The 144,179-nt window shown below is 37.9% G+C and overlaps 1 protein-coding gene across 2 annotated transcripts; it reads left to right on the top strand.

Moving 5' to 3' along the window:
* Positions 1–53,005: 53,005 nt before the first annotated feature.
* LOC115209891 (prosaposin) lies at positions 53,006–140,626 on the top strand. Of its 2 annotated transcripts, none has more exons than XM_036498845.1 (27): positions 53,006–53,187; positions 79,699–79,862; positions 80,381–80,452; positions 82,455–82,520; positions 83,989–84,048; positions 88,115–88,255; positions 92,557–92,634; positions 95,604–95,666; positions 95,863–95,922; positions 98,972–99,073; positions 99,171–99,239; positions 100,529–100,591; positions 103,839–103,898; positions 109,421–109,522; positions 110,879–110,962; positions 114,104–114,166; positions 114,906–114,965; positions 117,680–117,910; positions 119,444–119,604; positions 120,403–120,574; positions 122,783–122,842; positions 125,194–125,253; positions 125,387–125,537; positions 129,930–130,066; positions 132,677–132,757; positions 137,713–137,805; positions 140,411–140,626. In XM_036498845.1, exons 1-26 carry the CDS (start codon positions 53,145–53,147, stop codon positions 137,773–137,775), a joined length of 2,466 nt encoding a protein of 821 aa, XP_036354738.1. In that variant the 5' UTR covers positions 53,006–53,144; the 3' UTR covers positions 137,776–137,805; positions 140,411–140,626. The 2 variants fall into 2 exon arrangements, with proteins under 2 accessions (XP_036354738.1, XP_036354761.1); XM_036498868.1 differs by having other exon boundaries at positions 95,604–95,669; positions 119,444–119,606; positions 120,408–120,574.
* Positions 140,627–144,179: the final 3,553 nt, after the last annotated feature.

Raw genomic sequence — 144,179 nt, 5'->3', positions numbered from 1 at the left:
CTCTGGGCTTATGTCGAACACCTGCTGTTGCATTCGAGAAGAGTACAACTGTCGAGCGAATCTGTAATTAAGATAGTTCCGCCGACCTCCCTGAATAGGGAGGAGCAAGCCTGTTTTCTCTCAGTAGTTGCTGTGGCGAAAGAGGTAGTATGGAAGACAAGAGTGAAATGAATTGCAACAGGCATATTCATCTCCAGTCTTGAGCTAATCGACTTTTTCGTTTTCCACATGAAATGGAAAATAAGGCTGGATAAAGTTGTGGCGAAAGAGTCAGCAGAAGTTCACCATTACTTTCTGCTGGAGCTTTAGGTGTTTCACTCATAAACACACAAATTGCCCGGTCTAAGATTTGAACCCATGATCCCTCAACCGCAGGTCCACTGCTTTAACCTCTTGGCCATGTGCCTCCACAATTTCTGCATGAATTCACCATGATTTTTTTTTTCTTGTACCTTATTGTACATTCACATCTGCTGGGCAGCTGACCTCTACAACAGTGCATGACTTTTGTTCTCTATCCCACAGAACAATATCAGATCTACATTATTTACATTATTTATATTTGACGGATATTTGTCCTCATCTTGTTTGTTGTTAACACAACGTTTCGGCTGATGTACCCTCCAGCCTTCATCAGGTGTCTAGGGGAAATTTTGAACCTGGGTTCTCATTCCTAAGGTAATTTTTTATGTTGTTATTATTATTATTATTCTCAAGGTCACTGCCTGGAATTGAACTCGGAATCTTGGGGTTAGTAGCCCGCGCTCTTAACCACTACGCCATATGTCCACGGGCACAAAGGTATGTATGTATGTATGTATTTCTACGTACAGATGAAAAAGTAACAAGACTTAATACACATAACAAAGTTAATTTATTTGACACTAACAAATTCCTCTTTTGTTAACCTAAGTTTCCTGTTCCACATTAATGCTCACATGATGTTTGAACCAATGAATAAACTATTCACACACTTAGCTTATTCACTCAGACACATATCTATCAACTACTACCTATCTATCAATATATATGTATATGTGTGTGTATTGTATATATATGTTTGTGTGTGTATGCATATATATGTGTGTTTGTGTGTGTATATATATATACATATATATGTGTGTATATATATATATATATATATATATATATATATATATATATATATATATATATATATTGTGTGTGTGTGTTTGTGTGAGAGAGAGAGAGACAGACAGATGTGTTTATTTATACATGAACAGAATGCAATTCAAAAGTAACACTGTATTTTTTAACACACTGTTTCTATCTATCATTTCTGCACAGCATAGAATATTTCCTTATTTTCTGACCTTTCAAAAAGTCTAGAGTTCATAAGGTGGGATGGTAAAGGACAATGTCCTGGTCACCAACAAACACCGATCAATTAACCCTGTCACCTTCATCCATTTTTTATTTCCATTTTTGTCTTTCTACCAAACCCTTTTTGATAGATACTAATCTACCTGAAGCTATGTTTTCTGCTTTGGTATGATGTTAGCATATTTTAAACTGACCATATCCGACACAGATATTCTACTCGCTTTTCATGCGAACCAGCCAGATATTGTTACATCTACCCTACAATATGATTCTAGAAATTAACAGTCACATGGGATAATGCAGGAGTAATTCAATATAATGTAAATAGATAAGCATTACATTTGACAGAGTAATCTAAATGTTAAAAGGTTAAACTAAAATCTTTTGTCATAAGGAAGCATAACATGACGATCCACACAGATTGCTCTGTCAAATGTAATGCTTACTCAATCCCATTGTTTTGAATTAATTATGCATTATCTAGTAGCTTCAAGATTTCTATGATATGATTGTTTATTAGTAGAATGACATTGTAGGGTAGGTGTGAGAGGTTGGACCTAGCCAGTTTGAACTTGAAGCAAGGAGAATATTTGGACTGGATATGGCTGGTTTAGATGCCAAAGTGTAAAAGGAGATGCATGAAGACTTTTATGAACAAGCAGCAGTGCACTGCACTAGCAGGTAGGATGCCAAACAAATTAGGTCTGGAGTTAAACCAAAATGCCAAGGATATCCACACTGTTGATTCAGACAAGGAATTTGTAAAAGCTCCAAATCTGGTAGCAGTAATGACATATCTAGTGGTTATGACCTGGGTGTAGCCTGGCCATCTTACAGTGTAAGAATTTAAGAACCAAAACACTTGTATGAATGGAATACACTTCCCTGAAGACCTTTACTGCTGTCTAACTTTCTCTAGATTGATAATGAGAGAGTAATTCATTACTTTGGTATTTTCAAATTAATCAAAATACATGAGCAGTGTATTGCATTAAGAGTATCATCACAAAAGCATTGGGCACAAATCCAAAAATTTGCAAAGTAGGAATAAAATCAATTGAATCAACCTGACTACATTATCCAATGTGCTTTTTTTTTTCTTATTAAAAAAGACAGTAAGCTGTGATTTGAGGAGGATCTGGCTGCTATTTCTAGAAGATTGAACATCCACATAGAAGCTTTCCCATTGACTCAACTTTAACTAGTTCATTGATTGCTTCATTTTGAAATATGTTGACTTAGAAAATTGGAGCTAGCTATTTGAACTTCAGACAGAACAAGAAATATTGACAGACGAGAGCAAAAAAACATCGTTATTACATTTTTCAAAACTTTGAACTTTGAACTGTATAAATTTAACTTTTAGCATAATTTTTGTTCAAAGACATTGACTTTTAGCAAAGTAAAGCAATTTTCTTTGGAACAAAGCATTTGACAAATCTTGTATAAAGCTATTTCTACACAACTTAATAGCATAGAGGTCTTTATCACTGAAATAATCTCCGTGACAGAGATAGTCAAGATGATAGAATGTCAGGCTTGATATTTCTATGACCTCTGCACCCCAACATTTTATTTTCGTCATCATCGTCATCATCATGTAACATCCATTTTCCCATGTTGGCATGGGTTAGAAGGCTTGACAGAAGCTGGTCAGCTGAAGAGTCATCCAGGTTCCACGTCTGTTTTGGCATGGTTTGTACAGCTGGATGCCCTTCCTATCACCAACCACTCCACAGAGTGTACTAAGCGCTTTTATGCAGCAGTGGCACTGGTGCTTTTAATGTGGCACCGACACACACGAGCCTGCAGGAATAGGAATTATCATTTTATATGTTGCCAGCCTCGTCTGGCCCCCGTGCCGGTGGCATGTAAAAAGCACCATCCGATCGTGGCCATTTGCCAGCCTCGTCTGGCACCTGTGCAGGTGGCACATAAAAAGCACCCACTACACTCACGGAGTGGTCAGCATTAGGAAGGGCATCCAGCTGTAGAAACATTGCCAGATAAGACTGGGACTGGCGCAGCCTTCTGGCTTCCCAGACCCCAGTTGAACCGTCCAACCCATGCTAGCATAGAAAGCGGACATTAAACGATGATGATGATGATGATGATGATGATGATGATCTTAAAAAAGGGAGACAGGTAGTTCTCATGACCCATTTTCAATACCTTCCGATCCAAAAATGGCGAACTTTTTTTAACCCATTGTGTTGGAATTTTAATTTCCTTAATACTCCTGTAATTGGAGGGTTCCTTATATCTAATTTACCTTTTCTTTTACTTGTTTCAATCACTGAACTGTGGCTATGCTGAGGCAATACCTTGAAGGGTTTAATCAAACGAATTGAGACCTGTACTTTTTTTTAAAGTCTGGTACTTATTCTATTGGTCTCTTGTGTGAAACTTCTAAGTTATGCGGCCGTAAACAAACCAAGACTGGTTGTCAAGCGGTGATGGGGAGCAAAAACAAACAGAAAGACACACACACATAGATACATAGCTACATAAATACACACACACATACATACGTACATACATACATACATACATACAAACATACATACACACATACATAAACACATACATACATACATACATACATACATACATACATACATACACACACACATACATATAAAATACACATACATACAAAATACACATACATACACACACACACATACATACATACATACACATACATACACACACACATACATACATACACACATACATACAAAATACACATACATACATACACATACATACATACATACATACATACATACATACATACATATCATGGGCTTCTTTCAGATTCCATTTACCAAACCTATTTACAAGGCTTTGGTTGGCCAAGGTCTATGGTAAAAGGTACTTGCCAAAGGTTCTGCACAGTGGAACTGAACCTAAAACCACATATTTGGGAAGCAAACTTCTCATGCCACAAACTCACACCTGCACTTACTAAATGCTAATACCTGCATCAGCTGGGAGCAAAACCCAGACTGACTGGTTGGAAGGCAAGGCTTTTTATAACCTCACATTGCAGAGAGATTTTTCTCCTCACCAAATCCATCACATGTCACCTATAAAACCTGTGGCATGTCACTGTTGATATGTATAATACAGATTTGTCATCACTGTTCTAGATTAATGGGTGGAAGGGAGGAAGTAACTCTCAGACTGGAGACCCAGTGAAAGGTACTCAAGGAAGAGGAGGTGGTGTTAAATTGGGAAACAGAAGAGGGTGACGTGGGTGATGGTTTTTATATAATAATAGCTAGTTTTATATAATAATTGCAAGTTGTTTCTATAATAATTGTAAGGTGACAACTGTATGAAAAACATGGTTAAGTAGTGCAGAAATCTCAGACCTGTTTGGCACCACAGACCAAGGGATCACATGCGTAACAAAGCACACAATAAAGTGCATAATATATATATATTTCTTTATTGCCCACAAGGGGCTAAACATAGAGGGGACAAACAAGGACAGACAAAGCGATTGAGTCGATTAAATCGACCCCAGTGCATAACTGGTTCTTTCTTTATCAACCCCGGAAGGATGAAAGGCAAAGTCGACCTCGGCGGAATTTGAACACAGAACGTAGCGACAGACGAAATACTGATGAGCATTTCGCCCGATGTGCTAACAATTCTGCCAGCTTGCCGCCCGAGCATAATATATATAATATATATAATATATATAATATATATATATAGTTTAATTATGACACAACTGGCACTCCGTTGGTTACAATAACAAGGGTCCCACCTGATACGATCAACAGAACATCATGCTCATGAAATTAACGTGCAAGTGGCTGAGCACTCCACAGACACACAAACCCTTAATGTAGTTCTCAGGGCCATTCAACAGGACACAGAATGTGACAAAGCCAACCCTTGAAATTAGAGGTACAGCTCATCTTTGCTAGCTGAGTGGACTGGAGCAATGTGAAATAAAGTGTTTTGCTCAAGGACACAACATACCACCAAGAATTGAACTCACAACCTTGCAGTCATGAGTCAATTACCCTAACCACTAAGCCATGTGCCTTCACATAATTTAATTATTACATATATTATACATATGTAATGCAAAAAAACACTCTGCAGACTGTAGTAGTCGATAAAATATATTTCTTACTGCCCACAAGGGGCTAAACAAGGACAGACAAAGGTATTAAGTCGATTACATCGACCCCAGTGCGTAACTGGTACTTAATTTATCGACCCTGAAAGGATGAAAGGCAAAGTCGACCTCGGCGGAATTTGAACACAGAACGTAGCGACAGACGAAATACTGCTGAGCATTTCGCCCGATGTGCTAACAATTCTGCCAGCTTGCCGCCCGAGCATAATATATATAATATAATATATATAATATAATATATATAGTTTAATTATGACACAACTGGCACTCCGTTGGTTACAATAACAATGGTCCCACCTGATACGATCAACAGAACATCATGCTCATGAAATTAACGTGCAAGTGGCTGAGCACTCCACAGACACACAAACCCTTAATGTAGTTCTCAGGGCCATTCAACAGGACACAGAATGTGACAAAGCCAACCCTTGAAATTAGAGGTACAGCTCATCTTTGCTAGCTGAGTGGACTGGAGCAATGTGAAATAAAGTGTTTTGCTCAAGGACACAACATACCACCAGGAATTGAACTCACAACCTTGCAGTCATGAGTCAATTACCCTAACCACTAAGCCATGTGCCTTCACATAATTTAATTATTACATATATTATACATATGTAATGCAAAAAACACTCTGCAGACTGTAGTAGTCGATAAAATATATTTCTTTACTGCCCACAAGGGGCTAAACAAGGACAGACAAAGGTATTAAGTCGATTACATCGACCCCAGTGCGTAACTGGTACTTAATTTATCGACCCTGAAAGGATGAAAGGCAAAGTCGACCTCGGCGGAATTTGAACTCAGAACGTAACGGTAGACGAAATACGGCTACGCATTTCGCCCGGCAAACAAAATTTATTCTTTCTGTGCAGTTTTGTGTTACATGATTTATGGCCTGTTAGTTGGGGATCCCTGAAGTAGGGAATTCCCAAGTGTCTTGTGTATAACTTAAATGGGTGGACACAATATGGGTAGCAAGAGAAAAGTCAAATGAGTTATGCTGAGGTGACATAGAGAAAGTCCACTTTGAGCTGCAGAGGTCACTGTAGTAGTAATAGAAAAGGTGAAGAGACAGCATGTTTATGTGCCAGAGGTTGAAATGTGCTGATGAGTGATTCCGTACAATAAGCCAGATAGGATCTTAATATGTACATTAGCCGTATCATTCAGACCTGGAAGCAGTATTCCATTGATGGTCACATTAGAACTTGCTTGGCTATCCTATTGGCTTCTCTTTCAGTTCATGTTATATGTGCAATGAAGCTATAGAAAATTTCTTAAAAATCACTTTAGATCAATAAAATAAGTAATTGGAAGAGAGAGATTTAATTTTATCTACAACACATCTCCCCAACAAAATTGTAAATTTGTGTTGATGTAAGATATCAATATTAAATTTCATCCTCCTAAGATAGCAGTTCTTAATCTATTTTACTTTGGAGTACACTGGAGATCAACTGAAAAATTAATAACATACTTTCCATGGAGAGTTTAAAAAAAAACAAGCTATTTTTAAGATTAAAAACTTTGAAAGAAACTATATAAATTTTTTTTAAATCTTTGAACGATTGAGATCAGGAGATGGACAAAAAAAAGTGAAGTGATGTCAATAAATGAAGACAAAGAAAAAATTGTATCCCTTTATGTAGGTTGTTTCATCATCATCATCATCATCATCATCCTCATCATTATCATCATCATCATCATTTAGCGTCCGCTTTCCATGCTAGCATGGGTTGGACGGTTCAACTGGGGTCTGGGAAGCCAGAAGGCTGTATCAGGCCCAGTCTGATCTGGCAGTGTTTCTACGGCTGGATGCCCTTCCTAACGCCAACCACTCCGTGAGTGTAGTGGGTGCTTTTTACGTGCCACCCGCACAGGTGCCAGACGGGGCTGGCAAACGGCCACGGATGGATGGATGGAGCTTTTTATGTGCCACCAGCATTTTGGGAAAAATTTCTCTTATCAAATATAAGAAAGAAAATAATTAAAGAGTTTGGGAAAATGTGTTGTTACCAGCAGACCCTTCTGGTGTATTGTGAGAAAGAAATGTAGAAAACTATTGCCTAACTTTATTAATCATACCTATTTCTTTATTACCCACAAGGGGCTAAACATAGAGGGGACAAACAAGGACAGACATAGGTATTAAGTCGATTACATTGACCCCAGTGCGTAACTGGTACTTAATTTATCGACCCCGAAAGGATGAAAGGCAAAGTCGACCTCGGCGGAATTTGAACTCACAACGTAACGACAGACGACATACCGCTAAGCATTTTGCCCGGCGTGCTAACGGTTCTGCCAGCTCGTCGTCTTTCTTTATTAATCATACCTGTGTATGATTACCAATATAATATTTTTCAGTAGGCTCAAGCATTAGTATGGATTTTCTAAAGCCCTCAATTATACTTTTATGAATTCATGACACACATAGATACCCCTAGTAAAATATAATATGTTACACGTGCCATTTCTTACAAATACTGATTTCTGTTGTAGACACAAAATCACAGCTCTTGGAAAAGAGACACAGATGATTATATCATCCTTATAGTACTTATTTTATCAAATTTATGATAATTACTTTAGTGAACCTATAGCACTTACATTATCAAGTACATAAATACTACTTTGAGTAGTACTTATGTTATTGAATCTGGAGGAATGAAAGGTATATGAGCTTATGACATAAAGGAATATGCCTAAATACAAAGCATTTTGTTCATCTCTCTACTAGTCCACAACCTCTTAAATATTGAGTAACAAACCAACAAAGTCATTATGTAATCATTTGCCCCACTAGAAACAGCAGTCACCTTTCCTTCAAATCACATCATACTGCCTTAAATGGTAAGGACATGTATAATAGTCATTTTTCACATGTCTTTTCATTCAGGATTGACCTGGATCTAAACAACAATATATTGATATAATAATAATAATAATGAAATTATTGTATACAGTGCTCAGGTGCACCATAACGTTTGTTTACTCTTTTACTTGTTTCAGTCATCTGACTGCGGCCATGCTGGAGCACCGCCTTTAGTCGAGCAAATCGACCCCGGGACTTATTCTTTGTAAGCCCAGTACTTATTCTATCGGTCTCTTTTTGCCGAACCGCTAAGTGGTGGGGACGTAAACACACCAGCATCGGTTGTCAAACAATGCTAGGGGGACAAACACACAAACACACACATATATATATATATATATATATATATATATATACATATATACGACAGGCTTCTTTCAGTTTCCGTCTACCAAATCCACTCACAAGGCATTGGTCGGCCCGGGGCTATAGCAGAAGACACTTGCCCAAGATGCCACGCAGTGGGACTGAACCCAGAACCATGTGGCTGGTTAGCAAGCTACTTACCACACAGCCACTCCTGCGCATGTTTGAAAAGAAACTGCCAGTGCTCAGGGGCACGACATGTTTGTTTATAAGTTATGGTTATAATATGTTTAAAAAAAACTGCCAGTATATTTTGTTATTCTTAACCTTTGAATTTTGACAAGATTTTTTTCAAAAAAATAAAACGTAAGTAAAAGTGTTAATATAATTAGATTGGCCAATATTTATGAACAATAGAGTTTTTATTAGGTCATTATTTTACATCTTTCTGAACTGTTTATCTCTTACTGATAAAAAAAATTTTGGTAGGAGAAAACAATTCAGTGAATAAATTTATTTGCTATAAAAGTCCATATATAATACGATACTATGTATAGTAGATGTATCAGTTTTGGAACCCGAATTGTCTAAAAGCTTTTAATATCACTTATAACTCCCAACACTGTACATCTGTTGCAAAAGTAGATAATCTACTACAATCCAATATATTACTTCTTAGTATTTCATTTTATATAAAACTAGCAGTATCGCCCGGCGTTGCTCAGGTTTGTAAGGGAAATAACTATATAAGCATTTTTAGAGATGTAAAGTATAATAGCCATCTCAATATGGCTAACCACAAAGGGGAGATGTTACTGTAGCTTTTTACGTTCTGAGATTTAATCAATTTTTAGAGAGTTACTTCCCTTATATATGCCAAAAATGCATTAAAAATGGGAAAAATTGATGGTTAATTTTTTTTTTAATCGTAGACTCATCATAGACGCGCGCTAATACCCAGAAGGGCTCAATATGAATCATGACTATAAGATACCCGGTTTTGGTTAAACTGTACCGCAAAATGTGAGTGTAGTTAGGAATCTAAATCGTAGGAGACAGACAGCACACAAGCTCACTTTTATATATAAAGATATAATACATAACAAAAAAAGTAATCTGAAGAAGCTTCATTATATCATTAAAAAAAGTTGATGTTTGTGGGAACTTTGCAGCCTAATATCATGTAACTATATACATCCCTAATTTTAATCTTGGTTTTTAGATACAGATATGGATGTGTCATTAAAATGTTTGCTTCCAAGTCACCTCATTTCAGGGTTCAGTCCCACTGCATAGCATCTTGGCCTCGTGTCTTTTGCTTATAGTCCCAAGCAGACTAAAGCCCTACGAATGGATTTGGTTGATGATAACTGAAAGGAAACCTACCACATGTGTGTATGTGTATGTATTCGTGCATGTGGATGTACACCTCCGTTTGTTAACATCTGTGCTTGCTTATTCAAAAGTGATGATGTTTGAGCATTGTTGTTGATGGCACTTACGTCAATAACTTACTTTGTGCCACAAAAGCCTCAAGAAATAAGAGATCCCTTACTTCAAGAACAGGCGTCAAGAAGAGCATCCAGCTATAAAACAAGGCCTCTAAAGCATATTCATTTAACCTATGGTAAAATGGAAAAACAGACATTGAAAGCACACAGGTGAAACAAACAAATTTTATTGGAAAAATATACATTATACGTGGAGTTTAAAAGTATTTAAAGAAAAAAAAAACAATCATCATCATCGTTTAACGTTCGTTCTCCATGCTAGCATGGGTTGGACGGTTCGACCGGGGATCTGGGAAGCCAGAAGGCTGCACCAGGCTCTAGTCTGATCTGGCAGAGTTTCTACAGCTGGATGCCCTTCCTAACGCCAACCACTCCGTGAGTGTAGTGGGTGCTTTTATGTGCCACCAGCACAGAAGCCAGTCGAGGCGGCGCTGGCATCAGCCACGATTCGGGACTTACAAAACCAGTTTCATTTCCTTTGCTATGGAATTTATCAAAGAGACTGATAAATTTTCTAGGGCACTTTTTTCTCCAGGAGACAGGATATCTGTAGATTGGAGAGTGGAAGACATTTGTGAGTGGTTTTAGTCAGTTAGGTTTTCTCTGGACATACTCTAAGATGCTTATGTATGCAGTAGCAGTACAACCCCAGATGTGATGGCAGTACTCCATTGTGGAATCCAAATGAGCTTTCTAAATGGTCAGTAATTATTGGGAGTTGAAGTATTTCTTGGATGTGAAGGTAAGTGCTAGTCTTTGAGAAGCAGTCCTTGCTATGTTAAGGCTACACAGTTTCACTGTAAGAGATCCTCAGTGATGATGAAACTTGGCATTTGGAACAATCACAAGGGCTCTAGTTGCAAAATGCTCTTGTCTAAATGTGCTGAGGTATTGCTTTTTTTCTTGATATTTATTTTTGCTGTTAAAAGTATAAAGATTAGCATGATCCCAGCAGAAGATGCTTTCAAGATTAGTGTTCATGGAGACAGCGGAGATTTGACATAAGGTGTCTAGGTTGCGTATGGATGACACTGGAGTGGAAAAGGCTGAGGAAGAGTGGGCTCGCAGAATTGTTAGAATGCTGGACGAAATGCTTAATGGCATTTTGTCTGTCTTTACACTAGGAGCTCTAATTTTGCCAAATCTAGTACTGGGGTGAAGCAATCAACTAACTCATCATCATCATCATCATCATCTAATGTCCATTGTCCATGTTGGCTTGGGTTGGACAGTTTGACCAGGGCTGGTAAGCTGAGGGGCTGCACCAGACTCCAGTCTGATTTGGCATGGTTTCTACAGCTGGACGCCCTTCCTAACACCATCCACTCTGAGAGTGTAATTTTATGTGCCAATGGCATGGGTACCAGTTGCATAACACCAGTATTTGTCACAGCTATGGTTTTACATGGCTTGATAGGTCTTCTACCAGGGGTGTGTACCCTCAGGTATGCAAGGTATGCGTTGCATGCCCTGTGATTTTTTTATCCATATCATTGGAAAATTAGATAAAATAGTTACTGTGTTTCAAAGAAAATCTGTCCAGTTGTTTTGGAAATATTTTGTCTCCCCTTCTCCTCTCTCAGTGACTCTTACTTCTGCTTTGAGAAGTCATGCTTTGAGAAGACCCGCATGACAGACACTCCCTCCCTGTCTTAGTTTGTCCTTCCTTCCTCTCTCTCTCTCTCTCTCTTAGTGACTTGTTTAAAAGACATGCTAAGAGGATAGGGCATTTGAAATATTTTTACCCCCTTCCTCTCTCTCTTAGTGGCTCGTCATGCTTTGAGAAGACCCGTATGACAGACACCCCCTCTCTGTCTCAGTTTGTCCTTCTACGTGATTTTCTGTTTGCTGATGATCGTGCTTTGATTGCTCACACTTTTGAGGGAATTCAAGAAACAACTGACAGGTTTTCTGTGGCAGCTCATGCATGTGGACTGATTATCAGCATCAAGAAAATTGAAGTTTTATTCCAGCCAAAGCCTGAGGCAGAACATACTCGAAATTCAAATTTGATGACTGACAATAAGCCACTCAAATGGGTCAGGTCATTGAAATAACTTAAACTTTAAGAGTACTCTTAATGAAGGCTACAAATGCTTTTGGAAAACTTTCCCATCATTTGTGGAATGAACACAGAGCCGGTCTGAAAATTGAAATAAGTGTATAGAAATCTTACATTTTGAGTACCTTTTGTATGGGGCAGAAACATAGACACCCTTCTACAGATATATAAAAAAAAAAAAACTTGAAACCTTTCATATGCTCCTGTGTAATATATGTCAAAATCTTTGAAACATGTGATATCTCTAGTATCAAAAGCATGCTGCTGAGAACTCAGTGCAGACACTCATGTATCAGAATCAACAGGAGTGTCCATCATTATTATAAAGCTTATCTAAAATTCATGGATTTTAGAAGGGCTTTACTCCTAAGCATATTACTTAACTGTTTAGCATTTAAACCAGCCATATCCAGCCAAAGTATTCTTCCTGTTTTATAACCAGACTGGCCTCTCACAACTACCCTATAGTGTCATTGTAAATATAGCAAACCACATAATCAAAACCTTGACACTATAAGATAATGTATGATTAATAACAAACAATGCCATATTCTGAACGCCTTACTTCCCTGGGCATGGACACATTGAAACTCCGACGTCTGGCAGCTGACTTGGCAGACACCCATAAAATTATCAACCATCTTACAAACAATAACTCTGAGCACCTTTTCAAACTCCACCCGTCTAACACCCGTGGACATATTTACAAAGTCAGAAAACAGCACAGCTCCAATGACTTTAGGAAATATTTTTTCACGCCGAGAGTTGCTGAAGCATGGAACAAACTGCCAGCATCAGTTGTTAGTTGTCGGAGCACTGCATCCTTCAAAACTTCCATACTTTCTGAGATTCGCCAACACTACACCTGATTTTCTCTCCTCCATACACACACAAGCATGTATCTGACTCATACATTGTTCACTTTCCAGACATTTGTACATTACTGCATCTCTATATATAAAGTTGAAGTTGTCTGTGTATGGCAGGTTTGGTAGCCTTCAACTAACACTATCTCCTTCTAGACCCTGCGGCACAAGTTGACCAAAATTGAAAGTATGATGGAAGGCTTGCTCTTCCTTCTGCAGAAGAAAAAAATCAAATCAGACCATGTTAACACCAAAAGTTATTTACATCAAAAAGGTGCTTTTTTTCTATGAAAGTCCCTATTTTTTATGATTTTTTGACTGCTGTGTTGCCATTTTTTGGTGTATTTCAACCAGAAAAATGTTCACTTAAAGAGAATAACAAGCTACATAATGCAAAATTTTTACTTTTCAAAAATTCCATTTCTAAAGGGTCGAAACAAACCCTAGCAACGCCGGGCGATACTGCTAGTATACTCTATACGCACTTTCTGACAAGTTGTGGTGCACCTGAGCACTGTATACAATAATTTCATTATTATTATTATTATTATTATTTTTAATGTGAATACATAAGGGATATTCAAAAAATATCGTTAATATTTTTATTGGGCAACGAAATTAATCGATTTAAGAGATATAGCTGTTATTTCTAGCACATGTAGAAGACAGAAGAAGAGGTAAATAATTTAAGCTCGAATGCTGCGATTTCATTGGTTAAAATTCTTAAAATTAAACTACGTTTAAGTTATGAATTACAATTTTGTTTCCAATTTTGTTTACAATAATGTTTTCTTTTGACACATTCTACCAGTATACGAAGTTTCAAATTGTTTAGTTAACTAGGAAAATCTGGCCTTCAAAAAGAAAAGGTCCTAAATAAGCATTACATTTGACAGTAACCTGAATGCTGAAAGGGTTAACTTGGTCATGTATGATAACACTAGTGAAGTTGACCGTTTTAAAATTTAGTTTCCTCACATCTTTTCCCTTGTCTTCCGCTGTCAGCATATGACACATTTTAATTGACACTACTTCATCTATTTAAATCACATGTTTACCAGAAGCTTAACTTCGCCATCAACACCACCACCACAACAACAAACCATCACACACTACCAACAATAGCTTAACTTCACCACCATCATCACTGTCTTAACCACTGCTAAAACCAGTTACTGAACTTTTTACTATCACTGCTGCCACCTTCCACTGCATTGCAACCTCTTTTTCCTATGAAGTCTCTCAGCCTGTTAGAAATAGCAGCCAGATCTTATTTTCCTCATCACCACAACCAATATATTAGGCAGCAAGCTGGCAGAATTGTTAGCACGGTGGGCCAAATGCTTAGAGGCATTTCGTCCGTCATTACGTTCTGAGTTCAAATTCTGCTGGGGTCAACTTTGCCTTTCTTCCTTTCGGGGTCAATAAAATAAGTACCAGTTGAGAACTAGGGTCGATGTAAACACCGCCCCCCCACGAAATTATTGGTCTTGTGCTAAAATTTGAAACCAATATTTTAACCTCACCCTACCTCTTATCACCGCCTACCACAAGTACACTCATATGAAACTTTAATCTCTCCTACTACTACTACCTCTTCAACTACTAATAGTTTAACCTACCACCACCACCACCACCATCAATACTTTAACTTCACTACTATTGAGAACTTTCATACATTTTCGTTCGACCTGCTAGAAATAGCAGCCAACTCTCTCTGAAATCACACCCTACTGTCTTAGAATAGGAAAATGGCACATTGAATAATTAGTTTTGTGTTATCTGCATATAAGAAAAATGGGATGGTTACGGCCGGAATGCCTTTGATCCCAAACTCTGCTTGTTCTGACCTGACATAGCGCTGAAGTAAACCCTTTCAGTACCGTATTTATTTTGAGATGTTCTGTGTTTCATTCAATTAATTTTAAATATAACAAAGAATTAAGTAAAAGAACATAGTTATCATTAAGCTAGTGTTAGAAACATAAATTGTGACTAAGGTTTGGTGGAAGATTTTAATTCAATACTTATGAAAGTAAGACATTTGTACTACAGAGCCAGAGGCGGTTTTGGCCGGGTTGGTATCAAAAGGGTTAATCTCAGTACCACCGCATCACCACCATCTATACTTCAACCAAAATACCACTACCAGTATATTAATCTCACACCGCCACCACCACCACCACCATCGCCGCCGCCAGCAGTGTCTCGCAGTCAACCACGCTACAAGTATCTTAACTACAATACCAGACCAATAACAATCAGCTACCAGCATCTGAATTTTACTATTACTATCACCACAGCTAACACCATCAGTATCTTAAACGCACAGCCTTTGTTTCGTGTGACTTGTTTTAAACTATTTATTTAAATTTATTAATAATATACTAGCAATTATCGCCCGGCGTTGCTCGGGTTTGTTTCGACCCTTTAGAATTGGAATTTTCGAAACGTAAAAAATTTTGCATTATGTAGCAATCGTAAAACATAGGGATTTTCATAGAAAAAAAAGCACCTTTTTGATATATAACACGGTCCGATTTGAATTTTTTTTCTTCTACAGAAGGAAGAGCAAGCCTTCTTCTATCATACTCTCAATTTTGGTCAATTTGCGTGCGCCCCAGGGTCTCGGAGGAGATAGTGTTAGTTGAAGGCTACCAAACCTGCCATACACAGACAACTTCAGCTTTATATAGAGAGAGATGTATAATGTGATGTTTGAGACGTTTGGAAGGGCTGGGTCGCTAACGGCGAAATTTTGGGGATCGTTGACGGGTCGTCTTACCGAGGCGTCAGGTGACGCCCGTGAGGATGTTTGACTACTCCAACGCCTTAGCTGAACTTCATAAATACATGTATGTATGTATGTATGTATGTATGTATGTATGTATGTATGTATGTATGTATGTATGTATGCATGCATGTATGTATGTATGTATGTATGTATGTGTGTATGTATGTATATATATATGTATGTATGTATGTATGTATGTATGTATGTATGTATGCATGCATGTATGTATGTATGTTTGTATGTATGCATGTATGTATGTATGTATGTATGTATGTATGTGTGTATGTATGTATGTATGTATGTGTGTATGTATGTATGTATGTATGTATGTATGTATGCATGTATGTATGTATGTATGTATGTATGTATGTATGTATGTATGTATGTATGTATGTATGTATGTATAGGCGGTGAGCTGGTAGAAACGTTAGCACGCCGGGCGAAATTCGTAGCCGTATTTCGTCTGTCGTTACGTTCTGAGTTCAAATTCCGCCGAGGTCGACTTTGCCTTTCATCCTTTCGGGGTCGATAAATTAAGTACCAGTTACGCACTGGGGTCGATGTAGTCGACTTAATCCCTTTGTCTGTCCTTGTTTGTCCGGTCTGTGTTTAGCCCCTTGTGGGTAGTAAAGAAATATATATGTATGTATGTATGTATGTGTTTGGGTGTCTGTGTTATCCCCGCCCCCAAACATCGCTTGACAACCGATGCTGGTGCGTTTACGTCCCCGTCACCTAGCAGTTCGGCAAGAGAGACCGATAGAATAAGTACTAGGCTGACAAAGAATAAGTCCTGGGGTCGATTTGCTGGACTAAAGGCGGTGCTCCAGCATGACCGCAGTCAAATGACTGAAACAACTAAAAATAAAAGAATAAAAGAATATATATATATATATATATATATATCTGTAAATGGGAGCGTTTTAACTTTGTGTGAGTATATGTAAAAGGGAGGTATATGAATGTTTGTGTGTGTGTGTATGTGTGTGTCTGTGTGAAAGTTAAATGGAAAAAAACCGATGTTAATTGGTGCATGTGTGTAAAGAATAAGAGAAAGGAAGAGAAAAAGAGGAAGTAAAAGAGAATGGAAGAGAGGGGAGTTGAAAGACAATATACAAAGAAGGCAAGAACAAAAGGAGGAGGAGGAGGAGAAGGTGGAGGATGACAGCGACATAATATATGGGACACTAATAGTTTCCGATTTATGCACAAGGCCAGCATTTTCAAAAGAAGGGGAATCAGTCAATTACATCAAATCCAGTAATTGATTGGTAGTTCATTTGGATCTTTTCCTTTTGATGGACGAAAAGGAAAAGATCCGTTCATTTTATCAACTCCTGAAAGGAAGAAAAGCAAAAACTGATTCTTGGCGAGATTTGAAATCAGAATTAAAGAATCAGTAAATATGCTGAAGAGCCATTTTTTCCGACACTTTAACAATTCTGTAAACCCACCATCATAATGGGTCACTATATACAATCCGTTTTAGTATAAGTTACAAGGCCTGAATTCTTGGTGAGGTGACTGGTACTTATTTTATAGGCTCCGAAAGGGTGAAAAGCAAAGCAAAGCAAAGCCAACCTTGGTGGAGTTTGAACTCAGAACGTTAAGCTGGAAGAAATGCTTTGCTGCTAAACATTTTGTCCATGCTTATGATTCTACCAGCTTGCTACCTTGATGCCATTTTACTACTATAATAATACTCGTGTTTTTCTCCGTCACAACATATGAATGAGAAAGGAAGGGGTGATGGCAAACTGACAGTGGGGAGCATTTTTACTCTCTTTTACTTGTTTCAGTCATTTTACTGCAGCCATGCTGGAGCACTGCCTTTAGTCGAGCAAATCGACCACGGGACTTATTCTTTTGTAAGCCGAGTACTTATTCTATCGGTCTCTTTTTTGCCGAACCGCTAAGTGACGGGGACGTAAACACACCAGCATCAGTTGTCAAGCAATGCTAGGGGGACAAACACAGACTCACAAACACACACACACATATATATATATATACATATATACGACAGGCTTCTTTCAGTTTCCGTCTACCAAATCCACTCACAAGGCATTGGGCGGCCCGGGGCTATAGCAGAAGACACTTGCCCAAGATGCCACGCAGTGGGACTGAACCCGGAACCATGTGGTTGGTTAGCAAGCTACTTACCACACAACCACTCCTGCGCCTATACTCTGTGTGAGTATATTGTAAATAATAATGAAATTATTGTATAGAGTGCTCAGGTGCACCACAACTTGTCAAACAGTACGTATAAAGTATATGCAGTAATGTACAAATGTCTGGAAAGCGAACAGTGTATGAGTCAGATACATGCTTGCGTGTGTATGGAGGGGAGAAAATCAGGTGTAGTGTTGGCGAATCTCAGGAAGCATGGAAGTTTTGAAGGATGCAGTGCTCCGACAACTAACAACTGATACCGGCAGTTTGTTCCATGCTTCAGCAACTCTTAGCATGAAAAAATGTTTCTGAAAGTCATGGGTGCTGTGCTGTTTTCTGACTTTGTAAACATGTCCACGGGTGTTAGACGGGTGGAGTTTGAAAAGGTGCTGAGAGTTATTGTTTGTAAGATGGTTGATAATTTTATGGGTGTCTGCCAAGTCAGCTGCTAAACGTCAGAGTTTCAATGTGTCCATGCCCAGGGAAGTAAGGTGTCCAGAATATGGCAGATGCCTGATGGAGGGTGTTCTCTTGGTTGCACGTCGCTGAACGGCTTCCAGACGATTAACATCCTGGGCAAGATAGGGAGGTAAGTGAATGTTTGTGTGTGTGTGGTGGGGGCAATGGAAGTGGGATGGTGACCATTCAATGCTGAAAAGAAAAATCAAATAGCGTTTCAACTCTGTGTGAGTATATTTGTGTATGTGTGTCCGTGTACAAGGGAAGTATGTGAACGTTTATGTGTGAACCAGTGTTCTTTGAGTAACAATGATCGATATCATATCACAAAAGACAACCACTAGATAACATTGACAAGTGTATTAATTTGATTTACCATCCATATCTATATACAGAATACTACAGTTAGTTAGTACTTTTGACAGTACAGGGCTAGCTAGTATAAAATAAAGCAGGAACAAAACATGACTATGATATGTAATGTTATCTAAACAATAATTCATTATTAATGGAAACAAGCATTTAAGGTGTGATTATAATGCTTAATGATGTGATAACAATGCTTAATAGTCATGAAGTGGATTCTGTTGTGTGGTAAATTGGGTAAACGTTTTGCACTATAGGCTTGGGTCAACTTAATCCTTAGCGTGAAACTGGGTGGACAGAAACTGTGAGGAAGCTCATTGGATAGACTGAGAATTACACTAAAAATAAACATACATGTCTGCAGTATAATTAACTAAATAAACATAATTTATTGGGGTAAATAGTTCAGTTGATTGAACAACTGGAATAAAATTCATTGAAACCAATAAGCATCCATTAACATTACCTTGCCCTTCTTCTTCTTCTTCTTCTTCTTCTTCTTCTTCTTCTTCTTCTTCTTCTTCTTCTTCTTCTTCTTCTTCAGTGAAACTGTATGGCTTAGTAGTTGGGGTGTTTGGTTCATGATCATCAGATTGTAGGTTCAATTCCTGGGACAGAAATAATTTTGTGTTCTTGAACAAGGCCTTTCATTTCATATTATTCCAGTCTACTCACCTGCAATGAGTACCAGATGGGTGCTGGTGCAGCCTTCTCTCCTGCCAGCTCCCATCTAGGTGTTGCACTGACTCAAAAGTGAGGGAGCAGAGAAAGTGACTATGTCTACATGCTACCACATCTAAAACAGTTAGTGAAAGCATGAATTATGTTACAAAATTATACTCTGGCACGTAAAAAGCACCATTCGAATCATGGCCGATGCCAGCGCCGCCTTGACTGGCTTCCGTGCCGGTGGCACGTAAAATGCACCAATCCGATCGTGGCCGTTGCCAGCCTCGCCTGGCACCTGTGCAGGTGGCATGTAAAAAGCACCCACTACACTCACAGAGTGGTTGGCGTTAGGAAGGGCATCCAGCTGTAGAAACACTGCCAGATCAGACTGCAAAAATGTGAGTATATCAAAATGCAAAATTTTTCAGGGGCCTTTAAAATACTATTGTTGATGCCCAGTTTACTATTTTGCTGTATGGACCCCCAAAAAATCTTATATGGAACCTTAGGGACTGTATGGACCCTGGTTAAGAACTACTGTTCTTGAACAACAGCAGGTCAATAACTACAGAATAAAACATGACCAGAGAGGACTTGGGTATAGTGATTAGTATGGAACTTAGGAGTGGGTAATAAGCACAATATTGGTGATAATGAGAGAAACAAATGAATCGGTTGGGCCTAAGTGGAGGTAGCTCCTGGTTTGTGAGTTTTAAGTGACAGAGGCCATAGTAAAAACAATAGAAAAGGTAGAATGAGGAGAGAGCAGATCTCTGGACCAGATGTTGGAGTCTGTTGAGTAATGACTTCATTTGACATTACTGAAATATATTTGGTAAATAACATTTTGTACTTCTTATCAACAGACATGCTTCAAAGACCACATTAAGAACTATGCCCTTTATTTCTCTCACTCACATAGACACAGGCAAACACACACATACACACACGAACACACACACACATGCACACATACACAAACACACATACACAAACACACACAGACACACATGCATTCGCACACGCATGCACACACACACAGACAGACAGACACACATACACACACACACAGACACACATACACAAACACACACAGACACATATGCGTTCACACACGCACACAAACACACACACACACAGAGACAGACATACACAAACACACAGAGACACACATGCGTTCACACACACACACACACACACAAAAGACAAACAAAACACGCACACTGACACACATCTACTTGTGACACTTCTACAGCAACCACATGATCTCTAATGCATTTAAATCCTCCAGTAAAAAAAGAAAAACACTACCCTCACGCCCACCCCACCAGAAAAAAAAAACTACATAAATTTTGAATTTGTTCTCTCTCTATCCCTCCTTCTCTCTCTCTCTCTCTTTATCTCCCCACTGTATATGTGTGTGTGTGTATACATAGATATATACACACACACGCATGCACGCATGCACACACACACACACACACACATGCACACATACACAAACACACATACACAAACACACACAGACACACATGCATTCGCACACGCATGCACACACACACAGACAGACAGACACACATACACACACACACAGACACACATACACAAACACACACAGACACACATGCGTTCACACACGCACACAAACACACACACACACACAGACAGACATACACAAACACACAGAGACACACATGCGTTCACACACACACACACACACACACAAAAGACAAACAAAACACGCACACTGACACACATCTACTTGTGACACTTCTACAGCAACCACATGATCTCTAATGCATTTAAATCCTCTAGTAAAAAAAAGAAAAACACTACCCTCACGCCCACCCCACCAGAAAAAAAAAACTACATAAATTTTGAATTTGTTCTCTCTCTATCCCTCCTTCTCTCTCTCTCTCTCTTTATCTCCCCACTGTATATGTGTGTGTGTGTATACATAGATATATATACACACACATACACACACACACACACACACACACACACACACACACACACACACACACACACACACACACACACACGCATGCACGCACACACATCATTCAGACTTTCTTCCTTCCTTTCTCTTACTTTTACCATCCTCGTTTCTTTTTTTTTTCTTTTTGTCTCTTCTCCCCTCTTCCCCATCCCTGCCCCCCTCTCCAGCTCACTCTCATGTGATCACAAAATTGGAGGATAATGTCTGCTTGATGTACTGTACTGAACAGTACTACATAAAGTTTGTGGTGGTGGTGGTGGTGGTGGCGGCGATGGTGGTGGTGGTGGTGGAGGTAGATGGCGATGGTGGTAGTGGTGGTGGTGGTGGTGGAGGTGGTGGAGGTAGATGGCGATGGTGGTAGTGGTGGTGGTTGCTGTTGTTATTGTTGTTGTGGTGGTGGTAGTGACGGTGGTAGTGGTGATGTGGTGGTGATGGCGATGGTGGTGGTAGTGGTGGTGGTGGTGGTGTCTGCAGTTGCTATACATTTGATTTTCTTTTTTTTATTTGCATCCAGATAGGAAGATGTGTGATAATATGTCCCCGCTATAAAAATCCAGCAACTTTCACTGCTACATTCCTCTATAACCATTCACAACAGCCATCATAGTTGTCATCATCCTCATTCTCAGCCTCCTAATCCTTCTCCTTACAATGGGTTCGTTGAACCCATCGTAAAGATCTCAAAAGTGACCCATCACCTCACTTTTGCAGATAAAGGCTCCAAATTTCATTCAGTGTAAATGTCTAAGATAAAAGATGTTGTGTAGTGCAGCAATCTGAGGACATGTACCGAGAGTGATAAAAATCAAGCATCCAGTGAACATCATGGTGTTTGGAATGGTCACTAGTGATGGCGACATTATACCTCCATTCATCTTCCCCAACGGCCTCAGACTCAACATGGAGGCCTACATCAAGTACCTGGAGGAGGTAGTACTGCCCTGGCTCAAGAGGGTGGCTGCTAGCATACCCTATGTCTGGCAACAAGACTCTGTACCATGTCACACAAGCAGAAGGACCCAGTCATGGCTGTCACACAATTTCTGTGACCACATCCCCCCTAACATCTGGCGACCTAACTCCCCAAACTGCAACCTCTTTGATTATTATGTGTGGGGTGCAGCTGAGCGAGAGACCAACAAAACTCCTTGTAACACCAAAGATGAACTGAAGGCAGGGATTTTATTGAATAAATTTACCCTTTAGTATTTCAAAATATTTTTATGTAATTTTGGTAAATATATCTGTTAAAATGAAATGTCAGTGTTATTTTCATTTTTGCATAATTTAGACAACAGTTTATTCACTGCATCATCAGGAGGAACCCCGTCCGATTTCGGCCCCTAGTGGTTCCTCCTGATGATGTCTTGAGCTAACTGGATCCTATAAAGGAGCTGTTGTGGTAGCAGACCACGAAACACGGTTGAAATTCCTATATATATATATATATTTATATATATATATATAAACATACATATTCTCAATATAAAATAGTGCACATTTAAACACAAGAGAAAAACTACCTTTAACAGGTAATTACCTGTTAAAGGTAATTTTTCTCTTGTGTTTAAATGTGCACTATTTTATATTGAGAATATGTTGTTTATTGACTTTTTATACATGCTAGGCCACTATTGGTGAAATTTCTAAAAATATTCACCACTCTATATATATTTTACATATATATATATATATATACACACCCCACACACATACACATATATATGGCAAATGAAAGACTAAAGATGGAATATATGAGACTTTATTAATCACGACAATTGTTTCGGCACATCTAACATTGACACTCAATAGCTGGTTCAGGAGCATCCAGTAGTGCAGATGTATCTCATAGGGTGATAAATAGATAGATATAACTTGCTAAAATAACAGTTCTGCAATGTAACTTCTCGTTTTGTAGAAAGAAAGGTGGAGGAAATATCTTCATTTATACAGAAGGTCAAAAATAAAATCAAGGATGGGAATAAAAAGAGAAACGAACACGTAATACAGCAAGAAAAGTATTAAAAATAACCGTTAACAAATATGGATGTATAAACGCCCTCAGGCAAACTGGATGGTGCAAGTACACTTGCTCATACAAGCATCTGCAAAAATGTGAGCATATGCACATGTGAGGTGTGGTGCACTCATGATCATAAAGTGAGTTAAATATCTATTTGGTGTTTGTAAAAATGGGGAAGTTAAAAGTAAACTAAAGTCATCCATACCTTATAGAAAATAAAATTATGTTAACGGTTACTCAAAATCCATTCCCACTGCATTGTGCAAAAGTACATTTATATGCGTTTAGGCATCTCAAGAGACTTTCGGAAATTACATTGCAGAACTGTTATTTTAACTAGTTGTATCTATTTATCCCCTGACGAGATACATCTGCATTGCTGGATGCTTCTGAACCAATTGTTGAGTGTCCCACCCATAAGGGATCGATACTAGATGTGTCAAAACAATTGTTGTCATTAATACTCATATATTCCATCTTCTGCCTTTCATTTGCCTTATACATAGTGACCACAGTGAAAGTGACCGTGCTTTACCAGTAAGCTACCAGATGTAAACCATTCGTTTTATTATCCAATATATATATATCATCATCATCATCATCATCATCATCATCATCGTTTAACGTCCGTTTTCCATGCTAGCATGGGTTGGCCAGTTCGACTGGGGTCTGGGAAGCCAGGAGGCTGCACCAGGCTCCAGTCTTGATCTGGCAGTGTTTCTTCAGCTGGATGCCCTTCCTAACGCCAACCACGCCGTGATTGTAGTGGGTGCTTATATATATATATATATATATATATATATAACAAATGAAAGACAGAAGATGGAATATATGAGAATTTATTATTAATCATGACAATTGTTTCGACACATCTGGCATTGATTCCTCAGGGGTGGGACACTCAACAACTGGTTCAGGAGCATCCAGTGGTGCAGATGTATTTTGTCGGGTGATAAATAAATAAATACAACTCATTAAAATGACTGTTCCGCAATCTAACTTCTTGTTTTGTAGAGAGAAAAACAGCCAGATGGAAGAAATATCTTCATTGATATAGAAGATCAAAAATAAAATCACAGATGACAAAAAGAGAAATGAAAACGCAATCCAGTGAGAAAAGTATTAAAAATAACCTTTAACAGGTATGGATGTATAATCGCCCTCGGGCAAGCTGCATGGCACGAGACACTCGCTCATACAAACATCCGCAAATGTGAGCATGTGCACACGTGAGGTTTGGTGCATTCATGGTCACAAAGTGAGCTTGTTATTTACTTGGTGTTTATAAGAACGGGAAGGTTAAAAGTAAACTAAAGTCATCCATACCTTAAAATAAATTAAGTTAACGGTTACTCAAAATTCATTCTCATTGCATTGTGTGAAAGTACATTTATATGCATGTAGGCACCTCGAGAGTCATTCAGAAATTCTATTAATTATCTTCTCGTTAGTCCACAGAATAGACAGAGATTCCTCGGAGCAGAGACGGCATCTCCTGGAAATTATATTGAATGGTTTTGCATACCTTACTATGGACCAATTAATGCTGTACTTCATTTTATCCTCCTTCAGTCACCATATAAAATCTTCCAAAGATGTTGAATGTCTCTTATTGATTGTCTTAAAGCTGGCAACATTGTTACGATAACAATCCTTAAATGAATCAGCCGTCTGCTCAATGTAAACATAGGGCCCTCCCCTTGTGTGCACGGTACATTTATATACAAGATTTGTACTCAAACAGATATTCATCAAAGGACATTTTGATTTATCTCTGCATGAGCATTTATCGTATTTATTTGTATATAAGGCAGTCCTGACTCCATTAACCAGTGTTGTTATCATGCTAGCAGTACCATGAGTATATCTACTACTACAAATTGGTTGTAATTGGTGTTTATCAAGGCGGTTTACATCTCCTTGGTTGGTATTTGGATGCAAATGCTTGTTAGATCCAGTAGGTGGGTTATCAAACCTTTGCTGCATTTTGCTATTGTTTATGTAAACTACTCTAAATTAGGAGAGTTGGCATAGGATACCTTCACAGTGTGTCGATTAAAAATAACATGATGCCGATTAGATTTAGGAAAATACTTGTCCAAAGCAGCAAAAAATTTTCCAGTAATCTAGGTTGAAGCATGCAAACCGAAAATTGGGCTGAACCAGAGTACATTCTGATTCCTATATCTGTTGTTAGGCTTATTTGATCAAGTGCGTTGTACAGGATTGAAACAAGCAGTTGAATTATTGTGTTGCATATGTCTATGAGTTTTCGTTGGTAGTTCATTGATATGACTAATTCCTTCTGGCCTGTATTCTCTATCCGAGTGAATTCTCAAATGGTAACATTGTGGTGGTATATGATGTGCATCACAGTTGTAGGAATTACCAGTGCTGCTTATGCCTGCTTCTTGTACATATTGAATTTTTTCATGGTACCCAGCCCTAGCTAAAGCATCATTATATTAAGATGCAGGAGATTCGAAAATTTTATTGCTAGCAGATAATCTAGAGATTCTTACTCTTTTACTCTTTTACTTGTTTCAGTCATTTGACTGCAGCCATGCTGGAGTACCGCCTTTAGTCGAACAAACTGACCCCGGGATTTATTCTTTGTAAGCCCAGTACTTATTCTATCGGTCTCTTTTGCCGAACTGCTAAGTGACGGGGACATAAACACACCAGCATCGGTTGTCAAGCAATGCTAGGGACACAAACATATAAACATACACACACATACATATATATATATATACATATATACGACAGGCTTCTTTCAGTTTCCGTTTACCAAATCCACTCACAAGGCATTGGTCGGCCCGGAGCTATAGCAGAAGACACTTGCCCAAGATGCCACGCAGTGGGACTGAACCCGGAACAATATGGTTGGTTAGCAAGCTACTTACCACACAGCCACTCCTGCGCCTATTGTAGAAATATTCTTGTAGAAATATTCTTAACTAGTCCCCATATAATCGATGGTGGATGGTTGGATGCTACGTTAATGTCCTTAATATGATTATTCGGTTTACGAAATGGTTAAAATAATTCAGTATCAAAACAGAAGGTAGTGTCAGGAAAATTCACTCTATGATAATCTTTACTTATAGTAATATTTAGTCCTAAATTTTTGAAAAGTCTAAAGAAATTTTTCCTATGCCTTTCTAACTGGTAAAATCATCATCATCATCATCTTTTAATGTCTGCTTTCCATGCTAGCATGGGTTGGATGATTTGACTGAGGGCTGGTGAACCAGATGGCTGCACCAGGCTCCAATCTTGATCTGGCAGAGTTTCTACAGCTGGATGTCCTTCCTAACGCCAATCACTCCGAGAGTGTAGTGGATGCTTTTACGTGCCACTGGCATGGGGGCCAGTCAGGCAGTACTGGAAACGACCTCGCTCGAATCTTTTTACACATGCCATCAGCACAGGCGCCAGTAAGGCGATCACGCTCAGATGGTGCTCTTAGCACCCTACTAGCATGGGGCTCAAGTGCCAGTAAGGCGACATTGGTAACGATCACACTTGAATGGTGCGTTTTATGTGCCACTGGCACGAAGCCGGTTTGCCACTCTGTCAACGAGCGGCTATATATATATATATAGGTGCAGACATGGATGTGTGGTAAGAGATTTGCTTCCCATGGTTCTAGGGTAAGTGTTTTCTACTATAGTTCCAGGTTAACCAAAACCTTGTGAGTGGATTTTGTAGGCAGAAACTGAAAGAAACACATCACATCTCTCTCTCTCTCTCTCTCTTTCTCTCTTTCTCTCTTTCTTTCTCTCTTTCTCTCTCTGCATGCACAAAAAATGAAAAAAAAGTTATCAACTAGAAAATGACTGGGAGATAACAGTTTACTCAAAGTAGCTGCCCTCAGCTTCCACCACTGCCTGAAATGGCAGTAGAACCTGGTGCATGTATTCCTCAATGTGTCCCGTGGAAGATCTTTGAGCACCTCCTTGATATTGGCCACCAGTTCAGCCTTGGTGTTGCAGGCAAGGTGACTGGTGTCTTTCACAACTGTGCCCCACACATAGTAAACCATGAGTTTGCAATAGAGGGGAATTAGGTGGGTCAGAAATTTGAGGTAGCAAAGTTGTAAAAATTCTTCAACAACGACTGCTAACTCTTCCAAAGGTGGGGCAAGAAGTTGAATCTTGTTGCCATATATATGGACTTCCAGCAGCAACACTCTCCAACAAGATACTGACCACAGTCTCCAGCAGTTTCATATAGCCACCTGGATTGAGCCTAAGGTCTTACTCAAAGATGTGGGGATGAACTCCAGCACGTGGATGCAGTCAGAACGCTTGCTGAGTCCCTTCCTGCCGGCCGCAGCTTTGTAGTCTCCATTGCAGCCATTCATGTCATGTCTTACAGCTTTTGCAGTGTTCACAAAGTTTTTGAGAAGCAGTCATGATGTCAGCATTTTGGTACCCAGCACAAATCATCATGATACAGGTAACCCTTTTCGACTATTCAGATGGTTTCCAGTTCTCCATGACAGCTAACTCTTCCTCAATTATAACTTTAATCTTCATGCTCTCCAACACCATTGACTGTTCAGCAGAAATCAAGTTGTTCCTGGGAAAAGGAGATATAAAAAAAAATTGTCAAATTGAGCCTGAACACTCTGTGAAGTGGGTGAAGAAGTGTGCGTGTTTGGGTGGATGAGGAAGTGTGTGTATCCCTTGACATCATGTGATAAGTTGTCAATGAGTTCCACCATCATGCACGTGATGTCTAGTCTTTCCATTCTTCCATAAAATCACCAACCCTCACCTTTTTCCAAGTACAATAATATTTCCCCATGGCCAGACATGTTTTTTTACAGAATATTAGAAACTGTTGTGTGGATGCCCCCAGACGATGAAGTAGACTAGCCCAATACGTAGATATAGAGGGAGAAGTCTAGATGTCAAGAGAGCACAGTCGAGTAGTAGACTAGTGAGTAGGGTAGAGCATAGTTGAGTAGAAGGCATCCAGACATGCGACATAACAGAAACAAAGGACAATACTTGTATGACAGTGACTTTTTAAATCTTTCTTATGAAAAGCACTTCAAACCTCTACCAAAATTTTGATTATCACTTGTTTTTAATCCTCCTTAGATTTCATTGCACAAGTGCTGTATACATTTTAAAAGATGTTCCAACAACTGATTATTTTTTCAAGTCCAGGTCTTACAAAAATTTGAAATGAGAGTGTTTGATTCCAGTAGCTGACTAATAGTAGTATTTTTATCACCAACCCAATTTCTTTCCTAGAATCCAAGCACTCAAGCTCTCTGAGAGAATATATACTCTTTTACTCTCTTTTACTCTTTTACTTGTTTCAGTCATTTGACTGTGGCCATGCTGGAGCACCGCCTTTACTCGAGCAACTCAGCCCCGGGACTTATTCTTTTGTAAGCCCAGTACTTATTCTATCGGTCTCTTTTGCCGAACCGCTAAGTAACGGGGACATAAGCACACCAGCATCGGTTGTCAAACAATGCTAGGGGGACAAGCACAGACACACAAACACACATATATATATACATATATATACGACGGGCTTCTTTCAGTTTCTGTCTGCCAAATCCACTCAAAAGGCTTTGGTCGGCCCGAGGCTATAGTAGAAGACACTCGCCCAAGGTGCCATGCAGTGGGACTGAACCCGGAACCATGTGGTTGGTAAACAAGCTACTTACCACACAGCCACTCCTGCGCCTATGGTCTCTAAAGTTTACTCAAGAACCATAAAAGCTATGATCAATGTATTTATTAGGCACTATTTCTTGAGTATCTGGCTGAGCTAGTTTAGACACACCAAAAAAACATTTAAGAGCATTTACCCCTATCATACAAACCTTTTTCAAAATTTGAAACTTAAACTTCTAATGTCACATTTTGTGATCAGTATTACATTCAGCACCAAGTAGCATGCATACATAGTAAGCATTTTGACTATCCTATACATGGTTATTATAAAAGGCGGTGAGCTGACAGAAACGTTAGCACGCCGGGCGAAATGCGTAGCCATATTTCGTCTGCCTCTACATTCTGAATTCAAATTCCGCCGAGGTCGACTTCGCCTTTCATCCTTTCGGGGTCGATAGATTAAGTACCAGTTACGCACTGGGGTCGATATAATCGACTTAATCCGTTTGTCTGTCTTTGGTTGTCCCCTCTGTGTGTAGCCCCATGTGGGTAGTAAAGAAATAGGTTATTATAAAATCAATCACATGATCGTGTTTGAATCCTGGATAAATCCCTGTGCCCTTGTGTTTTAGTTTTTGGTGGAAGGTGCTACAACTTCATGTTTCCAAGCACTCTAACTCTCTGAGAGAATATATGACCTCTAAAGTTTACTTGTAATAGAACTTTTGTTAGCTATGAAATCTGGGGCATAAATTGTTAAAATAAATACATATATGTGTAAGAGTGGCTGTGTGGTAAGTTGCTTGCTTACCAATCACATGGTTCTGGGTTCAGTCCCACTGCATGGCACCTTGGGCAAGTGTCTTCTTCTATAGCCTCAGGCCGACCAAAGCCTTATGAGTGGATTTGGTAGACGGAAACTGAAAGAAGCCCGTCATATATATGTATATATATATATATGTATGTGTGTGTGTGTGTGTTTATATGTTTGTGTGTCTGTGTTTGTCCCCCAACATCACTTGATGCTGGTGTGTTTACGTCCCCGTCACTTAGCAGATCGCCAAAAGAGACCGATAGAATAAGTGCTAGGCTTACAAAGAATAAGTCCTTGGGTCGATTTGCTCAACTAAAGGCAGTGCTCCAGCATGGCCACAGTCAAATGACTGAAACAAATAAAAGAATAAAAAAAGACAAGAAATATATCATCCACACAAGATACAACATGATTGCTCTGTTTCCTCAAGTAAAGTTGTTTTGATGTTTAAACAAATTTCTGCCTCTCTTCTTTCCTTTTCTGATTTTCTAGTCCAAAATATTGTGAAACTGGAAGATAGTTCAATATGGCGATTCTTATCAGAATAGCAGTTCAAAGTACTGCTATGTTTAGTTGTTGCAATTCTCTGGTTACAAATGCTATTCAACAACAGTTGTGGTGCACATGAGCACTATATACAATAATTTCATTATTATTATTATTATTATTATTATTATTATTATTATCCATATCATCATCATCATCATCATCGTCATCATTATTATTATTATTATTATTATTATTATTATTTTTTCTTTCTCTTCTTTCAAATTTGCTTCCATTTCTTGCCGAGTGTCTTCCCGACTCCTAGGGCAAAGAAACTCATAGTATACATTGATAGGCCATTAAACTAAACTCACTAGTCTGTTCTTTTTTTAAATTTTTTTTTAAAAATTAAATTAAAATACATGGGTAGTAATAGTTCTCACATCGACAATGCTCTTCTCAATACGTGTGATGTAACAGTTAAGACAATCTTTTGCACTTCTTGCAGGGATGGTAAGCCAGGGATCATTCTCATATAATTTTCGGTTCCCTTCTTGATCATTCCTAGTGCTCCTACGATCACTGGTATTGTAACCGCCTTGAGATGCCACATTTTCTCAATTTCAATGAGCAGGTCTTTATATTTTCTGAGCTTGTCAAACTCTTTTGCCGAGATATTATTATTATTATTATTATTATTATTATTATTATTATTATTATTATTATTATTATCATTATTTAACATCCTTGTCAATTAGATAAAGGGTGGTAACAACACTGTTAATCATGATTCACACTTTGCATCTAATTTGGTACTATAATTGATAGCATTCTCTTTCCTGGTTTATTGAATCTCCGTTAGCCACAGTAAACTAAAGCCAAAAGTATACCAACAATCACCAATGCACCCTTTTTTGTACCTTTCTAAGGAACTGTGTGAGCTGTGGTTCCTCCTTAAGGATTCTCAAACACAAGAATCTCTTCTAGGCACACACACACACTCTCTCTCTGTCTCTCTCTCTCTTTTTCTCTCTCTCTCGCTAATAATGATGTTAAAAAAACATTTGCTGCCTATCATGACTGCACAATTCCATTATCACTACTGGACTTTTGTGAAAACAATAGAGAACAAGATGAGTTGATGAGACATCAGTCCCTCATTGGAATATCTACACTTGCATTTCATGTATACTACACTTTAAATATCCATTTCTGTATCAAGCAGGAGCAAGATGACCGTTAACTATTTCACCCATAGATTTTACATCAAATTGTTCCAATAAATGAATACCCACAAGTCTTGTATACTATCTAAAAATCCCCCTCTCACCATGCAGGCTCTGTGGGGATGCCAGTTTAGTAGCCATTGACCCAACCATACACATGTTATACTGTCTGGCATAATTACCAGTAAAAGGTTTGTGGGATGACGTCAGCAGCTGGGGAGCTGACTGGAACTTGGGGCTGACCGGAAGGGGCAGCCGTGATGCGCGCGCAGCGAGCTGGGGATTCCGCCTTTTGAGTCAGGTTGCCGAGGGGCTAAGATGGGTCATCACGTTGTTAAGGTTGGGTGAAGCAGCTGCTATCTCTAGCGTTCGGGTCGGGCTGCGTTGAAGGATCCGTTACCGTTGAAGGGTCTCCATCTGAGAGAAGAGAAGGTAGGTGCCTTTCTTCGAATCTCTCTCATACATCACAAGGTTATCTGATTATCTAACAAATCCACCTGACCTGATGAACACATCTCTCTGTGTATGTATGAGTGCTATACACACGTATGTACGCATGCACGTACATACATGCATACACACACATGTACATATGTATGTACATATGTATTCATGTACACAAATACATATGTACATACATACTTACACACACACATTCATACATACACACACATAAATACATACATACATACGCACACATGTATGTATGTATGTATGTATGTACGTAGGTATGTACATACATACATACGTACTTAGGTATGTGCATATGTATGTACATACATATATACGTATATACATATGTACATACATACATACATGCGTACTTAAGTATGTACATACATACATATGTACATACACACACAGGCATACATACACATATACATATGTATGCATGTACACACATACATATGTACATACATTCACATACATACATACACACATAAATACCTACATATATACATACATACATGCATATGTATGTACATACATACTTAGGTACGTACATACATACGTACGTACATACATACATACATACATACATACATACATACATACATACATACATACATACATACATATATACACACATACATACATACATACATACATACATACATATATACACACATACATACATACATACATACATACATACATACATACATACATAAAGTGTAGGCATGGCCATGTAGTTGAGAAGTTCACTTTCCACCCTTGTCTTTCAGATTCAGTGCCACTGCATGAAAAGAACCTTCTATTTTAGCCCTAGGCCACCAAAGACCTTCTGAGTGAAACTGAAACTGAAATAAGTCTAACGTTTGTGTATCTGTGTGTCTGTGTACATGTTTGTCTATGTGTGAGATCCTATTTACAGGTTTATAAACAACAGCTTCATTGATAGTTTAATTTTCTTATGAAAGCATGACCAAGCTTTTTGTTGTGTTGTGGACTGCAAGTCTATTATTCCACTTGTTTCAAAGTGGGGATACCAACTTAAAAAAAAAAAACTGTCACAATGTACTTTTGTTTGACTCCTGCAAACATGGAAAAGTAGACATTAAAGTAATACTTATGACAACAACAATAACAATGATGATGATGATATATATAAAGAGAGAGAGAGAGAGAGAGAGAGAAAATAGGTCCTTGACTAATTATCAGTTCAAGGTATGTCAATAGAAAACAAGACATAAATAAAATAAGTAATGGTGTTATCTTTATAATTTTGTTTTTAACTGATAACACAACGTAACAATTTTCAAAAAAAAAATTTGTTTATTGTTTTTTTTTTCATTGTTTATCAATCCATTTTTTCTGCTGATTCCAAAAATAAAATTATTTTTTGTGTATCATCAACAGTTAAAAAAATGTCGACTTTCAATGTTATTATATATTCGGTATTGTTATAATGTTCCACTACTAAATGTATGTCTAATTTTCTCTTTCAGACTAATTACTAAGTTCTGCTACTTTCAGGATGGCTACTAGAGTATGTAAATATTCTCCAGATACATTTTGCTATGTGTGTGGTTATTATGTTGGAAAAAGGCAGGTATTACATAAGATCGTGAAAGGTGCCAAATTGTGGATAGCGTACAGACTCTATTTCAGAATGCCCATGAGTAACCAGGACAAACCATGGGCCCCCACATGTGATATGTGGAAGCTGTCGATTTACTCTAGAAGGATGGTTAAGAGGTACAGGAAGGTCAATGCCTTTTGCCATTCCAAGGGTATGGAGAGAGCCAAAGAACCATCACGATGACTGTCACTTTTATATGATCGATCTGACAAAGTACAGAAAAGTGAAAGGAAGACAAGCTCTTCAGTATCCAGACATACCATCATTTAGAGCACCTGTCCCACATGATGACAGTTTACAAGTACCACTACCACCAGAAAATATTTCATCGGAAGAGTCAACAAGTAGCAACAGCCAAGAAATGGAAGAAGCTTTCGTACCAAGAACAACCTCAGAGCCTCACTTTCCAAATCAGAGTGCGCTAGATGATTTAATCAGGGATCTGTGTCTTACTAAGTCAGGAGTTGAACTTCTTTCATCATGGGTTGAAGGAATGGAATCTACTGGGGGAAAACTGCAGGACATCTGTGTACCGGAAACGTCATGAAGAATTTGAAATTTACTATGAAAATATTAATGATCTGTGTTATTGTAAAGATGTGATTGGTTTGTTTATTGCTATTGGACGCAAGCATGATTCTGCAGAATGGCGACTTTTCATAGATAGCTAAAAACAAAGTCTCAAAGCAGTGTTGCTCCACAATGGAAATAAATATCCTTCTTTGCCTCCTGCACACTCCATACAGAAGAAAGAAAATTTCAATAATATCAAAGAACTTCTCGACAAAATAAATTACGCTGAGTTCAAGTGGGATGTTTGTGGTGATTTCAAGATGCTTGCCTTCTTGCTTGGCTTGCAAGGAGGATACACAAAGTATTCATGTTTCCTTTGCTTATGGGACAGCAGAGCTGATGATGATCATTACAAGAGAGTACATTGGTTCCCATGAGTGGAACTGCAGCCAGGGAATGTTAAATGTTCTCAAACAGCCTCTAGTAGATTCCAACAAAATCTTATTGTCCCCACTTAGATTGGTAAAACAATTTGTGAAGGCCTTAGATTTTTAGAGGAGAAGCTTTTCAAGAAATTTGTCTTATGTTTCCAAAGCTATCTGAGGCTAAGATCAAGGGTGGCATATTTGTTGGGCCCCAAGTAAATGCAATGTTAAAGTCGAAGAAACTGGAAAGAGCGATGACAATAGTTGAAAAAGAAGCTTAGTGTGCATTTCGTGATGTAGTTCATGGATTCCTAGGAAATCACAAGGATCCTAATTACAAACAGCTGGTAGCAAAGCTTATTGAAAACTTCAAGAAAATGGGTTGTTGTATATCCTTAAACATTCATTTTTTGCACTCTCACCTAGATTTTTTCCCCGAAAACTTGGGTGATGTCAGTGAGGAGCATGGTGAGAGACTTCATCAGAACATCGCAACTATGGAAAGAAGATACCAAGAACGATGGGATACTGCTATGATGGGAGATTATGTATGGTCCCTAGTCAGAAGAGATGCAGATATACACTCCAGAAAATCCCGATCATCAAAGCACTTCTCATCTTAAGAAAAGAGTTATCAAGGCATTTACAGAGCAGAATTTTATTGTTTCTTTTTGTTCTAACTAATATTATACATCCTAAATACCTTTCAATATATGAAAAAGTACTAAATGTTGTGTAATTACCCTTACAATACTAAAATAGATTGAACCAATAAAGTGCTGTAGAGAAAAGTTACAAATATAACGAGCAAATATGAAATTAGGAATAAATAAATAACTATCGATGTTACGTCAAAACGAATGTGATTTTTGAATTTAGTGGCAAAAAATGCATATATGAACATTAAAAAATACAAATAAACAAAACATGTGTTACATTGTGTAATTTAAATATGAAAATTTCAAATCCAAAACTGAAGAAAACACAAACATGAATGAAGAAAGAAACAAAAAAAAAAGAAGAAAGAAGAAAAAAAATCATCAACGCAACACTAAGTGCATGTATTGGTCGCACACCACAAGGTTGAACAGAACCTACTGAAGTAATCCAACATGATGGCGAGGCTAAGGTGTTGGAACAGTTAAGCACCCTCATGGGCATCACCTGCCTTCTTTATAATTATTTTGTGCTGTTATTGTTATTGTTTAGTACTTGACAACAGAACAGGATTAAGACCCATAGAGGCCCTAAGCACTTAAAAGATTTTGATGCCCCCATACATATGTAATTTAAAATATAAACAATAATAAACCAAAATAAATTTTTATTTTTTGAAATGAAACAAAACTAACAATAAGATGGAAAATAATGTTTATTTCTGTATACTTTCACTTTATATTTGAAAAGTTTTTTCCTACTTTTTTTAATTAGAAAAGTTTTGATCAGATCCTTAAAATTAATCTTATGTAACACATCTGCTTCTATAGTTAATTGAAATAAGGAATCCTGAATATTATTTTAGCGAGTTTAAAGTGAGTTCTTTTGTGTTGTAAACCATTTATCAATCCTGTGGTGCCCCCCCCACCACTTTCCTTGATGCCCTAAGCACATGCTTATTTTGTTTAATGGTTAATCTAGTGCTGCTAGACAGCCTCAGTCAAGTAGACTTTTATTAAAAAACACACTCAAACTATGATCAAACTATGTTCGCTGGGAGCTGCACAAAGCCAGATTTCACAGGAGAGCTGCAATCAGAAAACCACTATTTTCAAAAACAAGCATTGCAAAGCATTTAGAGTGGAGTAAAAACCTACAGAATTGGTCCCCAGAGCAGTGGAAAGATGTTATTTTCTTGGACAAGTCATCCTTTACCTTATTTCTGACCACCAGCCTTTTGTGATTATCTACACCCACACCTTCAAAGAATGTCTGGAGGATGCTCGTTAAATGACTATGAGGGCTGTCATGATTGTTAATGATTTGTAGAATGTAAGAGAAAAAGGGAGAGAGAGGGAGAGAGAGAGAGTTGGTAGTTAATTTTAATAGGTTGAGGGATTATCTTGAAGTTTCCTAATGGCTTATTTTCTTTAGACAATGTATCGAGGATTACAGTATCAAATGTATCATTTATTAAGACAAAGTGAAGTTAAATACCCCTGCTTTAAGTAGTTAAACTACAGGGGTTGGACAAAATAATGGAAACACCTTAAAATTTCAAACAAATTTATTTTAATATGGGGTAGGACAGCTTGAATTCTACGAGGTATGGACTCGTACAAAGTTTGAAGTGTTTCCAAAGGAATTTTTGTCCATTCTTCAGCTAAAACAGTCTCCAATTCTTGTAGTGATGATGGTGGAGGATATCAACTCCTTACTTGCTTTTCTAAAATACACCATAAATGTTCAATATTGAGATCTGGGGACTGTGGTGGCCAGATATGATGTTCAACTTCACTTGAATGTTCCTTGTGCCATTCAGTAACAACTTTAGCTGTGTGAATTGGAGCATTATCATCCTGAAAGATTGCATTTCCCCCTGGAAAGAGTTCCACAACTATAGGATGAATTTGATCAGATAAAATGCTTAAATAGTCTTGACTATTAATTCTGCCATGAAAGGAAACCATTGAGCCAGCGGATTTCCAAGATATAGCCCCTCAGATCATTACAGATCCTCCTCCATGTTTAACAGTAGGAAGAAGGCAATCTGGGTCAAATGCTTCTTTTGGCTGTCTCCACACGTATACTCGGCTGGTGGTCAGAAATAAGGTAAAGGATGACTTGTCCAAGAAAATAACATTTTTCCACTGCTCTGGGGACCAATTCTGTAGATTTTTACTCCACTCTAAACGCTTTGCTATGTTTGTTTTTGAAAGTAGTGGTTTTCTGATTGCAGCTCTCCTGTGAAATCTGGCTTTGTGCAGCTCCCAGCAAACAGTTTTTGAGGAAACTGAGTTCTCGAGGTGGTCATTAAACTCTGCACTGCAGCAATTTTAGGAGCTGTACTTTTGTGATCCTTTCTAACAATTCATATACAGTTCGATGGGCCCTACCTGAAAGTTTTGGTTTTCTTCCAGAGTTTTGTTTTGACAAGGAGATTTTTCCTTCTTTTTCAAAGGCTGTCATTACTTTCAAGACAGTACTTCTTGATATACCAAACATTTCGGCAGTTTTTGTTACACTAGTGCCTGCCATACAAGCACCAACAATTTGACCTCTTTGAAAGTCCAATTTTAATCACTTTTTCAGGGCACTGAAAAGAAACAGCAATTTTAGCAAAAGATTTTAAGCAACACTAATAATAAATATCAAAAAACATAAAAATAAACAAGCTTTTGACGGTTTTATAGATATTTCAAAATTATGATGCTATGATGCTAGGTGTTTCCATTATTTTGTCCAAACTCTGTATTTCCCAGTGACTAAAGGGTGTTAGATGTTAGAGGGAAATTGGGAGAAAACCCTAAAAGAAACACTGCTACATTGTAACACTGAGAGCAAACGTGTCCTACAAAGTTCCAACATTTGTTACCAGGACACAGTAGGGAACACGATTCACATCCATCTTGACCTGTTCTTGCTAATGGGAAACATTTGTAGCTCCCTGAGAAAGCGTTGCTCGCAACTTGTTAAAGTTAGTAAAGCATAAAGGAAAACTTTAACTTGCAACCTTTTGTGATTATCTACACCCACACCTTCAAAGAATGTCTGGAGGATGCTCGTTAAACGACTATGAGGGCTGTCATGATTGTTAATGATCTGTAGAACATAAGAGAGAAAGGGAGTGAGAAGGAGAGAGAGAGTTGGTAGTTAATTTTAATAGGTTGAGGGACTATCTTGAAGTTTCCTAATGGTTTATTTTAAAGTTGTTTTTATTTGGGAAAAGTTAATGAGGTAGTGAAAGGAGGAGGAGAAAGGGAATGAAAGAAGGAGGAGAGAAGAAGGGCAATGGGGAAAAAGGTAAAGGAGGCAGATTTCTGCTTATTAGCTCTTCAAGCCTCCCCATACTGGTAAGAAATTGATGTGGTTAATATCCAGTTTGAATCCATTCAGATTGACTTCTTTTAAGGAATAAAACAAAACAAAAGAAAAATAAAGACTGCAGTTACTGTAAACAAAGCTTCACTTAACAATTGCTGTTATTACTAGGATACAACTTACTCAGTCCATGAATACATTATTACTGTACTACATCTATAGTGTCTTGTAATGTATTGTGTCCTAGAAAGTATTGTCTAAATAGCTTGATAGGCTACACAGCACAGGCGTAACTTGTTTGAATAAAGAAGATACTAATTTAGAATTCCAAGAGCTTAGTTTCAGTAACCTTGTCCCTCCTCATACCTTCCCTACAGCTGGTGAGAACTAGTGTCAAAATCACTCGCAAATAGTTTGTATATCTATTAGGAAATGCTTATTTGATAAGAGGCTCTCTCTCTCTCTCTCGAGACAAACAAAACAAATATGAGGTGTTGGTACTTGAGAACTAACACCTCATTGACTAACCCAAACTAACTGCAAGAAGCATATTAACCAATGGAATAAAAACTTCGATTAGAGAGGATAAAAAAAAATGTGAAAAGGCTATTGCTTTAACCTGTGGCACCTTGAGCAAGTTTCAAGCCAACCAAAGCCTTGTGAGTGGATTTGGTAGATGGAAACTGAAAAAGAAGCTTATCATATATCATCATCAGCAGCAGCAGCATTTAATGCCTGTTATCCATGCTGGCATGGGTTGGATGGTTTGACTAGGGTTGCCAAGCAAGAAGGCTGCACCAGACTCCAGTCTGATTTGGTATGGTTTTCCTTCCTAATGCCAACCATTCCAAGAGTGTAATGGGTGCTTTTACGTGCATCTGCCACACATAAAAACTATTTTCCCAGTTAACCTTTCTCTGATATTGCTGCACCTCTTATGTGTCCATAGCTTACACTGGGTACATGTTATCTTATATATGTATATATCTATGTGCAGGAGTGGCTGTGTGGTAAGTAGCTTGCTAAACAACCACATGGTTCCAGGTTCAGTCCCACTGCGTGGCATCTTGGGCAAGTGTCTTCTGCTATAGCCCCGGGCCGACCAATGCCTTGTGAGTGGATTTGGTAGACGGAAACTGAAAGAAGCCTGTCGTATATATGTATACATATATGTTTGTGTGTTTGTGTGTCTGTGTTTGTCCCCCTAGCATTGCTTGACAACCGATGCTGGTGTGTTTACGTCCCCGTCACATAGCGGTTTGGCAAAAGAGACCGATAGAATAAGTACTGGGCTTACAAAGAATAAGTCCCGGGGTTGGTTTGCTCGAGTAGAGGCTGTGCTCCAGCATGGCCGCAGTCAAATGACTGAAACAAGTAAAAGAGATAGATAGAAAGAGATGTGTGTCTGTCTTAATATCTGTATTTGTCCCCCACCATCACTTGACAACCGGTGTTGGTGTGTTTACACCCTTGTAACTTGGCACTTTGGTAAAAGAAACTATTAGAATAAGTACCAGGCCTAAAAAAAAAAAATTTTTTTAATGTACTGGGTCAGTTCATTCAAACAAAAAATTCTCAATGGTGGTGCCCCAGCATGGCCACAGTCTTAATGACTGAAACAAGTAAGAGATAAAAGTTATGTGTGGGAACAATAAGAGAAAATGAAACTTTACTTTTGTTTATAAAACCTTAAACATCACTAGCTTGTGCTCAGAATAGCGATTTTAAAAAGAAAATCTTTCGTAAGTTTTCAATAGACTTTACTAACAACAAAAATATAGCAAAAATCATTTGTGTTTGTAAAAAAAGTTTCCCAGTACATTTTATATTTTTCAAGCAACACTTAATCTCTCTATATATAAATCTGAAGTTGTCTGTGTATGGCAGGTTTGGCAGCCTTCAACTAACACTATCTCCTCCGAGAACCTGCGGTGCAAGTTGATCAAAATTGAGAGTATGATAGAAGAAGGCTTGCTCTTCCTTCCGTAGAAGAAAAAATTCAAATTGGACCATGTTAACACCAAAAGTTATTTACATAAAAAAGGTGCTTTTTTTCTATGAAAATCCCTATTTTTTACGATTTTTTGACTGCTGTGTCACCATTTTTCGGTGTATTTCAACCAGAAAAATGTTCACTTAAAGAGAATAACAAGCTACATTATGCAAAATTTTTGCTTTTCAAATATTCCAATTCTAAAGGGTCGAAACAAACCCAAGCAACGCTGGGTGATACTGCTAGTAGTTATTAATTTTGATTAACAAATATTGGCAAATAACTGAACTTAGAGTTGTGATGTTTTAAATTTGTGTACTTAGAAAGAAGGAAATAAAAATGTGGTTTGCAGGATATAAATTGCGATTATTACAAAAAAAAAAAAAAATAATAATAATATTTGTTCATGCAATTATGTATTCCAGTGCTGTGTCAAAAACAAGATATTTTGTTGTTACATAATTACACTATCCTTGACATCACAGAATGAGGAGAATAACAAGTTTTATAGCGTCTCACAGTTTCAGTCAAAATTTCTGAAATTTCTGAAATATCAAACTTCATTTCTGAATAACATGCTCATAATGCTGATTTCTTTAGCATATATATTTGCCAATTCCTTGCGATATATATTTCCCCAAATGAACAGGACCCTGGTCCATCACAGAATTACTATTGTTTGCTGGCTGAATGACCTGGAGTAACATGAAATAAAGTGTTTTACTCAAACACACAATGCATCACCTGGTTTAGGAATTGAAACCACAAGCTTATGACCATGAGTGCAATACCCTAACCACTAAGCCACCTGCCTCTACAAATCCTACAAAACCCAACCCCACTGCTAGTGCAGCAGCAATAGATAATTCCAAAACAAAATTCCAAATAAAAAAATACAATCATAGAATGTAAAGCACAACCAAATGAATAAAAAAGTATTTCTTTTTCCAAATGAAATAAACTTTTTTCTAAGGTTGAACTTTTTCATCTACTAATATGTATGCTTTATGGTGTGTGTGTGTGGTTTATATATATATATATATATATATATATATATGTATATGTATATATATGTATATATATATAATATATGTGTGTGTGTATATATACACACACATGTCCGACACTCGCATCCCAAAACAGCTCTTCTACGGTGAACTCGGCCAGGGCAGGCGCAAAGTCGGAGGGCAGAAGAAGCGCTACAAGGATAGTCTCAAGGTCTCTCTCAAAGACTTCTCCATCGGAACAGAGACCTGGGAGACACTTGCTGCCATCCGCTCATCCTGGCGCAGCGCAATCACCGTGGGAGCAGGGACAGCCGAGGAGGGACGGATTCGGTCAGCGGAGCAGAAACGTCAGATGCGTAAAGCCAGAGCCGCCTGCACCAGTAGCACGGCCCCTACCCACTTCTGCCCCACCTGTGGGAGGGGCTTCCTTGCCCGGATTGGCCTCACCAGCCACCTCCGGTCTCATGGCGCCAGTTCCATCAGATGATGTCAGTTGGTCATCTTCGAACCGAAGGACGAACCTTATTATTATATATCTTAGAAGAAATGAGGTACTCAGAAATTCGGATGGTTTTATATTTACAGATATTTATTTGTATATTTCATGTTTTTATACATCATATAACTTAGATCATGTATTAGCACTTTCTCCCATACTAGTGGGGTTTTCAAAACATGAAATATACAAATAAATATCTGTAGATATAAAACCATCCGAATTTCTGAGTACCTCATTTCTTCTAATATAAAATACCTGTACATCAGCTCTAAATCTTCCAATAAATATATGTATATATATGACCAGAATACCTTCAAGTCTAAAGTAAATTCATTCTTTTCATCTAATTTCTCCTTCATAGTCCCTTGCATTAAGTGGCTTTCTGCCTTGTTTGGGACTTTCAATTAAAACACAAGTGCGCGTGCACACAAACACATACACAGACACACGCTCACACACACACATACACACACACACACACACACATGCTCCCAAGTAGCATACATATTGGTAAATCAAGAAGTTCAACCTTAGAAAAAAGTTTATTTTATTTGGAAAAAGAAATACTTTTTATTCATTTGGTTGTGCTTTACATTCTATGATTGTATTTTTTATTTGAAATTCTGTTTTGGAATTATCTATTGCTTGTGGTGGAAGCACTCCGTCGCTTACGACGACGAGGGTTCAGGTTGATCCGATCAACGGAACAGCCTGCTCGTGAAATTAACGTGTAAGTGGCTGAGCACTCCACAGACATGTGTACCCTTAACGTAGTTCTTGGGGATATTCAGCGTGACACAGAGAGTGACAAGGCCGGCCCTTTGAAATACAGGTACAACAGAAACAGGAAGTAAGAGTGAGAGAAAGTTGTGGTGAAAGAGTACAGCAGGGATCACCACCATCCCCTGCCGGAGCCTCGTGGAGCTTTAGGTGTTTTTTGCTCAATAAACACTCACAACGCCCGGTCTGGGAATCGAAACCGCGATCCTACGACTGCGAGTCCGCTGCCCTAACCACTAGGCCATTGCGCCTCCACTCTATTGCTTGTAACACAGTGGGCTCTGCTAAAGGCCAGTTTTTGCCCCCCAAGGAACAAATCATCCAGTTAAACTGGACAATGGACTAAATCTTAATTTACCACCTAAAATTAAGTATTCTACACTCTATATAATTAGAGATTTCATCAAGACAATTAATGTAGATGACAACAATATAGCATGACAATGATGAGGATAATAGAGAAGAATATATTGACAAATATATAGTGCTGATGATGATGGGGGTAGGGTGGGGGGTGAGGTTGTTATTGTGCTGGTTATTGCAATTGTGGTTGTCATCGTTAAAGGTGGTGATGACGGCAACAGCAATGACAATGGCAATGATGATGATGATGGGGATGATGATGATGACAATGATGACAATGATGGCTGGTGGAGTGTGGTGAAGATGATGATGATAACGATGATGACGATGACAACAATAGTGATGATGATGATGATGATGATGATGACGATGAGGAGGAGGAGGAGGAAATTAAGGAGGAGAATGAGAATGAAAAGGAGACAGAAGAGGGGAAGGAGGAGGAGAATGAGAATGAAAAGGAGACAGAAGAGGAGAAGGAGGTGAATGAGAAAGAAAAGGAGACAGAAGAGAAGGAGGAGGAGGAGGCGGGGAGGCGGAGGGGGAGAGAGGGAGGATAACAAAAGTAGTAAAAAATATTTTGATTAAATTTTTTTGCTACTCAGACTATTTTCTATATAACAGCCTTACTTCATTATTCTTTTACTTGTTTCAGTCATTTCACTGTGGCCATGCTGGAGTACTGCATTGAAGGGTTTTAGTCAAACAAATAGACCCCCAGCGCTTATTTCATATAAGTCTGGTACTTATTCTATAAGTCTCTTTTGCTGAACTGCTAAGTTACAGAGACACAAACACACCGATACCAATTGTCAAGGGGTGATGGCGGGGACAAGCACAGACACACAGACACACACACACACACACATCATCATCATCATCGTTTAACGTCCGTTCTCCATGCTAGCATGGGTTGGATGGTTTGACCGGGGATCTGGGAAGCCAGAAGGCTGCACCAGGCTCCAGTCTGATCTGGCAGTATTTCTACAGCCTGATGCCCTTCCTAACGCCAACCACTCCGTGAGTGTAGTGGGTGCTTTTTACGTGCCACCTGCACAGGTGCCAGGCGAGGCTGGCAATGGCCACGGTCGGATAGGTGCATTTTACATGCCACCGGCACGGAAGCCAGTCGAGGCGGCACTGGCTTCGGCCACGATTCGGATGGTGCTTTTTACGTGCCACCGGCACGGAAGCCAGTCTAGGCAGCGCTGGCATCAGCTACGTTCAGATATAAAATAAAATGAAAAATACACATTGTGTACAGGACATCACCAACAAGTGAAAAGTACAGAACAGAGTACTAAAAGAAGGTAACTCCTCATCAGTTGTCGGACTGTTTATTACTCCTATTTCATGCTTTTAACCATAATATAGGAAACTTCATCAGACAGCAGCATCCAGAAATTTTAAAAATATAAAATTCATGGAGAGTTAGAGCTTCCAACAAACAAGCAACAACAGAATGGATGCACAGAGTAAACAATCGACAAAGAGAAACATTAAGGGTTTTAGTCAAATGAATAGAACCTAGCACTTATTTCATAAGCCCGATACTTATTCTATAGGTCTCTTTTGCTGAACCACTAAGTTACAGAGATTCATTGTTGATGTCCTGTACACAATTTGTATTTTTCCTTTTATTTATTTGTAATGAAATGCCATGCAGCCTTGACCACAGTAAGTTCTTACTTTTAGGAGTGGCTGTGTGGTAAGTAGCTTGCTAACCAACCACATGGTTCCGGGTTCAGTCCCACTGCGTGGCATCTTGGGCAAGTGTCTTCTGTCATAGCTCCGGGCCGACCAATGTCTTGTGAGTGGATTTGGTAGACGGAAACTGAAAGAAGCCTGTAGTATATATGTATATATATATGTGTGTGTTTGTGCGTCTGTGTTTGTCCCCCTAACATTGCTTGACAACCGATGCTAGTGTGTTTACACCCTCGTCACTTAGTGGTTCGGCAAAAGAGACCGATAGAATAAGTACTGGGCTTACAAAGAATAAGTCCTGGTGTCGATTTGCTCGACAAAAGGCAGTGCTCCAGCATGGCCACAGTCAAATAACTGAAACAAGTAAAAGAGTGTGTGTGTGTGTGTGTGTGTATTTTTTTCAACGTGTACAAATAACATGGAAAAATAAATAAATAGTTCCCATGGTAGCAAAAATTCACATAAGTACCAAGGATGTAACAGCCTACTTATAAAGGTAGAAATTCCAGGGTTTAGTGAAATGTTTTTGTATTACATACATAAATAAATAAATGGAATTAAACGCAGGTGTAATTCAAATCTTTATATTTCCGACATATGTTTCGAAGAAAACATTGGTATTATTCCAAAAGGAGTAAAATGATGTAAAACAATGCAATTGTCTCATCAAGGAAAAAAGAGAATCAAAACACATCAATAAGACATTTTAACTAAATGTGATTACTGCACATATGATGAAGAGCTGTTGTGAAGATTGCCTTGTTTTACATCATTTTATTCCTTCTGGAGTAATACCAATGTTTTCTCCGAAACATATGTCGGAAGTATAAATATTTGAATAACACCAGTGTTTGATTCCATATATATATATATATATATGTAAAGTTAATCCAAACAAAAAAGCACAAAAAAACACAACAAGGTGAGGACATGGAACAAATATAGTATTATTGGACACTCAGGAAAGAAGGAAAGAAGGAGGGTTTAACGTTTCGAGCAGAGCTCTTCGTCGGAAACATAGGAGAAGGAAAGATCCAGAGAAGGGAAGACAGAGGGAAAAAATCACCAATGGTACACACGAGATACACACACACACACACATATATATATACACACACACACACACACATAATGGGCTTCTTTCAGTTTCTGCCTACCAAATTCACTCACAAGGCTTTGGTCGCCCAAGATTATAGAAAGAGACACTTGCCCAAGGTGTCACACAGTGGGAACACAGTGAAACTGAACGGGGGAACACAGTGAAACTGAACTTGGAACCATGTAGTTGGGAACTTACTGATAGATTTCTATCTATTTGTCAGATTCTTCATCAGGCAGCATGTGAATGAAGGAACTTTGACAAACTGTTGTTGCTGTTGTTGTTGTTGTTGCTGCCACTGCTGCTGCTGCTGTTATTGTTGTTGTGATAGCAATGAGACCTGGGAGTGTGAAGACAGCATAGTACTGGGACATACTTACTGAATATGAATTGTCACTATAGATTTATGTTACAACACCGGTAGTATATAGCAAGAACTGGATCCAGCTGTGAAGCCTCACCCAACAATATGACATTATAGTTAAAACTATTAAGTAAGTCTCATGAGCTAGGAAATATAAGTTGATGAACTTTTCTATAGTTACTTAAAAGTATTTGAGTGGAGATGATTCAATGACACATGAGTATAATGGTGGCTGAGCATTTGAAAAAAATGTCATTACTTTTCACAAACAGTATATTCTATAATACTCTTTTACTCTTTTACTTGTTTCAGTCATTTGACTGTGGCCATGCTGGAGCACCGCCTTTAATCAAGCAACTCGACCCCGGGACTTATTCTTTTGTAAGCCCAGTACTTATTCTATCGGTCTCTTTTGCCGAACCGCTAAGTAACGGGGACATAAACACACTAGCATCGGTTGTCAAGCAGTGCTAGGGGGACAAACACACACACGCATATATATATATATGACGGGGCTTCTTTCAGTTTCCGTCTACCAAATCCACTCACAAGGCTTTGGTCGGCCCGAGGCTATAGTAGAAGACACTTGCCCAGGGTGCCACGCAGTGGTACTGAACCCGGAACCATGTGGTTGGTAGACAAGCTACTTACCACACAGCCACTCCTGCGCTGTTTATTTATTTATTTCATAGATTTGGTCTTGAATGAAATTAAACTACATTGATTTGCTGTAAATAAAACTGGTTGAACATCAGTAAAAAATGTCATTCATTTATTTATCATTAACATTACTATAACAATATTGTATTCATTTGTTTTAATGTACTTTTGCTAGATTACTACCCACATCACTATGATTTATTTATTGAGTAAGCCCCTTAATTGTTTTAATTCATGATGAGCTTCTATACAGTCACTTGACCTGCTAGAAAACACAGCAAAATTTCCTTAACTATACATTCCAATCTTAAACAACATAAAAATTAATCATCCATTCGTCTTCTCCACTCACTATTCCTCAGAGGGTTATGGAAGTAGAATCATCAGGCATCTTCATAATGTCCTATTAGAAGCAACTGTTATTACAAATTCTTGCTGGATTCCCAAGCATGACCAACTGAGAATATGGATGCTATCCAATCACCTCATTCTTAGTCTATCCCTAGATTTCCTACCGGTTAGCTTAGCTTGAGGAACCTGTTATGCAAATCTTTCTTTTGACATTCTTATCACATGTCTGTAGTACCAGAGCTGGGACTTATCAATTTGGAGAAGTGGTAGATCAACTTGGAGTGACTCTCTGATCTCCAAGCTATTCACAATGCTTAATAATGTTACCTGAGAGATCCTTCAGAGGAACCCAATTTTAGCCATTTGTATTCATGATCTTACTCTTTCAGTCATTACTTAAAATTCATGACCATAATTGAGGACAGGCACAAAAACTGAATTGAATATAGAGAATTTAGCTTTTTTCACCAACCTCTTCTCTTTTGAGGATCAAATGCTGGAGCTGGTGCATTTCTGTGTCAGCACCGACAATTCTAGTATCCCATTCAAGCTCCTTCTCCCCATCACATGGATACAGCCTCAAGATATGAAAACTTCTCCACTTGTCTTAGTGATGTTCTACTAATATGCAGATTGTTCTGGGAAGACTTTCTTCAGAAGACCAATGTCTCATCTTTGCAGCACTGATTCTCATTTCAACACAAGACTGAATGACAAAAATAATTCAACAGGATGAACAAAAAAGAAATCAATAATGCAAAAATAATTTTACAACAACATAATAAGCTATAAGAATTTAAACAGCTAGTTTTGGACTATTTCGTGATCTTGGTGCATCTAAATTTTCTAGTGACATAATGGGTGCTCTGAATGCCAGCTTCAGATTGTGAGAATGGACATCAGTGAATTAAATAGAGCTGAGAGAGTCTTTTTGATTATTGCCTGCATTGTTAACATCAAATACGTTATGTACCAACTTGAATCATTGGCTTTGAGTTTATATCTGTTAAATGACTGTAACATTAGTATTCCGCACTATTTCATTTTCGGAGCCACAGTGGCTGGTTCACAAAATGATTTGTGGCTTCTCTAATTCTGTAAGAGGCCAGGATAAACATTTAGTGACATTTGTTAGAATTTAGTCAATGATTGTTTTCATAGCAAAATAAATAAATAACCAGGATGTCAGTATGGGAATTTCTTTGACTGTAGGTTTGACTAAACAACAACAACAGAAGATATTTTTAGATTGCTTTCTAACTTATATCAAATTTATAAGGAAGGAGAAACTGCCCTGTGAATACTCCTAATGGTTATTTTAGAAGCATTATTGGTACAAATGAAGTGCAATTGGTACAAATCAGCTTGTTGAGAGTAAATCATTTGTTCTGTTACACTTATCAGCTTTGATCTAAATAGAATCAAGGCAGATAAGGTTATCATGTGTACATTTGTGGTTTTCTAGATAATAAAGGAGGATATAGCCACTTTAAATGTGTCTGTTTTTTTCCATTAGTAGTTTTTCCTATTATATATTTAGATATTGTGTCAAGAGTTATAATAGTCCAGCAATAAAACATTATTTGTTTAATGTAATAACACAAGCAATTTTGTATTTAAACCATGTACAAGATACTTGTTTCTATCTCTCTGTCATACTCAAACCTTTCATCATCTGTCACAAGATCACTGCCTCCAATGACCCATCCCTTCTCAAAAGATCTTTGTCTTGCAAGTTACTTGGTGACCCTACCTGTGCTGGTGCCACTGATCATGTATGCTACTAATGTGATGGTGTTTAGTCTGGTGGTTAAGATATTGACCTCATGATCAGAAGGTCATGAACTCATTTCTTGTACTATATAGTGTGCTGTGTCCTTGAGCAAAGCACTTTATTTCACATTACTCCAGTCCACCATGTTGATATAAGTAGAAGCTATCTGATGGTGTAGTCCTCTCTCCTCCCAGCTGTTACACCTTTGATGTTCTACAGGGTCAACGTATTTGCTCACAACTACATAGATCCACCCAAAGTATTTAGTGAAAGCAAGGTACTTATCATCAAGTTATACTGGTTTGTGAGAGACAGCTATACTCACACTACAAATACTTATGTTACGTAACCACAGGAAAACTATGTCAAGCATTAAATAAAAATAATCGATGTCTGAGGAGACTATGGTATGTGTCATAAAAAATTATTAAATAAAATGTATGATTGTGAATAAGATCACTGTAGGAATTCCAATACTTTGTATAGAGACCTTATTGAATTAATGATTTGTTGGTGTATGGTAGTTTGTTATGCAAACATGATATACTAAAAAGCATACTAAATGTTCTACTGCATCAGCAGTGCTTCTTACATTATTTTGTTAAGGTTATTTCTACAGATATTCTACAGAAATTATAGCCAGCATTGATTTTTGTTACGTTTCGTACGGAGACGTCAGATGTAAACAAACAATGAGATCAAAGACAAAAGTGGGTAATGAACGTATATGTCATATTTCGGGGTTGTTATCCCTTCATCAGCACCCATCTAACCCATTCTCACCTCCGAACACATTGCTTATATATTGCATTGATCTCTTAGAGAGATTTTAGAACTAGCATTGCATTTTTGCTTGTTGCAAAATCAGCGACTGTGTGTCTCTTGAATTTATATATATTGCAAGCAGAAGCAGGCTACTGCTATCTTTAGCAGACGAGGTGTCCAGTCCTGAAGAGAGGCAGAAATAGTCCAAAACGAGGCTAGGTTGCTGGTCCTGTCGCTAGAAGGTGCTACGGGTTCACTCACCTGCTCGCAATATATCAGATGCAGTTCAAATGCTGCCGAGGCCGACTTTGCCTTTCATTCTTTCGGGGTCGATAAATTAAGTACCAGTTGGGTAATGGGGTCGATCTCATCGACTGGTTCCCTCCCCCAAAATTTCGAGCCTTGTGCCTAGAGTAAAAAAGAATATATCGGATGCAGCTGTGCACCAGATAGAGGAGATATCCTCTTAGGGTTAAAAAATCACAGTAAAGTCCGTTCAAATGGACGGCCGTGTTGAAGTGGCTACAAACGTTACTGATTCCATTGTTACTCTTTTGCTGAACTACTAAGTTACAGGTACTTAAGCAAACCAAAGCTAATTTTAAAGCAGTGGTGGGGGTGTGGGTGGGGTAAAGCAAACACAAAGACACATTTGATGAGCAATTCGTAGCTAAAGTAGAAGACGCCCTAGGTGCGATGAAGTATGACTGATTTCAAAACTATGTGATTTTGAGATGAATTTCTTGACCATACAGCCATGCCCGCACCTATATTTGTGAAAGATTTTTCATAGATCATGCCTTGCAAGTTATAGTGTGCATGTTATGAGTTGTAGTGTGATATGGGCCAGGGAACATGGTATTTTTCTGTGGCCATCAACAAACTGATCTTGACTATATTTTTATAGAGTAAAATGAAATGTTATAATCACCAAAAAATGAGACAAAGTAAGGATGAAGAAAATGGGCAATATGAAAAGAGATCTAGCGGACAGAGATGAGCAAAATAAGGGAAACATTCAGCAATGAACAGAAAAAAGTGTATCCACAGATGAAAATGGCAATAAGAGGTAGAGAGAGGAACAGTCTTATGAAAATTTATGATAATTCCATTCACACTAGCATGCATTATGGAAACATAAACTGACTCCAGTACTTGGTTGGTATTGAAGTTCATTGACTCTAAAGGATGAAAGTCAAAGTTTTATTCAGCAGGGTCTAAACTCAGAATGCGAAGGGCTTGTAAATAAATACAAGGCAGCTCAACATACCAACACAAGTGTTTCCTCACAGAAAAATGGAAGTAAAAATGGATGTTTTTAAATTTAATTTTTTTTACAAATATGCTTCAGATAGAGCAGATTCTAATTATATTGGAATTTATTGCGAGAGAGGAGTTGCTGAAAATTTACAAAACGCAGCTTTGTTTCCTCATAGCATTCAGGAAAATTATACTTTTCAATGAAATTTTCTACAAATACCTTTCAGAGGATGTAGATTATGTTTCTATCGAAATTTAATATACAAAAAAAAAAAAAGAAAAGAAAAAATTGGTTGTTTCACACTTTTTAATTTTTTTTTATGTATATTAAATTTCGATAGAAACATAATCTACATCCTCTAAAAGGTATTTGTAGAAAATTTCATTAAAAAGTATCATTTTCCTGGATGTTATGAGGAAACAAAGCTGCATTTTGTAAATTTATGAATCACAACTTTTTTCTAAATTTCAAGTTTCGCTTTTGATGCGTGTTTGTATGTATATGTGTGAGCCTACTAATTTTTTTTTCATATTATGGCGGTGCCCCAGCATGGCCACAGCTCGTGAGCTGAAACTAGAATCAATCAATCAATCAATATAATCGTAATATATATTTCTTTATTGCCCACAAAGGGGCCAAACAGAGGTAACAAACAAGGACAAAGGGATTAAGTCGATTACATCGACCCCAGTGCATAACTGGTACTTTATTTATCGACCCCGAAAGGATGAAAGGCAAGGTCGACCTCGACGGAGTTCAAATTCCGTCGAGGTCGACTTTGCCTTTCATCTTTTCGGAGTCGATAAATTAAGCACCAGTTAGGCACTGGGGTCGACTTAATCCCTTTGTCTGTCCCCTCTGTGTGTAGTCCCTTGTGGGTAGTAAAGAAATATATAATCGTAATAAATGCCATCTGAAAGGTAGAGGTAACAAAGCCAACACGAGAGAGAGGAAGAGAGATAGAGAGGAAAATAGGAGGGAGAGAAAGCGAGAGACAAAGAAAGAGAGGGAGAGAGAACAGTGGGCGAAAGAACAGAGAGGGGAAAGAGAGGAAAAGAAAGAGAAAAAGAGGGAGAGAGAAAGTGAAGGAGAGAAAGAAAGAGAGGGAGAGAGATAGAGAGGAAAAGAGGAGGGAGAAAAAGCGAGAGAAAAAGAAAGAGAGGGAGAGAGAACTGTGGGAGAAAGAACAGAGAGGGGAAAGAGAGGGAGAGAGAAAGTGAAGGAGAGAGATATAGAGGAAAGAGAGGGGGAGAGAAAGCGAGAGGCAAAGAAAGAGAGGGAGAGAGAACAGCAGGAGAAAGAACAGAGAGGGGAAAGATAGAGAAAGAGAGGGAGAGAGATAGAGAGGAAAAGAGGAGGGCGAGAAAACGAGAGACAAAGAGTGAGAGAGAGAACAGCGGAAGAAAGAACTGAGAGGGGAAAGAGAGAAAGAAAGGGAGAAAGAACAGAGAGGGGAAAGAGAACAAAGAGGGAAAGAAAGAGAAAGAGAGGGAGAGAGAAAATGAAGGAGAGAGAGAAAGATAGAGAGAGAGAGAAAGAAAGAGTGGGAGAGAAGGAATGAAAGAGAGAGAGACAGCGAACTATGACGTCATTATCAAATGATCTTCTCTTTCCTAGTCACATGATTATGACTGCCCTGCTAATCACTGATACAATTTAACGGCTCGCAAACCTGTGAAACCATTCGTGCTTCAACCTTCGCTGGCATTTGACGTATTAACCACCAGCACTTGAAATATGTCTTTTAATTCATTATTTTTAGTGTGGCTGGGAATACTCGGTGAGTTTGTTTTTCATTGATGTTATTGTGCATGTAGCTTCACAACAGACCTACACTTAATTAATTTTATTTATTTACATCTTAATTGATTTTTTTTTTCGTTAATTGTATCGTTAATTGACTCTCTTATCAACTGCGTTTTCTGTTTTTAACACTTTAGGTTAGTAGTTATTGGCCCGCGAAACTTGCCGAACGGCAACGCATAACGAAAAAATTACCTTGAGTTTTTATTAGTAGTGCAGCTCACCTAATTATGAGACTTGTTTCATGCGGTCCCCTTCTCGAAAAGGGTTACCCATGCTATGCCAGCTATAGGGATTCTTGGTCTTCTTAGGTTGGTGGGGAACAACGGAATTGTTTTGTTTCGGGAGTTGACAAATATATACTTTGCAAAATATTTGCTCCAGCTTTTTATTCACGAAGTACCGAGGCAGGTGGGCGAACTTGTTAATATTATTTAGTTTACATAACATAAAAGAAAAACAAAAACGCAAACAAGACAAAAATTTGGAACCAGCTTTTGTATTAGAAAAATGTCACTAACCTGATAACACAGAAAAATAAAAATAAAAAAGTGTGATTTTTTAGTAGATTTGTTATTATTTGTAGCAGTTCGAACGACCACTAACCGACTTCCTTACTCACTACAATTAAGAAGTTTGTAAAACATTTAAGTAAATAATTCCCTGTTGTCCTTTTGACTTTTTAAAAATATTATCTTTCTATTCCTACCAATTTTACATTGACTATTTTCCACCTCTGCTCTGGACTTAAGATCTGATTTATTTATTAGGATCAGTTTAATCGATAATACTTCTTTACAAATTTGTGGCTTTGTGCCACAGTAAAAAGCTAAGAATGACGTTAGTTGTTTACCAACACCACGTCTCGTTTATTTAAGATCAATTTATGTCGAGGCTGGTGTTTTCTTTTCTTCTTCCCATATATTTATTTTAGATATAACATTAAATCGAATAGAAGTTAGGGTAACTTTTGGTTAATCCTTATTAAAGGAGCTTGTTTGTAAACACTTCATGAACTTTTTTTTGTTCCTGCTAGAGATATTAAAATACTTTAGTTTAACTAGAACCCCCGTGCAAATTATCACCTTCGTTTCCGAAATAAGTTATGGTTTAATCCTCCATCGAGTGTAATTTTGTTTATAGGCATTCTAGCCGCTAGCGTAGCTAAAGTGTGTGCTTCCTGGGACGGCCCTTCTGTTTGCCACCCCCGGACCTCACAAAAATCATTGCCTACAGCTGACTTTAAAGTGCACGTTACTGTCCCCACCTCAGCCACGCTGAACATACATTGCAAAATACCACCTCGCTTTAATATATTTTCTTTGGATTTAATGATGATAATTCCTATATTATTTATTGTTGTTTAATCCCAGATCGGCGCTAATTAAGTAAAACCTAAGGTCAAAAACATTTCAGCCCAAACCGTACAACCTTTATCTAGTACTATACAACAAATTCTTGATTAATTACAATCCTTACCTCTACAGGCATCATTAGCACAATTGCCCTACCTTATCTCGAGTAAACAAAGTGGCTTAAGGCATATACAAAAAAAAGAAAAAAGGGCCACGTCTGTCCTCTTATCTCCAGACAATAAGCCCTTAATGGCAAGTTAACTTTGGAAAATGCTTTAGTTTTAAGATCCTCTCTTTTGTGGAGTTGGTCTCATCTGGCATTTAGCAATCGTTACATATCCTCTAGGGACGGCGATACTTTTAATGAATCAAATATTTATGTCGTTTGGTTTATATCCGCATTTATTTATATTCATGTACATTCTACTAACTACTCTTAGTTCATTTTTGTTTTCACACAACACACACACACAAACCTTGTAACTTTATCCTACATCAAGGCTTAAAGTAACACACCGAAACGGTTCAAAAGTCAAATAAAAAATGGAAACAAAGACATATACTTCTTTTATATGTCGGCTCTGTTATAAAATTTCATTTCACTAAACCACTGTGATGGAAAATCTATATATAAAATAAAGGAAATCTTTTTACAATGACGACCTATACATATATATTGTGTATATATATTCAGTTAATCAATTTAGGGTAGCAAAAAATTCAATAGAAATTATTTTGCCACCAGCGGTCTAGTGAGAAAGAAGAAATAGTCAGACTATAAATAAATACAACAACAATTGAGGAACGGCCTCAATAGGCCGTTCGACCCACTAGAAAGAGCAGCCAGGACTCCAACCACAAATAGTAGTAATTCCGAAATTTAAGGAATTTTCCTTAAATTTCGGAATTACTACTGGCTGCTCTTTCTAGTGGGTCGAACGGCCTATTGAGGAGGCCGTTCCTCAATTGTTGTTGTATTATGTATATATGTGTTCCTGGTAGCTGCGTTGTATATATACACAAGCTAAAAGTATGTAGCAGCGTGTATAAACAGAGGCTGTGTATATTTTCCCCGGTTTCCATTTTTACTTTGTTATCGTTCCGAGCGTTTTAAATAAACAAAACAACCTCAAAACGACTCGTGATTATATTTATGTTGTTGTGTATCACTATTTCAAGTAATTAGTACTACTATCAGAAGTTGGTCTGAATAGATAACTAATATCTTCTTTATATATAAAAGTGAAGTTTTGTGTCTGTCTCCTACGATTTAGATTCCTAACTACTCCCACATTTTGCGGTGCAGTTTAACCAAAACCGGGTATCTTATAGTCGTGATTCATATCGAGCCCTTCTGGGTATTAGCACACGTCTACGATGAGTCTACGATTTTAAAAATAATTTACCATCATTTTTTCCATTTTGATGCATTTTTTCGCTATTATATAAGGGAAGTAACTCTAAAAATGTCTACGATGAGTCAACGATTTAAAAAAAAATTTACCATAATTTTTTTTTCCATTTTTAATGCATTTTTTTTGCTATCTTTTGGCTATAACTCTCTAAAAGTGCTTATATAGTTATTTCCCTTACAAACCCGAGCAACGCCGGGCGATACTGCTAGTTATCAATAAACCAGCCATGCAACCACCCATTGTAGAAGCCTCTGGAGCAATGAATGATCTTGATAAATAAACCCCAGCAGAGTACAGCAAGTGCTCTATTTACAATTTGTTGATCAAATATTACCCCTCGCCCTTATCTCGTTTGTATCCTTAATAATAATAATAATATTGATAACTTTCCTGTGGGCTTAATATGATATTGTCAATGCATTGTATTTTATCGCACAGAAGAAGTTTACCCGTTGGGCTAGCAGTAAAAGATTCTATTGTTTTGCATTAATTTGTTTTTAGTTTATTAAATTCAGTTTCCATTTTCTTCTCATTGGTATATCGATGCTTTACACTATTAAATAGAATTACAATATGTCATTTGAAGAATCTTTGGCTACTGTTTCTTGCAGGTTTAGCTCTCTCGCAGAGGCTCCCGTTTCGTCATTTGCGATGTTGTTTAGTCCGTAATCAACTGATTGAGCAGGCCTATTATTAGAGTCGTTTCAGTCGTGCCTATCCCCTTTTTATTTTTATTTTCGGACAGTGTAATCGGACCACATTATCTATTGTCGCTTTCCTCTTAAGACAACAGTATGTGATTGAGGGAGATTTGACTGTTGTTTCTAGCAGTTGGGACGGTCACAATTACTACTCTTTCGCTTGTGATTGCAATGGTGGGTTTTTCAGTCCTTGGTTAGCACTGATCGAATTGACCTATATTGGAAGTCATTCCAGCTGTGACCATACCGTTTAAAAAAAAATTTTTTATCCTGTGTGTAGGGAACACAAGACCACATTCTGCAATGTATCCTATTTTCTAAGAAGGAGCTTGTGATTGAGAGACTTGGATTATTATTTCTAGCAGGTTAAGCGACCACGTAGGAGTCGTGTCGTTGCGATGTATTTACGATAATTTAAATTTTATCATTTAACTGGGGGAGAATTTATTTGTTTAACGAGACGAGAAAACATATCTTGACTTCTGTAAATTATCGAAAATTGTACTGTATCATTTCTTTTTTCTTTTCTCGTTATTAATAGCAGCTCCAAGCGGCTGCCATTCTCTTTACCATATCTTTTTTGCGCAAGATATTTGACGAGTGTGGATATTTACTTGGTCGCTATGCTTCCCGTCCTCTTGTTTTGTATGAGGGACGTAACTCAAAAAACACTGATCAATAACCTGTTGTTTTTTTTTTCTAATTTCTGAAATTATTAAGGAAATTTAAAAAAAAAAATTAATAAGAATTATTACAAAGACGTTTATTGAGTTCCTTTATTCTGTAAATACTCTACTGTAAATACTCTAGCAAAAGTGCTCTTGACTACAAATAAAACTGAACTAGAACCTCGGCCTGCTAGAATTAAAAATCTCTTTTTTTTTTTAATGCCACACCTTTTATAATGTCGGTTTAAATATATTACGTCGCGCTAAACATGGTGTTTGATTTTAATTTTAGCTATGATTGCTTTTAATATAGGCAGAATACGTAATTTTACGTCATTTTAAAAATTAAACAGTATTGTATTCGTATTTAAGGTAAACAGTTACCTTTCCGAGTTAAAAAAAAAGGTCATATCGACAAAACAAAAAAAACAGACTAGAAATAAGTAAACAACACCCACTTCCTCTATTATACATGCTACCCGGAGGTACTGGTATACTTTTCTAAGTATATAGACTTTTTTAAATTTAGTATTATTCAGGTTAAGATAAAATCCAGAGTTCAACTTTGCCTTTCATCCTTCTTGGATTGGTCAAATATTGACATTGTTTTCAACTTGGTTATCAGCATTTTTGCCTGCCTTTGCACAAAATTTGTAGTGTGATGGTAGATCTACTGTATGGGGAACTGTTGGTCTTCCATACAACCTTGAAAAAGACTATGAAGTGACTATTGTTACCACACAGTGCTCTATTAATTAAACCAAGATTACCATGTCAGTTTCATGGTCTTTTGAAATACATACATACCAAAGAAGTGCCTTCCATCAAAAGAGCAAGAAACAAATTTCTTTTAACTTGTTTCAGTCAAACTGCGGTCATACTGGGGCACCACCTTGAATTTTTAGTTGAATGAATTGACCTCGGTACTTATTTTTTTACGCCTAGTACTTATTTTACTGGTCGCTTTTGATGAACCACTAAGTTACAGGAACGTAAATATCAATACCAGTTGTCAAGCAGTGATGGGGGAGACAAATAAGCACAAAGACACACGTTTCTTTCAGTTTCTGCCCACCTGATCCACTCAAAAGGTTTTGGCCAGCCTGAGGCTATAGTAGACACTTGCCAAAGGTGCCACACAGTGGAAATGAACCCGGAACCATGTGGTTGGGAAGCAAGCTTCTTACCGCAGAATCACTCCTGTGCTTTTGTTTTGTGATTAAAGGACTAAATTTTCAGTGAGAAGAAAGTGGAATCTGCGTAGTACGGTAATGCCCTCATTCTTTTGTATCATTTTCTTTTTGCATTATCTTAAATAAAACAATGAGATGTGGACCATAGACTCATTATGTCAACAGTTAAAGACTGATGGGTTTATTGATTCACCCATCAGCTAGTGAAGTTTGTAAATTCCAGTACAAAGTTTTTAACTTTTGGCACAATGCCAAGTTATATAATTATGGAAGCAAATGTTTAAATGTAATACCTTGAAAATGAATGCATTTAAAACAATCAAAATTATTTTAGTATCATTTTGGAAAATAGCTACCAATTAAGTGGGTTTTTTTTTTAGAAATCAAAGACTTTTTTCCACATTGCTAATGAAAGTGTATGTATGTGTATATAAGAGCCAGTATAAATATTGGTTGGTTAATTTTTTTGTCACTCTCTACAGTGTACAGAGATAATTAGATAATTAACATCAGAGGTGTACAAACTAGGCTTGGTAGCAGGCAATTGGTAAAGGACCACTTACATGCACAATGAGAGAAAGAATAATAGAAACAGGAGGAGAGTGAGCTAGAGTTGCTTATGGCAAGAGTTCAAATTATGCACAGATAGGTTTTCATTGGAGTGGATTGCAATTATGTTAGTACAATTTAGAAAACATAAAATATTCATTGCAAATATACAAATGAGAAATGTTTCATATAAATTTTTAAGATGATAATCATTCGTCTTGTGAAAATTAGCATTCATTTCATCAGATTGCCTAAGCACCAAGGAATTTGATAAAAAGTTAAATTATGATTGTTTTTGCCATATTTCTATCCTTAAGGCTTTCTCTTTAAGGCAAAAATAAATAATTTAAAAAATGAATACCTCGATCAAGTTACAGGTCCGCTGTCAAATTCAGCTGTGTCTCCCTTAGAACACTGGTCACTGTATCCACGAGATACAATCACCTGATATTTCATGCAAAACAAGACCACTTCTCTGATAGGCACTCACCTTCAGGCACACAGCTATGTTGCTTCTCTCTACATATGCTCAGTAGGAAGCCGTGTACCACTTCTACTCAAGCTCACCAAATGTACCCACTTCTCATCTTCATTCTTACTGTCTCGCTCTGCAAATCCAACACTAAACACTTTCCCCTTAATCTTATATTTTACACACTTTTCTTATGGACATCAGCTACAAAAGTTCACACTGAACTTCAAGTGCATTGACATTACCATTCTCTGTGAGGGTCTTCACAGTTGGATGTTTTTCCCCTTCCTCTCCTTTCCTAATTAAGGAAAAAAGAAAATTGCTATTAACTACCTTCAGTTTAGTTTCAAAAGTAAAAAAAATAAATACATAGGCGCAGGAGTGGCTGTGTGGTAAGTAGCTTGCTAACCAACCACATGGTTCCGGGTTCAGTCCCACTGCGTGGCATCTTGGGCAAGTATCTTCTGCTATAGCCCCGGGCCGACCAATGCCTTGTGAGTGGATTTGGTAGACGGAAACTGAAAGAAGCCTGTCGTATATATGTATATATATATATGTGTGTCTGTGTTTGTCCCCCTAGCATTGCTTGACAACCGATGCTGGTGTGTTTACGTCCCCGTCACTTAGCGGTTCGGCAAAAAGAGACCGATAAAATAAGTACTAGGCTTACAAAGAATAAGTCCCGAGGTCGATTTGATCGACTAAAGGCGGTGCTCCAGCATGGCCGCAGTCAAATGACTGAAACAAGTAAAAGAGTAATACCTATTGATACAAAAATGATTTCATCACATGACCTAAGTTTTGGATTTTTAATAGTTTTAACTGAGTTTTAATTTAATATACTTACGTTATTGATATTGTTCACCAAAGGATAGCATTTTAATCTAACCTTGTTTATCAAAAAAATAACAATGAGTATTGTTAACTGTCAATCATTTTAACAAATATATATCTATGTCATACTCTGATTAGTTAAGTCCAAGGTTACCAGATGATAAATTCATGTCTATCAGGAAGATAGTGTACAATTGGAGAAGATACTGCAACAGTAAAGAAAGGAAGACCAGCTTCACATTTCACAAGTGGTTTGAAAGTGCTGATGAATAAAGTGTTTTTGCACTTTTTTTATTCCATTCTTTGCACAATCCTGCATGCATAAACTTTACTAGCTGATTGAATCAGTTGGGATTTGGTCAAAAGGCCAAATCTATAATGACTTGTCATACAAGCAAAACATGATTCTGTCACCTGTCTAGGAAGAAGTAACTCTAAATAAGAACTGACTTGGGACATGATAATCCATACAATACTTGCCAGCATGAAAAGCAGACGTGATGATGAGAATAATGACTTTATCACATGTAAAATAAATATTGATTGATTAATCATTAATGACAGCAGCCACATGTACTGTAGTTTATTCATTCTAAGAATGATTACAGTTTTAGGTGAATTACTTCAGAATAGAAATTGCAAGCACACCCGGCAGGACAAGTGAGTCCACAACCCGTGGCCTTCTACATGGGATGGAGCCAGCCTACGTATGCATACCTTCCCTTCTTGGGACACAAAACTCTACTTGTGAAGACGTGTTGAGGCAAGTGAGGATCAGAATCGAAATCGATCAATGGAAATTGCGGATGTGCTACCAGTGCCGGTGGCATGTCGAAACTCTGCTTGTGAAGACCCATTGAGGCAAGTGAGGATCAGAATCGAAATCGATCAATGGAAATCGATCAATGGAAATTGCAGATGTGTTACCAGTGCCGGTGGCATGTAAGAGAACTTTCCGTTTCACGACCGTTGCCAGCACCGCCCCGTTTCGTGTCCGTTGCCAGCCTCGCCTGGCCCTCGTGCCGGTGGCACATAAAAAGCACCATCCGTTCGTGGCCGTTTGCCAGCTCTGTCTGGCACCAGTGCGGGTGGCACGTAAAAAGCACCCACTACACTCACGGAGTGGTTGGCGTTAGGAAGGGCATCCAGCCGTAGAAACACTGCCAGATTTGACTGGGCCTGATGAAGCCTTCTGGCTTCACAGACCCCAGTAGAACCGTCCAACCCATGCTAGCATGGAAAACGGACGCTAAATGATGATGATGATGATGACTCACTCAACTCCTATCCCAAAAATAATAGTAAGACTGTCTCAAAAGTTGATGGTTGCGTGACCTTATTGAGAACAAGGCACACAGTATAAAATTTTAAAGTCAATTTCTGTCAACTTGCGAGAAGCCTCACAAAACTACGCCTCTCATAAACTATTTAATTCTGTTTTATTTTTGGAACTTATTTTGAAATGGTATAGGTATGCAAGATAAAAATAAATTCAAATTACAAGTTGCAATTGACAGTAAATATATTTCATGCAACACTACAATGCAGTGATATTTATGTTGGGTCTTTGCATTCTGAATTCAATTCACATTGAGCAATGGAGTTCAATTCATCCAGGGTCAGTAAAATAAAAGTATCAATTTAAGATGCTGGACTGGCAGAATTAGCACATTGGATGGGATTCCTTATGATCTTTGTCCTATCTTTTTGACTTCCAAGTTCAAATTCTACCATGGCCTACTTTGATGTTAGATTTAATCCATTACCCAGATTAACAGCTGTGCCTTAAATATCTTTAGTAGAGTCCACTCTGTTTTCAGCATTTGGACTGGATTCCCAGTTTGATGTTAGCATCATCTCTTCTATTAGACTTGGAGGCTGTGGAAAGTGTCCTCCTGTATACTCCTCTTCCCTCATGAACCATACAATACAAAAACATTATTTTCATCTTGTAAAAGAGAAGGAAACAGTTGAGCTGTTAAGTTTGTAAGTTCATACTCAGTACTGGAAGTTCATTGTATCTCGTAGGTGGGAGACTTAATTCCACACTCTTCTGTTTAATATATTAGAAAATATTTCCCTGCAAATATTTATATTTCTCCTTTACTTGAGACTGTTGAAATGAGAATTAAGTATTTATGTTATGGACAGTAGATATTATAGACATCAGGATTGAATTTTATGTTTCTTCTGTTCAGAAGTTGAAACCTCCATTGCTTCATTTCAAAGTCTGCTTGTTATAACTTGTCCGAAGAAAACCTTTCTATTGCTTTTATTTTATTTATCTTGTAAACTTGTGAAACACCTAACATGTTCATGTGTGGTCATGTGTAGCATCGACATTTGATTTACTGGTAATTTAAATCATTTACAAAAACAGTATTACTCTTTATTCTCTTACTTGTTTCAGTCATTTGACTGCGGCCATGCTGGAGCACCACCTTTAATCGAGCAACTCGACCCCGGGACTTATTCTTTTTTAAGCCCAGTAGCTATTCTATTGGTCTCTTTTGCCGAACCACTAAGTAACGGGGACATAAACACACCAGCATCGGTTGTCAAGCAATGCTAGGGGACAAACACAGACACACACACACACACGCATATATATATATATGTAGGTCCCGGGTTGAGTCGGGGTTAACCACAGTAAATAAGGTACTCAATACATAGCAGAGTAAATTAATTTATTTTATAGAAGGAGCTTCTACAGGACTAGAACTGTTTCATTCAAAAGAATGAAACAGTTCTAGTCCTGTAGAAGCTCCTTCTATAAAATATATATATATATATATATATATATATTATATATATATATATACGACGGGCTTCTTTCAGTTTCCGTCTACTAAATCCACTCACAAGGCTTTGGTCGGCCCAAGGCTATAGTAGAAGACACCTGCCCAAGGTGCCATGCTGTGGGACTGAACCCGGAACCATGTGGTTGGTAGACGAGCTACTTACCACACAGCCACTCCTGCTTTTTTTTTAATATATTTGTTTCTATGATGTTATAAAAATGTTTAGAGTATTTAGTCCTCTCTGAAATGTGTTGCTGTGTTACTTTATATAGAACTAAGTTATTGTTGGGAGTGGACTTTATTATTTGCTTATACAAAATTAATTTCCTGTTTACATTCTCTTTCTCTCTTGCATGAAAGCTAATTGTAAAAACTTACATTAACCTCAAGAAGTGATTTGTAATTCTGTTGACTGTTTTTGTCAGTTGAAAACTCATAAATTTCCTGCAACATCACAAAGTATTGTCAGTTAAAGTGACTTCAGTATTTGATAAATATTTTGTTTTCCCACTCCTGTGTAAAGATAGTAGAGATGTAACTAAATGCCACAAGGCATTTTGGCTTGGCATAAAGTCATAAACTTTGGGGGATGGATACAGGCAATTGAAATCAGTCCAGATACTTAACTGCCACTTGTTTTAACCCAGGAAGGACAACAAGGCAAAGATAACCCAGGTTGGATTTGATCTCTGAGTAACCGTCTTAAAATGTTCTGCCAGTCACTACCCTTTGTAATAATGATTTGGCATACCACCACATGGGGTATTCCAAGCAACACAGTCAACGTAATTAACCCTTTAGCATTCAGATTAATCTGTCAAATGTAAAGCCTGTTTAATCACATTGTTTTAAATTAATTGTACAGAATCTTGTAACTCTGAGAGTTTGACGACGTCCCTGTTTACTTTTAGAATGACTTTGTAGGGTAGGTGTGAGAGGTCAGAGCTGGCTGGTTTGAGAATAAAACAGGAAGACAATTTTGGCCTGGTATGGCCGGTTTAAACGCTAAAGGGTTAAACCCCAATATATTGCTGATATTTTTATCAGTCTTGAAGAATTAAAATGTAGTCAACTCCTTCAGGGTCTGAACTTGATGTAAAGGTGCATAACTAAATTTTCCAAGTTCAAATACTATGATAAAGTACATTCTTTCCTCAGAATGACTGAAGTAGATGGGCTGAAACCAACTTCTAGTAAATGTATTTGTATAGTTAAGCAGCTTTGCACAGGAAATGTTAGATAATTTGCCTATGGCAATATTAAGAAAAACTGACAAAGTAGATGAATTGAGATAGGTTTTGTTTTTCTTTCTTTCTTATAGTTAAAACATTTCAGTGTTAGAGAACTTGCCACACGTGGAAATTGAAATTGTATTGAAGACACTGCGTGCTGATAATGTACTTTATATTATGGATGTTCCTTCCCCAATTAAATATTGAAATATGACATTGAAGTATAGTAATATCCAGTATTAGTGTTCCAGCATGACTTAGTTAATTAGTTAATTTTTTGGCTCAAAAAGCAAAAAAGCAAGGCCATGTAGGGGGACATGGAGTTATGTACAGGGTGGTGTTCATGTAAAGAGTTCACGCCACTTGTGGTCAAGGGAGACTTTGAACCGAGCGGTCGTCAGCATCTTCACTATCTCGTCCGGCAGCTTATTCCACGGATCCACAACCTGGACGGAGAAAGCCCCTCTCCTTCGATTGAGATTGAATCGTCGCAGATAGAGCTTTTTGGAATGACCCTGCAGCCGACGCTCTGGAGCAGGAGTGAAGAACAGCTCCTTCGAGAGGTTACACTTTCCGCTTATGATGTTGTGAGCAAGAATGAGATCACCACGGAGTTGTCGTTTTTCTAGAGAATAAAGGTCGAGCGTCTTCAGCCTTTCTACATAAGACAAATTCTTGAGACCAAGAACCATGTGGGTAACCAGCTTCTGGACTCTTTCGAGATAGTCTTGGCGAGGTAGTCTTCATAATGTGAGCAACAGCTTATTCCAATATTTCTGTTTTACTAGGTTTGCTAGCTTATTGTTTGCGGGTGTATGAATATATATATATATTGTAAAATACAGTGTTTCCTGATGTGTTTTATTCATTCATATACGTTTTGTGGATGTTTGTTCTAAATCCTAACATTTTCAGTATTATTAACACTTTACCTGACCAAAGCATTTTCTTAAGTTTGTCCTAAACTTATCCATGCTTGTTCCCAGACTTTTAGCTAGCCCTTATTTCATGTTCTGCGTAATATAAAGCTTTCCTTTCATAAATCCTAAATTATTGTGCTGATTGAAAAAAAAAATGAGAATGTGCATTGTATAGGCGCAGGAGTGGCTGTGTGGTAAGTAGCTTGCTAACCAACCACATGGTTCCGGGTTCAGTCCCACTGCGTGGCATCTTGGGCAAATGTCTTCTGCTATAGCCCCGGGCTGACCAATGCCTTGTGAGTGGATTTGGTAGACGGAAACTGAAAGAAGCCTGTCGTATATATGTATATATATATATATATATGTATGTATGTATGTATGTATGTGTGTGTGTTTGTGTGTCTGTGTTTGTCCCCCTAGCATTGCTTGACAACCGATGCTGGTGTGTTTACGTCCCCGTCACTTAGCGGTTCGGCAAAAAGAGACCGATAGAATAAGTACTGGGCTTACAAAAAGAATAAGTCCTGGGGTCGAGTTGCTCGACTAAAGGCGGTGCTCCAGCATGGTCGCAGTCAAATGACTGAAACAAGTAAAAGAGTGAAAAAGAGAGTATATGATGCATAGATGTCAGGAAAATGTCCTCAACAATACATTAAAGCTATTGCGTGTGTAGTATATTACATGCATTAGCATTGAGTTGGCAATATGACTGAGTGGTTTATAACTGGGCTTCACTATCATTGGACATGCACATGGCAATTTAAACCTTTAACAATCTGATGATTGTTGTTAATCTAAGAGATTCTGTCCCCTTTATTCAGATGCCTACATGCTTATTTTTCAATCACTCCTATGTACACTATGTATAATTGTGTGCATGCAAGGGAAACAAACTATGATGTTGACTGGTTTTAAACTAGCCATATCCAGCCCAAACTGTTTTATGTTCAAACTGGCCAGATCCAGCCTCTCACATTTACCCTACAATGTTGTTCCAAAAATATGCAATTACATCATTAGCATCCTGAAACTATGATGTGATGCATGATTAATTCAAAACAAAGTGAATAAGAATTGCATTTGACTAATTTCAATGCTAAAGGGTTAAAGTGATAAACTCTTATATGCTGACTTGGTGTTATTTTTATTGTATGGATTCTTGAACTCGTGCCGGTGGCACGTAAAAAGCACCCACTACACTCACAGTGGTTGGCGTTAGGAAGGGCATCCAGCTGTAGAAACACTGCCAGATCAGACTGGGCCTGGCGCAGCCTTCTGGCTTCCCAGACCCCAGTTGAACTGTCCAACCCATGCTAGCATGGAAAACGGACGTTAAACGATGATGATGATATTTATAAAGCATTTGCTGATCTTTCAAATAGTCCAACTTAGCATGTTCTTATTTCTTAACTGATTACCAAGCTTAATTTATTTTCCAGTTAGTAAAGAAACTTTGGTGCTTTTTTTTCCTGTAATTTTTTCACTGTAGTATTTAGAAAATGCTATCTGGTTGTCACTGCACATTTTTAAAAAAAATTTTTCATTTTTAGTTTGTCCGGTTTTTTTTGAAGTACATTGATTTTTCCGGAATCCTCCCTATCTGACATTAAGTTTCCTGAAACCATTCATAACAATGCTGCCATTTGTTTATATCATTTATACTCTGAACTAACTCGGTGCATAAACTCTCAACTCTTTATGCTGTGACCTTTTTATTGTCCATTTAATACTATCTCCAAAGTACATTTTTTATATCATTGTTTTATTTGTTGTGAACTAAATTGTCTTCCTTTCACTCATACACATTATACTTTGATTTAGAAATGCCAAAGTCATGACAAAAATCATGTTTTTTAACCCCACCACTACTCTTAATGTGACTGTCAGTCATAAATTTTATGAATCAGGAAACTAATTTTAAAACTTTTATCTAGGCTTAAACTAAATATCCAGCTTACATAACCACAAGCATGGATCGTATTTTTGACTCGTGAGCTTAAAAGCTTAATCGTTTCCATATATAAAAAACAAAATTAACATGTCTAATTTTTTTCAAATTAAGTAGCATCAGTCACAAATCCACAAACACATCATAACAGTGAATTTGACCGTGTGGTTGGATAAATGCATACATATACAGTTGCGGCCAAAATGTTCAGAACGGCATTGTTTTCACCAGAAAAGTAGGTATAAGTTTTTATCAAAGTTGTTTTATATTCTATATACAAAAACATGGAGTAAAAGCAACCGTTCTGATCATTTTGGCCGCCATGGGTTTTGCAGTAAATCACTAAATCATCCATAACTTTTGTATTATCCTCTCAAATTACACCAAAATCTCAGACAATAACAATTAATATTGTATTTATTGTCTGTGAAAATTATAAAATATAAAACAACTTTGATAAAAACTTATACCTACTTTTCTGGAGAAAACAATGCCGTTCTGAACATTTTGGCTGCAACTGTATATACTCACATATCCATTCATATATCTATACATGTATATACATAAACCTAACCATATTTTACAATTTCTGAATGAGTTACAACACAATTGATCAGAGAGAGGTACTACTGATGCAGTTTTCTTAGTGAAACTGCAGAAGTACTCGGCTTGGAGAAGACCTTTGGTTTAATTTCATGCTTGCTAAGGAAACTAGGAGTTTTGGGAAGTAGGAGAAAAGTAGGTTTCTAATGCTATCAGGGGCCAGGCCAAGCTCTATATGGAGAAAAGTAGAAACTCCATATGATATACTCAGAATAAACTATGGACACATAGTACGTGGTGTGATCAAAGGTGAGCTAACAGAGAATGTAAACATCAGATATTCAGGTGCTGTCAGTACAGAGTACACATGAAATAGATTCTCTTAAATGTCTGGATGGCTCCTTAGTAGTAGTTGACAATTTTTGCCGTAGGTGATCTAAATTGTCAGTGGCATTGGATACTCCAAAGGTATATAAGAATGAACAAGAACAGGACGGAAAAAGTTAATGAGACTATTACCTTCTTTGGCTGGTAACTAAGTATTTCACTCTCTGTTTAAAAGGCATATTCTATTATACTTGAGTATGAACTATAATACTGCATGATAGTGAAATGAAGGGCTTTGATGCAGACTTGTGAAAACTGTGAAAGAATTGAAGTATGCATGCATGCATGCATTGCTGAATGTGTAAGGTAGGCGCAGGAGTGGCTGTGTGGTAAGTAGCTTGCTAACCAACCACATGGTTCCGGGTTCAGTCCCACTGCGTGACATCTTGGGCAAGTGTCTTCTGCTATAGCCCCGGGCCGACCAATGCCTTGTGAGTGGATTTGGTAGACGGAAACTGAAAGAAGCCTGTCGTATATACCTGTATATATATATATATATATATATATATATATATATATATATATATATATATGTGTATGTATGTATGTGTCTGTGTTTGTCTTCCTAGCATTGCTTGACAACTGATGCTGGTGTGTTCACGTCCCCGTCACTTAGCGGTTCGGCAAAAAGAGACCGATAGAATAAGTACTGGCCTTACAAAGAATAAGTCCCGGGGTCGATTTGCTCGACTAAAGGCGGTGCTCCAGCATGGCCGCAGTCAAATGACTGAAACAAGTAAAAGAGTAAAGAGTTATACATGGAAGATGGAGTACAAATAAACCGAGGAAAACTGAATAGGAGCTGTATCTTGTGTAGTATAAGAGACGAGACTTAAGCTGAGTCAGTGAAAGAAGCAAGAAAAGTATGACACAAGAAAATAGAATTAAGGCGAGAAGGTGATAGAGGAGGAGAAATAGAAGAAACAAAACAGTGCTGGAAGGAATAAAGGAAGAGACAGTAATGACAGGGGTTAATAGGGGGAGACAGTAATTGGCAGCTACACCTTTGGTAGTAAGTGTGTGTGTGTGTGTGTGTGTGTGTGTGTGTTAATCATGAGTGTCTTGAGAGAAAGGGGGTGAATGCTAGCAGTACAGAAGGTGATGGTGGGAGTGTATCTGATGTGAACAGATCTGATGGAAATCCTGTATTACAAGTTCTGCTACGAGAGAGGATGGGGATGGTGATAAGAATGGTGGGGGAGGGGTTGGATATGTTACCTGAAGATGACAATCATATATAATCAACGGAGTGACTGTGTGGTAAGTAGCTTGCTAACCAACCACATGGTTCCGGGTTCAGTCCCACTGCGTGGCATCTTGGGCAAGTGTCTTCTGCTATATCCCCTGGGCTGACCAATGCCTTGTGAGTGGATTTGGTAGACGGAAACTGAAAGAAGCCTGTCGTATATATGTGTGTATATATATATATATATATATATACTTACCAAACCCAACATACATCATCATCATCATCATCATCGTTTAACGTTTTCCTTCCATGTGTGTGTATGTATGTGTTTGTCCCCCTAGCATTGCTTGACAACCGATGCTGGTGTGTTTACGTCCCCGTCACTTAGCGGTTCGGCAATAGAGACCGATAGAATAAGTACTGGGCTTATAAAGAATAAGTCCTGGGGTCGATTTGCTCGACTAAAGGCGGTGCTCCAGCATGGCCGCAGTCAAATGACTGAAACAAGTAAAAAAATTTTTTTTTAAACTGATGATATCCAGAGATTCTTAGTATAGAAGAGACTTAATAGTGCTCAAATGATTCAAAATTATACTGTCTTTACAGGGGATCAATTCCACGTGGAAATTGACTTTGTGGTTGATTTCTTTTACTCAATGCTATCAATTTGCTACAATTCAACATGGGCCTTTAACTTGCTGCAATTAATACCCCAAACTCTCTTAAATTACACAATACAATCTGGAAAAGGACACATTGAAGGGCGTGTTTCTTGGTACACTATCAAAGACTAGCATGGTTATACTTGGAAACCCTTTCATCATAAGCACAAACGTACACCTTCATACACACACACACACAATCTACCCACCTACCTATCAACGTACTCACCCATCCACACACACATATTGGGGTTCTTTCAGTTTCTAAATCCATTCACAAGGTTTTGGGGTTGGCCCAAGGTTATAAAAGACACTTGCCCAGTGTCCTGCAGTGGAACTGAACCTGAAACCACATAGTTGAGAAGCAGACTTCTTAACTGTGCACAGCTATAGCCCATTGTTTTTTTTTTTTTTTTTTTTAATGTAAAATTGAAAAATAATTAGAAATTATATGTATTCAACACTGGACAATCAAGAATTTAACCTTAAGTAAAATTCACCTAATTCAAACTAGATACCTTGGCTGATATTCACTTGATAAATCACAACTATAAGCAGTGGCAGAGCTATATTAGCCATTTAAAAACATGGCCCCTGTGCCGGTGGCTCGTAAAAAGCACCATCCGATCGTGGCCGTTGCCAGCCTCGCCTGGCACCTGTGCCAGTGGCACGTAAAAAGCACCCACTACACTCACGGAGTGGTTGGCGTTAGGAAGGGCATCCAGCCGTAGAAACATTGCCAGATCAGACTGGGCCTGGTGCAGCCTTCTGGCTTCCCAGACCCCAGTTGAACCGTCCAACCCATGCTAGCATGGAAAGCGGATGCTAAATGATGATGATGATGATGATGAAAAACTGTTAAATTCACTTTACTTTTACTACTTGGAGTTTCAAAATTTCCAGTATGCTAGTGTTGTCTGGCCACTGTAACTATTCCACTGCAATTGTTTGAAATTTGCTTAATGGCCAGTCTGCCTGATAGACATAAATAGATAAACATATAAAATGTGTGTGTGTGTGTGTACACATACAAGACATTAAAAATATAATTACACATCCTCAAAAGCTCGTTTATCACAGTATTGTATACATTCCATTCACGACAAATATAACAAAATAATTTGATAAAAAATGTGAATTTTTAATTATTTTCTGAGATTCTACAAAAACAACAAAAATATTTTTTAATTTGGCTGATATTCACTTGATAGATCACAACTATAAGCAGTGGCAGAGCTATATTAGCCATTTAAAAACATGGCCCCCGTGCCGGTGGCACGTAAAAAGCACCATCCGAATCGTGGCCGTTGCCAGCCTTGCCTGGCCCCCGTGCCGGTGGCACGTAAAAAACACCATCCGACCGTGGCCGTTTGTCAGCCCCGTCTGGCACCTGTGCCGGTGGCATGTAAAAAGCACCCACTACACTCATGTTTCTGGTGCTTGTTTCTGCTGCTTAGATGTCCTAAGATGTTGCAGCCTATTGGTTTAAATACATTATTATTTCATCCAGGGTATATGTATCCATGCAACTTTATTCATGATGTTACCACTACAGGTTTTTTAAATCAAACTGAAGGAGTTTGGTGTTTAATAGTCTTACTCTGGGTATAATTTAGGTGGGAGACATGTCTGTTTATTGTAGAAAAGAGCAGAGGCTGTTGTGAAATACGATATGGCAATAAAATCTGTTAATTAAACCTAGAATTACCTTTGAGGTTATATATATATATATATATATATATATCATCATTTAGTATCTGCTTTCCATGTTGGCGTGGGTTAGACAGTTAGACTGAAACTGGTAAGCTGTAGGACTACACCGGGTTCTAATCTGATTTGACATGGTTTCTACGGCTGGATGCCCTTCCTAACGCCAACCACTCCAAGAGTGTAATGGGTGCTTTTTACGTGCCAGTTAAATGACACTGGCATCAACCACAACTACAATTTCACTTGACAGCTCTTCTCAAGCCCAGCACACACACACACGTCAGGTGTGAAGTTAGGGTATTTCCAAAGAAGCACCCAACCCGCATACTGGGCTGTCAACATTGTCGGGTTCCAGGCCAAAGATGTAGAAAATCCAAGTTTCACAGTGATTACACTGTATAATGGGTTTGGCGAAGAGTAAATAATCCAATGTGTATTGTGAAGGAGGAAAAGACTGAAGCAGCTAGAGAATTACGGTAGTCTTATCTGTCTATGTGGAAGGGTCACTCACAACGTCCATGTGCTCTGTCTGCTGCTGTACCGTCTATCTGGAAGGTATTGCTCACAACATCCACATGCTCTATCTGTTGCCGTACCATCTAGGTCTGCTCTCATACACTGCCAACTGACCGCTCACGCCTCACTGACCTGGTGGGACCCACAGGCCCCACTTCTGACAGGATATGCGTACTCCCTCATTTCTGGTCCTTCCTTACAACACAGTCTGGCTCATAACACCACATGCACCCCTGATCTGAAGATCATTCAACCAACCTGCCCACACCCTCTCCTCAACCCTGATCACACGCTTTAACTTGCCTTGTAATCAACCAACCAGTGAGGAGGATACCGCTCCCTCTGCAACCTCTGTGGGACTTCAGGACTGGCCTCAGTCCCTGGCATGTTGCTGCTGGCTTTGTCATCTTGTCCATTACTGTTGGCTCCATCCTCTGACGCATTGATGATCCTGTGCACGTCCAAAACATGACATGGCATGCAACTATGGACACATTGTTCCTCAAATTTATGGATGTTATTGTCCCCTTTCCCCATTGTGATGTGCACCATGCATTTGGGGATTTAACCTAGGCTTCTTCCCTGACCTGCACAAAGGCATGCTCTTTCTCTTATGCAAGTTGCAGCGATGCTGTACATGGATATCTCCACTTGTACTTGAATATTACCCTGTGTGGCACTGACTCCTACACCTGTCCCGACCTGGGTAACATACCAAAAAAACGGATGTGGCCTCTCTCTGCTATGGTCTTGATGGTGTGATGACACCTCTCAACAACCTCATTGCCACTTGGCCGGTATGCTGTCCTGAAGAAACAGCTAACATACCACTTGTCAAGCATTTCCCTCAGCAGCTCTGAGCAAAACGCAGTGCCATTGCCCACAAGTAACTCATCCACAGGATCTCGTTCTAGGAATATCTCAGTATTCTTGTGATTTCCTCTGCGGTCCCCATCTTCATCTCCCTCCATATGAGTAACTACCCCAGTCCGCAGTCGACCATCAAGAGGTATGTCCCCAGCCGGCAGTGAGTCACATCCACTGCCAGTCATTTCCAGTTGTGTTCCACTGGAATGCTTCCTGCCTCATGCACACCCAGAGTGGGGTCAATGGACGAGCACCTGTCGCAGCTCCCAACTACTCTCTGCACACTCAGCCTGGTCATGTCAGTCAACTTACCTGGCTAGGAACAGTCTCCTGTCCACCACTATGTGATGTTTGGTATGCAGTCTCCTCAGCTCCGAGTCACTCAGTTGACACACTGCAGTCACTCTTTGCTCCATCTATACCATGGAGTCTTGCCACCAACTTAATTTTTCTTCAACCAAGCGGTGACTTCTCCCTCGATGCAAAATGGTCTAACCATCTCGTTCAAAATGCAGACCATACCCATCATTTTTTTTCTCTAGCTGAAATAGCTTGTGATGTGAAGGATGAAAAGATGGAGGCAGGGAGAGAATTACAGTAGCCTTACCTGTCAATCTGGAAGGGTCACTCACAACATCCATGTGCTCTGTCTGCCACCGTACCGTCTAACAGGTCTGTTCTCGTATGCTGTCCACTGCCAACTGACCGCTCGCACCTTGTTGATCCCACATGCCCACCGTGGCCTTTCCGGTGGGACCCACAGACCCCTCTTCCGACCGGACATGCGTACTTCTGATTCTTCCATACAACACAGCCTGGCTCATAACACCACACAATGAAAAGATGACAAAGAAAATCCTGTAACACATCTTTAATGATTCATTACAATTGTTTCTGCCCCAACTATTTTTGCAATGCCACTTTATGCAAAAATTCCAAATGAGAATTTACGTAATGTTTGCAGTTTTAGACAGGGGAGCACTTCATCAGACTTGCATCAAAGTTGTGTTGTCAGATTGTGCTGTCTGATGCTGTACCGTCTATGTGGGAGGAGTTGCTAACAACATCCACATGCTCTATCTGTTGCCATTCTGTCTAGGTCTGCTCTCATACACTGCCAACTGACCGCTCGCACCTCACTGACCTTCTGGTGGGACCCACAGGCCCCACTTCTGACAGGGCGTGTGTACTCCCTCATTTCTGGTCCTTCCTCACAACACAGTCTGGCTCATAACACCACATGCACCCCTGATCTGAAGATCATTCAACTGACCTTGTTTTTTTTTGGCTTTTTCATCTTCTGGACCTTGTTTTCTGGTTTATAAGATGAAAATGAGTTTTTGAAATTTTATTTCAAATTATGACAAGTTTTGTTTTTAACTGTGCTCAGTGTCATGAGTATTTCCAGCATTTGAAATTGGAGAAAACATCTTCCGAAAATGATCACATTGTAAAAATATGTGCAGTGATCTGTGAAAATCCTTACCTTACTGTTCAGGAAATGCTCAGAATAGAAGAGCATTAGTAAAATGTTTGTACCTCAGGATTTTAAAAGAAAAATTGAAGCATCATCATCTTGTTGCAAATATAGAATTGAGGCACAATCAGTCAGGGGCTGTTTGATAGTTAGACTATTGTGATAACTATTTGAAAAATATAACACATGACAAAATATGGGTGTAAAGCTACGATATCAATACAAAAAAAAAGTGGTCATCGTAATGGGCTGGATTGTCGTCACTGCATCTAAAAATATAAGAGCTACTTAAGTGTGAAGGTATTGTCAATTTTTTTGCTTTCTTTCTTACTGAAAGAACATTCATTATGATATTGTTCCACATAGTCAAGCTATCAGTAAAGAGCTTTACTTGGTTGTCCTGCGGCATGGACAGAAAAAACTGAATGCTGTACCAAGATGAAGCACCTGCTTACGTATCACTCTTTATCCAGAAGTAAAGCAATAACACTTTGTTTTTAAACAAATTCTGGTCCTTTTTTGTACAATATTAATAGCATTTGTCTGTCAAGGAATTGTAATTGCTTCAGTAATGTGCATTTGCATACAATGCAACTGAATTTTGCACCTGTTTAAGGCAGATGGTTTCACAAATGACAATTTTCAGTCACAAGATGAATGTTTTGGCCATCTGACATTTTTATATTTCTTTTTCTTTTCATTCAGTTAATAAGATTAATTTTTTTCTGTTAAATCTGCCCTTTATGTGATAAGGAAGGTGAGATTTGATTCCTTTGTAAACTGATTAGCTTTAATCTTCTTCCAATTTCCTTTTAAAATTGAATGTTTCTTGCTTTGTTTTTTTAATTTGGTTTCTTTTTGTTAGTTCATCTGAAGTTTATATTATCACCATTTGATAAATAGAAGTTGCTTGTAGTCATTATAGAAATTCAGTTTTTGATAATTGAATCTTAAAAATCTTTTGGTCAGGTTTTTTTTTTTTTCTATTGAATTTAAAATTATTAGATAAACTAGCAGAAAGGCTGCCCTCTGGGCAGTTTTCTGCTGGTCAATTGATATTTTCACATTTGATTCCCTATTCTAATAATTTTTATAGTTTTACATTGCAAAATTCTAATGTGATATTTGTGTAATAACGAAATCAAACCTGGAGTGTGCATATGTGTAAGTGAGAGAGAATGAGAGAACATAGCAAATAATGAAATAAACATGAAATGAAAAAAATTGTATAGATAAAAGCTCATTAAAAGCTATCTTGTACAAAATGTTTAAATTTGTGAACTTGAAATATTCAATAATAAAAGGAAGCTCAGAAAGTAAATTTTCTTAAAATTTCAATTTATAAAAAAATTTGCTTGCTTAGTATTTCTTTCAGTAATTATAGTTGTAATATCTCTAATTTAAACAAAATTCAAGGCAACGAAACTACATTTAGCATGCTAGAAATAGCAGCTAACACAGTTATTAGCACCTTACAGTGTTATTTTGTCAAAAATATTCATTTAGCAAACTCTGGAAACTGATCTTGAAATTGTGCCTCATTTGCAAGTAGCGAATTTAAACCTGAAATGAATATATATTAACTTTAATGAAAAAAGAGGGGAGGAGAGAGACTGTTGCAAATAAAAACTGAAAATTTCGCCTGCAACAAATTAATATTGTTTATTAGAAATTAGTCTACTTCATAGTGAATGCAATGAATATTTAAATTTGCAAAAAACTTGTATTTCAAATATTCAATAAACTTCAGAAATCAAAATTATAGGAAATTTCTTAGAATAAGGAATCTATTAAAAAAATTCCAGACACTCAAGCCTTTAACCCTTTAGTGTTCAGATTAATCTGTTAAATGTAATACTTTTTTCACTCAAATTATTTTCAATTAATCATACATTATCTTACAACTTTGAAGTTTCAATGGTGTGATAGTTTATTCTTAGAATGTCAATGTAGGTTAGGTGTGAGGGGTTAGATATAGCCAGTTTGAATGTAAACATGTAGGATATTTGGGCCGGATATGGCCAGCTTAAACACCAAAGGGTTAATAATTGCTTTCTTTTAGTAACTGTTAAATACCTAATTAAATTGCTTTCTTCATTGTAATATAGATAATATAGGTGACATAACTGAGCAAGATATTTCATTTTGTGTTGTTGCTGTCTCCTCAGCTAGTACAAGCTGAGTGCTGGTACAACTTTCACTCCCTCTGACTGTTACATCTTCAGTATTCCGCTAGGTCAAGAATGGGAAGCTTGAGAGAGTATCTATTTCTGCTTGTGACTAAATGGGCATCAAAAGCAATTCATGAACACAAAACATTGTTTTTTTATTGCTTTACTTTATTTTTACTGTTATTACTTGGTACTCTGCCATTATAGAACACTTGTTTACCCAGTTCTTGATTGTTATTGCACATAAAAAAAAAGCCACATGACATTTTGTCTTACGTAATGCTTGATGATTAAAAGAAAAAGTTTTTGCTAGGTTTTAACCCTTTCGTTACCAACCTGGCTGAAATGTCCTGTTTTCATAAGTTTTGAATTAAAATTTTCCACCAAACCTTAGTCACAATTTATGTTCCTAATACTAGCTTAATGATAACTAAGTTGTTTTACTAAATTCTTTGTTATATTTAACGTAAATGAAAGAAACACAGATCATCTCAAAATAAATACAGTAACAAAAGGGTTAATGTGGATGGCTGTGTGGTAAGAAGCTTGCTTCCAACCACATGGTTCAGGGATTCGGTCCCACTCTGTGGCTCCTTAGGCAAGTATCTGCTGTAGCCTTCAATCAACCAAAGCTTTGTGAGTGGATTTGGTGGACGGAAACTGAAAGAAGCCTGTCATGTCTGTATTTGTCCATCGCTTCACAACCAGTGTTGGTGTATGTATGTCCCTGTAACTTAATGGTTCAGCAAAAGAGACCAATAGAATAAGTACTAAGCTTACAAAGAATAAATGCTGGGGATCAAATTTCTTCAACTAAAAAAACTCTTTTAGGCAGTGCTCCAGCATGGCTGCAGTCATTTGACTAAAACAAGTAAAAGAATAAAATAATGTGCTCCTGTTTTGGTATCTTATACTTTTGTTACCCTCTTTACTGAAATATAGTGTGAGTATACATGCATACCAGCTGCTATGTATATCCATTTTTTAGTTTTTTATTCAGTATTAATCACCATGCTTATGTCCTTCTTCATTGTTTAGTACATGACAAAATCTCATGTGACTGTCAGTCAATTATCCTTCCCCTTCAATATAAAGTAAATACAATAGACAATCTGTCTCTTATGTTATTACTATTGTCAGTGGGGTGGGGGAGTTATTTTCTCAAATTCTTGATATATTATTAAATTGTTTAGTGCTTCTGACCACAAAACTTATAAAACACACAAACATCATATATGTGTGTGTGTGTATGTATATATAAGCACACACACACACACACACACACACACACACACACACACACACACACACACACACACGTATGTATGTACGTATATGATTATGCTGAAAGTTTCTCACATAAACTGAAATTTCAGCACACAAACATATTTTGAATGTTTGTAGGGTTGAAGAAGGGGTAATTTTTTTTACTCCCCTTTGGCATATGAATTAAATTAGCAGTTTCATTGTTATTTTTAGTTGCATAAATGAGTAAATAATTCACCTTCTGACAAACTTGTATGCGAAAAAAAAAAAAAAAAAACCAACTTTTTTTTATTTTTGTCAAATAGAAAATTTAAGTCTTGCTTTTACTTTATTATCTTAGTTGTCATATCCCTCTGATTAGGTAGACTTAAGTATTATTGAAGGCCATTTCTAACTTATACCAATTTTTTTAAACTTCAATTTAGTATTAGAACAACTGTTGGATGTATAATCTTCTTCCATGCTTTCTGAGATTCGCCAACACTACACCTGATTTTCTCCCCTCCATACACACACAAGCATGTATCTGACTCATACATTGTTTGCTTTCCAGACATTTTTACATTACTGCATGTACTTTATATGCACTTTCTGACAAGTTGTGGTGCACCTGAGCACTGTATACAAAAATGTCATTATTATTATTATATACATACAAATTCCTTACCATAAGCATTATGTGCAGAGTCTTACTGTATTGACTCTTTTATATATGTATTCATCATTGAATGATTTTCAATTCATTATTTTACCTAATTTCTTAGACTTGATGTATTCTTATAAATCTCTTAGTTTAGTATCCTTGGATTCTTGTACAGTGTAATTATCGTCAGTGCAGCTGTCTTACTCGGCTTTCATAATTGAAAAAAACAAACTGCTTAACCCTTTTGTTACCAACCCGGCCAAAACCGGCTCTGGCTCTGAGTACAAATGTCTTGTCTTCATAAGTTTTGAATTAAAATCTTCCACCAAACCTTAGTCTCAATTTATGTTCCTAACACTAGCTGAATGATAACTAAGTTATTTTACTAAATTCTTTATTATGCTTAAAGTAATTGAAAGAAATACAGAGCATCTCAAAATAAATACAGTAACAAAAGGGTTAAGTGAAATGACAACATTGAGAACAAAAAGGTGATAGTTGATATACAAGAGTGATAATGCTCAGCACACACACATGTTGGAATTGTATTTACTCATGCTGAATAAAAGCACATCGAAATGAAGTGTGTAAAAGAATTTGCAAAAAAAAAAAAAAAAAAAATTAATTCAGACTATAATTGTTTATATTAGAGACTGTAGTATGAAACTTGAACTTGATACCCTAATTAGTGGAGTCACAGTTAAATACATAACTCAGTGATTTTGTCATCTGTGCAATCTCAGTTTCGTTATATCTTCTATATTCATCATCAACATTTACTGTTCATTTTCCATGCTGGCATGAGTTGAACAGCTTGACAAGATCAGAGGCCGCATCAGGTTCCGTAGTCTGTTGGGTGCTTTTTATGAGGCATCATCACTGACAGGGTCATCAAGTGACTTGTAAGACAGAATCTCAACTGGTTATAACGATATTTCATTGATTATTTTCTTTTTTCTCTTTTTGTAGGGTGTGCTTTTGGCAGTACTACTAGACGACCTTTTGCATTAGTTGGCCAGAACCATTGCACATGGGGGCCAGCTTACTGGTGCAGTCATGTAGCTAAAGCTAAAGAATGTGGAGCCATCGAACATTGTGCTACAGTTTGGGGGAAACTGAAGTTTCCTGAGAAAGTAGGTGAATTTTCATTTATTTATAAATTATTGCTTATTTTTTTTTTTTTGTAACAAATTACATTAGTCTAGTAAATGAAGTATTAATCAATTTTTCTGCATAATGTGATCAATATCAGAGTCTGTGATGCGACCGGCGTCGCCGAGCCCGTGATGCGACTGGCGTAGCTGAGCCCGTGATGCGGCTGGCATCGCCGAGCCCGTGATGCAACTGGCGTAGCTGAGCCCGTGATGCGGCCGGCGTAGCCGAGCCCGTGATGCGGCCGGCGTAGCCGAGCCCGTGATGCGGCCGGCGTAGCCGAGCCCGTGATGCGGCCGGCGTCGCCGAGGCCGTGATGCTTATCTATCAAGGAGTACTGGTAACAATGTAAAGTTTTTAAAATAACCAGGACTGTATGAACAGTACATAGAATACGCACAGGAAGTGAATAAGTCTTCACACAAAAATAGGTGGGGACATTGTTGTTTGAATAATTGTTGTAAATGTTGTAAGTTCCATTTTTCTTTTCTGTCAACAGGCTGAAACTTGTTCCGTTTGTGAATCTTTCATTATTGGAGCTGAGAAACTAAAGGAGAATAAGATTGAAATGGTATGAATTTAAAACCTCATTCTCATTCCTGCTAAAAGAAAAGTCTGTCATTTTATTTAACATTATTAATTGGTATTAATATATTCATTGTATAGTGCAGTGTGAGGGCGCGTGGCTTAGTGGTTAGGGCATTCGGCTCATGATCGTAAGGTTGTGAGTTCGATTCCCGGCGACGCGTTGTGTCCTTGAGCAAGACACTTTATTTCACGTTGCTCCAGTCCACTCAGCTGGCAAAAATGAGTTGTACTTGTATTTCAAAGGGTCAGCCTTGTCACTCTCTGTGTCACGCTGATTATCCCCGAGAACTACGTTAAGGGTACACGTGTCTGTGGAATGCTCAGCCATTTGCACGTTAATTTCACGAGCAAGCTGTTCCGTTGATCGTATCAGCTGGGACCCTCGTCGTCGTAACCGGCGGAGTCTTTAAGATAGTGCAGTAAGATGACAAAAATGGTAAAATGCTTTATAATATTTAGATTGCTCGATATTTTAAACTTCGATTCCACCAGACTTCATGTTGTCTCTCAGCTTTCAAGAAGTTGATATATATTTTTTCTCTTATCGAAATAATGCTTAGATAATAGATGAGATGTAATATTTTGATTTCTACTATGACATGGCTTACCAAATCATGAAGGGAGTTTACATCTACAAAGAACTTTTTTTGTCATGCTTCTTAGGTAAGACAGTTTAGCCATTGAGATTTGGTTCCTGTAATTCTGGGAATGTTATTAATCACAGATGAACGGATGTTCTATTGGCACAAAGCGAAGCCCGTATTTGTCATCTACTTGATGTTACTAAATTTCAAGTGAAGCTTCAGCCCCCTGGGTTGCAAACACATTATCATTGCCATGTAGTAACAAACCTCTAATGAAATTCCATGATTAGATGGCTTTACTCTATGCAACTAAAAAAACAAAAATTAATGTTAAAAAACAGATGAAACTATTTTGGTCTATTTAGATATTGTGTAGGTTTTCAAAGGTGGTCAGTTACACTGGCTTGACCATTTGCAGTGTATGAGTGAAGACAGGCAGTCAAAGAAAGGCCTCATTTTTGAGAATGATATTTGCTCAGAGGTACGTTGATCAGAAGTTAGTTGTGATCTGAACCCACTCAATATTGGTGTTAGACTGAATACTGGGTTGCTCTCTCTTTTACTTGTTTCAGTCATTTGACTGTGGCCATGCTGGAGCACCGCCTTTAATCGAGCAACTCGACCCCGGGACTTATTGTTTTGTAAGCCCAGTACTTATTCCATCGGTCTCTTTTGCCGAACCGCTAAGTAACGGGGACATAAACACACCAGCATCGGTTGTCAAGCAATGCTAGGGGACAAACACAGACACACAAACACACACATGCATATATATATATATATATACATATATACGTTGGGCTTCTTTCAGTTTCTGTCTACCAAATCCACTCACAAGGCTTTGGTCGGCCCGAGGCTTTAGTAGAAGACACTTGCCCAAGGTGCCACACAGTGGGACTGAACCCGGAATCATGTGGTTGGTAGACAAGCTACTTACCACACGGCCATTTTTTTTATTATTGCTACAATAATTACTTCATTGTCTTTTTTTTTTAAAATCTCAGAAGCATTAAATATGTAGTTGAAATACGTAGTTAAATATATAGCTGGACTTATAACCTCATAATCATAAGTTCAAGCCTTGTTCAAGCCATTGTTGTCCAACTAAGCAAGGCTCACAATGATGATGCTTGCCTTGGTCTTTCTGACTGACATGCTCTGCTGCTGTTTTAGGGTTGAGCTTTTAGAAGTATAGTAGGTATCAACTACAATTGTTTTAATAGAATACATATATTCATATAGCAAATAACAATAATCACACCTATTTTAGAATGGAAATATACTCACACACACAGACACACACACACACACATTCAAAAGAAAAGATTTTGAAATAAAGTTATACATTGGATTGGGTAATGTAAATATTTTTTAATAATTGCTTTAATTTTTCTCTTTCAGAAAAAGATTGGATATTATATGGATTCAATGTGCTCATACTTTAAAGGTGCTGAAATCCAGAAAACTGTGAGTTTACTACAAACGTTTTGTATGTTTATCAGATGTCCAAATTGTGAGAGTATCCCTCTGTTAGTTGATAAGTTGAAGAATCTTTATGTCAGTACTGTGTAATCCTTTTTCTTGTTATTTAGTCCCAAGGTAGCCCCAATAGAGCAAATTTATGATCAGAGACATTCTAACCTGACTATAGAAAATCTACCTCAATATTCTCCATCCAACCGATATAATAGACATTAAAATGGATATATCTAAAATGTGTGTGTAATATAAACTGTTAAGATTTAAATTCATTCACAACAACAACACTGAACACCTTTTTGATCTCCATGTGTCTAACACACGTGGACATGCCTACAAAGTAAGAAAACAACACAGCTCCCATGACTTTCGGAAACATTTTTTCACGCTCAGAGTTGCTGAAGCATGGAACAAACTGCCTGCGTCAGTTGTTGACTGCCATGACACTGCATCCTTTAAGGCCCTCATGCTTTCCGAAATCCGCCGAAACTACACCTGATTATATATACACTTTAGATGAGTTGTAGTGCACCTGAGCACTGTACACAATTATTATTATTATTATTATTATTATTATACACATTTGGAAGTGATGCTTTATTTTGTCACTGTAGCAAATTCCTTTTGCTTCAAACAAATGAATAAACCTATGTATTGAATTCATTATTCTTCTTTTCATACAATGAAGAGTGTGTTGTATTGTAGTTTTATCGGTGGAATTCTGTGTAAGGGTTCTGTTCATTTTAATATTTCTAAGAATATCAATTGCTTGAAAAAAAAAAAGAAAGACATCTAGAAAGATTTTCTTTTAATCTGTTTGCAGTATAACAATTCGTAGACATCAATTCTATGGCTTGTTTAATCTTAATCTTCTTTAACCCTTTAGCATTTAAACCGGCCATATCCGGCCAAAAGTATTCTGTTTGTTTTATGTTCAAACTGGCCATATCTGGTCTCTCACACCAACCCTACAATATCATCTTCAAAATTAACAGCTACCTCATCAAAATCTCATAACTACAAGATAAGGCATGATTAGTTCAAAACAATGTGGATAAAAAAGCATTAGTTTTAGCAGAATAATGTGAACACTAAAGGGTTAAACCATTTAGCATTTAAACTGGTCATATCCAGCCCGAATATTCTACCAGAGATGTAAGATGGCTAGTATATTATTAGTATGGATCATGCTTTGCTGGGTGTTCTTCATTCAAATTGTGACCATCCCATTGATAGTTCACCACTTAAAGAATAAATGTAGCAGGAATAGACCTCTTGACCTTCCTGTCTTCATTCTGAGATGGTTGATTTCAGAATTCAGGATAGTTTTAATAAAGTACCATTGTTGTGAAAGAGTAATGTGGTTTGATTTGTGTGCATGCATGCTTTTATGTTTCTTTATAGCTTTCTTAACTTATAAATTTTTAAAATGTATTTTTTTAAATCTCTTTTACAGTGCCAAAAGAATGTTGTTGAATTTCTCCCTGAGTTATTTAAGCTTCTGGAGTTTGGAATGGTATGTATAACAAAGAATTGATTAAAATCTTCCTCTAATGGCTTGTGTTGTAGGTGAGATGAGGGACTCTTATCATTGTTGTTGGATTGGTCTCGTCAGTTCTCAATTTCAAAGAACTAATGCACAAAGAAAGGGCTGGTGGCACGTAAAAAGCACCGTCCGTTTGTGGCCGTTGCCAGCCCCGCCTGGCCCCCGTGCCAGTGGCACGTAAAAAGCACCGTCCGTTCGTGGCCGTTGCCAGCCCCGCCTGGCCCCCGTGCCGGTGGCATGTAAAAAGCACCGTCCGTCCGTGGCTGTTTGCCAGCTCCGTCTGGCACCTGTGCGGGTGGCACATAAAAAGCACCCACTACACTCACAGAGTGGTTGGCATTAGTAAGGGCATCCAGCCGTAGAAACACTGCCAGATCAGACTGGGCCTGATGCAGCCTTCTGGCTTCACAGACCCCAGTTGAACCGTCCAACCCATGCTAGCATGGAAAGCGGACACTAAATGATGATGATGTACCTTCAGAGCCCACTGAGAGACCTCAACACGACTGCTATTTTTGTATATTCTCCCAGCTCCATTCTGATCACCCTCTCTTCTAAAATGTAACCATGTAGTTCCCTTATAGCTAGAAAGCTATTCTGCTCTGGTCCCTTCCCTCATACTTTAACTCCTCATCTCCTAGTGTAAAGCTATTTCTCTTGGGTTTCATAATCTTGTCATGTGCATGGTGACCTCACTAGAGGTGGTGAAAAAAAAATCATCCAGTACACACTGTAAAGTGGTTGACAGTGGACCACAATGCAGTTCTTAGACCTGTCTGATTTTGCCATGGCATCCAACCCTACACACTCACACACACACACACATACACAAATTATGTAGGTAGTTAAAATCAAGCCGTTTCCTCTTGAAATACATCTGCTAATTCCAGTATTCCTTTCCCATATGTAGTTATATTTATGTGAGTATTAGTTAAAAATTATGGAAATATTGTTTACAGTGTAATTACATATCAAAACAGGAGGCTGGAAAAATGTTTTTGGTATTTACCATTACACATTTTATTTGTTAACAAAGGAATTAGAAGAAAAAAAAAAGCAGTGCACAGGTACATGTCCTGTAAGCCAGAGGCTACCAACACAGCATTGACAGGAAGAGCAACCTCTCCTGGAGAGGTACATGTAATGTATCTATGTGATAGATACATTAGAAAATGTTTACAAGATACACCCTGTCCTTGAGACACGAAATAGTTGCAAAGACTATTGCCCTGACATATATATCAAAGGCATGTCAGAATCAGCATGTATTCACACCTTTATAAACAAGTAGTGCTTGTGGAGCACTTCAATATAAACAATTCAGTGTCAACATAATGGACTTGATATTGTTCTGTGGGTCAGAGAACAAAATTCATGCACTATTGTAGAGGTCAGCTGCCCAGTAGATATGAATGTACTATCAAAAATCTAGGAAAAAGAGAACATTTATGGTGAATTAAAGCAGAATTTTACAGCTCTTGTATTCTGACTATAAATTCTCATTTGTACTATCATCATAGATGCATTAGGCAATGTAACAACAAGTTTACACAAAACCTAGAAGTTCTAAGTCTTTTGAAAAAAGAGTAAACGAAACATGCAAATTGTCCAAATCCAGTCTATTAGTAGCCTCATTAATGTCCTGCCACATGGTGGAACTCCAGAGGTACTTGACCATACCCTCCAAGATATAAAAAAACAGTAGCATGCTCATGGGAGTAACAGTTCTTGCAGAAGACTTCTTTTCAAACATTGCCAGTTATCCCCCAAAGGATCAAAAAGTGATCATATGAACTTAAGATTGGTAATGGGATATTAACATTCAACTCAAAACTTACATGCAGTCAAATGATACTTTCTCTTGGGGATTTTATAGATAAAGTATTTCCTAATTTGTCTGTCAATTACACTGATGTAAACTGGCTATGTGAAACAGCTATACTAGCTCCAGCTAATGAAATGGATGATAAACTCAATGACGAACTTATTTAAAAATTAAGACGTATCAGAAATGACTTTTCGATCAATTGACAACAGTCAATCAAGATCAGGTTGTTCAATAGCCCATTGAATTTCTGAACACACTTACACCCACTGGGATGCCACCGCACTAAAACTGGGTGCTCCCATTGTGTTGCTTAGAAATCTTGACCCATCTTACCTGTGTAATGGAACTCGCTTAACCTTTACTTCCATGAAACCTCATGTCCTACAGGTAACAATCATAACAGGTAGTCACAAAGGAGAAAATGTCTTTATTCCAAAAATTCATCTCGTACCTACAGATGTTCCATTTGAATTAAATGCACTCCAGTTTCCAGTAAAGCTAAGTTTTGGTAGTTCAATTAACAAATCTCGGGGTCAACCCCTCAAGGTCGTTGCACTTGATCTCTCTGCTACATGCTTCTCTCACGGCCAACTCTATGTTGCTTGCTTGTGGCTTGGAAGCAGCAAAAATTTATTCATTTTGACACCAACAAAAAATTACACAATGAATATTGCTTACTCTGAGATGCTTCAACATTGACAGATTTTATTAAAAAACATAGATATTTTGAAATAATTATGAGAATATATCCTTATATTTGTTTACTAATCTGAATAAGAACAACATTAACCTGGGCAATGCCAGGTCATTCAGCTAGTGTGTTATGTATATATATATATATAAAATTTTGTACATTAAAATCCTAGTTGGTCTATGTTCACTTACAACATTTAAGAACTATATACAATCAGTATTGTTTTCTTCTTACTCTCTTAACTGGAGAAAAGCAGTGAAGAGATAGAGGCAAGGAATTGAAAGACTCGATCATTTAAAATCAAAGTTAACATACACAAGTACAATCAATATTTGTTCTTCCTTACCACAGACGTGTGTGTGTAATATATATATATATGTGGCACGTAAAAAGCACCATCCGTCCGTGGCCGTTTGCCAGCTCCTGTGCGGGTGGCACGTAAAAAGCACCCACTACACTCACGGAGTGGTTGGCGTTAGGAAGGGCATCCAGCCGTAGAAACACTGCCAGATCAGACTGGGCCTGATGCAGCCTTCTGGCTTCACAGACCCCAGTTGAACCGTCCAGCCCATGCTAGCATGGAAAGCGGACGCTAAATGATGATATATATATATATATATATATATATATATATATATATATGTATATATATATATAATGTGAGTAGGAGAGAAATATCAGCTCCTTGCCATCCTATATTTTTATCATCCTCAAAATATTGAAATATAAAGTGAAGTATAAACTGTTGCTGTGTCTTACTATATTCTCCAGCATATAAGTTGACATAATATATAGTGAAAATACGTAGTTTAACCTTTCAAAAATCATCATCTTTTCAAATCTTATTGCTTTTCACATGGAATTTTTGGTCCTCGTCTTGATGTATGTCGAATTTTTTTGTCCTGTAAATTTGCTCTGAAAAGATTTAACTTGTATACTCTAAAATACAGTGTTTTCACTGTTTTAATTTTGATTTCCATTGTGCTGACTTTTTAAAATGATTTAACTTTGCCAGCTATATTTCAGTGTTTCATTCAAAATGCACTATATATATATACACTTGCGTCAGAAATTAATTAGCACTTCTCAAATTTCTACATTAAATAGGTTAAATCAATTGACCTATGAGCTGTTCAAAACGTCTTACGCGATGAGAAAACTTAGTATGGTGTGATTTCGGTCCTTGCGAGGCGCTACCTATATCTATTAAACAAAGGAAGATTTGTCTGCATCCGCACTCCAAGTTCTTGCACTGCTATGTCAACATCATAAGGCTGTAGACTCTCAAACTGCTCTGCAAACAAAGTTACGTCATCGTTTTGCGCAACAGTGAACTCGCAACAAAGCAATAGTTCGAGATATGGCCACTAGGTGACAGCACATACCTTGAGTGAAGAGCAAATCAAGGGTGCTAATTAATTTCTGACGGTAGTGTGTGTGTGTGTATATCCATATTCATGCCATTAATAATTTGCCAAGGGGAAAAATTACTTGTATATTTTCATTAATTTCAGAATACAAAAAGTATCTGCCACACACTGGATTTTTGCCAGGAGGGTCGGTTTGCCCTTGATCTCAAAGCATTCAATTCAAAACATGGTATTACTACAACAGTAACTACTACAACACAAGTAACTAATTCAACAACTGAATCTGTAAGTTGATTTTATAAATATAATAATTTGAACTTATTAATTTTTATAAAGTAGTGATAAAATATAGAAAATAGCATCATTCTACATGGCCATGTTGTTTTGTTCACTTCAAGAAGCTCATGATGCTACATTCAGTCTTAGTATATGGTGCCTTGAGCAAGTGTTGTCTAAAATATTTGTATCTCAACTAAAGCCTTATCGGTGAAATCTTGTAGAAAAAAATCTCTGCAGAAATCTGATAAAATGGTAAAAAAAATAAACCCATTGAACAAAAATACCCTTAAGTATTTCACTCCTGTTTTGGTTGACCCCCCCACCTCCACTCCCTTTATGACCAGATGACTTCCCTTTTTGTTGTCCTTTGAGGTTGATGAATAAATACCAGATATTGGTTGATACAATTAACTAAGACAACCCTTAAAAGTGATGTCCCAGCATAACCACAAGGAAAAGAATATATGATATAAGGCTGAAATTTATTGCATTTTGGTGTTTGATGGTCTCACAATTTCTGTGAGATTAAACTATTTTTCACTAACACTGGGGACTAGGTAAATTAGTTTTACCTCTGTTGACTTGTTATATAGTTTGTTAGATATTAATACTATGGATAGTATAGTAGATACAAATATATATTTCTTTACTACCCACAAGGGGCTAAACACAGAGGAGACAAACAAGGACAGACAAAGGGATTAAGTCAATTACCTCGACCCCAGTGCGTAACTGGTACTTAATTTATCGACCCCGAAAGGATGAAAGGCAAAGTCGACCTCGGCGGAATTTGAACTCAGAACGTAACGGCAGACGAAATACGGCCACGCATTTCGTCCGGCGTGCTAACGTTTCTGCCAGCTCGTCGCCTGTATATATATATATATATATATATATATATATATATATATATATATATATAATATATATAATATATATTTCTTTACTACCCACAAGGGGCTAAACACAGAGGAGACAAACAAGGACAGACAAAGGGATTAAGTCAATTACCTCGACCCCAGTGCGTAACTGGTACTTAATTTATCGACCCCGAAAGGATGAAAGGCAAAGTCGACCTCGGCGGAATTTGAACTCAGAACGTAACGGCAGACGAAATACGGCCACGCATTTCGTCCGGCGTGGCTAACGTTTCTGCCAGCTCGTCGCCTGTATATATATATATATATATATATATATATATATATATATAATATATATATATAATATATATATATATATATATTTCTTTACTACCCACAAGGGGCTAACACAGAGGAGACAAACAAGGACAGACAAGGGATTAAGTCAATTACCTCGACCCCAGTGCGTAACTGGTACTTAATTTATCGACCCCGAAAGATGAAAGGCAAAGTCGACCTCGGCGGAATTTGAACTCAGAACGTAACGGCAGACGAAATACGGCCACGCATTTCGTCCGGCGTGCTAACGTTTCTGCCAGCTCGTCGCCTGTATATATATATATATATATATATATATATATATATATATATATATATTTCTTTACTACCCACAAGGGGCTAAACACAGAGGAGACAAACAAGGACAGACAAAGGGATTAAGTCAATTACCTCGACCCCAGTGCGTAACTGGTACTTAATTTATCGACCCCGAAAGGATGAAAGGCAAAGTCGACCTCGGCGGAATTTGAACTCAGAACGTAACGGCAGACGAAATACGGCCACGCATTTCGCCCGGCGTGCTAACGTTTCTGCCAGCTCGCCGCTGAATGGTTAAGAAGTTCACTTTACAGACATAAGGTCTTTGTTTTGGGCTCACTGCATGGCATCATGAGTGAGTGTCTTTTATTACAGCTTCAGATTATTGGGTTGATCTAAGTTTTAGAAGTGAAATTGGATTGATTGAATTTATGCTCAAGCCTATCAAGGACCATTCTTTAATTGAAATGTCCAGCTTTGTTACTCAGTGTCAAGCTGACTTTGCCTTGAGATTACATCAAAGGTACACATATCTGTAGAATACTCAGCCACTTACACTAGTTCTAATGAGCAGTTCGATTATTCAAACAACTGAAAACTTGTGGTCAGCAATTCTGACCACACTATCAGAAATCATCTTGGTTTTGTTTTGGATTGTTGATGTCATTTGAATATATTTTATAATAATAATCTTGTCTCTTATAGGTACAAGGCTAGAAATTTGGCGGGAGGGGGTTAGTCAATTAATGCACCAAAAAAGAGAGGAAAGTGACCAGTGAATGTTATTAAAAAAAGTTGACTCATACATTGTTCGCTTTCCAGACATTTGTACATTACTGCATATACTTTATACGCACTTTCTGACAAGTTGTGGTGCACCTCAGCACTGTATACAATAGTTTCATTATTATTATTTTATTATTATTATTATTATTATTATTATAAGGTGTAGCATTGGTGAATTTCAGGAAGCATGGAAATTTTGAAGGATGTAGAGTCCTCACAGCTAACAACTGATGTGAGTAGTTTATTCCATGCTTCAGCAATTTTGAACATGAAAAATGTTTCTGAAAGTCATGGGTGCTGTGCTAATTATTCCCTACCATTACTTGGAAGATCTTTGAATGTGGAGATTATCTGAGATGGGTTTTTTTAAAACTTTATTCATTAATCAGATGTCTTATGGAACATCTATCATAAACACTGTTTGCGAAAATTTTGAATGTGACTGAGCAAGGTTATAAAACCCTTTATATATGCACTGCATCATTTGAAGCAATACTTTTATGCTGTCTTTCACATGCTTACCTTCTTTGATAGCCAAGTAAACAAGGTTATTGAGGATTTCGTAATCCCTTTTCTGAGGAAAGGGCAGCAGAGGTGATGAGTTATTTTCAGCTGAAAAGCTAGCAAAAGTTGAGTTTAATGATTTTGTCTCCTACCATTCTGATAAATCATTCATTACAACATTGGAGGCGCAATGGCCCAGTGGTTAGGGCAGCGGACTCGCGGTCGTAGGATTGCGGTTTCGATTCCCAGACCGGGCGTTGTGAGTGTTTATTGAGCGAAAACACCTAAAGCTCCACGAGGCTCCGGCAGGGGATGGTGGCGAACCCTGCTGTACTTTTTCACCACAACTTTCTCTCACTCTTACTTCCTGTTTCTGTTGTACCTGTATTTCAAAGGGCCGGCCTTGTCACTCTCTGTGTCACGCTGAATATCCCCGAGAACTACGTTAAGGCTACACGTGTCTGTGGAGTGCTCAGCCACTTGCACATTAATTTCACGAGCAGGCTGTTCCGTTGATTGGATCAACTGGAACCCTCGTTGTCGTAACGGAGTGCTTCCCCATTACAACATTACTTAGAACCAGTTTTTATTTTCAATTTATTTATTTTTATGGTGGATGGGTAGCAGAGATTTTATTGCTGGACTAAAACCTTTCAGTACTTCTCTTCTATATTCTGAATTCAAATCTGAGTTAGCCAAGTATACAAAAAGATAATTATTTATAGGTAAGACTGCTATTAGAACCTTAACGGGGTGGCAGTGAATGTCTTGGAATATTTAGTTTCATTCCTCTACATTCTAAGTTCAGATTCTGTTAGCATTAATCATCATTTCCCTTTCTCTTGAACTAAGAAGGCCGAGGGTGTCTTGGCATCACTCAGCAAGACTTTTGTTAGCCACTCTCCAGCCAGCTATTTAAAACTGTATACAGCTATCGTACGACCACACTTGGAATTCGCATCATCAGTTTGGAACCCCTATCTTGCTCAGAACATTGACCTCCTGGAATCTGTTCAGAGATGTGCAACCAAACGCATACCCTCCATCAGACACCTACTATACTCTGAGCGCCTTGTTTCCCTGGGCATGGATTCACTGAAGCTCCGGCGTCTGGCGATGGACTTGGTAAACACCCACAAAGTTATCAACCACCTCACCAACAACAACACTGAACACCTTTTTGATCTTCATGTGTCTAACACACGTGGACATGCCTACAAAGTCAGAAAACAACACAGCTCCCATGACTTTCGGAAACATTTTTTCACGCTCAGAGTTGCTGAAGCATGGAATAAACTGCCTGCGTCAGTTGTTGACTGCCATGACACTGCATCCTTTAAGGCCCTCATGCTTTCTGAAATCCGCTGAAACTACACAGTGCACCTGAGCACTGTACACAATGTTTTTATTATTATTATTATTATAATAGCATAAATACAAATCACATACAGATTTGAGTCAATCAACTATTCCACTTCTTTAAGATTATATATTTTTCTCTAGAATCTATTTCCTTTGTTGCATTTATAAAGCATTTTATATTTTCTTTTTCCTACACAGCCTGATAAGAAAATGTGTAATGATTGCAAAGTATTTTTCACTGATGTTCGTCAGAGAATGACATCTAATGCTGTTGTTGTAAGTATTTTATTTCCTTATTTTAACTTCATGAGGCAGCGGCCTGGTAGAATCGGCAGCATGCTGGACAAAGTCTTTAGTGGCATTTTTTCCAGCTTTACTTTCTAAGTTCAGAGGTCAACTTTAACTTTCATCTTTTTTTGGGGGGCGGGGTCGGAGCTATAAAATAAGTACTAGTTGAGTACTGGGGTCAACGTACCCCTTCCCTCTAAAATTGCTGGTTTTGTGCCAAAATTTTAAACAGGCGCAGGAGTGGCTGTGTGGTAAGTAGCTTGCTAACCAACCACATGGTTCTGGGTTCAGTCCCACTGCGTGGCATCTTGGGCAAGTGTCTTCTGCTATAGCCCCCGTCTACCAATGCCTTGTGAGTGGATTTGGTAGACGGAAACTGAAAGAAGCCTGTCGTATATATATATATATGTATGTGTGTGTTTGTGCGTCTGTGTTTGTCCCCCTAGCATTGCTTGACAACCGATGCTGGTGTGTTTACATCCCCGTAACTTAGCGGTTTGGCAAAAGAGACCGATAGAATAAGTACTGGGCTTACAAAGAATAAGTCCCGGGGTCGATTTGCTCGACTAAAGGCGGTGCTCCAGTATGGCCGCAGTCAAATGACTGAAACAAGTAAAAGAGTAATTATTTTAGCTTCATAAATGTTGAGCATTAAATGTAATACACTATCTCTAAATAAAACTTATCAAGTATTGGGATATGATTGGCTAAAAATGTTTGCAGGGTAGAAGTTCAAAAACTGAGAGTAGTAAAAGAATAAAGCAGTGAAGAATTTTGAAACGTTTTAATAAAATCATTTGATTTATGCTAGAGTTTGAAATGCAATGTAACAAATATTTCATACATGAAACTCTGGAACTTTTTCCTTAGTTATCATGTATGTAATATGATCCCAATGTAAGTACAAATGATTTAAACAGGTCAGTTTCAGCTAGGTTGGTGTTGTCAGACCGGGTGTCATATCAGGCATGTTGTTTTTGAACTCCTCAACAGCAACCATATAAAATGGTCGAGTAGTTTGTAAGCTTGCAGTGCTAAAGTCACTTCCTTCTGTGGAAGAAGAGGTGATGCATGCTTCATCATCATTGTTATTTTCATCATTTCAGCATTTTATTTTTCCATGCTTGCATGGGTCAGATAGGATTTGTTATCAATGCTGACAACACCAACATTCACCTGTTTCCAAGCTTAGTGATATTTCTCCTCGTCTTTCAAGTACAAAAGGCTGGACATGTTTTCATACAAGATTGCAAATCAATGTTACTGCTTGTACAATGATGACACTTGTTTATAATGAACATGTGATGCCAAGACATGAGTGCACGCACATACATACACGTGTGCACATACATACAAGCACACATACATACGCATAGATACACATGCACATGCTCTGTCTCTTGCACCTGTATGCATGTGCACACACTATGCTACCAAATTATTTCTCCTTCTCCACCCTTATACAACTCTACAATTCCCTTATACCTGACTAGCAGTATCGCCCGGGTTTGCAAGGGAAATAACTATATAAGCATTTTTAGAGATTTATAGCCAAAAAATAGCAAAAAAATGCATTAAAAATGGGGAAAAAATGATGGTAAATTTTTTTTAAATCGTTGACTCATCGTAGACATTTTTAGAGAGTTACTTCCCTTATATAATAGCGAAAAAATGCATTAAAATGGAAAAAAAATGATGGTAAATTTTTTTTTAAATCGTTGACTCATCGTAGACATTTTTAGAGAGTTACTTCCCTTATATAATAGCGAATAAAATGCATTAAAATGGAAAAAAATGATGGTAAATTTTTTTTTAAATCGTTGACTCATCGTAGACATTTTTAGAGAGTTACTTCCCTTATATAATAGCGAAAAAAATGCATTAAAATGGAAAAAAATGATGGTAAATTTTTTTTTAAATCGTTGACTCATCGTAGACATTTTTAGAGAGTTACTTCCCTTATATAATAGCGAAAAAATGCATTAAAATGGAAAAAAATGATGGTAAATTTTTTTTTAAATCGTTGACTCATCGTAGACATTTTTAGAGAGTTACTTCCCTTATATAATAGCGAAAAAAATGCATTAAAATGGAAAAAAATGATGGTAAATTTTTTTTTAAATCGTTGACTCATCGTAGACATTTTTAGAGAGTTACTTCCCTTATATAATAGCGAAAAAATGCATTAAAATGGAAAAAAAATGATGGTAAATTTTTTTTTAAATCGTTGACTCATCGTAGACATTTTTAGAGAGTTACTTCCCTTATATAATAGCGAAAAAATGCATTAAAATGGAAAAAAATGATGGTAAATTTTTTTTTAAATCGTTGACTCATCGTAGACATTTTTAGAGAGTTACTTCCCTTATATAATAGCGAATAAAATGCATTAAAATGGAAAAAAATGATGGTAAATTTTTTTTTAAATCGTTGACTCATCGTAGACATTTTTAGAGAGTTACTTCCCTTATATAATAGCGAAAAAAATGCATTAAAATGGAAAAAAATGATGGTAAATTTTTTTTTAAATCGTTGACTCATCGTATACATTTTTAGAGAGTTACTTCCTTATATAATAGCGAAAAAATGCATAAAATGGAAAAAAATGATGGTAATTTTTTTTTAAATCGTTGACTCATCGTAGACATTTTTAGAGAGTTACTCCCTTATATAATAGCGAAAAAATGCATAAAATGGAAAAAAATGATGGTAAATTTTTTTTTAAATCGTAGACTCATCGTAGGCGCGCGCTAATACCCAGAAGGGCTCGATATGAATCACGACTATAAGATACCCGCTTTTGGTTAGACTGCACCGCAAAATGTGGGAGTAAGGAATCTAAATCGTAGGAGACAGACAGCACACAACCTCTCTTTTATATATAAAGATGTATGTTTCTCTTAGACTCTTGATATATTTACCATTGTATTCTTAACTTTAACTTTTATTTCTTGTAGCACAACATTGAGAACGCATTTGATAAGGAAGTTTGTCCTTATCTTGGACCTTTTGAAGGGATTGTAAGTATTCTTGCTTTCTATTGTAAATTATGTAGTAATAAACTACTTGCATTTATAGCATAATAAATTTTACTTACCATTTATATTTTATCCCTAATGTTGGATTTAGAAGTAAACCATTTCTGTCACCAGTTAAATTTAGGCTTCCTATCAAATGTCTTTTGCAATACATTCATACCCTTATCTCATTTTTCAGTGCAAGGAATATGTCGGTGATTATGTTCCTCTTATCATGCAACAGCTCAGTATGTATATTGTAAGTATTATTTTATTTATTTATCAATCAATGATGGGTGATAGATTCACTTAATTGTTAGACAAAATACCTTTCTTAATTTACTTACATTCTGTGTTCAGATACTGCTTTTCATTTCCTTTCTTCCCTCTGCTGCCAAGTACACTTCTCTCAAATTATGTAGTTTTGTGTTGATAGAAATTATCATGGTTATTAGCAAAGGATATATAACAAAATGCACCAATGCAAATGTTTTGGACAATTTACCAAAGATCAAGAATAAGTTTTATCAAAGATGATTTCGAAAAGTTTTTGCCCTCACAGTCTGTCTGAGTGTATTAAGCTAAGTGTGTCAGCTAGATTTACCTAACATAGAAGAGTCCTTGAAATCCATTTGCAAACTAACTGTATAGTGCTGTTCAACATTTGTCATCTCATGAAGGATTTATGAGAGGGTCAGGTAGATCATCATCATCATCATCATTGTTCAACCGTGGTTGAGACAATGGAATTTACCATGCTACGCCAGACTTCACGGTCCATCATGGCATTATGGAGGTCCTGTTGCTGGATGCCTGTATCCCTGGAGATTACATCAGGGTAGGAGAGTGTGCGCCCTCTGGTATTGCGAGTAGATGGCTTCCAGAGGAGAAGAGTAGAAATTACTTCTTTTTCAGCTCTACAACAATGTCCAGCAAACTGGACTCTCCTACCTTTCACAAGAGATGACACAGGTGGTAGTTTCCCATATATTTGCATTTTGGTTGGATGGCGCCTCCACGAGAGATTTTGAGCTTTCATAAGGAGGCGAGTGTAGGTTCCATCCAACCACCTCTCAAGCTTCTTTGATAACGTCCAGGTTTCTGAGCCATATAGTAGAATTGGTTCGACTGTGGCTTTGAAGATTTCAAGTTTGAAGTCTCTACTTAGATTTGATGACCAGATCTTATGCATGTCATTAGATACAGTAACGTCCTTAGACAGGAAGCCAATATGGTGAAAAAAGGAGAGCCACTACCATGCTTAGTCATACAGGCAGCATAATGCTGTTGTGGAGACAGTGCTTGAGGAGTGAGATGTAGGTGATAGACAGATGAGTGAGAAAAGGGGATGTTGATTAAGAAGGATATGCAATAAGAGTAATACAAGGATGAGAAGAAGCCAATTGTGTTCACTTGATAGTATACATACACATAATTTTAGTATGCCATTTTACATGTTTTACAAGGCTTGCACAGAGTTTGTGGCATATTTTCTATGGGCCAATGACCTTTCCTGTCACCCAACCCTTATCTCCAAGCAGGGTAATATTTCCCCATTACCAGCCATGACAGAAATATATGACAGTGACACTCACTCGCAATTACCTTACTATGTCAAGACAAGGAGACACAAACACACATACTTACACATGTATACATTCATGTTTTAACTGAGGAGGGTTTACATAATGGATGCATTTCCTATTATATATTACACAAACATGGCATGTACACACACACACACACACACACACAATGAGCTTCTTTTGCTTTTCATCAACCAAAGCCTAGTGAGTGGATTTGGGAGATGCTTATTGTAGAAGGCATTTGCCCAAGATGCCACGCAGTGGAACTGTACCAAAATGATGTGGTTGGGGAGCAAACTTCTTAACCACAGCCACACCTGCACCTAGCTATACACACACATGTATGTATACTTAATGGTATGTATTCACAAGGCGGCGAGCTGGCAGAAACGTTAGCACGCCGGGCGAAATGCTTAGCGGTATTTCGTCTGCGTTACGTTGTGAGCTCAGATTCCGCCGAGGTCGACTTTGCCTTTCATCCTTTCGGGGTCGATAAATTAAGTACCAGTTACGCACTGGGGTCGATGTAATCGACTTAATACCTATGTCTGTCCTTGTTTGTCCCCTCTGTGTTTAGCCCTTTGTGGGTAATAAAGAAATAGGTATGTATTCACATATACATATAACAGTAAGCTAGCTTTATATACAGGCTTGAAAGTAAATAGTTTTCAGTACCTGTTACAGCTTTGGTATTGTTTAGGGATTGTAATTAAACTTGATTTCATGTATTTCTTTGATTGCCTTAATTAACTTCAGCAATATGTAACATTTTAAATCATAAGTCATTAAAGAAAGGCAGTGTGCATGTCCTTTTTCGGTTGACTTAGACTAATGAGATTGATGTGATTGGTATTTAGTTAAGACATTTATAGGTTAACATCTCAAAAAAAAATTTTAAAAAAGGTGTGAGAGAATTGTAGAAAGTTGCAATTCTGTCGGGTTGGGATTGGGCAAAATGTTTGCTTAGAGATAAGATGGCAATAAGAATGATGAGAATCACTGAAACACCTTTTAGATGAAGTTTCAGGTATGTGTGTGTTTGTGTGACAGCACATACATACATGGTTTTTTTTTTTTTTTATAGTTTTGTAGAAGATCAACTGATCAGAAACGAAATATTTTTTTGGTTCTGAATACAGCATTGGCAATGTTGTATAGGTGAAGCCTAGCATTTGTAGCATGTTTGAATTTTTGAATACTGTTTGTTTGTAGAAATCAAAGAAGCGGTTGCTTATCACATTAAAATGGTTAAAGATTAATAATCAGTTATATTACACTTTTTTCACTTTTTGGGGAATGGGTCAGGCTATTATGTTTTCATAGTTTCAAACAGATCCTTGTAGAGAAAAAGATAATTTGGCCAGGACAGGAGCTGACTCTACATAATTGTTTTAGAATATTGGAAGGGATACCATAAGAATTATCTTGTTGCAGAGATCAGTCTTTACTCTTGGCAAAAGTATGTAGTAATGGAACAGATGGAGAGTGATTAGTGGGGTAATTTCATTGTGTGGAATTGGAAGGGATGTGGGCAGCAAATGTGGTGACTTTGACAATGGTAATGTTACTTACAGAATGATGCTGGTAGAAAAGTGGCAAATAAGAGGATTATGCAAAGTTGGACATTTGTTGCATAATGAAGAAAAAGACGTTGAAAATAAAAAAAACTCCTACTGTGAATCATTGGTAGAAATTTACAATTATAATTTCTATTTTCAACAGGCACCAGAGTTCCTCTGTAGTCTTTTGACTTTCTGCCCAATGTCTAAGGAAGCTGCTATTTCTCAATTGATGGAAAGCATAGTGCACAATAATAATTTGAAGGTAGGTTGTTTTTTAATTAAGCTTATATGTCTTCGATTTTTGTGTGCTTAAAATGTCAAAATCAGTTTGAGCATATTATCTTGTCTTCTTTTTCAAGGATGAATGTAAAAATTGCAAAATGTTCTTGGAAAAGATAAAGGAAGACCTAACAGCTAATACAACTACAGTAAGTATATTTTTGTCTTGTCATTGAAAATTAATTTTTCTTAGTTTATTTTCATCTCCAGTTGGACATATGGCTTTGCAATTTTTTTTTTTATCTTGGTAGAAAATATGGCACAATTTTCTGAAGTAAGTCTTAAGGAAGGGTGTTGATCACTTTCAGCTGGCGACTCCCTAGCATTCATAACTATACTATATTCCTTCATGTATATTAGTTTTACAGATGTGGTCTTAGAACTAAACTAAATTTTTTTCACCTACAGCAGATACTTTCATAAATTTATTCTTTCACTAGCCTTCACTTGAATTCAGTTTTTTCTAATAAATCTGGCTGTAGAGGTGCAGGAGTGGCTGTGTGGTAAGTAGCTTGCTAACCAACCACATGGTTCCAGGTTCAGTCCCACTGCATGGCACTTTGGGCAAGTGTCTGAAATAAGCCTGTCGTGTGTGTGTGTGTGTATACACATACACACACTTCTGTGCTTGGCTCTCCAACATCGCTTGACAACCGATGCTGGTGTGTTTATGTCTCTGTAACTTAGCAGTTTGGCAAAAGAGATCGATAGAATAAGTTCTAGGCTTACAAATAATGTCCTGGGGGTCAATTTGCTCGACTAAAGGCGGTGTTCCAGCATGGCCACAGTCAAATGACAAACAAATAAAAGAATATATGTAAAATTGTTTTTCTGTTTAAAAGTACTACTGTAGCAATATAAGTTTCAAATTTTCGCACAAGGCCAGCAATATCAGGAGAGGGTAGGTTGGTTACATTGACCCCCACCAGTATTCAACTGATATTTTATCAACCCCAAGAGGATGAAATGCAAAGTCAACTTTGGCAGAATTTGAACTCAGAACATAGATGAAATTTCACTAAGGATTTTGCCTGGCATACTTACTATTGTGTCGGCTACCACCTTACTTCTGTAGCAATATTATTTGCAAATTTTGAAGGAGGGTGTAAGTCAAATCAACCTCAGTGTTCAACTGCTACTTATTTTTATTGACCCCAAAAGGATGAAAAGCAAAATCAACTTTGGCGGAATTTGAACTCAGAATGTTGAAATTACTGCTAAGTATTTTGCATGGTGTAATAAAAAAATTTTTCAAGCTTGCCACCTTTATTCTGTAGCAATATTAGTATACAATTTAAAGTATCATTTTTTGAAATATTTTATTTTAATTTGTATTTATACTAAACATACACTTATTCATATAGTTGATAGTTCATGAAGTAAATTATATCCTTATATTTTGTGTTTAGAAATTTTGTTTTTACTATATATTTCACAGCAAGAATTGCAAAACATTTTGAAGAAGGAAGTTTGTAGCCACCTTGGTGAATATAAAGAAATGGTAAGTGGGTGCTTTCATTTCTAAAACAGCTTGAGTTTACTGTTTTGCATTGTATGATTTCATCTAATGTCTTATGAATGAATTTGGAAGGCAGAAACTATAAAGCATGTCAAGTATGTAAATGTTTATGTTTGCACTTTTCAAACCAAAAAAAAGAAAAAATCCCTGAGAAACAGATAGTGGCATTTATTACAAATTGTCGTCTCCCTGTCAAGAAATTGTCCTCTGGTTCATTGCTGTCAAAAACATGAAGAATAAAATAATAATAATAATGAAATTATTGTATACAGTGCTCAGGTGCACCACAACTTGTCAGAAAGTGCACATAAAGTATATACAGTAATGTAGAAATGTCTGGAAAACAAACAGTGTATGAGTCAGATACATGCTTGTGTGTGTATAGAGGGGAGAAAATCAAGTGTAGTGTTGGCGAATCTCAGAAAGCATGGAAGTTTTGAAGGATGCAGTGCTCCGACAACTAACAACTGATGCTGGCAGTTTGTTCCATGCTTCAGCAACTCTCAGCATGAAAAAATGTTTCCTAAAGTCATGGGAGCTGTGCTGTTTTCTGACTTTGTAAATATGTCCACGGGTGTTAGATGGGTGGAGTTAGAAGAGGAAGTGAACACTTACTTGATAAACAGATAAGTTAATGACAAGAAAGGCATCTTGCTGTAAAAACATGTCCTTGATATCATCATCATCGTTTAACGTCCGTTTTCCATGCTAGCATGGGTTGGACGGTTCAACTGGGGTCTGGGAAGCCAGAAGGCTGTGCCAGGCCCAGTCTGATCTGGCAGTGTTTCTACAGCTGGATGCCCTTCCTAACGCCAACCACTCCGTGAGTGTAGTGGGTGCTTTTTATGTGCCACTTGCACAGGTGCCAGACGAGGCTGGCAAACGGCCATGATTGGATGGTGCTTTTTACGTGCCGCTGGCAAACAAGGGGTTCTCAACCATTTTTTATCTATGGATCTTTTTGACTACTATTTTATTCTGATGGACCCCCGTAACCAATAATGTGTTTAAAACCTAGTTTTATAGAAACCTCTTTCAAAATTCCTGTTTTGTTTTTCAAGCCTGGTGCAGCCTCCTGGCTTCCCAGATCCCGGTCGAATCGTCCAACCCGTGCTAGCACGGAAAACGGACGTTAAACGATGATGATGATGATATTAGTTTGTATAGGTTGAACTACGTAAAATGTTAGAGAAAGAAACCTAGTTTTTTCTTGCGATATATTTTTCAAGGGCCCTTAAAATACTGTTGTGAATCCCCAATTTACTATTTTGCTGTGTGGACCCCGCAAAATTTTATATGGACCCCATTTGAGAATCATTGGTTTAAACCATCCTAAGATGGAAGAACAGATCTTAAAACATACAAACGATGGCATCACATTGTTGAATGAGCATGTTTTTTTTTTTTGTTTTTTTGTTGTTTGTTTTTTTTCCCTTTTATCTGCAAACGTTAATTCTATACTGAGACTATAAAGCTGAAGCACTGGACCTCCGACTCCATTTTCATGTGTGGTAAGAAGCTTGCTTCCCAACCACATGGTTCTTGGTTCAGTTCTGTTGCTTGGCACCTTGAGCAAGTGTCTTCTACTACAGTCTCGAGCTGACCAAAGCCTTGTGAGTGGATTTGGTTGACAGAAACTGAATGAAGTCCATCGTATATCTCTTTACTCTTTTACTTGTTTCAGTCATTTGACTGCGGCCATGCTGGAGCACCGACTTTAATCGAGCAACTTGACCCCGGGACTTATTCTTTTGTAAGCCCAGTACTTATTCTATCGGTCTCTTTTGCCGAACCGCTAAGTAACGAGGACATAAACACACCAGCATCGGTTGTCAAGCAATGCTAGGGGGACAAACACACACACGCACATATATATATACATATATACGACAGGCTTCTTTTCAGTTTCCGTCTACCAAATCCACTCACAAGGCTTTAGTCAGCCCAAGGCTATAGTAGAAGACACTTGCCCAAGGTGCCACGCAGTGGGACTGAACCCGGAACCATGTGGTTGGTAAGCAAGCTACTTACCACACAGCCACTCCATATGTATGTGTGTGTGTCTGTTTATGCCATGTAACTTAGCGGTTCAACTAGAAATCAATAGAATAAGTACTAGGTTTACAAAGAAGTGCTGTGGTGGTGGTGGTGGTGGGGCGATTTATTTGACTTAAACCTTTTCAGGCAGTGCTCCAGCATGGCCACAGTCAAATGACTGAAACCTGTAAACGGATATTAAAACCACTGTATAATGGACATGCATGAATCAGATCATCGCTTGTTAGGCTACAATGGCTGTGGTGGTACTAGACTGTTGACCTAATTTCTTTTATTGTTGTTTGTATGATAGTTGACTTATGGAATTCATATGTCCGGGTTGAAAGGACATTGAGAAAATAAAACATTCATGTGTAAAAATAATATTGGCCTAACAACATGCAGAGATTAAATCTATAACTTGTTCTCATTGAAGAAAAGGAGTAAAAAAAGAAGAAAAAAACACCCTCAACAGATCATACTCTCTCTTTTACTCTTTTACTTGTTTCAGTCATTTGACTGCGGCCATGCTGGAGCACCGCCTTTAATCGAGCAACGCGACCCCGGGACTTATTCTTTTGTAAGCCCAGTACTTATTCTATCGGTCTCTTTTGCCGAACCGCTAAGTAACGGGGACATAAACACACCAGCATCGGTCGTCAAGCAATGCTAGGGGGACAAACACAGATACACAAACACACACACGCATATATATATATATATATATATACATATATACGACGGGCTTCTTTTAGTTTCCGTCTACCAAATCCACTCACAAGGCTTTGGTCGGCCCGAGGCTACAGTAGAAGACACTTGCTTGCCCAAGGTGCCATGCAGTGGGACTGAACCCCGAACCATGTGGTTGGTAGACAAGCTACTTACCACACAGCCAATAGTCTAGGAAACTGAATGTAGTCTAGGAAAAATGGAGATCGCTTTTATTGTTAGATTGTGGTGCAAATGTTATTTCTTAATCTTGATATTTTCATTGGTTATTTTTGTTGTTTAGCCTCATGTCAGCTCTCTGTTGTCCAATGTGACCTTTGGCTATCTCAAACAGTTTGAGCTACAGCTATGAGACACTCTTGTTCTCAAGTCCCTATTATGTTTGTTCTGAATATATGAAATTATGCAAATTATTTTCACCACTCTAATGAATGTTTTTTTTTTTCTAAAATATTTATTTCAGTGTGAGCTGGTTGTTGAGAATTATGCTGGTCTTATTGTTACTGATTTAGTGGAAAAAATTGTAAGTATTCTTAATTATTTTAGCTTTGATAATATAAAGTGCAAACACTGAAATGGGCTTGTAAACTCCCCAAACAACTGACTCTGGTTCAATTCTTAGTTAAGCTGATTTCAACCGATCTGATTTATCCTTTAATACATAATATAAAGATGAAAGCCAATTAAGGATTATGCATTTTTGAATTGTCATACAAAAAACTGTTCATTTGTAACCCCTGTACTACTTTATAGGGAAATAATTGGGATTAAATTTTAAAATGCATCTAAATCTTAAGTTTTGCTTCTATTATTTGAGATGATATTCTAATAAAACTGTCATTTTTCATTTACTATAAAGGAAATCCTAGAACTGTAATGAGCTGTAGAATTGAGTATTAAACAACCAAATTTTTTTTATCCTTATTATTAGACATTATCTAGTTGCTACTATTTTTAAGGTGGCAATCTATCAGAATCACTAGTTTGTCAGGCAAAATGCTTAGCAGCGTTTTATCTTTTTCTTTACATTCTGAGTTCAGATCCTGCTGAAATCATCTTTGCTTTTTGATCATTTCATTATCAATGTACGTAAAAAGCACTATCCGACTCGTGGCCGATGCCAGCACCGCCTCGACTGGCTTCCGTGCCGGTGGCACATAAAATACACCAATCTGACCGTGGCCGTTGCCAGCCCCGCCTGGCACCTGTGCAGGTGGCACGTAAAAAGCACCCACTACACTCACGGAGTGGTTGGCGTTAGGAAGGGCATCCAGCTGTAGAAACATTGCCAAATTAGACTGGAGCCTGGTGCAGCCTTCTGGCTTCCCAGAACCCCGGTCGAACCGTCCAACCCATGCTAGCATGGAGAACGGACGTTAAACGACGATAAACGACGAATATATAAAAAAGTTAGTCAAGTATTGGTCTGGTAGAATCATTAGCATGCTGAGCAGAGTGCTTAGTGGCATTTCATCTGCTTTTATGTCCAGAGTTCAAATTCCACAAATTCCACTTTACCTTTCACCCTTTTGGGATCTATAAAATAAGTACCAGTTAAATATTAGGGTCAGTGTTCTCAACTAGCCCACTCCCTGAACTTGCTGGCCTTGAACCAAAATTTGAAATTATTATTATTATGGCAAGAAGCTGGTAGAATCATTAGTACACCATGCAAAATGCTTGGTGACAATTCAGCTATCTTTATGTTCTGAGTTCAAATGTTGCAGAAGTCAGCTTTTCATCCTTTCAAGGTCAATAAAATAAGAACCAGTTAAACACTGTTGTTGATGTAATTGACGAACTACATCCTACAAAATTTCAGGCCTAGTACCTATAGTAGAAAGGATTATTATTATTATTAGGCAGAAGGCAGCAAGCTGGCAGAATCGTTAGCATGCTGGATGAAATGCTTAGTGCTATTTCTTCCATCATTACATTCTTAGTTCAAATTCTGCTGAGGTCGACTTTGCCTTTCGTCCTTTCAGGGTCGATAAAACAAGCACCTGTTGAAAACTTGAGTCAATGTAATCAGCTCATCCCCTCCCCTCAAAATTGCTACCCTTGTGGCAAAATTTGAAACTATCATTAGGCAGCAAGCTGGCAGAATCGTTAGCATGCTGGGCAAAATGCTTAGCGGCATTTCGTCTGTCTTTACATTGGGTTCAAATTTCACTGAGGTCAACTTTGCCTTTCATCTTTTTAGGGTCGATAAAGTACCTATTTCTTTATTACCCACAAGGGGCTAAACATAGAGGGGACAAACAAGGACAGACATAGGTATTAAGCTGATTACATCAACTCCCAGTGCGTAACTGGTACTTAATTTATCGACCCCGAAAGGATGAAAGGCAAAGTCGACCTCGGCGGAATTTGAACTCGCAATGTAACAACAGACGAAATACCGCTAAGCATTTCGCCCGGTGTGCTAACGTTTCTGCCAGCTCGATAAAGTACCAGTGTAAGTACCACCCTTTGTGGACACAACACATCACTGTAGTTATCACTGGATCTTTCCCAGACTCTTGATGGAGGATGTTTCTGTCTTAAAGGTTTGACGTGAAGACTGAGAACTGTCATGGACACACCATGTCCATGTCTTCACCACTTTCCTCCTTGTTGAAGTCATTTCCAAATGGTAAGCGGCTATCTGCATTGCCATGATCTGCTGTTTTCTGGTACTCGATTGTGTAGTGTAACTGGTTTATCCACAAGTCCCATTGGGCTAGTCAGTTGGCTGCAAGAAGTGGTGTCCCTTTCTTCAGCTCGAAGAGGTGCCATCAGTGTTTTATAATCAGTCTCCAGTATGAACTCAAGTCCATACAGATACTGGTAGAATTTCCGAGAGCCAAAAATAATGGATAGGGATTCTCCTAGTTTTTTTTCTGCAGACCTGTGAGTCTTGGATACATTAGCAATTGGACACTCACTTCCATCAAGATAGTGATGAAACAAGACAGCTCCAATTCTGACATTGGAGGCATCACAAGCCAGTCTGAGAGAGGCTTGTCTGAGTTGAAATATACAAGGACTTGATCTGAGGATAATAAGCTTTACAACTGTTTAAACGCTCTTTGCTCTTCATCTCCCCACTTCCAAGAAGTTGCCGCCTTGGTTAAGCAGTAAAGTGGCTCAGCCATAGTGGCCAGGTTTGGGATAAACTACCCGTAGAACTGAACCGAACCTAAGAAAGACTTTAAGCTTGAGATGCATATGAGGTGGCATCTTCATGACTTCCTCAACCTTGGATCCCTTTGCAATTCCTTTGGCTGATAAAGTGTGGCCAAGATATTCCACACTGTTTTGTGTGAACAAGCACTTTTCACGGCAACATCTGAGTCCTTTGTTATTTAGCCGAAAGAGCAAATACCTCGGGTTGCTCAAGTTGTCATTTGCATCTTTCAAATGACGAGCATATCGTTTTGGAAAACAGCAACACCAGGCAGATCACTGGTCAGATTTTCCATGATCTCTTGGAAATAACCAGGTGCTGATTTGATTCCAAATGGGAGTCATTGTTGTAGGAGTACTCCACAGTGAGTGTCGAAGGGTAGGCTTTATTGACTCTCTGGTGCCAGTTTGATTCGACTGTAGGCATCAGCAACGTCAATCTTTGTATCCACCTCCCAACTTCTGCATCAGTTCCTCTGGGAGTGGCATTGGCTGACGGTATTCTTCAGCTGACGGCAAGCTGGCAGAAACGTTAGCACGCCGGGCAAAATGCTTAGCGGTATTTCGTCTGTCGTTACATTGTGAGTTCAAATTCCGCCGAGGTCGACTTTGCCTTTCATCCTTTCGGGGTCGATAAATCAAGTACCAGTTACGCACTGGGATCGATATAACCGACTTAATCCGTTCGTCTGTCCTTGTTTGTCTTCTCTGTGTTTAGCCCCTTGTGGGTAATAAAGTAATAGGTATTCTTCTAGTTGATCATTGATGCCAACTTAGTAGTCACCACAAATCTGTAACTTGGGCTTCAGAGTACCCAGATTATGTGCTTTGCAAATCGGTGCCATTGGTGTTCCATTCATATTCATGGAACTAGACTTGCTTCGAGACTCCATTTTGGATACCTTCCTTGTAAGCTTTGGGTGTATCTGAGAGTTGAGGTAAAAAGTTCTCTCTGCAAGAATAGTCTTTCTTATCCTATCGCAAGAAGTCCACTTCACAAAAATGATGACGGTATCCTATCGGCGATACCAATTTGCTATATTTCTCTTGTTTACTTGCAAAGAACGGAGTAATAATTTAGAAAGGTGTGTTGTCTGTGGTTCAATACACTTCTTTCGTTTAGTTCCAAAGAAGAAAACACAGTGGTACTTCAAATATGTGTGAAGTCTGTTTATTCTAACTATAAAACTGAAGACTATAATAAACACGTAAACCAAAAATTTGGAGACACCTTGTAAATGTTCTTACAAGTTCCAGAACTTTGACTTCTATTGGCTAGTGATCACCACAACAACAACTAACTATGAATGCTATAAAAATGTAGATCATTCTATCATCCTTTCCTTCTTAAATAGGTCCTCTTAATCTTTTCTATTTTGTGGAATTTCCACGGGTCCCACTAGTAAAGAATAATTCAACTGAAATCATCTATTACAAACTTGTAACTTTTCACCTATGTATCATCATCATCATCGTTTAGCATCCGCTTTCCATGCTAGCATGGGTTGGGTGGTTCAGCAGGGGTCTGGGAAGCCAGAAGGCTGCACCAGGCCCAGTCTGATTTGGCAGTGTTTCTACGGCTGGATGCCCTTCCTAACGCCAACCACTCCGAGAGTGTAGTGGGTGCTTTTTACATGCCACTGGCACAGGTGCCAGACGAGGCTGGCAAACGGCCATGATCGGATGGTGCTTTTTACATGCCACCGGCACAGAGGCCAGGCAAGGTAAAGTAGGAAATCATTGTTGCTATGATTGCAGATGTGTTTATACTGCTAGGTATTTCATTATGCTTCTATCATTAACATTTTTGTTTTTGTAGTGATGACTAAAGAAAATAACTGAGAACTGATTGATTAAACTTTCGTTTGTAGTAGCTGTCAATAAATGTGTTTTTACTGATTATCATGACGGGTATTTAATAAAGATTAGCCCTGGCCCAACCTGTTTGAAGTCTTTGTGATAGTTTCTTTCTACACCAGTAAATATATTCACATTTTTTCACTATGTTCTGGTAACTAGCATAGCAAGATAAAGGTGATTTGTCCTCCAGTGTATCAAACAGAAAACTGGACATGCTTTTGCATGTTTGTATGAACAGTTTATAATTAACATGCACCTTAGGGAATATATACACACCTATGGACATTTGTGTTATGATGGGCTTTTCTCAGTTTCTGTCCACCAAATTTCAGTCTCACGGCACTGGTCAATTTGTGGCCATTATCTATTATAATCTCCACATAGTGGAACTGAACCCTCAACTATGTAGTTTCATAAACTTGTTAACCATATAGCCATGCTTAACATTAAGAAAAATATTTCATTATATGCTTTATAGTCTTTCATATTGAGAATTTTTATTTCATTACAAAAGTGGTCTCTGTTCAATTTGTGTTGGCATAAAGTATTCTATTATGTGTAATTTGTAACAGAAAAATTAGGGCCCAAGTAGGAGCTGGTATAATCCACATTGAGTCTAATGTAGTGTTTGTAGGCTGGTTGTATATTTTTCTTTCTGTTGACTGAATTCTCTAAGTGTTTATGTTGCATTCTTTATGGACTACTGTCTATAGTGTGAACTTCGAAGATGTACAAATATGAAAAATGTTAGAATTGTCGTATGAATGATATTTCGTAGTTGGTTCTTATCTGATACCTTATGCTCTCATCACCAAAAAAGGGATGGTTAGAACACCACTTTAGACATGAAAAATTGGTTTAGGTTTATACATAATTGGCAGGTTTTAGCTTGAAATTATCAATGCTCTGGAACCATTGCCAGTATCTTGCATTTAATCAAAATGGTTTTAAAGATGAGTTACTGGTTTTAACAACACTGCTTTCTTTTTCTTTTTTTTTTTTTTCCTCCTATTTTAGAATAGCAGTGTTGTTTGTCATGACATTGGTGTGTGCAGTACCCAGATTCTTATTCAGGCTGTTGCTGATCATTTCAGCAAAATGAAATTTTCAACAGCTAATGTAAGTATAAACAAAAAAAAAAAAATTTACTTTGAAAATTTACAACTTTGTTTTCTTTTTTTTTTTCTTTACCTGCATTACAAGAGGCAAAATGTTAAGTCTACTAGACTGTAGTCAATTAGTTATAGGTTCCAATCTTACCACAGCAAATGTATTATATGAGCAAACCCAGTTTACCTAATTGAGAGAAATTGTTTCCACTCTAGCTTTATGATTTAGTAGTTTGTATTAGGAAAAGCACAAAACTTATGAGAACAAAAAAAATGGTTGTAAAACAGTAAAAAAACATTTAGTTTCTCCTTTTTGTCAAATAAATTTGAGTAGTTTTACAATTCCTCTTTTTTTATTAATACTTTTGTTTTACAACTGTTTTAATATCAAGATGCTATATACAAATTTCGAGTCTACACACTAAAAAATGTTAGATAAAATATTTATATACTCTTACAACTTCTCACCACTCAACAGCAATAAGTAACACTTATTTTCTCCTTGATTAGATCAAACCAAATAGACTAGTATGATTTTGATTCCCTGCAGTTCCAGGTTTAATTCACTGTGCAATTCTTGTTGTGATTCTTAACAACATTGTACCTGTGTATTTGTATAATGTATACTTATATTTTTTTCTCCATGTCAGTTGATTATCTTTATATATAAAAGAGAGGTTGTGTGCTGTCTGTCTCCTACGATTTAGATTCCTAACTACTCCCACATTTTGCGGTGCAGTTTAACCAAAACCAAGTATCTTACAGTCGTGATTCATATCGAGCCCTTCTGGGTATTAGCGCGCGTCTACGATGAGTCTACGATTTAAAAAAAAATTTACCATAATTTTTTTTCCATTTTTAATGCATTTTTTTGCTATTTTTTGGCTATAACTCTCTAAAAATGCTTATATAGTTATTTCCCTTACAAACCCGAGCAATGCCGGGCGATACTGCTAGTTTTACATATTTAACTTGGCTGATAAAGTGTGGCCAAGATATTCCACACTGTTTTGTGTGAACAAGCACTTTTCACGGCAACATCTGAGTCCTTTGTTATTTAGCCGAAATACTGCGATACTGCTAGTTTTACATATTTAACTTGACTGGCTTGAGATGGTCAAGGACAGTGATATCAGACTGATTCCTTAGATTTAATTGTCAACAGACAACTTGGATAAGTTCTGTTGCCTTTTTGAACAATTAAAACATAAACGTAAACGCACTTTCCTATGCCAGGTGTGTACAGCAAATGTTTGACAAGATTACGGCCAAATCATAGATAATCAATCAAAATGTATTGATAGGTGAAGTTCAATGACTTAACAATTTACCTAACTTTACTATATTTTTTTATTTTCCATTTCAGCCATTCCAAGAGGCTACTGAGTGTGAAATGTGCAAAGTTTTGCTCAAAGAGCTGCATACTGTAGTTGAGGATAAGCATGTTCAGGTAAGTGTTTGTTTCATTTTAGCTTGGGAGAAAGAGTGATTCTTTCGTAATATAAGAAATAGGATCTATTATGTTTTGCTTGGTGGTCGCCTGCCTTTCGGACTGGAACATGGTTGAGTATAATAATAATAATAATAATTGTGTACAGTGCTCAGGTGCACTACAACTCATCTAAAGTGTATATATAATCAGGTGTAGTTTCGGCGGATTTCGGAAAGCATGAGGGCCTTAAAAGATGCAGTGTCATGGCAGTCAACAACTGACGCAGGCAGTTTATTCCATGCTTCAGCAACTCTGAGCGTGAAAAAATGTTTCCGAAAGTCATGGGAGCTGTATTGTTTTCTGACTTTGTAGGCATGTCCACGTGTGTTAGACACATGGAGATCAAAAAGGTGTTCAGTGTTGTTGTTGTTGGTGAGGTGGTTGATAACTTTGTATGCTCTGTGTGGTCAGAGGTTTAGTCCTCACAAGGACTAGAACCAAAGACGAAAGGTGTCTGAAAACATTCCTTTTATATACCGTTTGGGTGGCTCAAACGAACTTCAGAAATGGACAGGAAAGTGGTGCGAAAATAAGTGGAGACAAATCGCGTCACGTGTCAACCAATCAGGTTAGTGTTTACAACAACGTTAAACTAGCCAAAGATGTTTGTAATCTCAAACGAGATCATTCTTAATACTTTTCTCAAACAGTGAAGATAGCAATGAAGAAAACAATATTGCTACAGTAACAAGAAAATAGTCAGATGACTTGACTCATTGTTACTGATGTTTATTTTGTTAATCTGATGGTGTGAAAGGCATATTTGGCCTGAGCAAGATTTTAATTCAGAATAGTTACTAGATAGCCTATTCTGCATCTAACCATGCTGATTTCTCCACTCTGATTGCACTCAGTAATATCAACTTTCTTTTAAGTTGGAACGAGGCACTTGTTCCAGGGAAGAGCGTGCAGTTGCTTGAATCAACACTAGCGTATTACTGCTATTTATTTACTAGTTCTAGAGTAACAAAATGGTGTCTTTATTGTAGGAAATAAGGGGTTAAAGTATTAGAGGAACCAGAACAGGTTTCTGGCTGAAGAGGAGCTACACAATAATATTTGAGTATTATATTTAATCTCTTTTACTCTTTTACTTGTTTCAGTCATTTTGACTGCGGCCATGCTGGAGCACCGCCTTTAGTCGAGCAAATCGACCCCGGGACTTATTCTTTGTAAGCCCAGTGCTTATTCTATCGGTTTCTTTTGCCGAACCGCTAAGTGACGGGGACGTAAACACACCAGCATCGGTTGTCAAGCAATGCTAGGGGGACAAACACAGACACACACATATACATATATATATATATATATATACATATATATGACAGGCTTCTTTCAGTTTCCGTCTACCAAATCTACTCACAAGGCATTGGTCGGCCCGGGGCTATAGCAGAAGACACTTGCCCAAGATGCCACGCAGTGGGACTGAACCTGGAACCATGTCGTTGGTTAGCAAGCTACTTACCACACAGCCACTCCTGCGCCTTCATTTTAGTGTGACTAATTGTCAATCATTTCCAGAACTTCAATGAATATTGTAATGAAAGTAGTCAAAAAGTATTGTATTCTTTTTTGAAATAAGTTTTTCATTTGGCATAGTGGAAATTTTCAGTTTACTGTAGAACACCTGATTAAATGACATAGAATTTTTTTTCAGCTCTCTACAATCTGAGTTTAAATTTAAACAGTCTCCGATCTACCTTTAATCCCTTTGGGTTAGTAAATAAATACCACTAATTTTAGGTTAGTTCAGTTAAAAGTAGTATCTCTTAAAATAGAATTAAACAGTTATTTATTGTTGCTAAATTCATTTTGTTTATGGCCAAATGATTTAACTCATTGTCAGTAGTGCCAAGTTTAATTTGAGGATGTGGAAGGTATTTGAGCTTAATAGAAATAGACTTAAAAAAGAGGTTGTCACAGTTCTAGGACAGCACTCTTTGCCCTATGAGATGACATCTGGTGTGCCGCAGGGATCTGTTCTTGGCCCCCTTTTATTTGTTGCATATGTTAATGACATAGAATGTTAAAGAATGCCGCAGTGCTGAAATATGCAGATGACATCAAGCTGTACCTCGAAATAAAGAGGTCAGATCCAGTACACTATAGATCTCTATTGCAAGCAGACCTGGACACAATGCAGCAGTGGATCATGGACTGGCAACTCAAGCTGGCTGTGGACAAATGTACCACCATGCATTTTGGGAGGAGAAACCCAGCATCCACCTACTCCCTCCACAACACTAGTCTCAAAAAGTCTTCATGTGAACGTGACCTGGGTGTTATTGTCGACAGTGATTTGCGTTGGACAAAACACATCGCTAAAATTGTCAAGAAGGCTGAGGGTGTCTTGGCATCACTCACCAAATCCTTTGTGAGCAACTCTCTGACTATCTATCTGCGGCTTTATATAGCTATGGTAAGACCTCACCTGGAATTTGCATCACCGGTCTGGAACCCCTATCTTGCCCAGGATATCAATCGTCTGGAAGCCGTTCAGCGACGTGCAACGAAAAGAATACCCTCCATCAGGCATTTGCCATATCCTGAATGCCTTGCTTCCCTGGGCATGGATACATTGAAACTCCGACGTCTGGCAGCTGACTTGGCAGACACCCATAAAATTATCAACCATCGTACAAACAATAACTCTGAGCACCTTTTCAAACTCCACCTGTCTAACACCCGTGGACATGTTTACAAAGTCAGAAAACAGCACAGCTCCCATGACTTTCAGAAACATTTTTTCACGCTGAGAGTTGCTGAAGCATGGAACAAACTGCAGGCATCAGTTGTTAGTTGTCGGAGCACTGCATCCATCAAAACTTCCATGCTTTCTGAGATTCGCCAACACTACACCTGATTTTCTCCCCTCCATACACACACAGGCATGTATCTGACTCATACACTGTTTGCTTTCCAGACATTTGTACATTACTGCATATACTCTGACAAGTTGTGGTGCACCTGAGCACTGTATACAATAATTTCATTATTTAAAATGTTTATTAAGATAGTTATTTTTGAGACCTTTTCATTGATTGTTGCTCATTTTCCCACTTTATCAAAAACTTTTTATTGTTTTTGTTTTATTATTAGCAACAAATCACAGATTTTATCAGCAATGAAGTTTGCTCAAGACTTGGAGATATGAAATCATCTGTAAGTCAATTTATTCATATCATATTTGTAATATTTTTCTTCACCTTGTAGATATCTTTTAATTTGATAGCTTGAAAGTAGGGTATGATTTAGTATTAAATACTAACTAGTATGGATCAGTGAATTTTCTCAGCAGTTTAATTACAAGGTTATATTTTGAGTTTGGCTCAAAGTATATTCCACTTGTTCTGCAGTTTATTTGTAATAAACTTCGATATGAAATCATCTGGAAATAAGATAACATTTGTAAATAGGATTTACAATATATCTGCTCTCTCTCTCTCGTATGTGTGTATATAAACAAACTTTTTTCTTTAGAAGCATCAAATGTGTACCATACGATACAAAGTAAGATTTTTGAATGCAGTATCACCAATAAAACAGTGAAAAAAATTGGGTTTATTGCTGTTTTATCAGCAATACTGTGTTAAAAAATATCACTTTCTTCTCTGTATCATGCAATATACATTCAACACTTCTAAAAAAAACAAATCTAAGTTTGTTTGTATGCACATGTGGTTGTTGCTTTTCAATAAGCTATTTAGCATTTAAAATTAGTCGAATATGAATTATACTATTACGTTTCAATTACTCTGAAATTTACATCTATAGGAATTTTGAACTTGTAAATCTAATTTTTAGTTTTCAATGTTCTTTTAATTAAATTCTACTGTTTGTAATGGTATATTTTTGGATAAATTTTTTTCAATATTTTGTATGTTCTTTTCACTTTCTCTAGTGTTTGCAGCTTGTTATGGAATACAAACCCTTGATTATAAAATCAATTGAAAGTCTTTTGGTAAGTCTACAGGAATACAAATGTTTTCTGATAACAATTTATGACATTTAAATACAATAGAAACATATTAATTTTATTATGTGCGTGAAATTTGAGTCATCTCCTCTTTTGAAATTATTCTTCAAATTTTGATGTGATGTTTATTGCTAAACTGGTCTAATGAACTTGAGATAAATTTTTAAACATTATTCATTGATTTTGATATGACAGATTAGATGTCCTTTGATATTCTAAGCATGCAATGTAAAAGGGTAAAGACCCTCTTGAGTCATGAATGAGCATGCACATCACTCTTCTCTCCATGCCATGGGTCATGAATGACCATGGGTTTGTATCTAGAAAGTTACCTTCAGAGGCAAAAGTCCAGGCAAGGTTGTTTATGGAAGACCAACAGCTGCCCATGCATACCAGCTTTCCCTCTCCATACCACTGTTATCCATGGGAAAGGTAAAGTCTGATACAGCTTGGCACCAGTGACATCACAACTCATTTCTACAGCTAAGTGAACTGGAGTTATGTGAAATAAAGTGTCTTACTCAAGAACACAGCTCACAGCCTGGTCTGGGAATTGAACTCACTACCTCATGATTGTGAGCCCAATGCTCTAACCATCGTGTGTATATGTGTGCGTGTATGTATGTGTGACCACAGTCAAATGAATGAAACAAGTAAAATAAAAGATATCATAGCACAGGAGTGGTTGTGTGGTAAGTAGCTTGCTAACCAACCACATGGTTCCGGGTTCAGTCCTACTGCGTGGCATCTTGGGCAAGTGTCTTCTGCTATAGCTCTGGGCCGACCAATGCCTTGTGAGTGGATTTGGTAGACGGAAACTGAAAGAAGCCCGTCGTATATATGTATATATATATATATATATGTGTGTGTGTGTGTGTGTGTGTGTGTTTGTCCCCCTAGCATTGCTTGACAACTGATGCTGGTGTGTTTACGTCCCCGTCACTTAGCGGTTCGGCAAAAGAGAAACCGATAGAATAAGTACTGGGCTTACAAAGAATAAGTACTGGGGTCGATTTGCTCGACTAAAAAAAAAAGGCGGTGCTCCAGCATGGCCGCAGTCAAATGACTGAAACAAGTAAAAGAGAAAAGAGAAAGAGAATAGCACATTTCCTTTGAAGGAAAACAGAAAAGATTAAAGTTAATTTCTTTAGTTTCAAGGTTATCGTTCTTGCCACAACTTCCCAATTAATTTACGGAAATATGAAGAATTTTTTGCACATTGTATTTACATCAGCGGTGGTGCCTCAGCATGGCCACGGCCTTCGGGCTAAAACATTTTTAAGGATTTATTAGCAGTTAAATATTGATCAGTATATGTGCTTTCATATAATTTGAAATGCTATCAAATGAATGTGTATGCAGTACTTAAAGGTCAATATGGAAACCAACAAAGTAGAATAAAACTAGTCAAAACAGCCCTTAGTATTTCAACAATGCACTTTTGCCAGTGTCACATGAAATGTGCTTCTGCTGGTGATATGTAAAATGCACTTATGTCAGTGCCCTGCAATAGGCACTTGTGCCAGTGAGATGTAAGATGCACATGTGCCATGCCCTGCAAGATGCACTTGTGCTGGTTCCACATTGGTTGCACTCATGCTGGTTCCACATAAAAGCACCCGTGCCTGTAGTACAAGGAAAGGCCTCCAGCTGTAGAAACCATGCCAAAACAGACAATTGGAGCTCAAGCAGCTCTCCAGCTTCTGTCAAACCGTCCAACCCGTACCAGCATGGAGAAACGTTAACTGATGATGGTCATCATGAAGAGTAATAGAATCTATTACAGCCAAGGGATAAATGTTAAGACTTCAATAACTGGAATACAGTCATCTTTTATCTCTTTTACTTGTTTCAGTCATTTGACTGCGGCCATGCTGGAGCACCACCTCTAATCGAGCAAATCGATCCCGGGACTTATTCTTTGTAAGCCCAGTGCTTATTCTATCGGTCTCTTTTGCCGAACCGCTAAGTGACGGGGACATAAACACACCAGCATCGGTTGTGAAGCAATGCTAGGGGGACAAACACAAACACACACATATATATATATATATATACATATATACGACAGGCTTCTTTCAGTTTCCGTCTACCATATCCACTCACAAGGCATTGGTCGGCCCGGGGCTATAGCAGAAGACACTTGCCCAAGATGCCACGCAGTGGGACTGAACCCGGAACCATGTGGTTGGTTAGCAAGCTACTTACCACACAGCCACTCCTGCGCCTATCGTTTGTTTCAACTATTGAACTGTGGCTATGTCACCTTTTGAAGGGTTTAGTTTCAATAGATCAACCCCAGTACTTACTTCTCAGTCTGTTACTTAAACTATTGGTCCCTTTTCTGCTGAACCACTAACTTATGAGGGCATAAACTAAAAAACACAGGCTGCCAGGCAGTGGTGGTGGTGGTGGGGACAAATACAACACACGCAGGCACATATGGCAGGCTTCTTTCAATTTCCATGTACGAAATCCACTCGCAAGGCTTTGGTCACCCCAGAGCTGAAGTAAATACTGGCCCAAGGTGCTGTGCAGTGGGGCTGGACCCAAGACCACATGGTTGAGGATCAAACTTCTCAGCCACACTGGCACCTATATATTTGTTTTTCTACTTTGAATGCTGTATTTGTTTTTTTGTTTTAGTATTAAAAAAAAATTTTCTTTTTTTAATAATATAAGCACTTTCTATTAATTAGGACCCTGTTGCTGGGTGTACTGCTGTTGGTATGTGTACAAAAGAGGATTCAGTAGTAGCTAAAACATCTTCAATGATAATGGCCACTTTGTTGCCTGCACGTAAATTACCATTTCTACGTGTTGGTCTTGTACTCCCTGAGAAACCTACAGCTAAAGACAGTGAAGAATGTCTGATATGCAAAGAGCTTATAAAAGGTTTGGAAAATCTGCTGGAGCAAGACAATATAGAGGTATGACATTTTAGTTTTATTACCTTTAATCCTTTCTGTAATAAAGTACATGTATCTGCACTTGAGTTTTCTGACCAGGTGACACCAATTGCAAGTTGGCAGTCAAATGATAGCAGTGAATTGCTTTGATGATGCAGGCAGACATATGTACAGATGTTTTTATATATATATATATATATATATATATAAAATGCGAGTTGGCAGAATCGTTAGCACGTCGGGTGAAATGCTTAGCGGTATTTCGGCTGCCGTTACGTTCTGAGTTCAAATTTCGCTGAGGTCGACTTTGCCTTTCATCCTTACAGGGTCGATTAATTAAGTGTCAGTTACGCACTGGGGTCGATGTAACCGTCTTAAGCCCTTTGTCTGTCCTTGTTTGTCCCCTCTGTGTTTAGCTCCATCATCATCATCGTTTAACGTCCGTTTTCCGTGCTAGCATGGGTTGGACAGTTCGACCGGGGTCTGGGAAGCCAGGGGCTGCACCAGGCTCCAGTCTGATCTGGCAGAGTTTCTACAGCTGGATGCCCTTCCTAACGCCAACCACTACGCAAGTGTAGTGGGTGCTTTTTACGTGCCACCTGCACAGGTGCCAGGGGGGTCCGGCATCGGCCACGATCGGTTGGAGCTTTTAACGTGCCACCGGCACGGAAGCCAGCCAAGGCGGCACTGGCAACAGCCACATTCGGATGGTGCTTTTTATGTGCCACCGGCACAGAGGCCAGTCGGGGTGGCGCTGGCATCGGCCGGCGCTAAAGAAATATATATCAAGGGAATCAGGTACCTAAATAATAAAGCACCAAATTTTTATCAAAGAAATGGCAATTTTGTACAAAACAAAATAAGAGGAACATATATGTACATTCTGAAGTACAAACTGGCTAACATTCCAGTTGCATATATGATCACATGCACCTAACTGAATATATAATGATCCACAAGGCTGTACCGAGGAACACGCTGCACTTAAGACTCCAGATCCATGCTAATTGCAGGTTCCAAGTATTCACCTTATACATACTTTTATTAAAGCTGCAAAATTATCACAAAACTGTTACTCAGTTGGATGGGGTTTATATGAGGGGAAATTCTGTTATGGAACAGAGCAGATTTGTTTTAAAGCTAGAGGTGAGATTTCAATTCATTTGTAGGGTTCATAGCATTTCATAGGATGAGCTGAAATCTTTATGGGTGAATTCTGCTCATCTCTACTATTGTTGCTCAGTATAAGCTAGGCCTTACTAGCCTTCCTGCTGTTGTATTGAACACCTGACCATACCAGGCATATTTTCACATTTGCAGCTTAATAGAGGATGGCAACCATTTAACTACATTGTTATTGGCACGCACACCTGAAATTAAGAACCTTGCAAAGCAAATGGATGATAGCGAATCCTAGAACAGTGTTGTTAAATACGTCTCAGTTGCAACCGTTTTAAAAAGAAAAGTACATTGATATATTTTTCTAATTAGTTGTCAAAATGGAATTTAAGCATTTTGTTATTGATGTTATTTTTTAATTTTCTCTTATTTCAGAAAGAAATTGCTGCGGTGCTTGATAAACTATGTAGCATATTACCTAATTCATACAGTAAATCTTGTAAGAGTTTTATTGACAAATATACTGAGGGTATAATATTTCTTCTTGTCAAAGAACTAAATCCTGATATTTTGTGTTCATCACTTAATGTTTGCACAGGTAAAACATTCATTTATCTAATTTATTTGATATATCTGATAACATTTTTAGTGCATTCCACATGTTGCTAGTAGTGAGGGCCTTCTGAGTCTGTGTTTACAGGTAGCACCTGTATTCTAATCATTATGCTCTCTGTTTTTGAGATGTACTTAGTTTCTTTGAAGCCACGCTGCACACTTCATTGGGTATCTTTTGGTTTAACCCTTTCGTTACCAACCCGGCTGAAACCGGCTCTGGCTCTGAGTACAAATGTCTTGTTTTCATAAGTTTTGAATTAAAATCTTCCATTAAACCTTAATCACAATTTATGTTCCTAACACTAGCTTAATGACAACTAAGTTATTTTACTAAATTCTTTGTTATATTTAAAGTAATTGAAAGAAACACAGAGCATCTCAAAATAAATACAGTAACGAAAGGGTTAATGAGATGTGGTTTAATTCAAGCATATTCTGCAAAGCTAATTTGAATGTTAACTTTGTTTAGAAGAGTGAGAGTAATTGCTGACCAGTCTTGATATGTTGCTCTCATTCTTGATGTGTCCTAAAGAGTAGGCACTTGTACACAATTTAGGCCAAATACAAAAACTGTCATTTATGTTGAGATCTATGTTTTGTATTGAAAATAGCATGTGAAAATAGCATGTATGTTGTGAGATTTTAAACATTGATTAGGAGAAGAGGACATAGGTATGACTTGACCTATTTCGAAGTCTGCAGTTAAGCAAAATCCAGATATAACCTGAACATTTATACTTTTAGGAATTTATTATAAAATTAGTTTTCCTTTTCTAATTCAAAGGAACTGTAAACATTGCTGCAAAATCCGATGATCCTGGATGCTCTTACTGCACCAAAATTGTTGATAAAGCTGCTGGATATCTGCATGCCCACTCTGACATCACTGAAAATAACTTTAAAGAATACATGTATAATTTATGTGAAAAAGGTGGTCAGTATACAGTAATAGTAAGTTCATTTTACATTCATTTGCATTAACATTTTATTTTTATATTCTGACTAACTTGTAAGCAGCTGATAACATATTAGCATTTAACCCTTTAGTGTTCAGATTATTCTGCTAAATGTAATACTTTTTCACTCAAATTGTTTTGAATTAATCATGCATTATCTTATAGCTTTGAGGTTTCAATGATGCGAATGTTTATTTTTAGAATGTCACTGTAGGTTAGGTGTGAGAGGCTGGATATCGCCAGTTTGAATATAAAACATGTATAACATATTGGGCCGGTTTAAACACTAAAGGGTTAATAAACATTTCAAGTTTTAACTTTTCATTTTTAATCTGGGCATATTGTCCCAAGATTTAAAACTTTCAACATAGGCATTTCATTGAAGGAAGATTGTTTGAAAGAGAAGCTGCTGCTGAACTACGTTCAAGTGACTTTGTAAAAATTCCTTTAGGGGCTCTTTTTGTTTGAATGTTGGCATTCAACTTGTTGGTATGGTTTTACTAATAATGATCTTAATGTATACAATGCTTAGTTGCATTAACACCATTAACAGTTATAATCATTTGAATACCGATGTGACTGAGCATTCTCTTTTTGTCTCAGTTTTACTGATAGACCTGTTTGCCTTCCTTAACGGTAGTGTTCAACATAGTAATATAATAATAATAATAATAAAACATTGTGTACAGTGCTCAGGTGCACTACAACTCATCTAAAGTGTATGTATAGTACATAGGGTAATGTACAAACGTCAGGAAAAGAACAGTGCATGAGTCATGACATACACATATGTGTATGAGTATGGAAGGGGGATGATCAGGTGTAGTTTCGGCGGATTTCGGAAAGCATGAGGGCCTTAAAGGATGCAGTGTCATGGCAGTCAACAACTGACGCAGGCAGTTTGTTCCATGCTTCAGCAATTCTGAGTGTGAAAAAATGTTTCCGAAAGTCATGGGAGCTGTGCTGTTTTCTGACTTTGTAGGCATGTCCACGTGTGTTGGACACAGCTGTGAAATGTTGCATTGTACTTGTTCTCAATTTCATTCAATATCCAAAAGTTACATAGATTTGGATCTAGTAAGCTAGAAGGCCAGACTCCCTTGGAGACAAACGGTGGAAGTTTTATCTTCAAATAATCTTGTACAGGGTCAGGCAAAATGATCTGACACATTTGTAGGTTAAATAAAAGGCAAATGAAGTAAAGAAACAAAAAAGTGTTTTTATTTTTGAAAAGTACATATAATGCCATTTTGTTTCAATATGTTTTAAAAATTAAATCAGTCAAATGGGATCCATTATTGTCCACACACTGTCGAAGGCGTTCACGAAAGTTGTCAATAACTTGGCGGTTCATTTCATGTGGAATGGCAGTAATTTCTTGACGAATTGCATCTTTAAGTTGTTCAATAGATCGAGGGCGATTAATGTATACCTTTGACTTGAGGTATCCCTAGAGAAAAAAATCGCATGAAATGACCCCCCGAGTTATTGACAATTTTCGTGAACGCCTTCGACAGTGTGTGGACAATAATGGATCCCATTTGACTGATTTAATCTTTAAAACATAATGAAACAAAATGGCATTATATGTACTTTTCAAAAATAAAAACACTTTTTTGTTTCTTTACTTCATTTGCCTTTTATTTAACCTACAAATGTGTCAGATCATTTTGCCTGACCCTGTACATGCTTTGAAATGTATGCTGGTGAAGAGTCTTAACCTCATTCAGATCATATTTAGTAATCTACAGGGTCAGAACTTTGAGTATGTTCAAATACTCAGCTAAGACCTACTCTGATGAAATGAGGTGACCACATTTTGATTGCTTGCAACAGTTTAAAATACCATAACCAAGGTTAGATCCTTACTTTGCAGGAACTTTGGAAGACTTGAAAGCAGTAACTCTACAATTGATGACTAAATCAGCTATGAATTTTTAACCAACACAGATTCTCACTTGGAAAATAAAATATTATCCAAAGATAACAGTTGCAAAAGGCATCGATTTAAAAATATCCATATATTATTTGACATCTTGCCAGCATTTAGAACCACAAAGCAATATACAACAGCAAGTTTACAACATGAATAACTAAAAGCTTTTAAGCTACTACATTAGTAGAGCTTGTACTGTAGTAAATTATGAATTGTCTGTTTTTTTGAAGAAGTCTTTTCAGTTGTCATTTATTTTATTTCTTATAGTGTGAAGCAGCTGTGGATAAATACAGCCAAACTATCTACAATGATTTGAAGAAAGAAATGGTAAGTAAAATGACTTGGGTTGTTTTACTTTCAGGACATATTTTAAACTTTTAGCTTTGACACTAAATTATAGCATGTTTCCTTTATCTGAGGTCTTTTCCAGTTTTTTTAGCTGAAGATCACCATTTTGGCAGCCAGAAGCTTTCACATCTTATTGCTACCCAGATATTTTCAACTGAACTCTTTTTCTCTTTTACTTGTTTCAGTCATTTGACTGTGGCCATGCTGGAGCACCACCTTTTAGTTGAGCAAATCGACCCCGGGACTTATTCTTTGTAAGCCTAGTACTTATTCTATCGGTCTCTTTTGCCGAACCACTAAGTGACGAGGACGTAAACACAACAGCATCGGTTGTCAAGCAATGCTAGGGGGACAAACATATACACACACATATATACATATATACGACGGGCTTCTTTCAGTTTCCGTCTACCAAATTCACTCACAAGGCTTTGGTAAGCCCGAGGCTATAGTAGAAGACACTTACCCAAGGTGCCACGCAGTGGGACTGAACCCGAAACCATGTAGTTGGTAAGCAAGCTACTTACCACACAGCCACTCCTACGCCTGAAAATTAAAATTTTTGTGTGATTCATAACACAAAAAAATTTTTATATCATATATAAATATATATTTTCATTGAGCAACACTGAGAAGAAATAAACAGTGGATGATTGCCTACTTAGGGTATCAGTCTTGCTTTATTTATGGATATATGTATAGATAGGATACCAATTAAAATACAATTTAATGTAGTGATATAGCAGGTGGTATATCAGTTGCCCAGATTCAAAGGTTTATGGTTTTTTTTTTTTAAACATATGTTTCATCATGTCTTAGCACAGGCTGCACAGTTGACATTAATAGAGAACAAATTGTATTTTACATCTAAACCATTATTTTATAGCTGAGCATTTCTAATTTTGCCGGCTTGTGATTGCTAGTGTCATGTAAAAAGCACCCATGCTGGTACTGAGTAAACAACACCTCTCTTTACTTGTTTGTCATTTGACTGCGGCCATGCTGAAGCATGGAATAAACTACTCACATCAGTTGTTAGCTGTGAGGACTCTACATCCTTCAAAATTTCCATGCTTCCTGAAATTCACCAATGCTACACCTTATAATAATAATAAGAAGAATGAAATTATTGTATACAGTGCTCAGGTGCACCACAACTTGTCAAAAAGTGTGTATAAAGAAATGCAGTAATGTACAAATGTCTGGAAGTGGACAATGCATGAGTCAGATACATGCTTGCGGGTGTATGGAGGGGAGAAAATCAGGTGTAGTGTTAGCGAATCTCAGGAAGCATGGAAGTTTTGAAGGATGCAGTGCTCCGACAACTAACAACTGATGTTGGCAGTTTGTTCCATGCTTCAGCAACTCATAGTGTGAAAAAATGTTTCCGAAAGAAACAACTGTGTTGTTTTCTGACTTTGTAAACATGTCCACGGGTGTTAGACGGGTGGAGTTTGAAAAGGTGCTCAGAGTTATTGTTTGTAAGATGGTTAATAATTTTATGGGTGTCTGACCAGTCAGCTGCCAGATGTCGGAGTATGATTAAAACAAAATTATTATTTTGAAGTGGCCGTAGCCAGTACCGCATCGACTGGCCTCCGTGCTGTGGGCACGTAACAAGCACCATCCGATCGTGGCCGTTTGCCAGCCTCATCTGGCACCTGTGTCGGTGGCACATAAAAAACACCATCCGAGCGTGGCCGTCTGCCAGCCTCGTCTGGCACCTGTGTCGGTGGCACATAAAAAACACCATCCGAGCGTGGCCGTTTGTCAGCCTCGTCTGGCACCTGTGTCGGTGGCACATAAAATCACCCACTACACTCTCGGAGTGGTTGGCGTTAGGAAGGGCATCCAGCTGTAGAAACACTGCCAGATCTGACTGGACTGGTGCAGCTTTCGGGCTCCCCAGACCCCAGTTGAACCGTCCAACCCATGCTAGCATGGAAAGCGGACGTTAAACGATGATGATGATGATGATGAAATAACTCTGCAAGATGTTGCTTTAAATTTTGAGTCCATTTCATCTCACAAAGAAACCCAATCTAGACATAACTTCAGTATCAATTCTTTCAATATATTAGCAAAATGTCAGTTCAGTTTTGTTTTATACCTTGTGAAAATCTGAATGCAGTAATAGCATCGATTTGATGTCACTAAATAAACTGTAGAATTGAAATAATTTACGGCATATAGTGTTGAGAAAAGAAATTGATTTGTGTGGGCACATAAATATTTTTTAGTTAAATAGTTGTTTATACTGAATGTATATAGTCCTTTAAATTTGTTTCTGCTGTAATCCTATCATTTTTAATTTTAATCTTTTCTTTCAGTCTTCCGAATCCATGTGTGCATCTTTAAATCTTTGCTCTGCTTCTGCACTTACACTTAAGGTAAGTTATGTTAGGTTTTCTATTCTTGACATTCATATTCAGTGTTTATTCCTTTTCTCCTATTACAAAAAAGTCAGCTAGGAATAATGACCTTTTTTTTTTATTTTTTATTTTTTTAAAATTATAATTCCAGCCTCAGACTGAGCACTTCTTTGTTGTGATGTGTGAGATTCTGAAAGCAACTGGTGTCAATACTGAATGCAAAGACTTGGCTACTATTTCCAAAGAAATTCATGCTGGAATTAAAACTACATCCAATGAGCTTAGCGTCAAAACAGTAAAATGTAAGTTTAACTTAAATATATAACGGTGAACCCTTGTTAAAAGATACTAACAGAAACGAAAGTTTCTGTTTTAGCCAATCACCCAAGTTACCAAAGTTACCAATGGTAGGAATTAGTACTGTATACTTAGACACCATTGAAAGTATATGCACTAAATGATAAACGTGATAAGCAGTAAGTGATTCACAGAAGATACTGTTTATTCATCATCATCATCATCATCGTTTAACGTCCGCTTTCCATGCTAGCATGGGTTGGACGGTTCAACTGGGGTCTGGCAAGCCATGGAGGCTGCGCCAGGCCCAGTCTGATCTGGCAGTGTTTCTACAGCAGGATGCCCTTCCTAACGCCAACCACTCCATGAGTGTAGTGGGTGCTTTTTTACGTGCCACCTGCACAGGTGCCAGACGAGGTTGGCAAATGGCCACGATCGGATGGTGCTTTTTTACGTGCCACCGGCACGGGGGCCAGGCGGGGCTGGCAATGGCCACAATCGGATGGTGCTTTTTTACATGCCACCAGCACGGAGGCCAGTCAGGGCGGCGCTGGCAACGGCCACGTACGTATGGTTCTTTCACATGCCACCGGCACTGGTATAACATCTACAATTTCCTATAGAAAACTAACATTACAGTATCATCATCATTTTTCTATTCTGGTATGGGTTGGATGGTTTGACAGAAGCTAGTAAGGCCAAGAGCTGCACGGGCTACATTGTCTGTTTTGGCATGGTTTCTGTGGTTGGATGCCCTTTCTAACACCAACAACTTTAGTGTGTACTGGGTGCTTTTTACGTAACATTAGCATAGGTGCAACTGGGAATGGGCGAATAGTAAGTGGAGTGGCTTTGTGCCAGATGAAACATTAAAGGTGTGCTTTATCTCCCCTGTGTTGTCCATCATTAACAGCTCATCTGCTTTCACATCATCGTTCAACCGTGGTGGAGACAATGCAATTTACTATGCTACGCCAGACTTCACGGTCCATCATAGCATTACAGAGGTCCTGTTGCTGGATGCCTGTATCCCTGGAGATTACATCAGGGTAGGAGAGTGTGCGGCCTCTGGCATTGCGAGTAGATGGCTTCCAGAGGAGAAGAGTAGAAATTGCCTCGTTTTCAGCTCTACAACAATGTCCAGCAAACTGGACTCTCTTACCCTTCACATGAGATGACACAGGTGGTAGTTTCCCATATATTTGCATTTTGGTTGGATGACGCTTCCACGAGAGATTTTGAGCTCTCATAAGGAGGCGAGTGTAGGTTCCATCCAACCGCCTCTCAAGCTTCTTTGACCCTCAATACACTCGTAACCCCACTGCAACCCCCACCCTTGAGCTCTCCTATATTTCTCTCCATTTGCAACATTCATCTCTTTCCTGCCCACTCACCCAGTCCAAACGTCTGTACCACCTCACTTATAGGCATGTCATGACACACCTTTACCACTATCTCTCTCACTATCGCTCTATTTATCTTTCTGACACACTCTCCTTTCTCTTTCAACTGGGTATCCATGTATTTACTCTACAGCAAGACACCTAATTAATTTGTCCTAATTAATTTTACGACCTGGTCCAGTAATTTGCTGCCAATACTCTTTTACTTGTTTAAGTCATTTGACTGTGGCCATGCTGGAGCACTGCCTTTTAGTCGAGCAAATCGACCCCAGGACTTATTCTTTATATGCCTAGTATTTATTCTATTGGTCTCTTTTGCCGAACCGCTAAGTTACGGGGACGTAAACACACCAGCATCGGTTGTCAAGCGATGTTGGGGGGACAAACACACACACAAACGTATACACACGCACATACATATATATATATATATATATATATATATATATATATATATATATATATACATACACACACACATACATACATATATACGACGGGCTTCTTTCAGTTTCCGTCTACCAAATCCACTCACAAGGCTTTGGTCAGCCCGAGGCTATAATAGAAGACACTTGCCCAAGGTGCCACGCAGTGAGACTGAACCCGGAACCATGTGGTTCGTAAGCCACTCCTGCACCTCTGTAATTAATTCTATCTAAGGCATCTTATTCTTGTAGCAGCTGACTAATACTGCTACAGCAGTCATTGGAGATGATGCCTTCCTGAATAACCTGATTAACTATACAAGTGACCAGACTGTATCCCGCTCTACTAGATATTTTAAGTATCACAGCAATAACTCCCAGTGGACCAAGTGCTTTCCCTGTCTTCATATCCTTAATTGCCTTTACTGAGTGCTTGCTGGGTTGTAAAAAAAAATTGAAGGCAATTCAAGCAGTATTCCATTAAAATAACCATCTGTCATCATTTAATGTCCATGTTCCATGCTGATGTGGGTTGGCATGGTTCCTACAGTTGGATGCCCTTCCTAATGCCAACCACTTTACAGTGTCTACTGAGTGCTTTTTTTCATGCCACCAGCATTGAGGTTACCATGTAGCTTGCAATTCAACAAACCCAAGGAGGAAGAATGTTACCTCCAGATGCTTGATAGGGGTTGGTTATGATACGAGGGAAGTGGTTTGAGTAGAGCAGATTCTTGTTGTAGAGGAGCTACATGGCTCATGCTGGTAGTTTTTGTCTGAGAGAAAATCTCTTCTTAGACATTAAAAACAATATATGCTGAAGTGAAACAAACATCATCTTAGCAGCAACTCATAAATTTAGATGCGTTTTGCCCTTCTTGGAGCCTGTCGATAACATGCACCCATTTGTCACATTACTTGAACAGAATTTATTACTCTTGAAGCTATGATGTAACAAGGCCAAAATATGTTTAATTGCTGAAATATCAAAGAAAATTGCCAAGTAACACAACTGTGTTTTGTATGTGATGGTTATTGACAGTGCAAACTCAGCTACCGTACTGAAACTATTAGTCTGATAAATATTACTCAATGAGCCAGTGGCACATAAAAAGCACCATCCGAACGTGGCCGATGCCAGTGCCGCCTCGACTGGCTTCTGTGCCGGTGGCACATAAAAAGCACCATCCGAACGTGGCTGATGCCAGCGCCACCTCGACTGGCTTCTGTGCCGGTGGCACATAAAAAGCACCAACCGATCGTGGCCGTTGCCAGACTCCCCTGGCACCTGTGCAGGTGGCACGTAAAAAGCACCCACTACACTCACAGAGTGGTTGGCGTTAGGAAGGGCATCCAGCTGTAGAAACACTGCCAGATCAGACTGGAGCCTAGTGCAGCCTCCTGGCTTCCCAGACCCCAGTCGAACCGTCCAACCCATGCTAGCACAGAAAACGGATGCTAAACGATAATGATGATGATAAAGATATAAACTTTAGGCTATTTGAATTTGTCTGAAATTATAACTGAAACAGAATTTTTATTAAGGAAATCAGTTTCAGGTAATGAATTTTCTTCAGATTTATACATACTTGTTGACTGCCATGACACTGCATCCTTTAACCCTTTAGTGTTCAGATTACTCTGTTAAATGTAATACTTTTTCACTCAAATGCATTATGTTATAGCTTTGAGGTTTCAGTGATGTGATTGTTTATTTTTAGAATGGCATTGTAGGTTAGGTGTTAGAGGCTAGATATGGCCAGTTTGAATATAAAATATGTAGAATATTTTGGGCCGGATTTGGCCGGTTTAAACACTAAAGGGTTAAGGCCCTCATGCTTTCCGAAATCTGCCGAAACTACACCTGATTGTCCTCCTTCCATACTCATGCACATATGTGTATGTCATGACTCATGCACTGTTCTTTTCCTGACGCTTGTACATTACCCTATGTACTATACATACACTTTGGATGAGTTGTAGTGCACCTGAGCACTGTACACAATGTTTTATTATTATTATACAACTCCTCACCACAAAAACATAATGTTTATTACATGAGGTTGTGACAATGAATAAGAAAGAATAAAGCTTATATAAGCAATAGGCTGAATATAGATACAAAGAAGCCAAGCAAGGTGAAAGAATATCAAATAGGAGAATTAAGAAACAAGTTACTTCGAGGGGGCGCTAGAAAGGAAGGGTATGTTTATTGAAATGGGTTATAAAAATGAATTACAAAAGGATGTGTACAGTTGGAATGTCTTTTGCCATATTATTTCATAATTGGTGTCAGAAAAATTAGCTTCTCCCCTTATTATCCATGATTACATAATTGGATGAGTTTAATATTTAATAAATTTATCATCTTGGTGGTTGTGTAGTGCACACATTAATATTCATTGATATTCAAAAATAGTAACAGAAGGCAATCTTAAGTCATTTTTCTTAACCTGGATTTCATTCTGTTTAGCCAATATTCTAGCTTAAGGGTTCACAGTACTTCTATAACATTTTTAATCACTGTTTAATTTTCATTTTCATTCTTTTTCCTTACAATTATGAATAGCTTTCCCTGGATGTTACGCTTGTAAATTCGTGGTTAAGGAAATAGAAGAAAGAATTGCTTCAAAAGCTACTGAAGCAGAGATAAGGAAAGTGGTTGACAAAATATGTGAGGAAATAAGTGAAGAAGTGAAAAAAGAGGTAAGGCTGGATTTTCTAAATTTATTTTTGTGTTTAAACTGCTTAGTGGGAATATCATCATCATCATCATCATCATCATCGTTTAGCATCCGTTTTCCATGCTAGCATGGGTTGGACGGGTCAACTGGGGTCTGTGAAGCTGGAAGGCTTCGTCAGGCCCAGTCAGATCTGGCAGTGTTTCTACGGCTGGATGCCCTTCCTAACGCCAACCACTCCGCGAGTGTAGTGGGTGTTTTTTACGTGCCACCCGCACAGGTACCAGACAGAGCTGGCGAACGGCCACGAACGGATGGTGCTTTTACGTGTCACCGGCACGGGGCCAGGCGATGCTGGCAACGGACACGAACGGATGGTGCTTTTACGTGCCACCGACACGGGGCCAGACAGAGCTGGCAACCGTCCACGAACGGACAGTGCTTTTACGTGTCACCGGCACGGGGGCCAGGCGATTCTGGCAACGGACACGAACAGATGGTGCTTTTACGTGCCACCGACATGGTTGCCAGACAGAGCTGGCAAACGGCTACGAGCGGACGGTGCTTTTACGTGTCACCGGCACGGGGGCCAGCCGAGGCTGGCAACAGACGCGAACGGATGGTGCTTTTACGTGCCACCGACACGGGGCCAGACAGAGCTGGCAAACGGCCACGAACGGATGGTGCTTTTACCAAAGTTATTATTCCAATTTATTTCTCAAATAATTAGTTTAAAATTTGTGGCACAATGTCCATTTAGATTTAATCCTAAAATCACTGAAAAGAGAAATTCCATTAAATATACTAATTTATTTCTGTTAAAATAATTGGCTCTTGTTTCAGATATTTTTATGATAATGAAAAATTTTGTGAAATAACTTTATTAAGCTAGTGTTTGAAACATAAAAAATATGTTTTGATTAAAATTAAAACAAGAATTTGTGTCCTAAAACCTGGTGTAGTCTCAGATGAGCTGCTATCAAAAAGGTTAAATAATTGTGATGTTAACATTCTCATTATTAATGAGTATCTTCAAATTTTGTTCACCCATCTACATCTCTAACACAGAACTACCAAAAAGATTTTATGATAAAAAATGAGTGGCATAGTACTTTAAAATTAAAGAAGTATTGAAGTACAGGAGTTGGACAAAATAATGGAAACACCTTAGAATTTCAAACAAATTTATTTTAATATGGGTAGGACCACCTTTGGCAGTAATTACAGCTTGAATTCTGTGAGGTATCGACTCATACACAGTTTGAATTGTTTCCAAAGGAATTTTTGTCCATTCTTCAGCTACAGCAGTCTCCAGTTCTTGTAGTGATGATGGAGGATATCGACTCCTTGTTTTTCTAAAATTCACCATAAATGTTCAATAATATTGAGATCTGGGGACAGTGGTGGCCAGATATGTTCAACTTCACTAGTATGTTCCTTGTGCCATTTAGTAATAACTTTAGCTGTGTGAATTGGGGCATTATCATCCTGAAAGATCGTGTTTCCCTGCGGAAGCAGTTCTGCAACCATAGGATGAATTTGCTCACATAAAAGCTTAAATAGTCTTGACTATTGATTCTACCATTGGGCTGGTGGATTTCCAAAATATAGCCCCCCCCCCACCTCCAGATCACAGATCTTCCTCCATGTTTAACAGTTGGAAGAAGGCAGTCTGGGTCAAATGCTTCTTTTGGCTGTCAACTCATGTATACTCCGTCAGTGGTGAGAAATAAGGTAAAGGATGACTCATCTGAGAAAATAACCTCCTTCTACTGCTCTGGGGACCAATTCTGTAGGTTTTTACTCCACTCCCTATTTGAAAGTTTTGGTTTTCTTCCTGAGTTTTGTTTCAACAAGAAGGTTTTTCTCTCTTTTTCAAAGGCTGTCATTACTTTCGAGACAATACTTCTTGATACACCAAGCATTTCAGCTGTATTCAGTATGCTTATGGCTGCCATACGAGCACCAACAATTTGACCTGTTTAAAAATTCGATTGATCTGTCATTTTAATCAACTTTTTCTGATGATATCTGAAAAGAAACAGGAATTTTAGCAACACTAATAATAAATCAAAAAGACATAAAAATAAACATGCTTTTGACAGTTTTATAGATATTTCAAAATTATGATGCTAATTGTTTCCATTATTTTGTCCAAGCTCTGTAGCTCATCTGACATCTGTTATAATTCCAGTCACAAACACACCAGTTTAATTTCACATTATAAAGTTTTTTTTGTTTCTATTGAAACATACTATTTCTCTACAAGACAGTTCTTATCCATGATATAGGCGGGGCCCACTTTCTAGTCAAAATGCTTAGAGAAGTCCAAGTTAGATCTTCAGCCCAACATAGAAATATTAGAAAATATGTATTCAAATTTATACTACATGGAAGTAAACGGATCCATTTTTTTTTTCTTCTTTTTTCTTTTGTTTGTTTAATATTTCTTTTGCAAGAAAGTTCTTCATGGAGTTATGAAACTTTATGCATTTCCTTTTATCAGAATGTTTGTTTCCTAGCAAATCCTTTCCAAGCCTGTTCGTATTGGTTTCACATATGCCATTAAATCCTGAAGAAAAAAAAACGTGTAAAATGAAGCTAATTTCATTACATTAAAAATCATGTTTTGTAGTGTGATGCTCTCATCGTGAATTATGAAGATGTATTGATCAAGCTTTTAGAGCAACGTTTTCCTGCAGAGACAGTTTGTAAAGTAAGTACAAGACTTTACAACTTTACACTTCTTATTTAACATTTATCTTTTACTGCCATTATCATCACTTTTTCTTGTTATTCCATGCATGGATTGAATTAGTGTTTTCTTGCATAGCATCTCTCTATTTGCCATCTCTTATTAGATTCAATATCTTTAGATCAGTTTTCACTACTTCTAGTCATGAGCACTGTACACAATGTTTTATTATTATTATACAACTCCTCACCACAAAAACATAGTGTTTATTACATGAGGTTGTGACAATGAATAAGAAGAATAAAGCTTATATAAGCAATAGGCTGAATATAGATACAAGAAGCAAAGCAAGGTGAAAGAATTCAAATAGGGGAATTAAGAAACAAGTTACTTCGAGGGGGTGCTAGAAAGGAAGGGTATGTTTATTGAAATGGGTTATAAAAATGAATTACAATAGGATGTGTATAGTTGGAATGTCTTTTGCCATATTATTTCATAATTGGTGTCAGAAAAATTAGCTTCTCCCCTTATTATCCATGATTACATAATTGGGTGAGTTTAATATTTAATAACTTTCACATGTTCCATCTTCGATCACTTGGCATTTCTTTACCCTACTACCCACATCATATGTCCATACTAGTGTAATCTCCACTCTTGCACATTTGTCTGATTTCTCTTTTACCTAGTTATTCTCTTAGCTCATTGTCTTTCATAGTTCATAAACACTAACATTACACATCTAGTAGAGCATGCTTTCACGCCTTCTCCATGTTTAGTACCCAGGTTTTGCTACCATGCAACATTGCATTTCATACACATGCAACATACAATCAAGCTTTCTCTCTCTCTCTCTCTCTAAGGGAGGACCCTTTGTTGCTAGCAGAGGTAATAGCTCTTAATTAAACTGCCTTTACCCTCCACCAAAAAAAAAATAGTACTGATAGTATATGCCCCTATTTGCTGTGGAGATTGATGGTAATTAAAAAGAGAAAATTACTTGGAAATATTACTGTAAATTTTTAATATAATCAAAACTGTCTTTTGTGAAAAAATGGAGATAGAGATATAGAAATATATATATATATATATATATATAATATATATATATATATAATATATATATATATAGGCGCAGGAGTGGCTGTGTGGTAAGTAGCTTGCTTACCAACCACATGGTTCCGGGTTCAGTCCCACTGTGTGGCACCTTGGGAAAGTGTCTTCTTCTATAGCCTCGGGCTGACCAAAGCCGTGTGAGTGGATTTGGTAGACAGAAACTGAAAGAAGCCCGTCGTATATCATCATCATCACCATTTAGCGTCCGCTTTCCATGCTAGCATGGGTTGGACGGTTCAACTGGGGTCTGTGAAGCCAGAAGGCTGCATCAGGCCCAGTCTGATCTGGCAGTGTTTCTACGGCTGGATGCCCTTCCTAACGCCAACCACTCTGAGTGTAGTGGGTGCTTTTTACGTGCCACCCACACAGGTGCCAGACGGAGCTGGCAAACGGCCACGAACGGATGGTGCTTTTACGTGCCACCGGCATGGGGGCCAGGCGAGGCTGGCAACGGACACGAACAGATGGTGCTTTTTACGTGCCACCGGCATGAGGCCAGTCGGGGTGGCGCTGGCAACGGTCACGAACGGATGGTTCTCTTACGTGCCACCGGCACTGGTAACTCAGCTGCAATTTCCATTGATCGATTTCGATTCTGATCCTCACTTGCCTCAACAGGTCTTCACAAGTAGAGTTTTGTGTCCCAAGAAGGGAAGGTATGCATACGTAGGCTGGCTCCATCCCATGTAGAAGGCCACGGGTTATGGACTCACTTGTCCTGCCGGGTCTTCTCGCGCACAGCATACTTCCAGAGGTCTCGGTCTCTAGTCATTTCCTCAGTGAGACCTAAAGTTCGAAGGTCGTGCTTGACCACCTCGTCCCAGGTTTTCTTGGGTCTTGCCTCTTCTACAGGTTCCCTCAACCGTTAGGATGTGGCACTTTTTCACACAACTATCTTCATCTATTCTCGCTACATGCCCATACCAGCGCAAACATCTCTCTTGCACACCACAACTGATGCTTCTTAGGTTCAGCTTTTCTCTCAAGGTACTTACACTCTGTCGAGTAAGAGTACTGACATTACACATCCATCGGAGCATACTGGCTTCATTTCTTGCGAGCTTGCGCATATCCTTAGCAGTCACGGCCCATGTTTCACTGCCATGTAGCATGGCTGTTCGTACACACGCATCATACAGTCTGCCTTTTACTCTGTGTGAGAGGCCTTTTGTCACCAGCAGAGGTAAGAGCTCTCTGAACTTTGCCCAAGCTATTCTTACTATAGCAGTTACACTTTCAGCACACCAGCCCCCGCTGCTGACTTGGTCATCTAGGTAAAGGAAGCTATCAACTATTTCTAGTTTTTCTCCCTGGAAAGTGCCGGAAGTTGGTCTCAGAGCATTTTCAGTGTTTATTGTTCCTGAGCATCTGCCACATAGAAAAACCATCTTCCTAGTTAGCCTTCCTTTGACATTGCTGCACCTCTTATGTGTCCATAGCTTACACTTGGTGCATCTTATAGAGTTTCTACCTACACCTTTTATACAGATCGAGCAGGACCATCTACCTGAAGGCATTTGTGATTTGTCTACCTTCCTACTGATTACGACTTTGGTTTTAGCTAGATTGACTCTAAGGCCCTTCGATTCTAATCCTTGTTTCCACACCTGAAACTTCTCCTCCAGTTCTGATAGTGACTCAGCAATTAGAGCAAGGTCATCAGCATAGAGGAGCTCCCAAGGGCATCCTGTCTTGAATTCCTCCGTTATATATGTATATATATATATATGTGTGTGTGTCTGTGTTTGTCCTCCCAACATCGCTTGACAACAGATGCTGGTGTGTTTACATCCCCGTAACTTAGCGGTTTGGCAAAAGAGACCGATAGAATAAGTACTAGGCTTACAAAGAATATGTCCTGGGGGTCGATTTGCTCGACTAAAGGCGGTGCTCCAGCATGGCCGCAGTCAAATGACTGAAACAAGTAAAAGAGTGAAGAGTATATGTATATAAGAGAGAGAGATGTATGTATATATATATATATGTGTGTGTGTATGTATGTATATTTTAGTTTTTGAATTATGAAGTTAAGGCTATATAACATTTTGAATTCTTTTGTTCTTGTGAACATTTTACTGAATGGTAGAGCTAAGTTGTCTTTGATCGGTAGATAATGTGAATTGTTTTGAGAAATGTCTTGTCTGTAGAATAGGACGTAAAATATTTCTCAGCATGGATTCAGTTTCTTCTTACCTTGAAACTTCATGAAATCTATTTATGCAATCCCTTTTTTCTGCTTCATATATTGCAATTGTGACATTTACAGCTTTTACTAATTACTACAGTTTTCATTCCTGCTAATTACCCTAAAATTTTTAGTAATTAACTGTCTTCCTAATTGATTGAACTATGATCCTTTCTGCACCTTGCATCACCTGGTCTAACAATTTAATACCCCTGTAATTATTTCTGTCTGGGGCATCACCTTTGCCTTTGTAGCAGTTGACTATAATGCTACTACACCAGCCATTGGGTATAACTCCCTTGTGGACAACCTGATTAACTATACGATTGACCAAGTTTTATCCCACTCCACCAGAGATTTTAAGTATCTCAGCATTGATTCCTGAGGGGCCAGAGGCTTTCCCGGTCTTCATATCCTCAATTGCTTTATCTACTAAGCTGCTGTCGATTCGAATAGCTTGCCTCTCTATTGGGTCTACATTGGAAATTCTCTCCTCCAATGCATTCTCTGCTTTTAGCAGCCTTTCATAGTGACATTTCCAAGTCTCCTACAATGAAGAAAGTAAGCTGTGTAAGTCTCATTCGTTTGCTATCTTCTGTGAAAGGGATTTCTCAGCTGCTTGCTTGAAATGCTCGGGGGAAATATTTCCTTCTCATTTGATCAGTTAAAGTTTGGAAAAGTAGACATTAAAATGATTATATATATATATATATATTTATTTATTTATGGAAGGAGGATGTCAAACGATGGTGATTTTATATAATATTATACATATAATCATCATCATCATTTAGCGTCTGCTTTCCATGCTAGCATGGGTTGGACGGTTTAACTGGGGTCTGTGAAGCCAGAAGGCTGCATCAGGCCCAGTCTGATCTGGTAGTGTTTCTACGGCTGGATGCCCTTCCTAACGCCAACCACTCCGTGAGTGTAGTGGGTGCTTTTTACGTGCCACCCGTAAGCACAAACACATTTGGAAACACATATGTATATAGAAACACAAACACATTTGGAAGGTATCTTGATTGTTTTGTAATACCTAGTTTATTGCTTTATACATTGAGTTAAGTCTTATGAGATGCTTTATTTGGCTTTTCATCCTTGTTTTTAATTAAAACAAATACTAATGTTGTATGGCCAGCAAAAGGAGAAAAATGTGATGACAAAAGAACTAAGGCTAAGTGAATTTGGCTTACAGCAAAATAGGCTTTATGTATACCAAATAAATAGAGATCATTAGTCAATGAGTCTCTATGCAGTTGTTTGACATCATAGTATTAAAACCAAATCTCTCTAAAATCACACCTTAGTCTTAAGAAAACACAAAGATAATTTAGTCCTAGATGTGATTGAATAAAGACAGAATGATTATAGTAGGAATGCTTTTGATCCATGATCAGATATATGCTGGTCCTTTCTTTATAATTAAGATCAATGATCAAGTTGTTATAGTTTTGATTGATTTGAAATTTACATTGAAATTTTGTTATATTATCCAATAATTTAGGTTTTTCTTTATTATAATTAAAAACTCCTTTTATTGAATACACCTTAATTAAATTTCATTCTTTCCCTGGTTTCTCCTCTTTTCTGCTTATAATTCCATTGATGCTAGCTAATGTTTTTACATTTTAATAAGCATGTTTTCCTTTTTCTACCCTTGCATCTTCTGAAGAAATTACAACATTGCTCTGATTCCCATACCTTGTATTACAAACCCAAAATGACTATTGTCTAAAAGCTAAACACAGCTACAAGATTTTTCAAGGTTAGTAATGTGGCTCTTCTACGGTCATATTAGCTAATAAATGGAAACTGGGAAAATGTATTTTTTGTTTTGTTTTCTTTTCTTTTAAGTTATATGTATGAAAATTGGATTTTAAATGTCTCATTTCCATTTTCTTTTTTTAAACAATACTAATCTTGAATTGACATACATGCATAAATGTTTGTGTATGTGATGCATGAAGCTTTGACTGATATTTCTTAACTCTTTTGTTACCAACCCGGCTGAAGTCTTGTTTTCATAAGTTTTGAATTAAAATCTTCCACCAAACCTTGTTCAAAATTATGTTCCTAACTACCAGCTGAATGATAACTAAATTATTTTACTAAATTCTTTGTTATATTTAACCCTTTAGTGTTTAAACCGGCTGTATCTGGCCCAAATATTCTACTCATTTTATGCTCAAACTGGCCAGAACCAGTGTCTCACACCTACCCTGCAATGTCATTCTAAAAAAACAATTACAACTTTCAACTCTTGAAGCTACGAGATAATACCAGATTCATTTTAAAAAATGTAAATAAATAAGGATTACTTTTGATATATTAATCTGAACACTAAAGGGTAAAAGTAATTGAAAGAAACACAGAGCATCTCAAAATAAATACAGTAACGAAAGGGTTAATGTTTTATATTTATCTTATTTATATTTTTTAAGCCAAAGCATTGCAAGTTATACGAAATACAAATTGACAGTTGAACTACAAGATGAAAGTTCAAACCATTGACTTGAATTATTTCTTATAGCTTGCATTGTTTTAGCTTTTTTATGATGAAACAATGCATGGAGGTGCTTTCTGTTCTTACGATGGATCACAAACCATGTAAACACATGCAAATTGTACTCTCTCCCTTCACTTTTAAACAAACCAATAACTTCCATTATGCCTTAATCCAGTCCACCATTCCCAGCTGTGCTGATTGTGCCCGTAAAGGAACAAATAATACAGTGTGGCTGTAGATCATAACACCTAGGCAACACCAGAATGCATTGTTAGTGTGTGTATCCAGGCTACATGTTTCTTAGTTACTAAGTTCAAAGATGCCCAGGTAGAAAGAAACACTTAGTGCCAGTGAGTTAGTGGTGTTAATAAATTAACAAGTGAGGCCTTACTTATCAGTCAGCTGACTTTTATTTTTAGCTAACACTGAAGATGTTTGTACATTTACATGTTATAACATGTAGGACTCAGGTGTGCATTACTTAGTTAGTAAATAATTACTCAAGGGGTACTCCACCAGTTACTCATCAAGCTGAGGATACCTCAGTTATATGAAGGATACATTGTCATTAAGGAATCCAAAGTTAACTTATAAATTACATCTCAAGAAAGTTAACTTGGGTTTCCTTACAAAATATAAACTTTACATTTTTCTGTTCCAGCAAATGTAGAATTTATTGAAAATCCCAAATGTTAGAACTTCCTGGTCACTTGTTAATAAGTAAAAGCTCTACTTTTTGATGTATCTCAAAGCAATTTCAACATATCATTTATTTTCCGTTGCCAGCACCGCCCCGACTGGCCTCCGTGCTGGTGGCACGTAAAAAGCATCATCCGTTCGGGGCCATTGCCAGCCTCGCCTGGCCCCCGTGCCGGTGGCACGTAAAAAGCACCATCCGTCCATGGACGTTTGCCAGCTCCGTCTGGCACCTGTGCGGGTGGCACGTAAAAAGCACCCACTATACTCACGGAGTGGTTGGCGTTAGGAAGGGCATCCAGCTGTAGAAACACTGCCAGATCAGACTGGGCCTGATGCAGCCTTCTGGTTTCACAGACCCCAGTTGAACCGTCCAACCCATGCTAGCATGGAAAGCGGACGCTAAACGATGATGATGATGATGATGAAATATTGATGTCACCTAATGTTACACCACGTATTAATATTTGGCAAGTATATATATTTAGGAGTACTTCTCTTTGTCTGTAATGGGAGGAGAGAATAGGAATCCACAAAGTCTTGAGTAAGAATGAAATTCCAGAAGGCTGGTTCTTCAGGGTTAAGAGACTGTAAAGATGACAAGAGATTATTGCATCAAATGACTTTGAATTGAAGTGAAGCACAGTTACTAAGTTCAAAGATGCCCAGGTAGAAAGAAACACTTAGTGCCAGTGAGTTAGTGGTGTTAATAAATTAACAAGTGAGGCCTTACTTATCAGTCAGCTGACTTTTTCACTTTTAGCTAACACTGAAGATGTTTGTACATTTACATGTTATAACATGTAGCATTTCTCTTCAGTGAATAATACAATTCTCACCTACAATGTCTACCAATATTTACATTTATTTTCACCCTGTTTTAATTGATTAATTATTGCTTTATTTATAAATATATAGTGATTTTGTAATGTAGTGCTTTTTTTTTTATTAATATTTTGCTTATACCTATGAGAACGCTCAGTTTTATTTTTATAACACATTTGTAGTTTTCTTTTTAATTAATCTACATAAAATATAACACCACATGCTTTTTGAGCCAAAAAATTAACTTAACTTAACCTATACCAATGTATGGCTGAATTATTTTATAATTAACATTATTAAAGATGACAAGTTATTTAATTTATTTTATTCTTTTTCTTTGTAGATGCTTCACGTTTGTGATGCCAACCAGCTGAAGGTTTTAGCTTAATTTAGCTAAATTTCCTAATCTTATATTTTAATGCTTAACCTATTAATTAGTTTTTGCCTTTTTGTCTCTTTTAATATCACATATTCTTTCACTTTGTAAATTACACCATTCAAATCCAGTTTTATATTTTAGAAATTTCTTTCTCTTTTGAAAATAAAGTATTTTCTTTTCTAAAATTGTCCTTTTTTTCTTTATTTTTTTTTTTCTTCTGCTTAAAATTTTAACTCTAGAATATAAGGGTAGGTCTGGCTGTATGGTTGATGAAAACCGAAAGAAGCCGGTCATGCGCACTGATCAATCAGTGAAGACAGCATGCAGTTCAATGTTTTAGAGGTACAGAAAAATCAGCACATTTATATAATAATAATAATAATAATAATTGTGTACAGTGCTCAGGTGCACTACAACTCATCTAAAGTGTATATATAATCAGGTGTAGTTTCGGCGGATTTCGGAAAGCATGAGGGCCTTAAAAGATGCAGTGTCATGGCAGTCAACAACTGACGCAGGCAGTTTATTCCATGCTTCAGCAACTCTGAGCATGAAAAAATGTTTCCGAAAGTCATGGGAGCTGTATTGTTTTCTGACTTTGTAGGCATGTCCACGTGTGTTAGACACATGGAGATCAAAAAGGTGTTCAGTGTTGTTGTTGGTGAGGTGGTTGATAACTTTGTGGGTGTTTACCAAGTCCGTCGCCAAACGCCGGAGCTTCAGTGAATCCATGCCCAGGGAAACAAGGCGCTCAGAATATGGTAGGTGTCTGATGGAGGGTATGGTTAGTAGTATAACAGCAATTATACCTGTTTCTTTATTACCCACAGGGGGCTAAACACAGAGGGGACAAACAAAGACAGACATAGGTATTAAGTCGATTACATCGACTCCAGTGCGTAACTGGTACTTAATTTATCGACTCCGAAAGGATGAAAGGCAGAGTCGACCTCGGCGGAATTTGAACTCACAACGTAAGGACAGACGAAATACGGCTACGCATTTCGCCCGGCGTGCTAATGTTTCTGCCAGCTTGCCGCCGTCCATATTATACCAGTTTGGTGAAGGAAGCACATGAGAAAGCCAGTAGACCAGAAACGCACCAGTGTTGATATAGTGAGGGAGAGACATTGACACTTACTGTGATGAAGCTGTTTTGTCAAAGAATTTCTGATTTAAAGAGTAGGATAGATGAAAATGGAGCTTACAAACAAGCAACATAGCTAGAAGACTCTTATACTTAATGCAGTCAGGCAATAACATTGTATTGATGTTCTAGAGTAAGAGACCTTTTATAGCTGATTTTAGAATCTGACTCTCTAAAGCAGTGGTTTTCAACCAGGGTTCCGCCAGTACAGTGCAGGGGTTCCGCAAGAAGTTACAAAAATGCTAAAATCTCCGATGCAGATATGTGTGCATAAGACTATTAAATTATTGCACAGGGGTTCCTCGAGCCAGTGGAATGTTTCCTTGGGGTTCCGCTCCAGCAAAAAGTTTGAAAAGCACTGCTCTAAAGGATGTACTAATGGTTACTGAAAAGTGTAAGAAACTCTTTGTTACTGTTTCCATTATCTTTTCAAATATTAAACAGCAGTTGGCAAGATGAAATCTATGAAAGACATTTGTATATTTCCCTGTGTTGCGATAAATCACTATAAAGTAACATTGAATAGTTAGAGGAGGAAAAGAATTTGCTCAAGAAGGCACTGATAAAGAATAATGGGACACAACTGGGACCAAATATATTGCTGAACTGGAGTGAACAGTCAATCAGATGGATAGATGAAGCTAAATTTAGATTCAAGAAAGAAAGATGTTTTGGAGAGCCAGTGTGTCAGAGATACAGGGCCATAAGATGTAATGGGAGTGTGAACATCAGAGTGAGAAATTATTGGAACTCTCCATTAAATCTACAGCATTGCAAGAGATGAATGATAGCCAAAAGGAGTTGTGTATTGAAATTGCCAAGAAAAATTAAGTGGTGATTTAAGATACATGTCTCTAAATGTAGGATGAGTTGATGGGTGGAATAATTCAGGAAGATGGCAGATTTAACTTAAGGATTAGGAAGAGAAATTTTGAATCAAAATGGAAGTCATTGATGCTCTCTCTGTAAGTGGATGGAAGCACTCCGTCGGTTACGACGACGAGGGTTCCGGTTGATCCGAATCAACGGAACAGCCTGCTCGTGAAATTAACGTGTAAGTGGCTGAGCACTCCACAGACACGTGCACCCTTAACGTAGTTCTCGGGGATATTCAGCGTGACACAGAGAGTGACAAGGCCGGCCCTTTGAAATACAGGTACAACAGAAACAGGAAGTAAGAGTGAGAGAAAGTTGTGGTGAAAGAGTACAGCAGGGATCACCACCATCCCCTGCCAGAGCCTCGTGGAGCTTTTAGGTGTTTTCGCTCAATAAACACTCACAACGCCCGGTCTGCGAATCGAAACCACGATCCTATGACCGTGAGTCCGCTGCCCTAACCACTGGGCCATTGCGCTTCTGCTCTCTGTAAGTAAGTGAATGGTGAATTCAACAGGTAACACTTTTCATCATCATGTGATATTCACCTATGTTGGCAGGAGTTGGAAGACTGTCTTATTCTAATGTTTCTGTTTTGATATAGTTTCTACAGCTTGATGCCATTCCTAATGCCTACTACTATACAAAGTGCACCAAGTATAATTGTTTGAGGCACCAGCTAGTGAAGCCACCTGTAAACATGCAAGACTAATGAGCCCCACTCAACTGAAAAGGTGGCTATGAGATGTTGGGAGTATGATAGGTGGCAAAAGTTTCAAGAGAATTTGAAAAAAATAAAATCAGAAAATACATGATGAACTGAAGATCAGTACATACAAGAAATAGATTATCCATGTCTGACAAACGTATTTCCATGTGATTATCTTTTATATTAGTTTTAGTATTTAGACAGATAGATAGAAGTAAACTATGAACTTTGTAGTGGTCAATATTTATAATGTTCAAATTAGCACACACAACTGAAATAGCATTACAAGACAATCATACATTTGTCAGTTAAATTTGTGTATCCTACCCAATCATCCACAGAAACTTCTGTGGAAACTCCACCCCTAATATCTACATCTTTCACGGAAACTATAAACAAATATGCTGCAGCCAGGGGTAGAGGTGTGTATCACTGGTTAAAAATCACCCTTCTAGATCATTCTTTGCACCACAATGCAGAATTGTATAGAAAACTAATGTAAAGGTACAGATTCTGCTAATAAATATAAGCAGACAGGTAAAAAGTGCTAACCCTTTGTCTATCAGCCCACAAAGGAATTACATTCGTTAAATTTGTAATTTATTCTTAACTAGCGGTATCGCTCGGGTTTGTAAGGGAAATAACTATATAAGCATTTTTAGAGAGTTATAGCTAAAAAAAATGCATTAAAAATGGGGGGAAAAAATGATGGTAAATTTTTTTTTAAATCGTTGACTCATCGTAGACATTTTTAGAGAGTTACTTCCCTTATATAATAGCGAAAAAATGCATTAAAATGGAAAAAAATTATGGTAAATTTTTTTTTAAATCGTAGACCCGCGCTAATACCCAGAAGGGCTCGATATGAATCACGACTATAAGATACCCGGTTTTGGTTAAACTGCATCGCAAAATGTGGGAGTAGTTAGGAATCTAAATCGTAGGAGACAGACACACAACTTGACTTTTATATATAAAGATATAGACCAGATTTAATATAG

The sequence above is a fragment of the Octopus sinensis genome, linkage group LG1 (assembly GCF_006345805.1).
Source record: "Octopus sinensis linkage group LG1, ASM634580v1, whole genome shotgun sequence".
NCBI lineage: Eukaryota > Metazoa > Mollusca > Cephalopoda > Octopoda > Octopodidae > Octopus > Octopus sinensis.
The sequence above is the reverse complement of the archived record's forward strand: the minus strand, read 5'-3'. Positions and strand labels throughout refer to the sequence as shown.

What these genes read in the sequence shown, in the direction of transcription:
- LOC115209891 (XM_036498845.1), top strand. Translation starts at nt 53,145, where the DNA reads ATGTCTTTTAATTCATTATTTTTAGTGTGGCTGGGAATACTCG. An exon ending in TGCACAATAATAATTTGAAG is followed by an intron (nt 99,074 to 99,170) that starts GTAGGTTGTTTT and finishes TTCTTTTTCAAG; the next exon opens with GATGAATGTAAAAATTGCAA. An exon ending in CTTCTGCACTTACACTTAAG is followed by an intron (nt 125,254 to 125,386) that starts GTAAGTTATGTT and finishes TTATAATTCCAG; the next exon opens with CCTCAGACTGAGCACTTCTT.